Source organism: Opisthocomus hoazin, chromosome 5 (genome assembly GCF_030867145.1).
Source record: "Opisthocomus hoazin isolate bOpiHoa1 chromosome 5, bOpiHoa1.hap1, whole genome shotgun sequence".
In the NCBI taxonomy this organism is placed as follows: domain Eukaryota; kingdom Metazoa; phylum Chordata; class Aves; order Opisthocomiformes; family Opisthocomidae; genus Opisthocomus; species Opisthocomus hoazin.
Genome location: NC_134418.1, coordinates 70491270 through 70608197, shown reverse-complemented (window position 1 = coordinate 70608197; position 116928 = coordinate 70491270). Strand labels below are relative to the sequence as shown.

Genomic DNA, 116928 nt, shown 5'->3' with positions numbered 1-116928 from the left:
TGCCCGCACGGGGAAACCCTCAGGAACCATCTGCAGGGTGGCTGGGTGGCCGCCCGTCGGGTGGCCTTGCTGCAGCACGCAGAGCGACGGGCAGTGACACCCGCGAGCGGTACAGCGGACGGTAGGCAAAAGTTACCGCTTCAGGTCGTCAGAATCGTCGCACGACAGATTAACTAAAACGAAAGCAAGTCTGGGTTCTCTGTGAAGAGCTGGGAAGGTTGTGAGGTAAGAGACTCCTGAAGAATCCCACCTGGGCAGCTGGGCCCTGGGAGAGCAGACGTGCGGAGCCATGGAGAAGATAAAGAGACTGCGAGACGACCGTAAGACTGGAGCGAAGCAGCTCGAGGGACATGGTAGACGTCGTCTTAGGACTGAGTCTGCGCAGAAGCAAAGGCCAGCCGGCGGACACCATGATGAAGAGCACGAGCCTTCATCTGAAGACCCCCGACGACTACCCAGAGGTGCCAACAGACGTGCGCGAAGGACATTAACATGTGCTAATGAGTTCTGGGGAAAACCATGAATATGATAAAGGGTTTCTCGGAAATATAACGAATATGTATGTTAACATGGCATAAATACCTAGTAATTGTGTCTTTTTGGCAGACACATTTGGGCAGACCTATCCCCTGTGCATCCAGCGCTGCAAGAGAATGTAAAGAATATAAAGAATATAAAGAATGCCTGCTTTCTAAAACCGCAAACTTCAGTTTTAGAGAGTGAATTATTTTGCCGCTTTCTGATAACAGTAAAGCCAGACGTGCTTTCTGACGCTGAGAACACTCAGAGAGCACACCCCGTTACGTTCAGTGGGAATGCTCTGGCGAGGAACCATTCACAAAGTATTAATAAACCGCAGTCTCTTCTCGACCGCCGGTACTACAGAACTTCCGAAGCCATCTGGTTTTTCAACCTGTTTTTATAGGCGCAGGAGATATTGTCTTCTAGGAGAACATCTTCATGGATACTTGGTGATACACCAGCTAGGAACCTCGTCCAGCGTCTGAAACTCAGACCTGAACATGCAACTACTATATATAAATACTTATGTATCTGTTTGTCTACATTCACCTATACTTGTTATCGTTCAGTGTCCTGACTGTCAGTCCTGGATTATTTAATGTGTTTCTTCCTAGCAAGAACCAAAGGTCAGCTCACCCGGTCCCCACCATCTTTCAAAGCCAACTGGGTTCAGAAGCTTCTCTGCCCAGTTCAAGTCCAGGGTTCCAAGAATGCGCCCATGTGCAAAGGCACATTCGGAGGACTTAGGGGGCCTACAGGAAGGATGGAGAGGGACTTTTCACAAGAGTGTGTAGTGATAGGACAAGGGGGAATGGCTGTAAACTAAAAGAGGGCAGATTTAGATCAGATATTAGGAAGAAATTCTTCATCATGAGGGTGGTGAAACACTGGAACAGGTTGCCCAGAGAAGCTATGGATGCCCCCTTCCTGGAAATGTTCAAGGCCAGGTTGGATGGAGCTCTGAGCAACCTGGTCTAGTGGAAGGTGTCCCTGCTCACGGCACGGGGATTGGAACCAGATAATCTTTAAGGTCCCTTCCAACCCAAACCGTTCTATGATTCTGTGACTTCTCGGAGCCTTCACCTCTCCGTTCTTACTGCTGGAAAACTTTGGGAGATGCCTATCATCTCACGCCACATTAGCTCTGGGGCTGTGACCATGCAGACGCAGACTTGCTCAAAGGATTTTGCAAGACGTGAATGTGCAGAGACTCCCTGATGCGTTGTTTTCTCTTACCAAGACCGCTGCTCATCTTTAGGATCACAGAGGGCCATCCCTCTGACTTTTCTCCTCCCTAACAGCATGAATTGTACTACGAATTTGTTTATGACTTCACACCACTTTAGAATTACGTGCCATATGTGCAACAGTCTCCGAGCTCCAAAATGAAGTGTAAATAAAGGTAGCTGACCTAGCGTTCGAGAGATTCACATTCTTTATCAGTTTGGCTGGCTACATTCATCACAGGCTAAATATTCCTTGTTTTCTTCATCACTTTCCCTTGTGCCTTGTACACAAAGTAAACAAATCCACTGACGCTGTGATTTTAGACTTACAGTATCATTTTCTGGGAGAACTTTCTGATCAGTCAAAAAAACCTTTGTGCGGTGTAGCAACTCTCATTGGCTTCCCTTCAAATTTATTTGCCCAAAATACAATGTCACTGAAAGATATCAGTAGGCACAGAAATTGTCTATTTCTTTTCAACTCTTTAAGCAGTGAATTATTATTCCACTAGACAAAATCAGTCTCACAACTAGATCTGAACGGATTTACATCAATTTCCATACTAATTAACCAACACTAAAAAAATTAAGAGAATGAGTAGTTATAAAAACACACGCACATACACATCTTGTGTAAAACAGGGCGTTTTCTATACTATCAAGTATTTCATTTTGAGTTTGCACGTACTAATTAATTTTTAATAAGGGATTAAGAAACAATGATTAGATTCTCAGAGAGCTTAGGCATATTTGCAGAGCTGAGCGGGAGGAATAAATTGATAACTTCTTTTGTATCCAATCCCTCCTCCTATTTTCCATAGTTCAGAGATGACGACTATCACCACAGGCAAAGGCCAATTTTCCTTGTAATACGGAAAAAGGGTTTGCACTTGCCTTAGTCTCAGAGGAATGCTCTAACCCCAAGGGCATTCCCAGGCTACAGGCGTAACCAGGCTCCTGGGTACAGCCTTGGTAAGCTAATAATACTAATTAGAGCAGGGAATAGAGCTCAAGGGCTCCCTGTATAGAAAATGTCCTCATCAGCAGATTTCAAATCTGATTTACCTCTCTGTCTATGACAACATATTGAAGACTATATTTCACTAACAGATGCTGCCTAAATAATTTGGTAATAGTGAAGGAAACTTCATTTTCAAAACATTTACGAAAACATGTATTTATAGACAAATATATATATGCAAACATATATACAATATCAATATATATTTACATATCATTCTATTCTTTTGTCCAAAACAATTTGCTGAACGTGATTCAAATTTTCGAATACTTTTGACTTGCCTGAATCTGTCTTTTTCAGCAATTCATGACTCACCAGCAAGAATATCAATAAATCTTCCAAAAAAAAAAAAAACCTCACACTCACAGAGTTCTGCTTACAAGACTTCAGTAGCTCTGCGCTTTTTTCATTTGGCAAGAGAAGCGGGCTGAAGTAACCATTTTCTTTTAGAACCCAAAACGAGAACTCTAAAGCTACGTCCATTAGAAACAATAGAAGTACATTAGGAACAACAGAAATCCTAAAAACACTTTATGATGGAGATCAGATATTTATATTATTAATAACAAAGTACTGTTAATAACAACACCATGGAAATAGTCAGTAAACGTCTGTGGCTTAGATTTGGAACGAAGTGAGAAGGCGCACTGTACTGCATGAGGAAGACGGTGTTTTTCTAACACACAAATAAGCAAGTAGGACGCTGAACACAATGTGTAAGAGAAGCGTATTCAGATCAGCAAGACCTAATCACTAGCTGGTCTTTAAGCCGGCCTCTGAGGAGTGCTGCCTTTGGCCTGCTAATATCCAGTTATATCGGACTTTCAAGCCTTGGAAAAATTCTGGAAGACTAATTAGGGTATTAACACAGCACAACTAATCAGAAAGAACAGCTATAGACCATAGATGTCCTAAAAGACCAGGTAAAAGCCGGTAAAGATTTCAATGAAGAATTTAATGAAAGGAATAGAATAGCTCCAATCAATTTAAAAAAGTTGATCTCAGTGCTGACAAATTACCGGGCAAGTAGGTAGAGATGTAAGCTGGTGAGCTGTAAGCACCTTTTACAAAACTTATCTGAATCCTGATTGTTGGGGTTGATGTAGCTTGAGATTTAGCATGACTAGGCCGCTTAAGCAAAACAGTTCGCATAACTGAACAGGCCGCTGGAAAGGGCAGCTAAGAATAACAATTGAGAAAGTTCTGATAGTGCACATGATGTAGGTTAGCAAAAACAAGATGTGTTCAAGGACGTGGAGATGGTCTGTTGCTATTGGCATTAGTGCACAATTACCAATCATAAGGGAATGTGGGGTGCATGAACAGCGCATGATTTATGTCTGTAGTCTATCCGAATAAGCGTGATCGCGTGTGCAGATATGAAAAATGTATATAACCACGCAAGCAGACCAATAAATTGGAATCAGCTGTGCATTGTATCAATGTGTGAGAGTCATTCCTGTCCCTGCATGGATGCTGAAACTCAGCACCTGATTATATACACATACCTGGCAGCTCTGGTCACTTGAAGATTTGTCTTCAAGACAGAAGCTTCTATTACCAGCCTCCAAAATGTCTCGCCCAACTCAGTGACTATTTCTTGGACGCTTGCAAAACAGGATTGCAATATGGAAAGTCACGGCGTTCCCCGTACCCTGAGAACAGGCTTAACGTAAGGCAGTTCAAAAGAAATATAAATAAATAAAGGATGAATTTTTAAAAATCCAAATACAGACAAGGCAGTTACGAAGGAGATTACAGGGAGAAGTCTGGAGGAGGCTGAGGGGGGACCTTATCGCTCTCTACAACTACCTGAAAGGAGGTTGTGGTGAGGGAGGTGTTGGTCCCTTCTCCCGAATAACTAGCGATCGGATGAGAGGCAATGGCCTCAAGTTGCGTCAGCTGAAGTCTACCTCGACTTCAGCAAGGCTTTCGACACAGTCTCCCATGATATCCTCCTGGGGAAGCTGAGGAAGTGTGGGCTGGATGAGTGGTCGGTGAAGTGGATAGAGAACTGGCTGAATGGCAGAACTCAGAGGGTTGTCATCAGCGGCGCTGAGTCTAGTTGGAGGCTGGTGACAAGTGGTGTCCCTCAGGGGTCAGTACTGGGCCCAGTCTTGTTTAACTTCTTCATCAACGACCTGGATGAAGAGTTAGAATGTACCCTCAGCAAGTTTGCTGATGACACCAAACTGGGAGGTGTGGTAGATACACCGGAAGGCTGTGCTGCCATTCAGCGTGACCTGGATAGGCTGGAACGTTGGGCAGAGAGGAACCTGATGAGGTTCAACAAGGGCAAGTGCAGGGTCCTGCACCTGGGGAGGAACAACCTCATGCACCAGTACAGGCTTGGGGTGGACCTGCTGGAGAGCAGCTCTGCGGAGAGGGACCTGGGTGTCCTGGTGGATGACAGGTTAACCATGAGCCAGCAGTGTGCCCTGGCTGCCAAGAAAGCCAATGGGATCCTGGGGTGCATTAGGAAGAGTGTGGCCAGCAGGACAAGGGAGGTTCTCCTTCCCCTCTACACTGCCCTGGTGAGGCCTCATCTGGAGTACTGTGTCCAGTTCTGGGCTCCCCAGTTCAAGAAAGATGAAGAGCTACTGGAGAGAGTCCAGCGGAGGGCTACAAGGATGGTGAGGGGACTGGAGCATCTCCACTACGAGGAGAGGTTGAGGGAACTGGGCTTGTTCAGCCTGAAGAAGAGAAGGCTGAGAGGGGACCTTATAAATGTCTACAAATATCTGAAGGGTGGGTGTCAGGAGGATGGGGCCAAGCTCTTTTCAGTGGTGCCCAGTGACAAGACAAGGGGCAATGGGCACAAACTGAGGCACAGGAAGTTCCGTCTGAACATGAGGAGGAACTTCTTCCCTCTGAGGGTGACGGAGCACTGGAACAGGCTGCCCAGGGAGGTTGTGGAGTCTCCTTCTCTGGAGATATTCAAGACCCGCCTGGACAAGATCCTGTGCAGCCTACTGTAGGTGACCCTGCTTCGGCAGGGGGGTTGGACTAGATGACCCACAGAGGTCCCTTCCAACCCCTACTATTCTGTGATTCTGTGGGAGGTTGAGGTTGGATATTAGGAAAAATTTCTTTACTGAAAGAGTGGTCAGGGATTGGGATAGGCTGCCTAGGGAGGCGGTGGAGTCACCATCCCTGGAAGTGTTTAAAAAACGTAGGTATGGCACTTCGGGATATGGTTTAGTAGGCACGGTGTTGTTGGGCAGATGGTGGGACTTGATGATCTTAGAGGTCTTTTCCAACCTTAATGATTCTATGATTCTAGGGAGGGAAAGGAAATAAAACCACCTTCCAGTTACACATTGCAAGGCTGAATCATTTATTGCCTCCACCTGTTAGATGATTCACCCGTGTTACCGAAACTCAACCCTGTTGGGCGTTTCAGAGGTTACTGTGCTCTGGTTGAGGTGCTGGACAACCCACACACGTAACAATTCTGCGTGCAGCCTCCTTACAGACTGCAGCCGAAATTCCATACAAAGCCTGCCTGCCATTTGCGCTTACACACTGTGTACCTACACAAATGGCGGTGGCTTGTTTCTGTCCCTCGCTGCAGAGCAAGCCCTGCTCCCAGGGTGACACCAGGTCCCGGACACTGAGCTGCAAGGCTGTTTCTGAGAGGCGGCACGGCCGTAGTGGCGAACGCTCGCATACAGAGAAACTACCACGCAGGACCTTTGTGAGAGAGAGTTCACAGAACTGACTGACGGGGTTTTTTAAAAGTGGTGAGTCGTTATCTAACAGGAACGTTCTTCTGGTCTTCCACAGCGACTGGCATTTCAAGTCCAGGGGCTGTGTTATTCAGTGATCAGGTAAACGTGAATCAAAACTGATTAAAATTTGCAGATGATAAAGAATGGTGACTAATAAGGATACAGCAGCTCCGGAATGTGATCTGGGTTGCTTGGTAAGTCGAGCACATTTAATTATTTCAGAGCCACAATTTGCAAATTACAGTTAAGAGCAAGAAACAAACACCCTCATAGCAGTCTGGCAAGCAGCATCGCTAGCAGCGGCGACAGACCACAAGAGCCAGGTAACTTGACTATATTTTCCAGCGCAATGCTACAGAACAGCTAACTTTATCTTGGAGTGTTCAGACATAAGAACAATGGTTAAGAGAAAGGATTTGATTATAGCACCAAGGTGGTATTGGAGAGAATGATCTGGGCACGCAGCTCTGCTATCTACAGCTGAAACAAGACATCGAAAACTCAGAGACAAAGGCACAGCTCTAAGAAACAGAGGAAATGCCTTACTGCAAAGGGCATGATACAGCCCGGTTAGCTGGTGAAAAATACAATTGAAAAGCGATTTGACTGCTGTGTTTATTACCTTCACAGATAGAAAATCATAGCAAGAACCAACGGCAAAAAGTTCCCTTTTCCCTGGACGTGCCAGTTACAGGTTTCAATGGCTGAGATTCACCAGCAGGCTGCTGCTGACAGAGAGAGAGGCAGCAGTAACGGGACGGAGATCTGGCCGTAACAAACCAGACGCTGCAGTCAGCAGTAACTATCTGCAGTAGCAACCATGACGCAGGGTTCAATGTCATTTTTCAATAAAAATGAATGTTAAAAATCTAGAAACATATCACACTTTTCTCTAAAATTATCTTAAAACACTCAGCAGTCATTTATTATGAACTCAGTGAGGAAAATATAGTCATATAATCTACAACTACAATCATAGTATCAGTTATTATTATTTTCTGGCAAGCTGTGCTGTAGTGTAATATAAACCTCCTTATTTAGTATTTCACATCAGCAGCCAAAAGCAGTTGATTATTTTGCAATCCTAATCTCAACAATTTATTATTCTTTTCAAGTTTCCATGCTTTTTTGACACAAAACCCAAGAAATTAATTCATCTCTTTCATAGCACTTAATTATTATCACATCCTAAGGGACAGTAACAGCTGTTATTTCCCACAGATGAGCCTCACTTTAACTGAGGTGGTCTTCCAGGAAAAGATTAAGTTGTGGAAAATGTTGCTCCCAACTTATTCCCCTATCCTACCACTTTTAAATGTCTCCTGCTAAAGATGATAAAAGACAACAGATTGTGTAAGGTTTTGTTGCGCCTTGTGAAGAGCCAAAAACTGTTACTTGTATGTTGCTCTCCTTTTTTTCTACTGCACAAAAACCTCTTAGTTATCAAAACTACACATACTCCATAGTCTCTCTCACTAAATACGAAGAAAAAAGTGAAGTCTGTTACATAAAGGCCTAAAACATCAAAAATGTAATCACGTAACACAGTTCTTGATATGCATGAGATAAATAGTAATGAGGTTATTTACTAGCCAGCATCACGTTCCGTAATAAATACAAGGGTCTGCATTTGAAAGGGTGGTGGGGTGCTGGTAAAATGTGGGTCTACCCGAGTCTTGAAGCAAAATGAGCCTATGGTTTTCAAATGCAGGTTCCTGTGTTGAGAGGGGTCCAGTAGGCGTATTTTTTTCAGCAAAAAATAAATGTATAAAGCACAGCTTGCATAATTCTCTAGGGATTTGTTAAAGAAAGAGGATGAAAAGCAATGATGTGATCACACTGTACAATAAGGACGTACATAAAATAACCCAAAAAACTGAAATAGCAATCGCTGTCAGAAAAATACGGATTAGAGTCATGAGCAAAGAACCAAAACACCCCCATGCGCGCTACCTAAAAACATGGTGAAGTAATGTGTTAGGATTACATTCCTTGTTTTCAAGACCTCTTGAAGAATGGAATATACATGGCAACTGTGTAAGTCATCCTATCCAACTTTTAGTGCTCTGACTGAGCTTTCTGATAGCTGAGGAGACACCAAGATTTACAAATACCTTTAGCGGCATATTTAAGCAATCGGCTCACAGCTGTACACAATTTTGCAACTGCGCCTGCATAGGCACAAGCCAGCGGGCTGAGAACCAGTGAACAGAATCAAGTAGACAGGGAAAGTCTGAAGCGCTGAAAGCCCCTTGTATTTTTCAGACCAGGGGTTTGGTAAAGTAAAGCTAAGCGTAGCTGCAGCTGCAGGATGAGAGTGGGAGTCGACAAAGCAAAGAGGATAACAGCTGTCTTTGAAACCTGATTAAAGAGGTCGGTTCCACCATGGAGAGGTAAGGCTGGCAGTGCCTAAGGATTCAGGCAGCCCCTGCTAAAAACAGAGCAATGCTGGGATTTCAGCTACCCTTCACCTGCCGCAGACAAGTAGTTTTGCTTCCTTTTACAGGGAAGGGGAAGAGGAAGAACACTGAATTTCAACAGAGATGGACATAAAGTAAAAGCTTCTACAAAACACATGCAGAAGAGGAATCTGAACCGCTCCCACACCTCAAGTAATAACTGAATCACTTTGAATGCCATTAACGCCTTGTTTTTTCGTTAGAAGCCTGATCGCATCTGCACTTTCACAGGAGTGCCTGTTTTGAGTATTAATCCAGACTGCACGCGGAGCAGCATGAAAATTCAGGTGGTTTTGGGTAAGGAAAACACTGTAAGCATCTCTAAAGGACTTACAGGGTAGATGAAACAGTATTTGAAGTCTGAGAGCAGCTGACATGAAAACAAAGTGCAAGGTCTTTATAAGGGTTTAAGTCCTTCTTAAATACTTCCACTGTTATTTCCTGTGCGACAAATATTTAGAGTAGATTCAACAATATTAGACTACTGCTTCTGTTACTAGTAGAACTCAAGTAGTAGATTTTGAGATTCTAGTTTATGAAAGCTGTAGCTTAACCTGAGAATGCACTTGGTGCAAAAGTTGTCGCTACACTGAGTAGCTACATACCCAAGTCCTTCAAGACACAAACCAGCAGAATTTACAAGATGTTCTCCGTTTCCATTTCTCATTGCTGTCTCTGTAAGTACTTTAACAGATGGAACTGTTGTAGACCGTACTAAGAGAAATAACGCTTCTCAATTAGAGATGAACAGAGTAAGACGCTACACCCTACATGTTTTTTATGCCAGCTTTGTATTAAAAAAAGTATGAAAGATAATACACGCATGAAACCAAACTACATTTATTTCATCAGTCACAAGTGCAAATATAGCAACAAGTCAGTTCAGCAAATTACAACACATAGAGAAGAATGTAATGCAAATGCTAGGTACACTGACAGACCAACGTCAAAAGAGCAGCAAAAAACGGTTTCTTCAAATAAAACCTTCTATTCTTTTTACCTGTAATCTAAAATAACATAATAAATCTAGATCAGGAATTTCTCTGCTAACTCATGTTTAGCCAGGTATTTTGTTACTAACAGTTTGCATTATCCAGTGTGCAAAAGGCCAGTCCAAGCTTCTTATTAACATGCGTTTTGGTTTGAGGCAACTTTTACCAAATATTTAAATAATACAGTGCTGATACTAGTTAATATGTTCTGCTATTTGATAATACAAATGTAAGAATATTCAAGAATTATTTAAAAAAAACTAACTCAAATTTCAGTGTAACATACACAATTCTACCTCGATCCAAAGTGGGCAACATCAAAGATAAAACTGATCTTTTTTTCCAAATAAAAAAACCCACAGACACAAGTCATATCTGGTTTTTTTCATCATCTTTAAATCTGTAGTCAAAATATATGCAGTACTTACATATAAAAGAGAATGCATTCCCATTAGAAAGATACTGCAGTATAATTAGCTGTTTTTCCCTACTTACCGCTTCGTAGCCAAGGAACAAGACTTATGCTTAACACCCAATCGTTGTTTTGCTTTACAGAAAAGCAAAAGCTGACTACCAGTATTAGCTTCAGAATTTTTACACTGGAAATTTAGTTAGCCTTCTTCATTAGCAGTTGTTCCTTCTTCTCTTTTTCTTTATGGGCAATGAATTGAGAGTCTGTACCAAAGAGTCTGTCCCACCACGTGAAGGTTGACGCGTAATTGCCGATAAAGTTCATGTGGTGGAAATCATGAAAACGGGCCCCAGCATAGAAAGGCACCAAATGAAGAGGGTTCAGCGGAACATCGTAGCCACTACACGGGAGGTGGGGGGGGGGGGGGGGGGAGGGAAGAAAAAAATAAATCAAACAACTACAGTAAGGATTTTTTTCCCAGACATAAACCACAAAATATAGACACTTAACTTGTTGCTTTTACAAAATAAAAAGATTTTGGGGTTTTATAAGGCCCTGAGTTAATCACTAAAATACTGGCTTAACAGGAAAACAAGATCCCTCCCATCCTGGCCAAATGCTTCTGGAAACTATCCCACAATGGCTTTGGCACTTGCTGACCTTTTCAGCTCATTTTACTCGGCAATACAAAAAAATTCAAGCAAGTCACCAAAAAAAAAAAAAAAAAAAGAAAAAAATATCACAGTGGCTGACTTCCTGCTGGCTTAGCAGCTTTAACTGACTCAAGAGTGACGTCAGGAAGGAGCAACAAGAACTAGCACTATCTTTTAGTGACAAGCTACGAAGATCAGATCAGCTCAGCTGCTCAGACAGCATCTCAGATTAACTACAACTGTAGTATATCTACTTTTTATTTTCAGCTTACTCCAAGTTCTTCAAATGTTTAAAATTCAAAATACATGATTAAAGTAATATTAAAGCCAGAACAGCTGGCTTTAGAGGGATTTCAACTCTTTTGCTTAGCAGCACTGGGCAGCAGCTTACCACCACCTAGTGGGGACAGCACAAGGCAGTTTGTTAGAAGCACCTCACGCGGACAACAAACTAGAATGATAATTACCAAAGGAGACTGATATTTTGCACCAATTACTTTCTGTCATATACATACATTTCTCAGTCTACAACCAATATATAACCAACAATGATTTGTACGAGTTCATTAGTAGCTCACATTCCACTAAAACACTTGACACCGCTTAGAATAGGACATATATGCTTTATAATATATTTACAGATACAAGGTCAAATGTAATACTAGCATTTAGAAAATGAACTCTTACTGTCCCCTTCCTCTTGAAGACGGGTAAGAAAAGCTCATTCATTCGCAGATGAACCCAACTAAGCCTACTGGGATTTACACTAGCATTTTGGAGCCAAATTAGAAAGAAGTCAGTTTTACTACAGAGACAAGTCTTGGCCTTTGCATCTACAATAAATAAATAAACAAACTAATAAAAGCAATTTATGCGTATAAAGACAGTCAGCGGTTGTATAGCCTAAATTTTCTCTTGTCTAGGAAAACTGTGTGACAAAGTATGAAATAGAAAGAACTCTTGGCTGGAATATTGATTTTTGTAATTGATTTTTGATGTTCTAATATGCATAAAATCAATTGTACACCAAATATCAAGAGCCATACATCCTAATGAGGCATCTAGCTTCTGAAATGCTCCTTGATATGCTCTAGCTGAGAGTCTACACTCTTAAAATCAGCAAGATTTGCTATTAACACTACCTCAAAACAGAAAACAGTGATAACGGTTCAGGTTGTGTCATTCTTTGCAAGATGCATAAAAGCATTTCAGTGCAAAACAAACAGTAAATCTCAGTGAAAGAGACATGTAAGTTTGAGACAGACTTAGGGAGAAGAGAAAAATCAATTATTACAAAGCAATGAGGATTTCACCTGTGTACATCAATGGTTTCTATCAAGCGACATATCACCCATGCCCATAGAAGAATCACATGGTTACAGAAAACAACAATTCCGATAAAAAAGCCAGCTCCAAGGATAAGTGTTTCCAGAGGATGCGCATATTCTGCTTGCATTCCAAATGGAGCCTAGAGAGAGATAACAGACAGGAGAACAGTCACCATTTTCAATTTTATATACTCCCAAATCAGAATCACCATTTTGTGTACTCTCTCCTTCCCATTACCCCCCAAGACTACAACAGGAAAAACAGAATAACGCTGTGGGTAAAGTAAGGGATTTGCTCAATCATACCATTTAACACAGGTGTTCAGTTCCTTGTTGGGAAAACAGAAAAGAATATTCCAGGGTCATAAAGATTATAATTTCATTAGTGATTCCAAACACTTCACTACTAGTTGAAAATCTTTTATTTAGGCTTACCATTACCCCAGGCCAAAGCGTTATTTCAGGAATATTAAAGTGTTTGGCAAACTCCTGTCAGCTTTGCTATACATCCAGTCTTTGAAGCAGAAGGAAGGAAGCCAAAATACTCTCAGAATCAGCAGTCACTCAGAAACTTAGTTTAAAAATAAAAAAACCTTTGTCTTTGATGTTTTTTTCAAACCAAAACTGCACCATTCAAACATTGTTTTGAGACTGAAAACATTTTATTTCCTTTATGTATATATAAACACACACACCCCCCAGTCATTCCTACATTTGGTTTACCAAAAAAAGACATTTCACAAAGAGTTTTCAGAAGTAGGACACCATACAAAGAGAACAGTTTAAAAAATTTTAACCTAATGCTGAAGGTTATGAGTTTGATTATCAGAAAAAAATAAAGTCCACCTTGGCTTAAGGGCGATTTTAAAATCATCACCTTTTACAATCATGGAAATTTTCAGTGAAACAGCCGTTAGCCTGCAGATCCCTTCTGTGTGAACTGCTTACTACTCTCAAGAGTAACGGCCAGAAGCTGCTTCTACTGGAGACCCCAGGGGCTGCCAAGAGCCAGAGGAAAACAGCAGCTGCTGCTGCAGATGTACGCACGTACGCACACATCCATCAATAACAAGCTTCTCTATTATCAGCAGCCTGTATAACTCCCCCCGACCCAGCAGCTTGCAGTTCACCTTAGGCACGGGATAGGTTATCCACCGAAACACAGTGGTGCCCAAACACAGTAGCACTGACTTCTGCAACCAGAGACAGTGCCATCTAAACACAGCTACGCCCAGTACAAGGTGTAAGCACTGCTGGAGCCTACCTGGCTCAAAGCAGTGCCACCTCCAGCCAAGCACAGCTCATTACCTCGTGCTCCACGTCAGCCCCAACACCGCCAAACGCAGCACCACCGGAAATATCTCTGCACTGCGCTGTGCTCTCGATGCAGTACCACACAACTGGCTATGCTGCTTCCAGTGCCCATATCCACAGCTATCATCCTTCCCTGAATCAAGTATGCGGCACGTAGGATGCACACACCCAGGCCGTGCAGGATGACTGTTCTTGACAAAGAGCTCAAGAAAAGGCATCCATCCCACTGTCGGAGGGGTACAAAATTCTTAAGTCTTTCAAATAAGATGTTTAAATAATTTGTGTGAAAAACCACATATACTAAGAACTACTAAATAAAAAAATCAAGGAATACATACAATAAACTCATGGTGAACCTTATGGATATACTTGTATATTCTCTTGTGATGCAGCAGTCTGTGCAGGAAATAGTGCCAGGCATCCTCAATCACTGCACATCCAAAGCACTGGGCAAGCAGAACATACCTTTAAAAAACAGAAGAGCTATTAGTTATAGAATATACCAGCAGGTGCACAATTTTGAAAGAGAAAATAGTTTATATGCTAGTAAGGTTGGGAGATGTTTATGCCTATTATTGACTGAGTAACAGTGCATTGACACTACCTTTTTAACATACTCAAGATATTAATTACCAAGGGCTATTGTGCTTAGCACCTCATCAGCTGAAGTGAGTCAGCACGCAGGGTAACAAGCTGTCATTTCAATTTTACACATGTAGCCTGTAGAGAACACCCATAGACTGTGTAAGAACTAGATATAAACACACACATCTACATCAGCTACCTAAACCAGACAGAAAATCGCCTTCCAAGAAAGATGACCTTCTGTTGTCAAAAACCACTGTTGGGGTGGGAGGAAGATGGAGCAGGCAGCAGCATTTACAACTACTTCAGCTTTGTTTAAAAGTGTGTCAGTTTAGTGCAAAAAAGGAGAACATGAAGCAGGTGGCACATTCTCCCCCTTGAGGAACGCATTGCTGCTATGATATAAAACAAGGTGTAGGGAAGAAACATTTAGGAGGCATCAAAAAACGTTGGATTAAAAACCCCAGAAAGTCCAATACTTAACCCATGCCATCATGAATCTTGGAAAGCTCTAATAGCAGTTCAGCATCAGCAGAAGCAAGATTAACAAACACAGTTTAAACTGCTAAAAAATCATTGCGTATTAGAGTTGACAACGCCTCCAACTCTATGTAACTCATCAGCAACACAGGAGAAAAATCTACCTACCATCTAGGCATCTCCTCCCATCCATACGGGATATTAAAATACTCTGTGAAGTAATAGGTCCCACAGATCAAAGGCAGCTGAATGAAAAAGTGATTGAAGAGGAGCGTTTTGAAACACTTCCACTGTTTTTCCCATGTTTCTGGTTTGTCCTAATAAGAAGGAAAAAGAATCACTTGTGTTACATATTTCTATAATCACAGAACTGAAGTGCTGCAAACAAGTCTTAGGAGGCAGTTTCATTTCACCTTGGAAGACAGACAGCAGGTCCCCCAATAATACAAATTAACTCAGGCAATACAAGTTACATGGGATTGGATTCAGTTTCGTCAAAACCTCTTGTGTTTCTAAGCTAGCTTTCTGTAAAATATGAAGCAAGTCTCTCTTAACAGACATTGTCTTTGCCAGTCGCCTCAAACTATTTTTGTCATTTCAGTGTTTGTAATTAACAGGAACACTTCGCATTCAACAGTTTAATACAAATCTAAATTTGCTTTTCTTCTTCACACCACAGAATGTATTTCCATAGCTAAAATAATACAAGGAAAAGCTGAAGATATAAGCTTGCAAAGAAATAAGTTGCCTTGAAAACATCCAGTTTTTGCAGGGAGACATTTTACCAGTTACTGCAGTAATTTCAGAAACTGGTATTATTAATTTTCAACTCATATTACAAGGAACTTGGGGAAAGCAATCATCTTTAGATACTGCATGTGCCTTTTCTACCAATTAGGAGTGTGCAGCCCATCCTAGGCCTTCTCTGTTGTTCAAATACTTCAAAATCCTTTCACGAGGGTGTGCACAGAGATACTCTGAAAGAGACACTTGCTATTAAATAAACATACTATGTAATTATTTCATAACACTAAGACACATCTCTGCCACCAGATGTTTTGATTCTAGGTTACCTTCCCCTACTGATATGCAAACTCCGAGAAAGTTTAACTCTGCTGACGCAGAGACTGACATACCCTTTTCTCCCTATACCACCATGGCGGAAAGGATACTCTCCCTCAGAAAAACAACTCCTTTCCTTCCCCAAAATCCACTTCTCTTTTCTCTCCTCACACACGTCGCAATTTTGCTCTGTCACTTCCAGGATGTCCACAGTGATAGAGAGAATGGGGTCATATAAATCGGAAACTAGGACACTGCAGTTACATTTTCTACTCCTCATGTTCAAAGACAAATCGGGAAGTGCGTAGTTCACAACTTTATCTCACCTGCTGAATTTTATACTTTTGCATGTACGGTATAAACTGAAAGACAAATCCAGGTACACAGATCAAGAAGTATGAAGCTTCATGAATTATAAGTGATCCCCAAGTTGCAATCTGGAACTTGGTGTAGTTATCCAGCATGTAATTCCAGGCATTTTTAAACGGTTGCTGCAAGGGATTGTCGGGCAAGAAAGAGTCGATATATTCCACCGCCAGATAAGCAGAATTCAAGATATTAACGCTATCATTCATCGCCATTGTTCAAACGTAAAGCATCACAATTATTTTTCTTCTACAGCTGTCTGTAAGTAACCTGCAAATTTTGAGAAAAATTGAATAAACAGCAGTTAATCTTCAGAAAAAAAATGTTACCCATCTTAGCTGTTACCTAGTTTTAAAGTAAAAACAGGGAAGGGAAGGAAAAGACAGATTGTCTTCCTACAGAATAGTGTAAGAGAACAAAAATTAAGATCGGTTTGAGAGGCAAATCAATCTGAGAGGCAACCAGCTCTCAAGTTTTGAGATTAGGTCAAGGGAGCAAAAGGATAAAGAAATATTAATTATTACCAAATTTTATGTCAAGTCTTTTGCAGGATAACTGTATTCTGTACTAAATGAACACAGAAAGGTTCAAACTAGATTTAGAAATTCTATTAACCATGATCTCTTGATTACCCATCCTCATTCTTCTCACAGCTGTGAGCCAGAACCCATACAAACTGCATCGACACAGGGGGCTGCCTTTGGACCGCAGCCGGCTGGAGGCAATCCACCTTTCCCCAAGTACAGGTGTTGCGATCGCAGCTCCCAAAAGCACAGAGATCCTGCAGGTGCCCAGAACCTCTGCCATTTCCACAGAGTAGGCTGCTTGTTGGTTTGGGCTGGCAGGGACCTTGGGCACGGAGCAGGGACATCTTTCACAACACCCGGTCGCTCAAAGTCCTATCCAACCCGACCTTGGACACTTCCAATGATGAGGCACCCGCAGCTCCTCTGGGCAACCTGCTCCAGCGTCTCACCGCCCCCATCGTAAAAAGTGTCGTCCTTACATCAAACCTAAACCTATTCCTTTTAGTTTAAAACCGTTGCCCCTTGTCTTGTTGTTACAGGACCCGGCAAGAAAAAGAAAAAAAATAATCTTTGTCTGTCTTCCTTATGAGCCCCTTTTACATACTAGAAAGCCGCTGTAAGGTGTCCCTGGAGCCTTCTCTACACCGGGCTGAACATCCCCGGCTCTCTCGGCCTCTCTCCACAGCGACGTGCCCTCTCCATCGCTGTGGCGGCCCTCCCCATCCCTGTGGTGGCATTCCCCACCGCTGCGGCCGCCCTCCGAGGGGCCCATCTCCCCCTCTAACGCGCGGGTGCAGCCCAGGGGCCAGAGGACGCCGACGAGCTCGCAGCTGAGGCGCTGGGGCCAGGCCTGAGCCCGGCACCCGCCACAGCAGCCGCCGTTTCCCCGTCCCGCCGGGACGCTCCCGTCTCCCACTAGCGGCACGCGCACCGTAGCGGGTGCCGGTTCGCTCGGGGTAAACGCAGCGCGGCAGACGCCGAGGAGGCCGGCCCAGCCCGAGCTCCCGGCCGGCGGCCACGCAAGGCGCCACGCACCCCCTCGGCCTCCCCCTCAGGCCCCTCCTCACCTGCGCGGCACCGGCGGCCCCTCACGCCGCGGCGGAAGCAAGCGGCAGTGCCCGTCGCAACGCCAACAACCGCCGGCTCTTCAAGTGCGCCCCCCCATTGGCCGCGCAGCACCGCCCGGCGCGGCGCCCATTGGCCGGCCGGCGGCAGCAGCGGAGTCAGGCGTGAGGAGCGCCGGAACACGCGCACCGATTGGCTGGAGGGGTGGAGTGAGGATAGTGAGACCTCGACGCGCGGCCAATGAGGCGGGAGGGAGGCCAGGTGACGTCAAAGACGTGATGAGGCGACGCCCAGCCCCTCAGGTGGGCAGAGGTGGGGGCGGCGACGGGCGTTCCGGTGCCCCGGGGCCGCGGCCGTCGCCTAGACGAGCCCCGGCTGCCCGCTGCCCCCCTCCGCGGCCTTTAAAGCGGCGCTGGGGCTCCCTTGCCTCGGTCAGTAACGGGACTGGAACGCGAGGGTGTGCCAGGGGAGCAGCGGAGCAGGACCCCGTTCGCCGAGCTCGGCCTGAGGTAAAACGCTACAAATGACACGGACGCGCAGCTCCGCTGAGGTGTTCCCGGTGAGACCCGCCACCTACACCCACAGCGCCCCGCGCCAGAGCGGCAGCAAAACGCCATCGTCCGTTTAATAGCATACAATTGCCTTACTCCCGCCTGTCATACTAATTTCACAGCTCAGACAGTTTCACTGGAACGTGGAGGTGGCCGCTACTTTTCTAACTGACAGCCGAAGCTTTCAAAACAAACCTGCGGCAAACCAGTGATATTTACATGACCGGTTCTTAGACCTTCGTCATTCTTTTCAGTTTGCTTCCATTCAGATCTGTAGAACACCAGCGTTCCCCCCCACCCCAGAAAAAACGCCAAACAAAATCTCTCCACTGATGTCAAGATTATTTGGTTTGAGACTTGTATTGAGCAACACAAGTTTTAAGCAACTTGTTGGCATTAGGAAACAGTATACAAACTTTTATTTGACGAAAACGTCTCAAATATGACAATAACTTTGGTCATGTTAAAAGGAGGCCATCCAAAGAACGAATAAAAATGAGCTGCTTTGTAAGCGTGGCCACATACAGTATATTCAGGTATTAGCTCATAGAAGCTAAGGTTACACGCATAAATACGCCTTAGTACCATGCAAGTTCAAGGCAATTTCACACATTCATTATAAATTTCCAGTTAGTTTCATGCCAAATCACCTTTTGGATAAAAAGCTAAGAAAGAAGTAACATCTAAATGTGACCAAAATCGAACAGAAAAAAAATTCGTAAGTACAGACAACATTTTTATTAAAAAGATCTTGAAATTACACCTGTTCAAGAAGTGTTACACCATCTCTGATCTCCTTCAGTGGGAATTAGTAGTGTTAAGCATTGTTACCTATCAAAAAATACAGCTCTGTTTTACAACATAGTACTGGCATATTCAAAGTACTGTGCCAAATTATAAATAGTAAAATCAGGTTTTGAAGAATTTCAATAGAAAGCAACTTATGCTCACACAAACATATGCACATATTATAGTTATGTAACAAAAGTTTTACAAAAGGAAACATTTACCCCATGCCAGCTCGAATTACTGAGGTGGGATTCAATACCTACTATGAAGACTGACCATTTCTTTAAATATATTTATTAGTCTCTGGAAAAAATAAGACAAAAATTTACTTTCACCAGAATACACACCATTCTTCACTGACAATCCGTTTCTCAGTCATGACTGACGTAAGTCGGTCCTTACGAAAGCGGCTTTTTTTTTTTTAAGACCTTGCAATAAAAAAGAAATGGTCCACTAGACTTCAAAAATTCAGTCAGCTTCTGCTCAACTGCAGAATAATCCTACGCATTGCTTCTACCTAGAGTAATCTTCATCATCTGTCATCTGTAATTGTAGATAGTCACATCTTCCGTTGTGACTCAAGGTGCAGCTACAAGTAGAGAAGTGCTTAGGTACTCAGTCACTTCAAATACACTTGAAGACTGCTTCTAGTGCATAATCAAGTTGAAAATTCCTTTCCTGATCATAATGGTTTGTCAATAACTGTAACACCTAGAGTGAGGAAAAAAAAAAGGCATAAATCTTCAGGTAGTATTAAAAAAAATCAAGAATATGAAAATCAAGTTTTAGTATAATACCTTGCAACCAGTATAACATCAAAAAACTGTGCACCAGCATCAGTGTTCATACTTTCCCTAATTTCTGACAATCAGTTGTATCAATCAGTGCAAAGTTCTGAAAGTTTCTGTGACTTGAAAAAAATTGTCATTACTCAAGTTTCATTTTGTTATCAGTGAAATATATCCCTAATATTCACTTTAACTCCTTTGATAAACTGCAGTTATTGAAGGACAAGATTCCTGAAACAGCTCTTGTTTTCTAAATACCAAATCCCAAAGAACCTCAGAATTGGACTCCCGCAGACTGAGGCACAAATGTCTTGTTAAAAAAAAGGACTGGTCATACCAGAATCATCTTTCTGACTCACTACTTAACGTGCTAAATCCCTTGGCTGCAGTTTTATCCCCTTTTTTATCTCGTAGTGAATAATTGTTTGAAGTCATCATTCAAAATGTACCATCAGATTCTTCACACCCATTCCAGTATCTCAGGTTTTACCTTAGACAGGACTTTGTTTGGATGCTGTGTCAAATTACTTATCCTAGCTGTTATACTGTAAAAGGTCTGTTAAAAAAATACCTATATACATTACCTGCATAGCTTCTTCCTGTACTCATACAAGATGACACAACTGTCCATTTATCAGTTGTTGGATTATAATACTCCACTGTTGATAAATTACAGGAACCATCATCTCCTCCAACGACATACAGGAGACCATTTACAGCACAAACACCTGGGAAAAAAAAAAAAGACAGGAAAGCAATATGAAAATTCGCAAGTGCCTTGTTCACCCCATAAAAGCACTATTTCTATTCTGCGACATCATGAAAGCCACAGAAATCCAGGAACGAACACACCCTTTACACCAAACGATATTACCACTATTTTAAAGTAATTGTTGCGTATACCTGCATTTCTTCTGCACATGTTCATGTCTGCGACCTGCTTCCATGTACTGGCGACAGGATCAAACACTTCAACACTTTTTCTTACCAAAGGACCGTCATGACCACCTACCGCATACAATAAATTGTTTAACACACCAACACCTGTGAACATATGAAAGTACTCAAAATTAACCAGAGAATGGTTTGACTGGTACAGGAGAAACAAAAAATATTACGTCCACTAACATAAATCCTTCATCCAGTCAACGTTAGGAACTATTTCAGAAAACATTTGGGTCAGGATGTGTTAAAGCAAAAAGACAGTAACTACAGCAAGACACTGATAAAATGTCTTGCATGCCCATGTACCATACTGCAGCATACAAAGACCAGAGCTGTTCTGCAACAGAAGATTTAGAAAATTTTGGACGAAAAATGCAGTGCGAGAAAATGAGGATTGTTGAAATTTAGGACTAATTAGGAGCGACAGTAAATGAGACAGTGTGCTCAGCCAGCGTAACGGAAATCTGACAAGATGATAAAGCGTTAAGTGAATTTTTAGAAAGTAAAAACTGTGCAATACGGAGGATAAAAGCTGAATGGACAGACATTCTACAATTGGGATGTTTCTATTGAAGTGTTGGAATACCTTGTAAACATATGTGAAACAAAAGTAAACAGAGTGAGCACCTTCCTCCTTGGGATTTGGAGGAGAACACCAAGGTTCCTTGAACCAAGCTTCAGTTATCAAAATACCCAAAAGGATATTAAAGGGTCTCCTTTATAACAGAAGTTCAACAATCTGTAAGCTTGGGATGAAGGAGTAAATAAAGCTAGTCTATGTCTACTTGCTAACCAGGCTGCACATATTGAAAAGATGGTAAGAGGGGAAGCAGAAAGGAAGGCCTGTTTATTTATTTATTCCTCACTTTATAATGCACTATTAGAACCCAAAAGTAACAGATTTCAGAAATGTAGGGGCGTTTTTTGCATTAAAACTTGTGAGTGATGGACCATAAAGACAACTGAAAAAACATGACTGTGAAAATACATTGGGAAATCTAATATATGTCACATTTAAGATTATGAAACTCAAAGCTGAGATACGGATTTACAAATATAGTTCTTTAAGGGTTCCATGGAAAGGGCACCGTTTAAAATCTTTAATAAAAGGTAAATAGCAAATGTGAATGCAAAAGATCAGTTAAGTCCTTCAGAGAAAAAAAACCTGCTGGGTTAAAAAAAAGGAATCTTAATAGCCAGTTGCAATATGTTTGAAAACATATGACTAATATTGTATGTAAGAGCCATTCCTATACAGGGAGAGAAATGACTCCTGTTGAAATAACTGAATTTTCTTATTAACAAGACAGATTTTAATAATTAAAGGAAGAGGGGAAGGAAACACAGAAGAGTTAATTGTTACTGCAAATCTGAAAAATAGCTTCTTAATAGGACACTGCTTTAGAAATCATGCTATCTAATGCTTTATCAGTGATACTACTAATGTTTCCCGATACCCTTCCCAGTTAATTTCTCTTTTATTGCTATTATTTCTAGCTATCATGTCACAGTATAGTGTGACAGCTTTTGTTTCTCCCACTCTGATCAAACTTTATTAGGCAGGATAATACAACATTCATCTTTTGTAACATTAAAGATTCCAGAGCTAGAAGGAGGGCTAAGATTTTTAGTTTAAAGATTTAGTTTAAATATGTGATGCGATATAAATCCCCCCACCCAGGCTTTCTCTATAGTTACCAACCTTCCTATTCAGTGTGTAGAGTTTTCCCTCTGCCACATTGCCATTTTTTCTTTGATAGCTCCTTGTTTTTAACAATGTCCTCCATTCCTCTTTGGTGCTTCATTTTCCCTTAATCCCACACCCAGTTTCCAAGTCCTACCTTATTTCTTGCTCCTTCGGCTGTATCCTCTTGTTGCCGTCTTCTGAGTTCTCCTTTCTTTGTTAATTTTCTTTCCTGCCCATTTTTCAGGACCCTGTCTTATATCTCTCATCCCTCCCAAATGGCCTATATTTGGATCTCAAGTTTCTCATCCTAGTATGCTGCTGGAAACAGATCTGTCCCTGTATTGATCAACTGAGAAGCAGTTGGTACTAAAGAAGAGTAATCGAGGGTTAACCTCTGAAGCTGAAGCAGTAGGAACAGAAGAGATGGGCTTAAGTTCCTTTAGATGACCAGAGATCCAAAGGTTCAATACAGGAACAAAATTCTCTTCAGTTAGCACCCATAACACCACCAAGACTGACAGCCAGTTGAAACAGTTCTGGTGGTTTTAGGTATTTGGCCACTACAGCCAAGCTAAATCCGTAGTCATGATTTTGACATTACCACCCACTCCTCCCCCACTCACAAATATGATTTTCCATGTACTTAGAGTGGCACAGAAGAACGTTGATTATGTTACTTGCTTATATGAATCTTAAATAACTGACTACATTTACTTTTCCTTGCCAACTTTTTAATCAGAGGACAAGTTAAAAGGCAGCAGAGAGCTGAGTAAACAAACACGGTCCTGAACTCTGGGACAAGGGGAGGGAGGAGAGGGGCAGAAAGATCCCAGTAGTTAGTGTATCTAAGGCACTAAATTTCAGAGTCACAGAAGTAATTCAACATTTAAAAAATATCTGAAAATATCTAGCATATAAATAGGCTACAAGCACAATGATAGTTTGCAAAAACAGAATATAAAAAAAAACGTTGAAATAAAATGGGTGTGCGGGCAGATTGCAAAATGAAGCTTTGTCACAACCCACAACACTTTAGTGTTAGTCTTTATAATGATACTTGTAATTTGCCCATTTTATATAAATATTTTCCTCAAAACTTGCCAGTATTAGACAGGAGTATTTAACCGTACCCTTACTGCAACTCTGGCCAGTTTTCAATCCAGAATTTACTTCCAAGATGCACAGACCGAGTAACTAGAAATTTCACAAGACAACTGTTTTCTTGAGATACAGTGTACCATGTTTCCTTCATTAACATCACAGTTTTAGTTGAGAAACACAATCCAAACATTAGTTTCATCAATAAGAGACATACCAACTTGCTGATTTTTTAATGGTATAATGGAAGTATCACAAACTAAATATCTTGATTTTAGTAATAATTTTAATACTTGTATATCTTTTGAAATAATTTTGACTTAAACATCATTATACAGATTAAAAACTGTTCAGAGTTAATAAAGAATAATGGAAGGCATGATGAAAAGTTGGTATAACTATTAATCATCTATTGAGCATAATAAGTCCATCCAATTTTATTTGTAGCAACATCTCTTCCAATTATGAAGCATATTAATGCAATCACCAGTAGGTATTTGAAGGGTGTTGCTAAAAAGCACCATTAAGTACTTGGCAAAAAAGTGACTTAAACAACTAAAAAAATAAACATAGAAAAATAATATCATGCAATTTGACTTGAAAAATTCCATGGGAACGCATCTAGAGAAATAAAGCAACTTCTGCGAGTTGAAAAAACCTGAAATACCAAAAGACAAATAGAGGACAGTGAACAGTAAATGAAATTCGAGTCCATAGTATAAATAGATAATGAAAATGCTAAAGTCAGTTTGGAACTGTGTAAGCATCATTTCATTAAACAAAAGCAGAATATCACAGGCACTTTTGATGGCTTAAAGAGAAATACATGTAGTCAAAATCGCAAGAAGGAAAAAAAAATCCACAAAAAAATAAAGAAGGGATTTTTAAGATTATAAAGAAATAAATGGATATACCTTGGCTAAACGATAAGGAAGGATAACATGTAGTAGCCTATACATATCCAAAGGATGTAAACACCAGGTGATGAGAAGAATTACTGAAGATGAAACAAAGGGTACATAAGTGGAAGTAATAGGATGAAACCAGTAATACAAAATTAAGAATGAACAAGGACAAAATCTCCTGCAGCGAATCAGAATGCAGAACAAGTCCTCCAAAGAGGTGGAAATCTAGTCACAGTTCACATGTAAAGTCAGCCTGAAAACACTATTAGAAAAATCAGCCCTATACCGGCAAAGAGACATCTTTGAAGAAATGCCATTTTTTGATCCTGACTATCTAGATTTTGATACTTCAGTATTCAGGTGATATTAAATTGATTGTCACAATCCATGCATATTAGTCTGTATGTTAAAAACATCAGAAGTTATGGGAAGAGAAGGAATATGAAAAGTATGAAAAAGCAAGGAAAGATATTTACTACTAACAGACTGAATCTTGCTCTGTAGGATCGTTTCGTATTTATATCCTGCAATATATCAGCCATGTAAGACTAACACATTCCATCAGACTTGGACTTCAGCTTACCTTTTATATTTTTAGATACATTCGAAAACCACAGCTTTGTTTCAGTTCTACAAGGATAGCTGATTCTTGGCCACTCACCTGCTCCACTCCGTCTAGTGCTCATTTCCGCAACATAGGTCCACTCATTCGTATTGGCATCATAGCATTCTACTGAACTAAGGCACTGACGTGACGCCCCATCGTAGCCACCAACAGCATACAGTTTACCTAGAAGGGTAACCAACAGAAACCTACAAATCTCTCATGCACACAGACTATACTGGTACACAGGCTGAGGGGAAGTCATCGTTCTCTGAATTAGCTACTAATCAGTACCTGTTGTCAATCAGTTATTGCCTATTTTCTACATAGTTTAAGATAGTGTAGCTCCTGTCATTTTTAGGACGTAAAACGCAGCGGGTATCTAACAAGGACAATGTGAGTCAAAAGATTTTTAATTGCCTAGCTGAAATAAAAAGGTATTTTATCCTGTTTTTGATTAAGAATTGTTCAAAAGCAAGTTAAATCAAGTATGTCCAACACTGGAAACTCACAAATAGGCTTTCTAGAAATACCAAAAATTCAGATGAAAATTACTTCTACGGTCTGCATTTTCAGATCAGAAACACCAGTCGTTCCTATGCAGTTAAAACACACGCATAAACCTGTTCTAAGACGCAAGAGCCAGCCCAGCTCTGCATTGTGCAAGCAACATCCAGGCTGTTCACCGCTAAGCTGACTTGCAAGTCAGCAGTTTTCCTGGCACTGTCCTTGAGATCATCCCCAGCATGCAACCAGCAAAGTTAGCCACAGATAACAGAGTTGACAATACTGCAGTGCTACATCACTAAAGACCGATTTATAAGGTCATAGCCTCAGTAATTGGGCTCTCTAGCTTTGCTGACATGCGTAACCTAGAGCACGCACGCTTAGTGAGCTTTTCCTCTGTTGGACTCGGGCACAGTTGAAGTTCTTTAAAAAAAAAGATTTAACACTACTATGCTAAAAGCTGGTCAAAACTAGGTAGCACGATTAAGTATTGTTCATACCATTTGAATTACAAGGTCGAGCAAAAACGTGAATCTGAAGTATGTTTTCAAAAGTGAGAAAAGCTAGTCGGGTAAACAATTGCATTCTCCCTCCCCTCCCCTTTTTAATATTGTTTGTCAACTTACCTCCAACAACACCTACACCAACACTACTTCTTCTTGTGTTCATTGGAGCTACATGAAACCACTCATTAGTCTTTAAGTTGTAAACTTCGACTGATGATAAACCTATGAAGACAATACAACGTTATTTTCTCTGCACATCCAGGTGCAACATACTATCTACCTTCTGGAAAAGTCTTCATAGCTGAAAATTCAAATTATTTCATTTTACAGACTGTTAATTACTGTGCAGAAGGCACAGCTGATGTCCTTTAGATAGCCAATTACAGTCAACCCATTCTTGGTGTCTGAAAATGGGGAAATTAACAAAAGCTTTTGTGGAACTCTGAAAAATTATTCCCTGGATATTTTCTTTCTTTCCCGAGTCACAGTGCTGTCTCCTACATATGCTTCAGTAACAGATATTAAGGAAAAGAATCATCTCTGCACAAATGGTTTAACGCATCTGTGAAGAGAATGAACTATGATTGTCCAAAGCCTTCCCACAGGTCAAAGAAAGCTGTCTGTAATCCTATTTACAGTACATGGAAATGCAGAAGTATATCTCATATGCAAACAGGACAAAAAAGATGAGACGATTTTTCCGCTCACATCTTCCATGAGTTAAGGACTCTGATTACAGAAGGAATACTGAAAGGGAACTTGTCAGATTCCCCGGTCATTAAGCCTAAACTCTTCAACAGGAGCAAACAGTCCACTGTGCAGGCAGAAGGATGTGACCACTGAAGCATGTTCCACACCACGAGATGCCAGGCTACCCACAATGCTTGGTTTCATCACAGCTACCAGGAAAGAAACATTCAGATTCGATACAATTATGCCAAGAGTAGTCCAAGCTAATCAGCAGCGTATAAAGGCAAAAAATACCTGTACTCCCATCAAATCCTCCCACAGCATAAAGGAGGCCGTTTAATACAGCTGCTCCCAGTGTGCTTCTCCTGTCTTGCATATTAGCAACGCTTGTCCACTGGTCCTTCACCGGATCATAGGAATCTACTGTGCGAACTCGCAAAGAACCATTGAAACCACCAACAGCATAAACCATGCCTCCCATGTACACCATTCCTAGAGCAGGGAAGCGGGAAGGAAAGGTGAGCGGTTTAGTCTCTTGTCAAGTAGTTTTATTCCATACTGTCCTAAGTATGCAGATATTTGACACAATTTACAGTACTCACTACACTATCAGGCTTTTGACACTTCATTCAGATTAAGCACTAGTAGTTCTGATACTTTTTGTTACTAATAGCTCATGCTTCTGAATATCATGCTTGCTATTTTTTTTTTTCTTGCTTTGAGATCTCGGCTGCTCTAAGATCACGTTTTCACATTTTTAGTATCAGTTGGTCACTTCTTCACATTCTTCATCTCATTTAATAACAAGAGGGTATTTTACTATATTAATTATTATAATGCATTACTATTTAAATTTATTAATCCTCTGTATCTATGGGAGGTAAAGCAGTTTATTCTAGAGATTACAAACTGAAGCACAAATTAAGAACAAGTTACCAAACTTGTATTGTTCCAGATTAGTAATTCAAATTTTAAGGATTATCACTGAAGTCAAGGCTTAGCCCTTCTCAGATAAATATCTTAAGTACTGTTCCAAAGAACATACGATGCATTCTACAGACGCCTAAATTCTGAAGCATTACCAACTGCAACAAAAAATTAGGCATCATTTACCTGCTCTGCATCTTCTGGAAGGCAACTCAGCCACCTGATGCCAGCGTTCTTCTTTAAAATCATAGCATTCAACACTGCGAATTGCCTTTGGTGCCTGCCCTCCAACTACCATCATCAACTAAAAAGGAGATGATAATATTTGTGAGTTATCTGCATAAATGAGAGCACCTGAAAGACCAAAAAAGTGTTACAAAATAAAGCAAGCTTCTGTACAAGAAACAATTAAAGAATGGTTCTTCTAAAAAAGAAATTTGAGTCTTGCAAGCTAGGCAAAATTCATTTCTTTAAAAAACACATGCAATTTGTAATTATTGTGTCCAGAGGAACTACCTGAGGTAGAAAAGCAGGAAGCAGAATCTAGGTAGAGCTCCCTTGAACGAGGCAGATCCTGCTGTATCTTCACATCCTACTCTGACCTGAGGTATGAGAATTCAGTATCTGTGATGTTCAGTGGAACTATGACCTCGCATCACAGAACAGCCTTATCTGCTTCCTTTGCGAGAAATGCGCTACATCTGCTGAACGGAATCTCTTATTCCATTATAACAGTTGCCGTAATAGTACCATGAGGAAACTTCTTACTTCATTGGAAAGAAGATAATAGCTAATGTTTGTTTTGTTCTCTCCTAAAATGAATGAAAGGCAGTATTTAGCTAAAAATTGTATAAAATGTCTCAACTCGGAAGCTTCAGTCTTTGTTTTGATTGTTTCTTAGAAAACCAGGCTTACTTTCCCATAATTGTCTCTTTTGCAAATGCTGAAGCACTTATTGAAAAATAGTTATTGGGAGGGGAGGTAGTGGTGGTGGTGTGTGTAAGTGGGAGACTAAAACATCTATATCATAAGTAGTATGGAGTGTAAAGCTAATCACTTGTTTTATTTTCGTGATAATTCACATACAAAAATTTTAACTGGAATAACCCAAGTGACAGTCCTGCTCTCATGAAATCTTTTAAAATGGGAGTTTGAAGAAATAAGTACATTGGAAAAATAAGGGTCTTACTTTTGGAAGGCTAGCGGGTGTTCTCAATTTTGTTCGAGTGCTTTTCATCAATGCTCGTTGCTCCGTTGGCAGCAAGTGATACTTCATAGCTTCAATGAGGTAATCTTTACAAGCGCTGCTGTTCTTAACCAATATTTCCTCTTCAACTCTCTGTTTATTAATAGAAGTTTAACAAGGTCTGAGCAAAACACCAATCAATATGAAGTGTAATAAAGCCTGTGTTGTATCACACAAATGCAGATTAATCTGACTTTTTTAGATTGTCATTTAACCAGAGTTAGACACAAATTTATGTGATGGCAATATGCAGTCACTAAAAAGAAAAAACAAAAATCAGGCGATGTTGATTCTCGATTAGTAAATGGAAGAAACGATGTTACAGAAGGTAAATCACTATTCTTACAATCAGGCACATTTCTTGACTTTTCAAATACAGAGAGTACAGAACACTAAGGCAGGAGTGGCAGAGACTAATTTAACAAACTACCACCCCACAACAATAAAAACCACAACAGCAAAAAATCCCAAAAAACAAACCAAAACAAAAACCCCAAGACAACCCAAATGCAGGAAATTCGTATCACAAACCCAGGATTTCTAAAATAAATACCTACCAACCTACTACTACACCTACTAACCAATGTGAATAGTGAACTTATAGTTTCAATCTTAAGTATTTGTCCTGATAACAAAATACTCAAAACGAGCTCATAAAATTTGAAAAATTGTATTGTATCTGAAGCAGGCAAAGGAATGTTTCCTTTGTCATTAATTCCTAACCAACTTAAACAATAGATACAATTCTGAAGTTGAAAATTCACTTATGAGAACAAGTCTTGTATGAAAGATCATATTACAAATGAAAGCTAACCTGACGTCAGCGAATTAAATCATTCAGATTACTGGTGTGGTATGACAAGTAGTCAGCTAAACAGATAAAATAAGTACATACATCATCCTCTGTGGCAATCCCTCCTTTGACTCTGTGTGTGCATGTGCACATGCATATGTGGTAGTGGCTGTCTGTTTATTTTTACTATCAGTAACACACTGAATTACACTTTTTTAAATTTAAAATTATTCATCTGACATTAAAAAAAAAACCACAAAAAACAGAAGTGTTCACATGCGGAAAAATTAGTATTCCTTTTTGCTTACCTGAACTAAATATTCCCGGGAAAGCAAAGGCAGCCGAACGTGCTCCATCAGGCGTGCCATTAGCTCCTGCCTTACATCTTTGTCATGGTTTACCCATGCTATCACTGCTTCAAATACCTTCCAGGAAACAAACAAATACAAGTCCCTTGACTTACAAGTTCATAAGTGTGAAAATATCAGTGTGCTTCCAAAACCAGTTTTTGTTTCTACCAAAATTCCTAACGTAAGAAAAGATGACAGCAGCAACAGCTCTCATAATTTCCACATTTATCCACTACAAATTTCTGAAGATGCATTAGCCATCCTCTTTTTGTATCAATCCTCCACTGGTGTTTCCAGGATTGCTGCACTACATTGACAAAATGCACGCAGTAATGTCATTGATACTGATACTCCAATAAAACTAGGTAAACAAACAATGCAGCAGCAGCGATCTTACAATCCTCATACTTTTCTTCCCTTCTTGGAGAATTGATCTGCCACATCATCATTCAAATGACTTAACACTGAGTCCTACCAGGAGAAGCGATCTCAAGCCTAGTTTCTCCTCTATTGCACAGCAGCTCCTCATATGCTAGAGCATTAAAACCTTAATAATACTCCACAGACACAGTATCACAGGTACCAAAGTCAAAGTGATAGATCTGGACCTTCAGGGTATTATGAGAACAGCAACGTGACCTTGCTCGTTGCAGTTTAAGCAGATAGTTCTTAGATTCGAGTTCTCAAAAAGGTTTTAACGCAAAACACTACCTAGCTGTACAAATCAGTATTCAAACATGATTTTGAATACAATTTAGCTTCCTTTGAACAGAGCTGTAAGTACACCTATATACTCCTTGGAAAAAACAAAACTAACATACTTTAAATTAACCACAACTGGATTCAAAAGCTCAAAATGAGTACACCTACAACCTAAAAACTCTTAGCAGTTCAGAGATGCACAGGGCTCACTGAAGAGCACACAGAGTTTCAAACATGGGTTTAAAAGAATGAGATCTAGCTAAAGCTGAGCCAACACATATTTAAACTCAAGTTTGGTTACACCAAGCTACCTAGCCATCTCCTTTGCAACCCACATTTGTTCCATTTGGCTAAACAGCCCACATATACATACAGAGTTTTAATACCATTCTGGGACTGCAGATGTTAAAAGTTAGTAGATGGTGTATACTTGCTCTTCAAACCACTGTTTCCGAGTTAGTTCTCCCTTGGTAAACCAAACTCCTGTGTATGTGACAGCATGTGTTCTGTTTGTTCTGCTTGAAGATGAGAAGGAATTTCCATTTAATTTCCATTTTTTTCAAAGAACAAAGGGTTATGTGATCTAATACAGTTTTAGGATTTTTAGGAGTTGAGATTAATTTTCATCATCAGACTGACCACACTTTTGGGAAAAATCCTTAACACTTTTGGGAAAAATCTTTTAAACATGTGGACAACACATACCTAAATTCACTGAGGAAACAAAGAACGCATCCAAACAAGTGTCGAAGAGCAGTAAGAGCAAGCTTGCTCTCTCATCCAAAAGGATAAAAAGAATACTCGGATATAGATGGTCTTACCTTCTCTTCTGAGGCAATTGTGAGTTTGTCACTGGATATGAGACTGCAGACCTGCTCTACACCAAGATTGAGGTATTCTTCACTAAGTACGACATCAGAAAAGTGCTGTTCTGTTTGGAGGAAAAGAAGTACTCTAACATATCCCACAAACAAAGTATATCCCACAACTAGCATTAAAGCAACAGAGGAAAAATTGAGGAAAACAATTCACCATGCATAATATTTCATCATATCTAAAAGCAATACCTTAACTTAATACATTTTACGTAAGTTAAAGCTTGGTCTCACAAACTGCTGTTATATTTAAAGATTTTTTTAAATAATTGAAATGTTAAAACGCATTATACTAAAAGTAGCAATCACAGCAATTTAACATTTTCAGCATTGCTTCACCGCAGTGCTTGTCCTTGAGATTTACTTAAATCTCATTTTGCTATATTTGTATACACAAACACAGCAAAAAAAATTCCAGAAAAAGAATATGCTTTGTATGTTGTTGACAAACATGTTTTAAACCTGTAGTTCAACATGAACAATGGCTGATTCATTAGAACTAACCAGCAGTTTTACAGTATAAAGTAGGTCAAATCAAACAAGAAGTCTGGATCCTACTGGATCTCTCGGAGCTTCTCCAAGATTATAAAAAATATTACATATCACAATCTCCACAGTTCATAGGTGTGTAGTTTTTCCTCACACCTCAACTTCAAGTAAACAAAACTGACAAAATTTAATGTTTTAGTTGTAGAACCAGACATCATTTAACATAGAGCATGTATCTTTATCAAGTTGTTCAGTTATTCGGTTGTCCTCTCCCTTGCTTAAAATTACTTTTTAAGCCATTCAGTTGCTTATAAAGTAGCTCCATCCACTTAACTTATTTTTCCCCTCTTTAGGTCTTCATAACAGAAGTTAGAAGGAACAACTGTTACTGGGAATTTAAGAATTCACTCAAAATTACAATAAGTAGGAAGAGGTCATCAAACATATTCAGACTAAAGAACTTTTTAAAGCCTTTTCTATCACTCCACTAGTGCTATTATAGTTCAGACTCCATGCTGAAAAAACTGTCTTAAGCTGCTAAAAAAAGTCAAAGAATGCTGAATCCTTCCAGATCAAGAACCCTGAATTTTTTAGGTCAACTTTGCAGGTTAGAACAGCTTTTGATATATATGATAATAAGTATGATAATAAGTTTGATAAGTATGATAATAAAACTTCCTCCCATAAAGGTCTCACTATAACCATGAAAGATCAGAGATTGGTAGCTAGAAGGATGATATTTTACCTTAACCACAGTTTACTAAATGAGTTTAGTGGGATACTGTCTAGTCCCCTTGAATCCTGTTAAATTCTTGACTTTAATACCTTCCTATAGTAATAATCCCACACTCTCATTGAACAAAAAGCTACACATCTAAATTTTACACCCAGCTTATCAATAATTAGTTTTCAATTAATATCCCCATGTTCTAATGATGAATACAATGACAGGGAAAGCCGCAACCTGTTTACTCAAAATCACTCATTATCATATATTCCTTTTTTAGACTTTATTTAAAGCAGAAAGTGCTCACCTTTTCAGTCCCTCATCCTACCAGTCTTTCATCCATGCAAACATCATCACTACAAGTCCCTCCAATTCTGTAGCATTCTCTTATGACGGACGCATAGTATTTTCTGCCATATTTCAGGCAATGGGTGAGAAAGGATGAGGAGAAATACTATTTATTTTTATAACACCATCATTACTTTTCTACTCCTTACAAATATTTGTCTGTTTGCTTTTCAAACTACAAATATGCAGTTTCTTGAGCTGAAGTAGAATTTTCTGAGGTACACTTATTGACAGAAGTATCTGATGAATTTTACTATTTGCATATGGCAAACAAATTGAGAAAGGTCAACTGCATGAATTAGTTTTATGATAAACTCCAAACTTCAAGTGACAGTGCCAGAAACCAGCATATCTGACTGTACTCAGAAACTGAGTTAAGAAGCAAGCAGAAAGGGGCTCTCAAACAAATGTGAGGTTCAGAAGCGTTTTTCATCTTCCCTTCAGAACGCTCATCCAACAGGGATCACATCCAACAGGATACACTTCACAAACTGGAAATACCCATTTGACTTTGCAGACTCACATACAAAAGCCTTCTGTTTTAAAAAGGTGATTTAGATTTATGACATGCTCTAAGAAGGAAGAGATCCAGCCCCTAACCAAGAGGGTGAAAGCTGAGAATTTTCCAGTGAATGTGAGGCTGTCTTCTGTCTTCACGCTAGGAAGAGAACTGTAGAAGAAAATCTGATGAAAATAGACAGCACTTGAACAAAAACCTAAGACTGTTTTACGTGATGTCAGCCTCTGTGCTTAAAGCATAAAATAAGGCATGGCACCAAGCAAAGACAGAAGTGTGGGGGAAAAAAAAAAGAAACTGAACAAACTACTCAGTCAATAGCTATAGGCTCAGGTTCTCAAGTAACACCTGGAAACAAATCCTCAGCCGAATGAATTACAGAAAAAGGAGAAATGTGAGAGTAGACTGCTATATAAATTTTAGTCATCAAAAAAAGAGGTAAGGTGAAATCGCTTGTCTCTTAAGAACCAGATCTCTTGTTGTCAAGGAGACCATCTTAACTGATTGATAATCTTTTGGCAGAAGCCAACTGAAATTACAGCAACATGGATTACTCGAAATACTTAGGAACTGAAAAAGAATAAGGAAATGCAAAAACACTAAGTCTGCCAATGGCAATTCATCTAAAGCTGTTCAAGTGTTGAAGACCGAAGGCATATTTATATATATATTATATAATAATAAAAACAATGCTTTTTGCTTCCTTTTAGCAAGAAGATATCAGCGCCTTTTAAATAACATAATTCAGTACTAAGATTTCAAAAAATCGCACTTAGATCCTCTTTTTTCCATAATCATGAGAGAAAAATAATACTGGGGGTGTATTTTTTTTTGCCTTCTGGGTTAATATTTGGACTATCCTGTATTATTGCTCACATCCCTGAAAGCTTCCATAATCTGGCGATATTAACACCGAACATCATGAAACTTATGACAGGATTAAATATTTCACGCATCTGTCCCTTTGCAAAAATCTCAAAATATCTGGTTTATTTGTTGCGTTAGGTAACATACTTCTTTCTTCACGAACATGTCCTAGATAAGCAAACAGATAAAACTATCTGGCTGGAATTTTTCATGAGAGACTAAAACACTTTTTTCCAAATCAGAATTTTCCACACAGTGTGCAACTTTGACAAATTGGTGTTGGAATCCTGCCCCACTTGTTGCCACTTTCCCCAGACATTGAAGCCAGCTGGCTCCAGAGCCAGCAGCCTGGAATCAAGCTGGCTGAGGAGCTGCGGAGGCTTGGCGCCCAAATTCCCACTTCCTAAGCAAGTAGAATCCTACTACTTTATTATCAAAACTAAAATCTGTCTGAAAAAAAAAATTCCTTCCATTTTAGGACATTTCTAAAATATCTGTTCCAATTGCATACGAAAAACAGATTTTCACATTTTCACAACTGATAGAGACAGTTTCTATTTGAATAGCTAGAGATCTGTCCTTGTCTGCCCCGTACCAGCAGGATGGGACTTTGGCTTCAGGGACAAACTAAAAGGACAAAAAGGAAATTCTTAACAACGTGAAAGGGGCTAGTAACAAAATCTCTGAAAGTACAATACATGATGACAGTGTGGAGAGCACAGGAAGGTAACAGGAGCTGTAAATGTACCACTTCTTGGTATTTTTCATTATGAGTCTGGAGATGTGTATTAAACCTACACACAGCAGCAGTAAGCACTTGACCTACCTCTTCTATATAAGAGGCACACTAACTTTTTCAATTTCATAGGCAGGAAAGGTACATCTGAAACCTGCACAGGACATTTTATGCTATAAAGATTTGTGGATTAATACACAAACACTACTTCACTCATTTATATATCACAGTCAGCTCTTCTCTGGCTTAATTGCCTTTACTAAATGGAATAAACAAATACAGAAGCAAAGGTCTGCTGAAGTTCCCTCAGATGAAAAAACCTTTCAGAGAGTCATGGTGGCCAAAAATAAAAGCCTGTAACCCATCTTCTACTTTTTGTTTTATGACAGTGGCTGTTGTAAGTGTCTGTGTCTGTGTATGACATTGTTCAAGACTGCCTAAATTTCTGTTCCGTCTTTAATAGGCTTCAGTCATTTTCTAACATTTTTCTGAGGTGTCCCAGCAGCTGACGACACTTAATACCCACTTCCAGAAATCTTTTTAACATTTTGCACACTTTCAGAAATCTTCTCCCAAAGATCTTCCCAAAGCCACATTAGCATGTATGAAAAACTTGGCCAGAGCTTATCAGTGCCAGAGGGCAGCTGGAAAAAAAAGGGGAAACCCCCTCATATTGCCTAGATCTTTTCATGACAGTAAGCCAATGTATATTAGTGTGTGAAACAAAATATCACAATCAAATATATCGCATCTCATAAGGGTCTTTTGTATGGTTTAGGCCAACTATTTCTATTCCACAAAACAGATGATGATATTTTTTATAAACTAAATGGAGTGCCTGCATCTTTCTGATGTGGTAATGCTATAAAAGCAGCTGGAACTTTCCAGAATGGGAGCTTCCTTCTGAACTCATAACCTCTTGTTTTAGAGCAATGCAGCGCATGGGAGCTTGGAAAGATCTAAACCTTATGTTCACTTAAAAGGACAATGACAATTTCTCAAGCAGATGAAACAAAAACATTTAGCAAGAATTAATTTTTAAAACTATTGTTTCAATTTACTATGTCACGTTATGACTTTTTTGGCTTGGGACAAAAGGTCTTTGCTAATGGCCTAACATAAGGCACCGGTCAAGCAGGAACCCCAGCCTTATTAGAGAAGGGTAGACACAGGCTCTGCCAGTTGGGAGAACCAGCAGAAGGTAAGCACTGCAAAATCTTTTTTTTTTTTTTAAATCTGATTTACATGTCAATTTTATGCTTAAATATCTCCTTTTGAGAACACCATGAAATTCATCGCAGCCAAGGTAACAGAAGCATAGCAACAGACGTTGCTACTCAGAATAGAATCCTAAGAATGATTCTGCTAGCTACGTCCATTCAATCTCATACATACAAACTTACACAATAGTCTAGAGAAGACATCCATGCTTCCAAGTCTAGTCAGGACTCGGAGTTTTAGACTCAGAGCACCAGATTCAAGAGCTCTGTATCCCACAGTTAAGTACAACACAGCAATCCCTGCTTCACAACACATGCGAAGATTCCCTAACTAAAATTTCTTCAGCATCTCCTCAGCACGATGCTAAAAGCCAGGAAGGTTTGCTGTGTAAAGCTGGTCCTCAAAAGATAGCTCTCCCACTGGTAATCCAGTGTTTCCAAACCCCACACCAGCCTATGGAGTGAGTGGAAGTACATTATTATTCTTTGGTTATAACTAAGAAATATGCCAAGGCCTAAGCACTGAGCAAGCATCTCTCTAGTCCAAGAGGGCATACCCCTCTTCATTAAAAGGCTTTACCAATCTATACCTTCAGGTTGCACACAACATTACAACAACTACAAAATGCACTGTATTCTCAGGAAAAATTGTTGTTTTGTGAACATCCTCTAAGACTACAGAAGATGTATCTCAGCCTAAAACTAAGGATGGACTAGCAGAGCTCATGCCACAAACCCTTCGTAGGAATCCTCACATGGGAAGGATGAGAGGCCTCAGCCGTATGTAGTCCCTGTCTGAGCATGTGTGACAAGACCAGAGCAGGGCTGCTTTCTGGAACATCACCAGAACAGACAGCATCTCAGAAAGTTTAACTGCAACATTAGCTCAGTCCAAGTAATCTGTATCGATTGTCCGCTATCTTCAGATCTCTCCATAGGTATCATAGATGCATATAAATGACTCTCCTAAATTACAGAAATCTCACACTCTGCTACAGGAGGACCAACCCCACCACAAGATTATGGAGCTCCAATTTTAATGAAAGTTGGGTTTTTAGTCCCACTGGAAGGAAGTTCCAGAGTTTCACTTTTCTAATAACTTCTCACCTACATCACCATCCATTTGTTTTCATGCTCCTTCTGCTAATGGACAGTGATACCTCCCTGCCTCTTTTTCCTAAATATAAAGTAGCAAGTGTAACAAAACGAAGACTGGGAGAAGTTAAACATCTAGATGCTTTTCATTTTCTCTAGCAGAGAAATATTTTCACCGCTTTTTCAATCTAATAATCCTCTTCTGTACTCCTTCAAGTTTCTGGGGTCTTCATCCTGAAACGTCAGCTGTGTGCGATACAGGACCTCATCCGGAAATGGCACAGCCACGTATCTTTAGCTCAGAGTTTCAAGAAAATTTTTCCAGTTGTAAGAGCAAGCCTTGACAAAGCACAAAGAGCCATTTGAGATAAGAAGGCGGGGGGGGGGGGGGGGGGGGCGGTGGCGGGGCTATGATGGTGGACATACAGGCAGCAAGAAGCTTGAAAATTCAAGAGGAAAAACATTGACCTGAAAAAGGTATAAAACTGAAGAAAACCAGGGAGTCAGGAGACAGAAATCCAGCGAGACCGATGATCAGCCCGTTCCAAGGAAAACCGAAGGCCAGCCCTTCCTCCCTGGGCGCTTTCCCAGGAGTACTGAGCGTGCCAGTACTCAGCCTCGTGGCTTGCACGTCCCAGCTAGGACCAACAAACTCCTTCTTTTCCCTCAGCTTTCCTTTTCGCTTGTCTGCATCCTGCTTGCAGGATCTCTCCAAGCACGGCAAAGGATTCCTGAACAAAATAACCCTGAGAGGGAGGGTTACACAGCTGGACACAGTTCCTGGGGTCTCAAACACATTTAACAAATATTGCACTCGAGGTCTTGCCAGGATCTTGGATTATCTATTTCTAGAAAGTAATCTATATAAATAGTAGCTTCCACCACTAAATTGAACAAAGATTGTTCAGAAGTAACTGAAGTACTTTAGAAGTTACTAAGGCATAGTCAGAGAAGAAGTTGGAAAAAATAATTTAAAATTCAAAATTAAGCAATGGCTGTATCAAAATATGTCCCTTAAAACATTAAGTATCTAAACATTAACTCTAATCAATGAATGTGCACCTTGCTTTCTATTACATAAAAGGTCAAAAATATGACAGCTTTTTGGATTTGATATTATATTACTCAAAGACAAAAAGATTTAATTAAAACTTTTTGCATAATAGTCTAAACACAGTTATCACAAAGTCATCCAGTCACATACACATTAGAACTTCTCCAGTAAGGTATGCATTACAAAACCAGTACTTTTGAAATCAACCCCAATAACTTTTAATTCTTTTTTAATTGATATACAAATAATTTGAATACAATTTCACTAGATGAAAAAATTCTGAGTATGGCTGATTTGTATACTTCAGTTTCACACTTCAGACAGCAACCAAGGATTCTGTTGACAGACACCTAATCAGATGAGAAATGAAACATCCAGGAGACACTGAAATGGAGGAAGAGATCCGTGACTGGGCAGCCAGCGCAAGCTGCATGTGAGGAGCCATACCTGGGAGTCACTCAGCCTCTGGCAACCTGTGACCTCTGAATTTCCAAACAAATTCATCCTGCCCTCTGAATGTCCACTGCCAAACGTCTAATCAACGTATACTACTTTGCTGGCAAGTAAGTTAAACCCCATAAAAGAGGAGTGGTTTGTTCACTACAAAAAACTTCCATTAAAAAGTAATTCTTCAGTGTAACATCATCTTCAGTCTCGACTCAAATATCAAGATCCCAAGGCACTCTACACACAAAAAAACAGTAAGATCGTTGCTACTTAAAAAAATTAAAAGCCTTAGTTTTGGTTGCAGTGTTATGCTACAAACTTGCAAGCTTACACAATGTTTTGTTTATTTTTTAGTAATCTATATTATGCAACCTTTCTTGGGATCAAGAGCAGTCAAACAAGGTTCTAATCCATTGTTAAAAATTACCAATTTAGTAACACTTTCTCTGAAACTATATGTATATCAATTTCCAACAGCAGAAAACGTATTTGGAATATAAAGAAAAAAATATTTTTGTTTTTAATTTTAATTTTACCCTTTTTTTATGATACTTTACAGTATCATAAAAATGTAAGCTAGAAAAATCTTCAAATCATCTAGTTTTGCACACAGACATGATTTAGAACAACTTAAATGAGAAGTTAGTTTAATCATTTTTTTTTACAGCTGACTAAAGGTAGAGAGTCCATGTCCTGGTTTCCGTTGGGACAGAGTTAATTTTCTTCCCTGTAGCTGCTGTGTTTTGGATTTAGTACCAGAAGAGTGTTGATAACACTGATGTTTTCAGTTGTTGCTATGAAGTCAAGGACTTTTTCCAGTTTCCCCTCTTTGACTAATGAGCAGGTGTGCAGGGGCTGGGAGGGAGCACAGCCAGGCAGATAACCAGCTGGCCAGAGGAAATATTCCACACAATAGATGTTATACTCATTTAATGAATCAGGCTTGGTTGGGGTGCAGGAAGCTATCTGCTCTGCTCTCCTCTAAGAGTTTAAATCCTCTCTTGTCCAGGAGTTTGAACTTTTCCAGGAGTTCGGTCTTTTCCAGGATTTTTGCAAAATTTGCAAAAATCCACAATTTCTGGGTTCCGCGATTGTTGCTTGGGGACTGACTGCGAATCGGTCATCGGGTAGTGAGAAAATTGTACTGTATATAGCTTGTTTTCTTATTCCTCATTATTATCATTAGTAGTAGTAGTATTTACTTTGTTGTCTTAAACTGTCTTTATCTCAACCCACGAGTTTCCCCATTTGTCCATTCTCCTCCCCATCCTGCTGAGGGGAAGGCGAGGAGTGAGCAAGAGGCTGTCAGGTCCTGGTTTCTGGCTGTCAGGTTGAACCACGACAAGTCCAGAACTTCCACAGACAGCTTGCCTGATCTGTGTTACTTTTACGGTTAGATTTTTCCTTAATATATGAAATTACTTTCAAAAAGCTTCACAAAGTTAAGCTTACTCATGCTCAGTGATTTTTATGCACAGGAACATTTGCATTCCTTCTCATCCTCCTAGCCTTTTAGTTTCTTGACTGAAAGGACTCTCCCCTCTCACAGTATTTGTCATAGGTCAGTCTGGTTTTTTAATACATTCATGTTATACTATCTTAGATTCACTTCAGTCTGTTTGCATCTGTGTTAAAGTTTGGTCTAGCATTTTTCCATCTGAGGCCTCACCAGTGTCAAGAAAAAGGGAATAATTATTCTCCCTCCTGCTCGCCCACACAACTACTACAGAATTGCTTTTTCATTCACAACAGTGAGCAAAACAAGAACCCAATTTTCAAAAATGTCAAGCCTTGACATAAGCCAGTCCTCTTACAGATATGAATGACAGTCTTTAAGATGACCATGACAATGTACATTTAGTAATAAAATTAATAATTCCATGAACTTTTTTTTTTCAGAAAAAAGAGAAACAATCCAATGGCAAGTGCTCTTCATAAGAAAAGTAGAATTTTGTTGGTTGATCTATACAGTTAGTTACAAGATCCACCTCTACCTACTTTGTGTCAAGATAGAAGACTGAGACTACAGGTACCCTTTACAGTAGGAAATTTCAAGCATTGGGCCAGACAAGTAGGATTTTCAGAAGACAAGCTGACAACACAATACTCATGGTACTTTTCTTGCTGCTTAGCCAGTGCACTACATGGACTACGGACAGCCCACCACCACCATGCTCTCATCATCTTTCTTTCCCCATGTACTTCCTAGGCTTGTGGCAGTTGCCAGAATTTTAATTCTTCTTTCCTGATTTCCTCCCTTAAGTGACAGTGCAAAATTTTAAACAGCAAGATAGCTTCTTTATGGATTACAAATAGCTTGGACCCTGTATGTCTCTGATAGGCTGTGAAGATGCTGCCCCTTTGTGCTTATTATAACTACGTTCCAGCCAAGAGACTTTACTTGTCTTAAAGACATTCATATCAAATGTACTTTTTGTCAGAAGATATCTGTCTGCAATCTCCTGGATAAAATTTGGTGTCCTTTGGGTGGGGCTGGGCAGAATTGGAACCTGTGTGTGTAACCCACACACACCAATATCAAGCTATATGCTACACTGATGATAACTTGCCTGCATATGTGTTGGCCTTGTTCAAGAGATCTGTGCATGCATGCATGTCAGCAAAAGCACGAATGCCCAAGCAGTTGATAGGATGAAGCTGAGATTCCAAAAATTCACAGCAAGTCCTTTTCACATCCTGCAGTTGCAAGAGACCAGCTGCTGGGAGCAGTACCTGTAAGAAGCAACAGGTGGTTAATACCCCAGTTCAGTTCTGAGCTTATACAGGAGTATTCTCGGTATTAATAAAGAAAGCAAAATAGTCCATTTAAAAAAATCCACAAAAACAGAGAGGAAAATTTCAGCATTCTGCGACTGAAGAACTTAAAACCCAATGTTAACATGATTTTACCTCCCTGCAAATACCATTTAAGATTTAAAATAACAAGCAACACCTCTACCACCATGTTCACTGGGAAATCATTCCATAGATCATAATTCTCACACTTCATGTAAATTTTTCACAAGTTCCCTTCTTACTGTTCCCAACACTTCATAATTACATCTCATTTCCAAACATACGGTATTAGATATTTCTTTAAATCAAAGTTTTCTAGACCATGACAGAATACAGAAATCTTGTTTGCATGCAAGCACCTGACGTTGTACCATTTTTCAGCATTGATAATATCCTTATTATCATAATAGTCCTTATTATGCAACTGATTCCAGTAAGGAGTCAATTCAGCTTCCAAATAAGGCTGTGACCCTCTTGGAAGAATGACAATTCAGTCATTTAAAAGCCTGAACGTACAAAATATTCTGTAACTCATTAAAAAATCCATATGAGTAAGGAATTAGTGTAAATGACAGATTTGTCCTTCAACTTTCACAAAGCAAACAAAAAGTAATGAAGAATTTTTAAAACTATATAACATGCATTTTAGTTGCTCAGTAAAACTTAAACATGAGATTTAGGTGAATTATAATTGTGCCTTTGAGCGAAATTCCGTACTGCTGTCTACAATTTCTCCTTCACAATATTTTTGTTTTCTGTGCCTTTGATAGCTATTTTAATGAGACTTCCATTTTAGAACATTCAAGTGTGAAATTAATGTGAGCTTGAATCTTCAGTGGATGACAACAAGCAAGATTTTAACATGGAAATCTTGCAACTGTTCACTTACATATAGAGAAAACATGCACTATAGGGCTGCATCAATAATAAGCGAGCAAAAAATACACCAAAGAAGGGCTGCACTACTCTTGTCAATGTTATTAAAGTAATTTAAACAATTATATGGGTAGAATTAGAGAGTTAAACACGAAGAAAAGTGGAAAAATAAAAAAAAAGAGCTGAAAGAACAGAGTAAAACAATTGGAAACCTGTGTAACACTTACTACATGAAAACCACAGAATATACTTCCACCTTGTTGCTCTTTGGAAGCAGTTATAATCTCAGGAACTGTCTGTAGAATCAAATATTTGCCATCATCTCTGTAAGCATCTACCTACTTGGCTTCTGAAGAGCTACTGTTCTTGTTTACTCATTAGACTTTTTTCTTGAAATAAAACTAACCATTATGACTCAAACTAAACCAAAAAAGACTTCAGGTGATCCAATCTTGTAAAGCTAATGCCTGCTTCATTTTTTGGTCCCACTTCTACTATTTACGGCTGTTCCTCTCCCTTCAGCCTGCCATATATGAAGCCTGCTTGAAAACCATCTTTCTGTTCTTCAAGATATTAATCCCTAATTTGAAGCAATAATTCACTATAGCCTCTGTTTCACATATTTGGCTATCAATGTGGACAGCAAAGAAGGACAGCATCTTTAACAACACTTTGAACATCAACCGTTTATGAAAGAGAAATGAAAGAAGAACACAAACGTGACTGCACTGAGACACACAGACCACTTAAGCAAAACAACTAAAAACTAGTTTAAATTTTAGATAATCCTTGAAAATACCAAATCAGTCTAACAAAATAAATGGAGAAGATCTGTATGTAATAGGCACAAATGTCAGATAGTCACACAATTCGAAACAAATTCAGGAAGCTTAAAGGTTACTAATGACAAGGTACAGTGAACTTTTATTTTAGCAAATGTTTATGAAAGTGTGAAGATAATATTGGGAATACAATTTCTAATACTGAACTACAATATGATTAGTTATAGCAGTGAGTGGATAATTCATGTGGTAGTGAATTCTAGGATAAGACATGATCCTGAAATTAGATACCAAAAATCATGGCTAGAAATCGAATACAAGTGTTTATTCACACAGCTTGTCCCAATGAAGCAAACATTCACACCTGCGAACAAATTCAGTAACTAATTCAAGCACAGTCCCAGATAATTTTAGGCGCATTCTCAGTATAGTTGAGCAAATAAATCTGAGAACAATCCTTGACTACTTAAATGGACTCAACAGAAAAATATGTAAAACCATGATCAAACCAGTAAATGAAATGGAAAGGTGAAATTTGAGAATGGTATGCAGAAAAGAATTTACGATTTGTATGCACAGTCAGACTGAGACGCTTGCTCACTCCTATGAACAGTGAAGCAATGTTACAAGAACTAGAAGATCACTATTATGGGAAATTTACATCAGTTCTTAAATTATAATTGACCTTGTAAAGTATCAGAGTTCAATACATTTTAGTTATCAGACAATAAGACATTTAAATCTAAATCTATTTCTATGTATTCCACTACTAAAAAGAAAAAGAGAGGAAAAGTGCATCAAATTTATCTCATTGAAATTATACATTGGGCTTTGGTTACTAGGCAACGAGAGCTGTGATAACATCTAGCTATTTTCATTTGTACCCATAGAACTGTTAGCCTGGAAGCTGCAACAGCCTGCGTTTAAAAATACAGTTTCACCACAGGCAGATTCACTCTGCTGAAGCCAGGGACAGACCTACATGGGGGAGGGGTGTGGAATCAAACCAACCCAAACTCCTCTCAAACCCATAAAAAAAAGACTATATTAAAACTGCAGCACAGATTAAGTTTAACTGCTGCTGACTCTGAAGTGGTAGGCTATAGCTCAGATTTATTTCCAAAAATAGCCAGTAGAGGGTATCCTAACTTTGCTTTAAAGATCAAAAATACTTCAATATGCATACTGTTTTGTACTGCAAGAAATGCAGAGCGGAAAAAAAATAATCTCCAATTACTTATTCTATGAAAATGTATCCTCATCACAGCAGTTGTTGTTTTTATAATCAAAGAAACTGAACAGATTATTATTACAGATGGCAAGTAAGAAATTACGTATTCTCTTTTTTGTGTCAAAATCATGGTGATGAATCTTGGAATGACTGCTAAATTTCCTAAAACAGATTATTTTACTCTTACAAGTCTTTGAAGGCTATTCCGCAGTTATCCCCTCCCGATTCTCCTTCCTGCAGGGACACTCCTATTCCCAAAGCTGGGTGCACCTGCCACGCCAAATCCACCTTTGCAACCCCACTGAGACAGAAAGGACTGTGACCAGGAACAAGTATTTGTTTTAACGCCCACCTGCATAGTCAGGAGGGATCCACTCAAGGCCCTGAACTTGAGTCCCTGTTTTCACTAGAGTAGATGCAAGCCCTTCAGAGCAACTCAGCGAGCCCACCAACCGTACCCGAGGCTGCTGCCCTCTCTTGTGGCCCTGCAGGATTGTGGTGAGGGCTGAGGGTACTACTGTTGCCTGCAGCTTTTCTCCCTCTGCTTTTCCAGACAGCACCATGACTCTGTTCACCCTCATGCAGCTGGACATACTGACCTGATGTGACCAAAACACATGGGTACTGAGCTCTGAGGCGAGGAGCAGCCGGCACGGGCAGGCACCTCTCCAGTTACAGGTGACCCATCAGTTCACAAAGAGCGTGTTTACAACAGTCTCAGGGAGATACAGCCTGCGTGACCAACAAACAAACCTCTGCAATGCAATGGAAGAAGGGCAACGGTGATGAAGTCTGGGAAGTAATGGTAGGAATGAGCACCACGTGGCATAAAGCAAGCTGAACTTATCTCAACACAAGGGGGGCTGGAGGGTAACCTTTGTTTTAGATATATGGCTGTACCAGTGAGTCATCAGGTTGTGTAAACAGCCTCCTCTGAGATAATCAGTAGAGTGTAATGTCTTCCCCAGCTAGTCAAGACCAGCAGGGGGAGAGGTATATATGTGGCTCAGCCCAAAGTGAAGTACAGAAATTGAACAACCAGCAGAAGGAGCTCCGAAGACAGCAACAGGCTTGAACTAGCTTTAGCCCACATATTCCTTGAACTGGGGATGTCTAACGTCCTGACAGAGGGCACATAGAGACCAGCAATGGGAATCACCGGTGCATGGTGACTCACATGTACACTGCAACTGCTATATCATGCTTGTGTTGTGATTTCAGTGTATGGCTGTATGTCTCTGCTAAATCAAAGCATAGCACTATGTAGCACCAAGTATCTTCAAATCAGCACATTTTGTATCAAACATTGAACACTTCTCGTGGACTATCTAGAACGAGCTGATCAGAGAAGCTGCCTCCACACCGGACAAGGGAGTTCATCCGACACAAAGGCTGCTAGATGACCTAACAGGCATCCCTTCACAGTATATTCGCTTCACAAAATTCAGTGCCATAATCCCCTTCGCACAGCCCCTCGCTTCCACAAGTTGGTACCACATTATGCAACACACAAGATTTTAGTAACTGTTCTGCTAGTTGAGAATGGAGGAAGAAGTCCAGTAGAAGGGGCCACCAAGATGATCAGAGAGCTGGAGCATGTGATATTACAAGGAGAAGCTAAGAAAACTGAATTTGTTCAGCCATAAAAGAGAAGACAAAGGGGAGATCTTATTACCGTCCACAACTATCTAATGGGAGGGTAGAGAAGAGTGAGCCAGACAGTTCTTGAAGATGCACAGCACTGGGACAGGAGGCAAGTAGGAACACAGAAAAATCCGACTGGAAAACAGGAGCTAGGTTGTTTTTTGTTATTTTGAGGGGATTGTTTTGGTTTAGTGGTGGGTTTTTTTGTTTGTTTGTTTTTTTAAAAAACCATGAGGCTGGTTAAGCCCTGGAACAGGTTGCCCCAAGAAGCTTCAGAATCTGCACACTTGGAGATGTTAAAAATTCAGTGGACAGGCCCTTAAACCTGCTTTAACTGCACCTGCTTTTAAAAAGTTCAATGCAAAGAAGAAATTAAATTGATTAAAGCTTTCTGCCTGCTGATTTAAATCAATTTGAATAATTTTATATCAATGCATGCTATTGTCTTTGCGCTCCTATTTGTACTAATAGATTCTCCTAGCCAGAACATGTTGTGCTACCTGCAGTATGAAGTTGCTTAAGGCAGTATTTTCATTTCCACTATCTTTAAATTTCCTAGAACTTAAGATTTCTGTCATGAATCTGTGTCCAGACTAAAACTGATACCCCCTAATAATGCATTAAGATCAGTATAATGCAGATATGAAAATAATGAAAGAACCTATTGCAGGTTTTGGGAACAAGATCCCACAGCATAAATGAAACCAAAATTTCTCAGAACATTGAAGTACTTTGCAAGCAAGTAAGCCAAAAAAAAAAAAAATCAAAGCAGTGCATGCCAAAAGAATTCAATAATGTGCTGTCTAAAATAGAAAAAATTCATTCTTTATCACATGGAGGGGAAAGAAAACAAATCTGTAACATGAGGAAAGAGACTAACCGAGGAAAGCAGACGTGTGAAAATCCAAACACAGTACAATGCAATATAGAAGCACACAGGAGAACAAGTCTACATCTACAATTGCTAATTGCAGATATTACATATTCTCAGTAAAGACATGAAAATGCAATCAATTTCAGAGAGCAGCAATTGTGTTAATGCCTGTCATAAAACAAATCTTGAGGAAAATATAGCAAAGTTTAACCTCTATTTCTAAGGTTGAAATAACCATTTCATCAAACTAAACTCCTTCACTTGCTGTTTATACTGTTATGACATAAGGAAGACGAGGATGAAAATAATGGTTAAAGATCATCCAAATTATCTTAACTTTTTATTCTAATCTGCATGCATCTGTGCTGTAATTAAAACTGTGGTTTGTAACTGAAGTGTATTCTACGTTCTAATGAAATCATTCAGCACTGCATTGAAATTATGCTATTTGGGAGTACACACACAAAAACGCTAAAATAGATACAAATATTTTAACACTTGCATCTGTAGAATAAAATGTAGAAGTTCCAATTTTGGAAAATTCAACCCTGCTAGCATTTCTATATGAACAAAATGTGCAAGTTCAGTCCACTGTTCCAGTGTTAAAATACAGAAATAAGATGCTGCACTGGATTTAAAGATGTGCGTGAGCTGCAAGTTTAGAACATGGTACCATGTATCTTATAAAAATACACCGTCTGGGTATCTTAACAGCCTTGACTTTATAGGCTATTGCACAGAGAAGACTTGGATGTATAAATTTATCCTTGAGCTTAATGAGCCCAATGTAATTAAAATTCAGGTGTGGGTGGCAGTTTTATAGCATCAGAGGAAGGAATCAAACTGCTAATCAAGATACAGTCCTATTCCTTCACATTCCCTTAGTATTAGACACAAATTGGTAGAGGATCAGCTCAGTTGAAAAGAAGCAAATAATCATGACAATGTAATGTTTTGAATGACTGACATGATCTACAAAATACTAAGCTGCTCCCAACTTGGAAAGCAGTGTGACAGATTAAAGTGGCATGTAAGGAAACAATAACTGGTTTACATACCTGTTTTTTAACCAGCACCATAATCTGTACTTAAGAGTCCAGATACTGATGTGCAATTTATAGGAATAACTGAAAATTGTCTTCAGAGGAGATACTACTTTAAAAGACTAGTCTGAATGAACTACTAATTATTAATTAAAACATTTGGGGTGGAGGTGGGTGGGGTTTTTTTGTTGTTTTCTTGGGTTTTTTTTGAAGGGGGTAGGTGTGGAAGTTTTGGGAGGGATTTTGGATGCAGTTAGGGGTAGCTGAAGTGCAGAAACAAAATTCATGAAGCAAACGAAGTAACAGAAGGGTCACTTTAATCAAGTAATAATCACTATAATTAATGGCGTCCATCCGGTCTACAACAACCATGCAATCTTGTCTGGCTTGAGGGTTCTCCTACATCTTCTCTTCCAGAACAGTGCGCTAACCACCACGTAACAGCACATTTTGGCTTAAGCCTCCACACAGGACAGACAGATTGATTTTCTATTCTGATGGTTATTTTTGTTACAGTCATGAGCTTAGCCTTTCATATCCTCTTCTTCTGTTAAAAGATACTGGAAATAGAAAGGAAACATTGTCTCACTTTGAGTGAAACATTCTTGAACCTAAGATAATTTTAGCTAGATTTTTCTTTCAGTTAAAAAATTGTAGACATTTTCATTTGATAGAAACCGAGTTTTTGATCTGAAGTTTGGTCACTGAATTTAAGTATATGTACAGTAAGTCATCTAAAATGAAAGCTCAGAATCCATCATACTGTAATTCAGTGCTTAAAAGATTATACAGCTGCATAAAAACACCTTCATATTTTGTTAGGGATAGAATAATTTAAAACAAGACTAACTAGAGTATGAACAAAGCCACTTGCTGCTGATACTTTGTCATTTACAAACTGGACAATTTACACTCTAACTATGGGAGTTCAAGTGCTAGCCAGTCAAATAATATACAAAGCTCCCCCGCAGAAGGATTAAAAGAAGCTGAAAAAATTAAGTAGGCAGGATAACGTAACTCACACTACATGGTCTTCAATCTTCCTGTAAAGGCTGACCCACACAAAGAATTGCTGTATCAGCTGATGCTTTCAGCTACCATGCTTCAGCTCTAGGATTTAACCCGTAGCATCTCACACCTTAAGGACCAGACCACCCTCAGTCTCAGACCCCGCAGACGGACACATAGAGGTTGGTTATACCAAAGATTACTATGATAGGAATATTTTTAAAATATTCCCTAAAACTAAAGGCATAAAAGGCTGACAAAGAAATGAAAATGTCCACAGGCTCTGTTTCCTAGAATATAAAAGGCAACCTTGGGGGGACTGAAGGGGAGAGCACCGAGGAAGGAATTGTTTGTTGGGTTTTTTTCTGTGTTACAGACTGACTTGTAACAAACAAGTCTTGTTCTCCTACTATAACGGCATATGTTTTTGGCAATCTTAAAGAGAGGGATTGAAACACCATTTGCAAAACCCTAAAGCCTGTGCTGGAAACAAAGAGCAGCATAACTGGTATAGTATATTGCAAACCTCTGCGCTCTCTATTATCCCATTCTCTGGTACAGAAGGCACATACATGCTACTGAGTTTTATAGTCCTACAAAACCAAGAACTAAGGACAAAAGAAATAGCAAGAAGTAGAAATGCTTTGTGTGCATGGTGCTTATCTTCGATACAAAACTTTTATCAAGATTAACATCTAATGTGCAATAAATGGCCCTTCAGTGGACACAAAAGACACTTGATTACTCTAGGCTTTTAGCATAACAGTTATGTTTTTATATTTTACTGAGATAATCTTTTACTTATCATTCGGTTTCCTAGAGCAGGCCATATTTATATTCTCCTAGAAATGTCACACAAGAACACCTCCTCAAAAAAAAGGCGTTAGGCCTGACAAATTTAATAATCACTTTAATCTACATGTTGTGCTTACAAAATTCAGGTATGTAGGGACAGAATTCCCAAAGCAAATGGCATCTCTAGCCTTCCACTTGAAATTTTTTTCAGATGAAGGTTTAAGGCCTATGTTTTATGATTTAAAGCACGACCATTATCCAGAAAACAGAAACATTTTCAAAAAAGCCTTTATTCAGTTTCCAGAAATTTCATCTTATGTGTAGCAACATACTGCTAAACCTACTTGCAAGTAAGAGAGGTCAAACACAGAGCCTCTTCTTTCAGTGGCTTAATTTACTCATAATAAGCACCTTGAATTTTACAGGGAGGTGGACAGGCACACATGCTTTCATTTGCATAGAAGGCTTTAAAAACAAGCAAATGAACTCTGCGCTTTAAGTTGGTAAGGGCTGTCTTTCAGGTTTTGCCAAAGGTAGCTTTACGGTCATACACAGACACAGATACAAGGATGCCTACGGTAAAGGTCATAGCCGAGATGAAAGCAGCTGCTTTCATCCGACTTGACGGAGAAGAGTCTCTAACACAGCCCCAGCAGCGTGATCATTTTAAAGATCACAGACTCCGAAAAGCCGCACAAGCTGTTCAGTCTGAGAAGGCAGTTTACATACAAAAGTTCTTATTCATTATTGTCTAGTTAAAGGGCAACCGCTTCCTAGGGAGGCAGGATGAAGGCACCAACTTTTAGTATCAGAAAACTTGTGATCTCTGTCCTGATTACTTCTGACATACCCATCGGTCATCACATCTCTGTTTCCCTTTTTTATTTTTTTTTTAATAGTCTGTTCAAGTCTGTAAACTCTTTTGGGCCACACCATACTTGTAGCTTTTTGCTGTGATAATACCTCTTATAATGGAATCCCAATCCCAGCTGGGCCATAAAAGAGTTAAAAGTATTTTCCAGGCTAGCCTAGAACTTTATAGTTTTTCAGCTAAATGTATGTTCAAATAATAGGTAAAATCCCAGTCTTCTTAAAAGCAATGCATCCCTCCCTAGTCAACTGCATGAAGAAAATAATCCCTGAGTTTCCTTCTGCATGCTCTTCCATTTGCATGTTCTTCCTACCCTATATTTAGGAGGCGAACACCCTTCTGGTGTAGAAGCTAAGCACTCTCAAACAGTTCCAAGACCAACCTTAAGTCATGTGCTAATAATCAAAACACAGGGATAACTATATATCAGACCAAAGCAACAGTCTATTCACCCCAGGTAGTCTAGGAAAATCCATCTTCATCCACAATCAGAGTGTACGAAACCCCACAGTCCGGAGTAAATCAGAAAAATTGGCACAGGTAAATACATGCAAGGGCTGCAATAGAACAAGAGCCTGGTCTTCCAGGTTTGACAGGGGACAGTAAAAGATTGTGGTGGTGGCTATGGTTCTGGTTGGTGGGTCAGGGATGCAGGCTTCTTTTAACAGCAGGAGAGGCACAGAAGACCAAGAAGAAGAAATGGCAAAAATTCTGTCCTTCTTAGAACTGTTTTTGTCTAGCTCTGCTGCAACCAGCTAGGGATCTCCTCCACACTGGAAGCAAGTTTGGCGGCTGGCTCAAGACAGAATGTGTTATGTGCTCCTCCCTCCCCCAAAACGTGGTCAAACCCAGTATCTACCGAAATAAAGCTTCACAGCACTGTTCTGCTTCCATCAGCACCATCCCTTCCTCTGTCTTCCTCCTTTCCAAAGAAAATGGGAAGTGGAAGCTTAGAATGGAGGAAAGCAGAACAGGTGAACCCAGCCCAGACTCGAATCTCATATGCTCTCACCTAATTAGGGAGGTAAACCTCACGGGTTGAAAACACCTGCTTTGAAACACAGTCCATCTAATGGCAACCCAAGGTTCACAGGTAATAATTGCCAAACCAACCAACACACCTAGAAAAGCACACTGTTCACCTTCTGCATCCTAGGCAGGTGTTCTCCTGCATTTTGCAGCAACATGCTCTACTCATTAGGCATCCGCTCCCGGCGTAATAACAGCAACAGTATGTATGCACATGTATGGTTTTGCGCACTCCTCTCTAGGTATCCTGAAAAAAAGCTTATTATCTTCCAGTGTAAGTAAATAACTCACTCTTCCACCCTTAAAAAGGGTATGTGGAGTCTTTCAAACACATAGATTTGGGAAGAAAAACAGAGTCCTTGTTGAGTCATCTCACAGTCAACCTAAAAAAGGCCTGAATTCTCACCCTCTCTCAAATGATAGCTTTTCCATGCCTTTAACAGCTTTAAGCCTTTCCCCAAAGTGTGCTATTCCTGTCATAGACCATTCAGCAGAGTGCTACAGGTGAGAACACAGATTTATACGCTGACATACAGATGCTGCTGTGCCATATTTTTTTTTACACTCCTTCTAAAGCCACTATTTCACCAGGAGCAGAAGTTTTTCTAAGGTGACTACAGTATGTTATTCTATTCTAGGAAAAGCTGTTAATGTAAAACATAGCAATACGTAGGAGTAATTAAAATATTTCTTTTCATGCGTTACTTTACACTTTCCAGCATTAAATTTGGTCTGTGATCATGCTAGCCCGACATCTAGCTTAGCTAGAAAGCAGTGAAATTTTCTATTTTTGTCTCGTCTTGGAAAAAAATCCTTAAACCAGTTTATCACCTACATTTTTTGCTACCTCCTTTTCAAAACTAAAGAATATCCATCCTTCTTCGGAAGCTTGTGACCCATTACAAACATTTTGATACAGTGAAAACCAACTATCTATTCCTATTTGTTCCTGTGCTCCCTAGGGATTTTTGATCTATTTATTGCTCATCACGTGACAATTTAGGAGGGACTGTAACTGACTTGAATTTCAAAAGCCTTTGATATGGTTATTTCTGGACCACTCAAAGAATTATAGGAGGTTTTTAGGAGCTATGCACAACTCACAAATAGAATTCTAAAACATACAGAGAGTTTGAACTTCCCCTGTATTACCTGACACTAACAAAACCGAAAATTCTTGATAGTCCGTCTAATGCTCAGAATCAGTAGTGACATTGTACTGATTTACTAAAATGTGAGCTGAAATTGCAAGGAATAGGCAGCTAAAGAACACAACATTTCTATGCAGTCTCAGCCACCTCACTTTAAAAGTTTCTTCTCCATGGGTATGCAAGGATTATTTTTATATATATGTCTATAAAATCCTATTTGCCATAGTGATCTGATATTATTCATTTACTTCGGCGCCTCATCTTTTCACCTTTTCTCTAATCCTACCCGTGATCTGTAAGAGGATGCACCTCGCACAGTCCGTTGGCGTAGCTGGGACTTTCTACCTTAATTAGTTTTTGGCACCTTGCTCATGCATGGCTCTAGCAGCCTACACACTCTCCTAAATCACTCATTAAAGAAACAATATGCAGGAAACGAACAGCTGTTATATTTAGAGCTGCAGTGCTGAGTAAAAGTGTTTTATTCTTTTTTATCATTTAAATTAAACGTGCCCGTTTAAATCCCTCAGTGACTTCCCATTCACCTCCCACAGTAACCAGAATCACATGCTTCTGAAGTGCAGGATTACAGATCGGCATCTCTTCTACAATGTACTCCTGCCTCAACCCCACTTCTGTCTCACCCCATCGCCTCCTCCATGAGTTTCTGATTCATTCCTTGGCTCTTGCTTAGACCATGCTGTCACAGCCAAGCTACAAGCCTCTTCACCGCCTTTGCCCAGAAGTCTCTCTTCCAAATAAGCAGAAATAAAGTGGGTTTTACCCCCCTCCCCCTCAACATCTTCTAAAGGAACAAAGATTTTGAGACAGGGAAAATCCATAATTCAGCCCGTAAGTCCATCTCTCTCCAGAAGTTCAAGAGTCTCTGCCTCACACGCACACTGGCATCTGATAGTCCAAATCAGTCTTTTACAGCCTGAGGACAATTTTGATTCACTCCTCATACCTTTTGATCCACCTTTTAGATTCATCTTTATCTCTCATGCTCATTCTCTGTTCTGTTTCTTCCTCTCATATTTCTCTTTAGCAACTACAAGATGCTGTACAACAGCTCCAATTTCCATTCAGGTATCTTATCATTCTCACAAGGCTCATACCCTTCTGCCTACACAACCTGCTTTATGAACAAAATTTTGGGATCTTCCATTCAGCAAGACCATAGCAAAAAAAAGATGTTATAAAAGATTCATTGGCTGGAAAATACCATAAAAATGTGAGTAAAATATCACTTGGAGGACAGAGAGAAATAGCAGCAAGGTATCTTAAGAAAAAAAAAAAAGAAAAAAGCAGGAATGTAAAAATGTGACTACGTCAGGAAAGAGTAGCTGCCATATCTGTACAACATCTGCTTCTCCTGGTCCTGCCACCATTTTTCTTTCTGTCTTAGATAAAGCTACAGCTGTACAGAAATAGCAGTTGCCTTCTCTACAAACTCCTTTTGCTACCAACTCCTGGAATTCACCGTACCATCTATACCAAGAGGAGAGAATATTAAACAATTTTACCCCTAAATGACAAAGCACGAATTGTATTTATTCAGCTCAGCTTAAAACATAATTTGGGAAGGTCTGCTCCAGGTCTAGTACCGCAGCTCAGAAGAAGGTGTTGAACAGACATGTCCAAGAGACTTTTTTTAGCACGACAGCCCAGCTCAAGGCAGAATCGAGACCACAGAGGAGCATTTCTGTCTGCATCGACCTGCGTAGCTGGCCGCGTGTACCTGTGCTGTATACACGTGACTGTGTACGTGCCTCCTGGGAACATGTGCTCGGACTCACTACCAGCTGGAGCTCGGGGACACGGAGCTGCAGCCACCCTACCAGATTCGGCAACCCTTAATGCTTTCCTCACGCTCAGCACACTGTGCGATTTCCTTCTGACACGTGTTGCCAAGGATGCCAAATCAGAAAAGGAAATCCTTTAGTAGGGCATCAAACGGCTATCAGCCAGGCGTGAGGCTTTGGAATACACCTTCAACCAAACCAAAAGCCCCAGTTTCTCAGTCTTAAAAACAAACATAGAAAGCGGAGTGGCAACACAGTAACCATACCTATGCTGCAAAAACCAGGCAGTCTCTACTTTGCACATACATAATAGGTAAAGCCACAAAAGATATGTTATCAAGAAAAAAAATGTAGAGAAAAATAAATACTATTCAATGTGCATTTAAAAACTGACAGAGTGCAAAATATTAAGTTTCCCCACAAAGTTGTTTACTTAATATTTTGGTCAGCAGCTCGTTTATGGGAACCTTACTCATTTAAAGCACAAATTAACGAAGCTTGTATTGGTAATAAAGTATGCCTGTAGAAAGATCACACTCCTCTTTTCCCCCCTTCCCTCCTACACTCCCTCTCCTGACAGGCAGGCATGTATAAGCAAATGAAGAATGCATAGTAGGATTATTTCATTGGAAAAATTAGATGATTTACTGTTGCCTGACATGTCTTACAATGCATATAAATTCAAGAAGTGTGCCACTATCTCTCCTCCAGCTAAGCCACATATTATTTGTGCCCTCACATTATTAAAATCCTCAAAGCTGTTGTCACAAAAACAAAAAATGGGTCAAAAGAGGTAACCAGATGGTTGCTTGAGGCCTAATATATAAAATGTGTACAACAGCAAAACACAGTGGTAGTCCACTGGTGCTCTTTCAGCACACGATCGAGAAGTACACTGTAAGGCTGTTTAGTCCAACATTCTTGCCCAGTAAGTCTTAAAAATATTTCCACAAGTAGGGTCTGTAATGAAACTCACATCAGCTTGGATTTAAGTACCTCTCTGCAGTGTCAGCAAGCCCCTAACATTATTAGAACTGTGGTGACATAAAAGAATGAAAGTGGAAGTTTGGATTACCATATAAAGAGTGGTTTCAACATACATGAGGATTAACTGGGTTTTTTTAACTCAGTTTTAATCATGAAGTCATTAGGATAAGCCAGTTTTCTAAAACATTTTAACTTGAATGACTCTGGATACAACTTCAGAATTTGCAAGTGCTTCCAGAATTTAGTAGCCATGCCACTGCAGCCGTGATGGAGATGAGCAGAAAGACCAAAAGCTTATTTATTTTTACAGCTTTATAAGATGACCCCATAAAGAACTCTAATTCCTCCTAATCTTCCAATAATATCTGTGTCAGGGAAATAAGATCACCAACAGCTGATAGCTTTTGACACTCAATAGCTCTATTAGATAAAATATTTTTTGTAAAAAATAGTGCTTTTAAGAATTAGTGCAGTTGCCTGAAACCCATCAGCAAAGAAAAATAGGAGTTTATGGACAGAAGGTTCTAGGTCTCCATGAAGACGGTATAAAAAGTGATGGTAAGCTGAACTATGATGGTGGACAGCATAAGAAAGGTTTCTAGGTCTCAAGATAAAGCCAAGCTCAGGAAGCACCCACTGGTGGATGATATGGAAGCTGAAGGAGCCAAAGACCATGACGACTACTTTAATTCTCTCAGAACCAAGCAGGATTGTGACCTGTCACCACAAGGTAATGATTAGCACCTCACTCGCCATATATTGCAGGAGGCGGGGGGATGTGCTGTGTGCAAATATTTTATAAGAATTAACATGCAAAAGATTGTTAAAGGAACACTAAAGCTGCCACGTCAATGAGAAAGCTGAAAGCATCAGTTGAGATACCCTCTGTCCTGAAGACCTCTACATATACTGCTGTCTTTCAACCTGTCTCCTCCTCCTCTCCCCAAAACGTTCTCACAAGGGCATAGCCCATGAACTACAGCGAAGAGAGCAAGCAGTAAAGCTGCGTGGTTCCACATGCTGGGACACAACCACGTAGCCTTCAAATGCCTTGGTGTGCTTAAGACCGAGGAGAAACATTTTGTATTGACATTTCTGAATTTAAGCCCTGATTCTAAATGCATGGTTCAATACTTAAAGCAGTAGTTATGGACAACAGTATTAATTACTCATTTTTGACAACAATATTTTACCTAAAAATTAATGCAGCTGACAGTTTAGCCTGTCAGTGCATAACCTGCTTCTACCTGATGAGAAATGATATACTTGTACCTCATTTATAAAAGTCCTATCTTGACAAATTATCTTCTACCTACAGAAGCTCACAGAAGTAATAAAAGAGCCCAGGTATATGGTTTAACACCACAAGACACAATGTTGAAACACGTGTACTTGCTGCAGGGGCAGGTATGACAAGGCATTGTGGCATGCAAGATGATTATCAAGTATTAACAGGTCAAAACATCAAAACAGGATTTTATTTGTGCCCATCTGAGGCATCAGAACACATTGCAAAGATCATTTTTGTTTGAATGGCTCTGAAAATTTACGCGGTGCAATGATTTACCTTTTAATGTTACTTAACCTTATAAGGAGAGAAAATTAATTTTTGAGCAACTGTGTCAATTGTCATCAGCCAAATCTGTCCGAAATGTTAAGCTTACAGGAGATTATCTGGCTATCACAATTCAATATCAGATCAGAAAAATAAAACTATATGAACAGCTTGAAAGATAGCTGTACAGTTTTAATGAACATTTGGCCTAACAGTCTGTCTAAAAAACTATGTGCTGCACCAGGATACTTTACTGAGTTTCTGGCAAGTTAAAATTTAAGTCACAGGAAATACAAATCCACAGGTTTCAGCTCAAAAGATGCTGTCACTGATATTTATAAACCTTAATGTAAAGTCAGAGCTATTTTCATTTAAAAAAAAAAAATCTACTGCAGCTGTTGACAGATAATTCAGTGCAATAATGCTCCACTGTTTTAGGGACAGTAAGAGAAACAACTTAAACTCATTGACTCCAAAAAATGTTCTCTAGAGGAAAACAAAAAAGTATCACTCATATTCAATAGTGTTGGTGTTATCTGATTTAACTTCATCCTTCTTTAGAAGCAAGAAACCAGCTCAGAAGGATACTCACTTGGCCCAATATTCTGTCTCCAGCACCAAACATGCAAGCAGCCATGGAAAGACTCCAGCATCTAAGCCAAAATGAAAAATTTGTAAGAAGTGGCTGTCCAGGTACCGTGGACGTACATGAGGACACCTATACAAGGAACTGCGGGGGAAAAACCCCACTGGCTTAAAACATACAACTCAAAACTAGTATTCAATTAACAGATAACATGGCAAAGACTTCAATGGGAAGTACAGATATTCTCTGAAGAATGATCTAAAAACGCTGTCACCAGGAAACTGTGGTGAGTAAGTAGAGGCAAACAAAAGCAAACAAAATGCTTCTATCAACAACTAGCCTGCACACTTAAGGGATGCCGAATTTAACCTGTGGTACAGCAGTAATAGTTTTCTTAAGTTATCTGCATCTGCCAGAAGATTGTGACTGCTTTTAGCCAGGAAAATAGCTATCATTACCCATACTGCCATCACCAAACTGCACTGTCTAGCATATAATAGTCTATTTGAAAACCATTTAGCGATTGCTGTTAATTCAGGACAAACTCTTCTTAAGGAGCCTTGCATTTCAGTAGAGTGCATGACTGCGGAGGTACCGGACCTATATTAATTACCTGTTGGTCTCTCGGTGACATGTAAGGTGTTAATCATGACCAACAAGGTTGTAATTGCCTAGATCCAGCCTACCTAGCACTCCCTCATCTCAAGATAGACTTTGACTTAATTTGTTCTCCTGATAATCAAAAAGTCCTTAAGAAAGAGGTGGCTAGAGACACATCTGCAAATGCATCAAGATCAAACTTATTCCCTTCTGCCCTTTTCAGGTTCCTAAATCAAGTGTAGGAATTTTTTCCAGGCATCTTTCGTAGGCTCTCTGAAGGAGAGCAGCCAACTTCCTGTAGAAACAATTTCAGCATTACTTTGTCTCAAAGTAGTTATATATATAATATATACAATGTTATATTTAAAACAGAACCTACTGTACAATAAGATTCAGTGAAAGCTTCACAGCATTCAGTTCAGTTGAATAAATATTTCTTTTATCTCTCCCACCCACTTAGAGAGCAGCAGGCATACTTCCACGACACAGAATGCACATCTCTGTTCAAGTACTGAAATGAATTCTCTCCTCTTATGATGCCCAGCCTCACATTTGTAAAGGATAGTCAGCCTTCAGTTCTAAAAAGGAAACGCCTACCCCATTTAAACCAGAAAATTTCCTATGTTCATAAAGAAAACTGAATATCCCTCTTTGAATGGTTAGGGACATCTTTTGATCCAATAAGGGAAGAGAGATGCTCTTTAGCATTCAGAGGTACAATTCATTGGTAAGCTTTAGAAACTGTTGAAAAACATTCCAAACTAGGTGTCTAAAATGAAGCTTCAAAAACATGCTTTACGCTCTTTACACATCACAGTGTTGCTAACTCCTATAAAGACTGCTATTTCACTCACCAGTTCATATACACAAAATATTTCTTTTGAGGATAAAGCTCGACGAGCATCACAATATTCCTAGGAGTATTTTGACTCTCAGCTCTGTAGATACAAAGACAGTATGGCTCTAAAGGTTGCCAGAATATTAGCTCTGGTAATTTGATCATGTAAGTGCTCAAAGACTGTGGCAAACACGAAGTAAAGTGATGAGTCTTACAAACTGGCTTATACCAAGTCGCTTTATATTTTCTTCAAGTTAAAAGCACAAACAGCTGATGTTGTTCAGCTGATGTGTAGCAGTAAGTTGTTAAACTGGTAATTCCATCGTGATCCTGAACCCCTTTTTCAGTTAAACTCCTGTAAAGTTGTGTACCTGTCCCTTGGTGGACAGGTGGAAAGGGTATGGAAGGAGGGATTCTGAAACCATCATGAGACACAGGCATGAGGAAAAAAACAGCTTTGTTACCAAATCTCATAATCTGGTAATACAAGTTTCAGAAGCAACTGGCAGCCCCTAAACAGAGGCCATTTCACATGTCCTACTCACACAGAACTGCATGTGATGCATCATAAGCAGACCACTTCTAAATATCATACAAAGATGTATTCTGAATATTTTGATCTGAGCTTATGCTAGTGGTCAGCAGAAGAACAAATAAGAAATGTTACTTGCTGCACAGAATTTTATTTTTGCCTTTGAATTAGTATCCAGGAAAGATCAGGCATGGTAAACATAGACCCTGTGTACATGGAGCTACTATTACTGACGGCCCATATTTTGACTACATTTTATTGGAACTAATATCTAGTCCTTGGTGGTTTGTTGGGGTTTTTTTGTCCTCCTCAACAGAAACAAGTCTGGAATATTCATTCTTCTGCATTCTATTCTATGTAATGGTCTCTTCAAAAGATATTCTACATATCTCTTTCAAACATTTATAAAATTACTTGTAAACATCTTTTTTCTCCCCTCCTGCCCTCCCACCCCCAAATCAGATGTAAGTTTACAAGATTTTCAGTAGGCCATTCTTTTCTATTCTTGCTGTGTTTGAAAAGATAATTGAACTTTTCTCCAAAATGAAAAGAATTCATTTCTTTACATTTATGATTGAAACCAGTTTTAACACGTGGCTGTACTTGCAAATTGGCACCTCTTCAGAACAGACAGTTCCCAGTGTGAAACTGAAGTCTTGCCCACTAAACTTATCGAAAGACACTCTACTACTATAAACCAGATGACGACTTCTGCTCGTTCTGGTTTTAGCTTATTAGAAGTATTACATTAATTAGCATAAATACTTACAATAAGAAATCACTCAAATTGGCATTTACCAAAATTAAGAGGTAGCCACGAGTTCCTTCTCCCACTTCAGGATGACTACTTTCATGTTCTCATTCTCTTTCCCCTGGCATAAAGAGAAAGTGACCACTAGAATTGATGTCATGTTACTGGAATAGAGATCCTACTCAATGACGACTCAAAAGCCCGGTATTTTATTCACAGGATAACAACTTCCCTCTAGTCTGCATTAAAAAGGCCTCAATAGACTACTTGGTTGAATTTTGACCATCACATGTTAAAAATGTACATACAGGTGAAATGGAAAAAGTCTAGAAGAGCAAGAAGAATGGTAAAAGACTTGGAAAGCACTGCGTCCAGAGAAAAGTCCATGCTGCTCAGTCTAAAGGTAAAAATTAAATTCTGTGAATGAGAACAGTATTTCAATAGACTGTTGCAACAAAACTAACAAATTGCTTTACAAGACAGCAGAAGGAAGTACCAGAAACTGGTCTAGCACAGATTAAAAAAGATTTAAGTCAGGTACTATCTTTTTAACTAGACAAGCTATTAAAGCCACAGGAATAAACTACCTAAAGATTGTTACAAAGTTTCCACTCTTAGATTATGTATGCCCTGCCAAGACCAAACACATTCAGTCACTGTTGCGCCTCACAGAGTTCAACGGCAATTATCTCGCATGGAGTTCCCTGTAGCCTCCCATTCCTTCTCCCTTTGCGCTCCTTTAACACACCCTCAATCCTGCCGACCCAACTGTTTGCGGGTCATGCCACAAACAAAATTCAGAAGCTGACCATCTTGAAAAGCACACCTCTGTTTTCACAAGCCGTGGGACTCCTCTGGGTTTTGGCATGAGATACCTGTTTGTTTTCAAGCTAGGGGGCTTTTCAGGGTTCAACAACCCTGCGAAGTTCTTCAACCAGTAGACCCTGCAGGCGATGAGGCGCAGCACAAATAGTCAAAGCCCACGTCACTAAATAGTGTACTGTAGAATGACTGTGTTAACAAAAATCTTGGACAACATGAGGATCTTATTTTCTGATGCTTTCTTAGGGAAATAGCTGCTTTTTCAGACCTTGTTTTGACAGCACCTCAAGTCAAGCGTGCTGTCAACTCTTATGCCCCTGACACCATACAAACGGCAGTGTGTCTGTTACACTTTAGATGGCAATCTGTGCATGAACAGTAAGAGTTACAAAGGAAAGCTGTGCATGAACAGTAAGAGTTACAAAGGAAAGACACACACATTGTGTGTTCATGAGTTTATACTATGCTTATTACTATGCAAACACTGTTCTTCAATAATTTCAGAAAACAAGCACAAAAAAAATTATACATGAGGATCCTGTTCAGGATTTTGGACTTTGTGTTGGTTGTACCTAACAAATCTCTTTAAAGGGAAAGATATGCCAGGATAGAGCTTTGTAAGAATACCATTATTTGTGATTTTTTTCTTTTGCTATCTCTTGCACACTCTTCTTGTTCAAAAGCAAGATAGCATGTTTATCGGGAAGTCCAAAGCGAAGCTACATGTAATGTCTTCCCCAGGCAGCAGGGAAACGTCCACTCCCAACACAGGTGTACGTGCCCACGCTTCAATACATTAACCCAAAGTATTGTGTGAACACAACAACCGGCTGGGCCATGTTAGAAATCAGATCCTTGAAGTGATCCAAGCTAAGAGTAACTCAAAAAAAAAAAAAAAAAAAAAAATACACCGCCGGCAGGAGTAAGGGGAAAAGGAGTGTTGAGTTGTCCAGCAAACAGTTGTTCCAGCACAGCTACAGGAACAGAGAACTGCAGCAGGGAATCGGAAAGGAACACAACCAACTCTATCCCGTGTTCACTTCAACCACATCCCACCCCCCCTGTATCAGGCTGACCTCCAAAGTCCAGAACAAATCCACAGCCCGCAAAACAACTGCAGGAATTTCTTCTCTGACGTATTTGTGCTCAGCAGAGGCCCTAGGTATACGGCTGACTAAATGTGTGCTGAAATGCATACACGTAATGTGGGAGAGTTACTCACGCATGAGCTTCTTATAGTAACTAACTCTCCCACATTGTGCACTGCGTGTAGTTAATACCTACATGGAAACTGAAAAAATTTGATGTGCAAGAAAGTTGATTTGCGTTCTGAAAACATTAACTTTGATATTCCCTTCTTAAAACATGAAAAATGTGATATCACATTAAGTCTGACATTTTATTTCATTTCTAAAAAAAAAAGAAAAAGGAAGAGCAGAGAGCTAAGAATGCAGGAAAACGTGACATAATATGTAAATACGACAGAAACACTGGTATAGCGTTACGCGAAGCGAGTGCCATTAGAGATGAATGATAAAATAACTCATTCTAAACTGAGGGACAAATATTGGAAGAAAATCAAGAACGTACACATTCATATACAAGCTGTCTTACTGTTGGGGGCTGGGGGGAACCTGTTGAACCACAAACTGAAGAAAAGAACAAATCTTCTTTTGTATTTAACTAATGCAGTGACAAGAACCAGTGCTGAGGGCCTCCCATGTCTCCCATGTTGATAGTTTATGCACTAAATGAATGTGGTTTTCTCCTCAGTCATTGATTGCATCTAACTTCTCTACACCTCCCTCCCCCTTGCCCAAAAACATACAAGTGAGAACGCAACAGTGGGGAGCAGAAACGAGCAGCTCTCACTCACAAGCTGCGAAAGCATGGTAATGAAGCAATCTCCTGTCCATGTCTAGACCGAGTAAGATACTAAGAAAAGCAGCTCATAGCCACCTGCCTCTTGAGAAAGACCAGTGAGCGTGGCTATATCATTAAGTATTCATTTATAATTAGTTTTCATAAATATACAATGCAGCTATTTTAATACCAAAGAGCACTTAGCAATTCTGCATTACTTAAACATGAAGCACTCACGCCCTTTTCAAACTAATATTGTATCACGTATTAAAAATTAACTCAATAGCAATTCTTACTATGTGTAGCCTGAAGAGACAGAATAATGCACTTGAAACCCCATGATGGGTATCAGAGTAAGAATCATAACCAGCTACCTACAAGCTGAAGATCCAGTTTAGCACATTAGCTCAGATACAGAAAGTCAGAGACAATATTACATGGCATGTTAGGTTTTCATGGTTCCTACAAGATACATCCTTAACCACTACCAAAATTTCACAATACCTTCTAGCAATACTTACTCCTGTAACACAGACAAGAAGTTGAAAGCTAGAGTTAATCTCAGGAGCATGCAACATGTTTATAGAGAGAACACAGTTTTAACTAAGGCCTGGCAATCTGTGCTAGGTTTCTAAGTTTCCCCAGAAATTCACAGTAGCCATTTTCCCACCTTGGCTTTCAAACTTAAGGATTTGCATCAGTATATTCCTTTTCATCCACAGTGTTTGGTTCTGCCATAACACTAATCAACAGTACATACCTAGTACTAACAATGCAAAAAGGATGAAAGTGACAAAGTAAGAATAGCTTTACATTCATTACCAGTCATAATACAAGTATATTCAGTATCAACACTAAAGTGCAACTACATTGCAATAAATCCAAATCCACTTAAAAGCTTGACTATCTTCTACGTATTCAAGTGACCACAAACTTGTAATATCACTCACCAGGACACATCATTTATACTACCATCCCCAACATCATCAGATACATCTTCAGACAGATAATCTGGAGCTGTGAAAGTGAAAGCCCTGTCAGACTCAGGAGCTTCAAACCTGGAGATTTCTGGCCTTTAATGGGTCCTGTATGAGGAAGTAACATAACACCGGCTTTCCCCCCCCACGAACATGGAAGGGTCAGCATTGCCAACAACGATGGGCTAAAGCGCATCCTCCTAGGCAGCGCCTACAGCCAAAACACAGTAGGCTGCCTGTTAAGTCCAGTCTGGTATTATGCATCAAAAGTAAAAGATTAAGGTCATTAAGGTGCGTCAGCATGACAGAATATTCTGCTTTAAGGATGAAAAGCCAGCATGATCAAGCAAGAAGGGAATCTGACACCTCTGGTGTTTGCCCAAGGTCTTCCACAGTGATACAGAGATTTGGGCAGCCACCAGGTTGGTAAATTACAACATAATTTCAGACAGTTTTTTCACTACCTATATCTATTGTCAGACCAGAAGTAAACAATCCCAGTGACAAGAAATTAATCTTGCAGAATTAAAAGACTTCTGGTATGACCTAAGATATGGAAGGTTTAGTAACAGGATATTTTTGTTTCAAGTTGGTAATATTTCTAACTTCTAGGCCCTCAATCAAGTATAGCTAAAACTAGCAGTGATCCCATCGGATTCAGCAGCCAATAAAAAGCTATTAATTTCAGCCTAATGCCCAATAAAAGCAATTACTTTCAGAATACACAACTGCAACAGAAGTTTTCAATGCCAAATACAGCAACACAGTTTTGTCCCCTGTAAAAGCAGCAAAATGACTGCTAGTAATCTGGCATTGGGCAAGAGCAGAAACAAGGGCGCAGGAGCAAGAAGAAAAACAAGAGAATTAAACATATCATCTGTTGTGCAACTAGTTTTAAACTTACCAAAAATCTACACCAAATCTCAAAAGATAGTGGAAGGAAAATCTACCCTGTCCATCTTCAAGACTAGTGGTTAGAAAATGTTAAGGGCAGGAAGGTCTGTTTTCTAAGCTTGTGTTTGTTTTATTCTAGCTGAAGTTTCAGCTTAAGGTACAGCCAATTAGAAAAACTCCTTAGCTGTTTGTGTGGGGTGGGCAAAACCTTTATGGTAGATATTGGCTGATTTTAAAAAAGAAAAAAAACACAGCAGTACCTAAAAATTTCTACACAGCTGGCCACTGGCAAGGTATGGAGACTGGACAGGAGGAAGTAATTTATTCTTTAATTCTTTATTATTCAGGCTAGCAGAAAAAAAAATACATTAAAACAAACAGAACAGCTTAACTGGAGAGCAGTTTCACTTTTATAGGCAAATCTATTTTGTTTACGTAAATTGCACTAAAGTATCCAGGGGGAGGGGTACAGAGGTGGCTGACAGCATTAATTTTAGGCAGAGTAGACCATCTATTTTATTGTACTACATAAGGTTTGGTTGCCAAGCCCACTAAAGTCAACTGACCCTTCATTTACTTCTGTAATCTTTGAATTTGACCCAGAATTTGAACAGCATGACTACTTGCTTTGTAAGCGTAAGGTCTGAAAAAAATTCCAGTTTGCAGATGAGATTTCCCATGGAGGAGTTGAACTACACCGACAAAATAAATGACTCTGCACATTACATCTCTCTTGTTGCAGAAAATGTTCTCACTCTTACCTGCACATTTTCTTCTGTAACTTGAATTTCAGCAGTGTAAATATAATCAATAAGCATCCTTAGAGTCCAGCCATCAACTTCCTTTATTCGAACTCTCTTTGCTCGGCTTTCACTCATCTCACCTACAAATGCAGTTTGAGAGTCAAGTAAATTAGATAGAAATACAGCACATACGTAAAAGTTTAATAGTAATTGCTCCTGCCAGCAGCGGAACTTTTTGTGTATGATCGGTTGTGATAACAAACCAACTTTAATAATAAAATTCAATTTCTTTCCTTCCTCCCTCCCTCCAAGGAGAAAGGAAGACTTTGTTGCTACCATCATGCGAATGCTACCTGGGTTAACAATTATACTGCAGGTGACCTATTTTTTCCAGTGTACAACATCAGGAAAATATTGTTATCGGACCTAAATAAGACTCTTCACATTCACACAAAAACATTTTGCTGGCAAAGCAAGCTATTAAGATACTCTAGCTTTATTAACTTCTTAATTGAAGGAGCATACCAAATGGACCTGGATTCATTTTACTTCATTTTACACAGAAGAATTAACATACATATTTCTTTGCTTGTCTACTTATTATTCTTTTAGCAATTTCACCTCTGTTACAGATCTGATTTAACAGTTAAAAATCAAGCTATGATAAAGTGGTAAGCAAGGGAAAACTTGTTGGATCATTTTGTGGAGGCTGACATACTGGCCACACGCCACAACTGATCTTCACAGAAAGGCCTGCAAAATAGCTTCTGCCATCTAAAATATGATGTTTCTCAAAATGCAACATTTTGTTTATATCTGAAATGATTGCCCAGCAATACATTTTGAAGTAATGATTACCATCCTCTCCATGACTACCAACCACCTATCTAGTCATCTCAGACCTTTAACCCTTTATGCACTGACTTGCACTGGGAAGCAAAGCATGAACTACAGCAGTTACACTGATAGATATATCAGCCTTGACTTTGGAAGAGTATATCCCAGTCTCTGGATACAGACATTTCTTATTCTTCTAAATTGGATGTATTCTTACTTCTTTCCCCTAGGCATCTAGAGATACAGGTATAGATGAGGTAACAAATTTAATGTGTACAACAACAGAAGCAGACAGCGTGGGGAAGTGAATCAGAAGATGCTTATCATTGCTGATATTTCCTTATGAGGTACAGACGCATCTTCCTTGTTTGTTACCCTGTGGTCTCCAAGATTGGTGCCAAACAATGCAATTTACCCAGAACGTTTGGCAAAGAGACCATCACTGAGAAATGTAGAAATTTATTGTTATTCATGCCTTTTTTTTTTTTCTCTGAGCTGAATGGTAAGGAATGGCATTTTAAATCAGCCCTTTAAGTGGTAGGAAGTGCAGAAGGCCATCTACAGCAACATACTACTACTTAATGGCAGCATAGGTCGCTAGCATTCCAGAAAGCAACGACGAACTACATCAAAACCAGCAAAATCCAGCCCCCACAAAACTTTGTTTCTTCACCTGCTCTTCTGAAACATATCCCTACACCTCTGAAGGATGATTGCAGCGTGTTCTCTGCAGGGCCCTGTATTCCAAGTTTCTAATTCTAGTTTGACATAGATTAAACCTATTGATCTTCAGAGCATGCATGCTGCAAATTATTTATTATGCAAGCTGCTGTGGAGGTGGTCCTTTGGGAAAATTGTGCGTGTGGGAGAGCAGGGTTTGATATTCTGCAAGCGCATTACGTTTGTTTTCAGATTTTGTGTCAAGGCTTCTAGAGCCATAGACAGACAACTTCGCTGTTTAACAACAAAGCCTAGAAAAAAAAAAACCACACAAAAACAAAGACTTGCTTCTGCCTTTCATGCTAAATAGACATGTAGTCTTACTACAAGTCTAGATCAGTCCTCTTGTAATCCAGACTTGTTTGACAGATCACATACAGGAAACCATAGATTCATTGGCTAGGCAGTCTCAGTCTAGAATTCAACCTGCTGAAGAACTCGGTTCATGACTGGGAAGTTGCACCATCGTATCTCCACAGAGTTGTCAGTGACAGGAGAGCATATTGTGAACAGAAAGGAAAGCACTGAGATGATCCAACTTTCCAAGCAGGAGCAGCAGAGCACTGTCTGAGTTGAAGTTAGTAACAGGCTATCTAAAAAGTTTATATGGTTTCTCAAAATAATGTAAGGAAGGCTTTTCTTTTTTTTTTTTTAAAAAAAAAAAAAAAAAACAAACACCACACCAGAATTTCACAAGTGCAGAATGGAAGCAAAGAGAGCAGCTAATTCCCTAAGCATAACTGCCTTGGCAGAAGAGAAAATTAAACTCAGGTCAGCCTTGTCCCAAATCAGACCCTAGGGCCACTGAAGTGTCCCTTCAGTGATGCTTCATAATCCTTTCCTCTAATCATTTAAGTGTATTTAATTCAGATCACAACACATATTTCTGAAGAATTTCACTGTATACAGAAGGAAGACTTTTTCCTGGTAACATGGTCCCAGATGTTTAATGATTTAATTAATGTTTAATCTTTCTTCTCCCCTCTACTTATAATTGCTACTAACTTTAAAAGACAGTAACTTTTTCTTTCTCTGTATTTAATACGGCTACATAGGGCTACTTCTACCACTGCCACAAGTGGAAACAGAAGAAAACCCAGGCAGAGGGTTTGGTCTCAGGTAACGCCATACCCCGTCCTGCATAGCAGTCAGTACCTAATGACTCGGAAAAAGACAAAAGTAACCCGCAAAGATGTGTCCAAATATAAATTTCTAATTCCTAGTCAAGAAATAACCCTGAAGCATAAAAGTGCAATTTTTTTACTGTTTTTTCAGTCACTGTTTTATTCTGGATGGAGGAAGCTACTTTTCCATTCAGTTGCAGCTGGTTAAGGGATCAAACCTGCTTATCGAACTTGCAGATTACTGGATGAGAACACAAATCCACTGAGAAGTGCGAATCGCAGGATTCATGGAGGTAACAATTATGATGAACTTCAGGATTTTTTTCTGCAGGGAATGGTTGAAATGCACCGACACCACAACTGGGCCCTGCTGAAAGCAGCCTACAACTATTACTATACAGTAGTATAAAATCTGTTCACAAATCTTGAAGCCACAGCTGAATTCTCTTTAAACTCCCAACAATTTGGTTCACCAACTACACAAACATTGCCACAGATGTATGGGTTAAACATTTCCCTCCTGTTACTCAGGTGAGCGTTCCCACCTCCCATATCACTGGAGGTCAAAGACTACGTACATTTAAAAACAAGCAAAAAATTTTAAAAGGGACTGAAGCAAGGAAAGGACCAAGAGTTCAGCAATTATATCTGGAGAGCGGCCACAGACACGACTGCACTGGCACCCCTAATGTGTCATGAACAGTACAAGAAGGACACTGAGTTGCTGGAATGTGTCCAGAGCAGGGCAACAAAGCTGGTAAAGGGTCTGGAGAACAAGTCTTATGAGGAGCGGCTGAGGGAACTGGGGCGGTTTAGTTTGGAGGAGACTTGGGGGAGACCTTATTGCTCTCTACAACTACCCGAGAGGAGGTTGTAGTGAGGTGGGTGCTCTTCTCTTCTCCCAAGTAACAAGTGATAGAGCAATGGCCTCAAGTTGTGCCAGGGAAAGTTTAGATTAGATATTAGGAAAAATTTCTTTACTGAAAGAGTGGTCAGGGATTGGAACAGGCTGCCCAGGAAGGTGGTGGGGTCACTGTCCATGAAGGTGTTCAAAAAACGTGTAGATGTGGCACTTTGGGACATGGTTTAGCAGGCATGGGGGTGTTGGGTTGATGGTTGGACTGGATGATCTTAGAGGTCTTTTCCAACCTTAATGGTTCTATGAACATCTCCACAGAAAGGGCATTCAGGGCAAGCAGAAATGTATTGTTTGCTGCAGAAAGTATAATATAAAACTTCTACTGTGATTAAAGAATCTTTTCAATGTGACAGTCAACGATAGTTAATCTGCAACAGAGAACTAATTTAAGAGGCTTGTGTTTCTCTCTGACTAAGGTGATGAAAAGGAACTATAGAAGCAGCTTTTTTCATTCTAACTTTAAAGAAAGCAGTTAATTTAATAAAGAACATATCAGTCACCTGGAATCTTTGTCTCAACCGCAAATGCAAACTTGAAAAACTACTAGAGGAACAGATATTTGATTTCATACACAAACTGAAAGCATTGTTGCTGCTAGTAGTGACTCCACTTCTAGCCTTGGTTGTGTCAAAACATTTGCATACAAAATCCAAGAATAATCAGCTGCTTCCCCAGGCCACAACAGTATTTCAAATTTATCAATCTTCCAGTTGCATACAATTAAAGCTATTTAAACTCCAATTTTCTTGTATACTGGCAGGCCAAGAGTCACATTTCTGCCTCCACCTGAGCTGGTGGTCAGAAGCAATACATTGCAGAGAATTCCTCTCATTCCAGACAGTCAACGTTAACTACCAAACTGGCACAAGATTTGAGAAGGAACAGACAAAACTTCAGAAATTAATTTTAATATTCTCACTTTGATGCCAAATTCCACATGATTTCAGTGTGATTTATAACCATTAAGGAATTAAACCCACAGCACAGGAATTCAGCTGGAGGCTCCTGTGAACCTGAACCTATCTTCAGCCTCGCAAGCCCTCAGAATTCCTGTAACTTGGCCAGCACAGAGCGAGCAGAAGCAGAATCAAGCCTGCACAGAAAAGTTGTGGCAATGATGCAGAGTACATCTGTCACAGAGAATTACCCTAAAAATACTGAAACATGTGTTCCAGCTATAGGCTGCCAAAGCCCCAGAAAGCTTTCGTATCCACTAACAGCCTAGAGTACTCAGGGTCTGAAGAACATAGCAGCACTAGTTGTTAAAGGACAAAATTTACTGAAAAATTCACATGAAAGTTATTTTAACCTTCTTTTGGACAAGTGAGATTACTAGAGCCTTAAAGGGTATAACAAATCTACTATTCCTGGCTTACTTAACATATAAATTTGCTGAAATGAAGCAGGCTTTTTAAAGCATTCATCGTGCTAACAAAGAATAAGTTGCCAGTACATCCTCAGACTGCCAAAAAAACCCCCAGTGTTCCTACCAGCTTATCTAAAAATTAAATGAGATCCTAAAAAGCAAAAGTCATTGAATGTTGTGCTTTATACAGTTGGATTGGATGAGAACAAAGTAAGTATTGAAACATTTGGTACCTGTAAACATGGCATGGAAGTAGGGGCTGCAGGCGGCTAGCACAACTCTATGCGCTGCAATTTCCATGTCTTCAGCTACTATCGTCACATCACACAGCAAGTTTTGACTATTTAGAAATATCAGAGAAGGCAATTTCATATAAGTGAACTACAACAGAAAAGCATATTCACTTTATTTATACAACAGAAAAGCATATTCACAGCACATTCAAAACAACAGTTTCTTTTCCCATGCCCTCAAAAGAGGCAGGCAGACAATGCTGATGAAGCATTGTTTTTAAATGCATTACGCATGGCCATTACTCAGTTGGATTACAGATGGTGCTTGGGTACACAGAACTTTCTAAAAAAAAAAAAAAAAAAAAAAATCAAACAACTGAACTGTGATTTCTTGCACAGAAGTTTTCTGCATTGAATAACCAAAATTTGCATCAGCCCAATTTATAAACCTTCTCACTGGAAGTCTGGGCCTCTTTGAATAACTGTGATAGAAATAAGAATTTGATATACAGAAACACTAAAAAATTGAGGTAAGAAATACGACTTTATAGATAACAAAGAATCCAAACTTTTTGTGATGCCTGTGTCACATTGCACTGGAAGCTCATGCTTCCTTAACTGTTCAAAGTCACTACTCAAGCATCTCTATATTAACTGTTTTCCAAGCATTTTTCATACATAGCCCATGCACACAACAGCAATTATTTTTTTCTGCTCTGACCAGTTCAGAATTTATTATGGTTAACTTCATATCTTTCCTGACATCTTATCTTCATTACATCCATTTGCATTCATGTCCTTTGCAACTGGAATACATATTTCCTTCCTCTTCTGTTGCAATAAAGTAACATCTCATTTATAATCATTTCTCATATAGATGTTTCCAATGCAGTTTACAGCTATTGGATACACCTATTCCAGCTAAACCCACCACACCGTATACTCTTTATAATCTGGTTTTCTAGAGGCAAAGAGGAGGAAGGGGGGGGAAACCACATCACACAAAAAATGCCCCACAACACCCCAAGGCTGCAATTTCCCAGCATCTAAATAGCTACTCACAGTTGCCTTTTATTTCCTTCTCATGCTAGCACTGTCCCCACAGAAGTAGCATACGATCCACAAAACTCAGAGCCAGGGCAACGAAGGGAAGAAGGGAAAATACGATTTCACAGAACAAGTTCCTTCAGGACGGAGCTAGAGCTGTACGTCAATCCAGTGATCTCTATTCTCAGTACTTTTGAAAAGACAATTTTTTACGTTTCCTGAATATATACTGCAGTTAGAGTGCAGACTTTCTGACAGTTTGCAATGACCACACAGAGTCGTAGCAGAGACTGGGGTGAGCCATTGCATTTTGCTCCGACAGAGCTAGAGCTCTCAGCCAAACTGCTCAGATATTCAGCTCAGTCCAAAGAAAACTCCGTCATCTCTCAGCCTCGGCAATCGTCCAGCTATTTTGAGCACAGCCTCGAGTAAGGTGGCCCTGTGGAAGTCACACACCAAAAATTCTGGTGGCCACAACTAATCTTTGGGGCCACACTGCATGGCATCCTGGCATTAGAATATTTTCCCCCTTTCAGCTCTTAACACCTACAACAACTACGTAAATCTCCTCAGTTTAGCCCGCAATACTGTTATTATCAAAAAAGATGTATAATATAAGGTGATGACCATACCCAGTTGAAACACACAATTCAGGAGCTTGAAAACAACCGTTACATTTATTATACAAAAACCGAAACAGAAAGCTGTGCATAAAAGGTCATGAGATACCCAGCTTTTTCAGCCACCTGCACTTATCCTGACAATGGAACAAAAGGTTTTATACTTCACTGCACAGAAATACCAAAGATAACAATGATGCCAGAAGCAACAGAATTACATCAATGCAAAACTCCAGCTAATTAATTACACTGAGCATACATAGACATAGTAACTTAAAGGTTGTCCAGACACATCTCCAGTCTGGAACTGCATTAGGTGAATGAATATGCTCTGCGTTACTACAAAGCTGACAGGCTAAATAAACTGCTAAATAAAGAAACAGGCTTGTAAACTTAATCACGTACTCTGCTGCAAGCGCCTTGTGGCTTCCACAGCAACTCGGCACCTTCATTTCATTAGGGCACACTAATTTATTTTAGAAAAGCCTGCGTTCTGAAGGAATATTGTACCAATTTGCTTGTACAGAGCGAGTGAATGAAGAGAGCTGTAGAGGGTACACCATCTTGGTAAAGGAAATGAGAAATGGCAGGGGCAAAAAAGCACGGATTTAAGAACAATTACTGTTTACCAGCTTGCAGGTTATTCTTCATTGGTTTACACAGAGAAAGGTCATTGCCCATACCTTCAAAAGATTTTGGTGAAGTCTTATTTGTAAGAGAGAGGATTTTAACAAATATAGGTGAGGTCAAATTCCACAGTGATAAAAGCAAATTATAATGAAGAGGAAAGACAGGCATCAGAGGGTAATTTCTTCATATGTCAAGAACTAATTAGCTATCATAATGATCTCTCTGACTCAGTATTGAGGTGATGGTGAGTAATGAAATGACAAAAACTACCAAGGACAAAATTACTCAAATTTGTCAAAATATGAAGGCACAGAAAAACCCTCTTATGAGCTAACAGAACCAGGCAACTTGACAGCAGCCAAAAATGTAATATAAGCTCACAGACTTAAGCATTCCAAAACCAACGCATTTTAGATGCTGAAGCAGATGATGTCTTCACTACTTATCCACCTTCTGGAGAGTATACCTCCGGCAAATACCTGCTTGTGCTACACTAATGAAAAGAACTGAGAAACCACTTTAAAAATGTAGTCAATAAAATTGAAAATATCGTTTACTTGATTAATATTAGGTCTTCATTTAGAGTAATGAAGCCTGAAACATTCATAAAATATTTCAGTTTATCATTGCAAAAAAATAAATGCAAATATTGATGTTTATAATCTTATCTAATTAGCACTCACCATTTTAAAAGCTGTACTCCGGTTAAACAGTAAACATTGCTACATCAACTACCTTATATTAAATAAGCACTACAGTTAAGGTTTGCATGGCACTGCTCCTGTTACAACTTTAACTATTTATACATGCAAGACCAAATTGCTCAAATTGCTTCTACAGCAATTCGAATTTAAGTAACCATGGAAACTAAAGTATATTCTGAAAATAATCCACAGCCTTCAGCAATGCACTCTGCTGGAAGACCATGTTATCTTTTACTCGCAACACTACAAAATGCAGGTAAGGTTTCCGACTTCTGAAACTGTTGTAAGATTCGTTCTGGGAAACTGTTTCTTCATCTAAACTCTTGCTCATCCTAAAGAAGTCATGGCTACTGGCTGTAGCCAGGCTCTATTACACTCCTTGAGACACTGAATCCGGTTACTGGGATCCTTGAAAAAGCCAAGGACACAAGTAGAATGAAGAGGCAAGTATCAGTCCTTCCAGCATAAGGTAACTAGGCTGCTAACATACTGGAAAAATAGTCTCTGCTCTTATCCCGTTATCCTCAGACTATGGCAGTCTCTGAGCTGGATTTAAGTCATTTATAGTCAGCATATGATTTTCCCCAGTCTTCCAATACAGTACAAATGGTCACAGGCAGATAAACACATTGATCTGATCACAGTATCTACCACAGTATCAAAGATTTACCCATAGGGAACAGCAAAGATCAAGAGCAGAGGCATACTTTAACAGGGTATATCAGTTGCTGCCTTTTTTGCAGGTGAAGCCTCTCCAGTTTTTAATCTGATATGGGAAATAACAAATGATTACAGGATCTTCACACCCTCCGGTATTGTCTATGCTAGAGAAGTGTTTTATTTATTTAATTTCTCCATTGCTGCTGTTAGCTATAAAGCTGAATTACTGTCAGTGATAGTTACGAGTCCCAATTACCAGAGCTCAGTCGTGAGCTCTAATTACCAGCTGTCACAGTTTTCAACACCATCTCACCTACTCATATGTAAAAAAATAAATCAATACGGGTGCTAAGAACAGCATCAGCACCAGTCTCCCAGTTTTGCTGAAACTGATGGTAGCACCACTCAAGGTCTTACAAAACTTCCTTGAGAAAAGTTACTTTCAACATTTGATTTGGGAGTTCATCAGTTTCTCCCAGGGGGCAAGCAACAGATAAGGAAGAAAAGAAAGCATACTGTCAGTTGGTTTACATTTGTTAGACTGTGACCTGTGTCTCCAGACTAGAAAACGTTAGCGTTTTTCCAGTTCTCCGCTTACCACAAAAATCAACAAAAGGCATACAAAGCGCCTTAGGCTCAACTAAAGAGTCACTTTTCATCTACCCAGGATCAACTACATACGAGACAGGATCGGTGGCTGAAACTCCTTAAGTACCACCTCTAAGTATTTTTCAAGTCTCTCAGACCTAGTTTTGATTAACTTATAAGGGGCAAAAACATACCGCACACATTACAGCTATCACCACATGACCATCACTCAGCTATCACTTCATTGTCTATTTAATCCTTCTCATCAGCTACACTTCTGGAATTTTACATTCTTCATAAATAAACTAACTGCAAATGAAAGTTAAAATGTATTATGGACTCCAGGCAGATGTGCACAGTGAAGTAATACCTTCTTAATTCATTCATAACTTTAAAAGCTTTCTTCATGTGCCACGGATTTACTGTAACAGGACAGTGAATTTCAGTGTTATCATCTTTCAGATCCAAGGGCTTCTGATGGCAAAGTTTGGTACATCTAGAAAGAAAGAGTAAAAAAGAAAAGAGTTAATACTTCTGATCACTTCTGTCACTCTTATTTTCTCCACCTTCTTCTCGGGGAGGAGGAGGAGAAGATTTGCACTGCAACTTACTCTTTACTCCAAGCAATTTTAGTTTCCCTACTACCAACAGCATGGAGGAGTAGGCAGAATTCCCTAGGAAGCGATCAGCTGGTGACCAACACCAGTGAGGTTGACAGAGGCACTCAGGGCTAACAATAATCTCCAGTAAGGAAAACATGAAGATGATGGCCTAGAATATTTCCAACAAACCCTGAAGCGAGGGGAGAAGCAGAGGTTTGGGAACTTTTAACCGGGTGCCCATACAGATCGATGGCAGAACACAGCATCCATCACCCCAGTCTCTCAAGGCCTTCACTGCCTGCAAGACAAGAGCCGCTCTCTGCCCTTCCACCAGGACCTCCCTTACTGGTTCACGCAGCTCCCGGTTCACCTCTGACAGGAAGACCACATGACGACTACTGTAGGTGTCCAGGCTTTTCCCTAGCAGCAGCATGAGACGTAGGTGAGTATAACAAAAACTAGGTAGTTTTCCTGATCTGCTCAATGTTTTGAAAAGCAGAAGTGACTGAGCTCTTAATTTTTCTTACTCTCAAAACCCCACCCAAAACAGCAAGAGAAAAAATGAGTAGCAGATGATGATTGCGTACACCCCTCAGTCACTAGGGCTGTCCCAACAGCGAGTGGGTTTCTCATGCCAAGCCAAGCTGAGGAGTTCTGTGCCCACAGTCCCAGTGCTGTTCTTACAAGGCCAATTACACTGTTGCAATACTTAGAAAATGCTCAGCATCGGTGATGTTTTCACCTGCACTCTTGTAGGTAAATTCCTGAACCTCTGCGCTGGAAATCAACAGTCATTGCAGTCACTCAGTAGGGCAAGTGACCCTGGTACATCAGAGACCTGATTTCAAATAAAAACCCAATCTTACTCGCTTTAGGTAAGAATAGTCAAACCGAGCGCATGCATTGACTCCCAGAGTTCCAGCCTGTCTTCTACCACACCTAAAACTTCTTATCGGGCATGTCTAAAGAAGCTTAAATGAAAATGTCCAGGCTAATTAACCTAGAACTCTAAATTTTGTGCACTACAACAACACGTAAAGCAAAGCATTTGGTTCTACTTCTTGTCATTCCAAAATTAAATACAAAATTTTGCAGCCAAATGGCACAAAACTGCATCCAGCAACAACGGAGTAAAAAAACCTCTGTAAAACACCGTGTAACCAAGTAAGGTCCATCTACAGAACTCAAACCACTACCAACTTACTACACTGTACCGTGAAACTGCTAGGAATTAAAAGTCTCACACTCGGTTTTGAAAATGATACAACTCCTTACTGAAAGGGGCTCAGTAACAGATAGCAATTTTGCATCAATTGGGAAAAAATGAAGTTACGTGTTATACATACACATACATACACGTGCTGCTGTACGGAGGTAAAGAAAAGAGACACCCTGCCTAGCAAACTCCTTCAGACTGAGTATCGGCCCGCTAAATTCTGTGGCCTGTGTAGCCACCAGCACTCAGGAAAACGATGCGCAGAAACCGGTGACTTCAGGGAACGCTCAGAACTCCAGGGACTGACTGCGAGGAAGGGACCCGGCTTTTAATTATAAAATTAATATCGTACGTTAACATCCCCTCGGTCACCGGGAAACCGGGAGCGCGGCTGCCGGGGCAGACGGGAGGGACTCGGGACCACGGGAGGAGGAAGCAAGAGGAGTGAGGGGGAGGAGAATGGCGGCGGGGGGAGAGCAGCAGCGCCCGTCCCCGGTAGCCGGCGGCTCGGCTCGGCCCGGCTCCCAGTGCCGGCACCGCCGCGGCGTCTCAGCCCACCGGGCGGCCGCGCCGGCCCCTCGGGAGCCCCGGCCGCCGCGACCCTCCCGCCAGCGCTGCCCCGCGACGCCGCGGCCGGTCCCGGTGCCCCCCGCCCCTCCCGGTGCCGCGGGGCCCGGGACGGGCCGGCCGCGCTGAGGCACCGCCGCTCGCTGCTGCGCAGCTGGGCCGGGCCCCGCGCCCCCAGCCCGCGGCACGGCGCGGCGCAGCGCTGCGCTCCGCACCGGGAGCCCGCCCGCCTCCCCGCCCGCCCCGCCACACTCACACGGGCGGCAGCAGCATCTCCATCGCGGCTCCGCTCGGGCGTCCTCCGTGCAACGCGGGCGCGGCGCGCTGCCGCCAGCACCATGCCAGCCGCCGCTGCCCCCCGCCGCGGGGTGCCGGCCGCCTCCGCTCGCCCGGCCGAGCCCCGCCGCCCGCCGGCCCGCCGGGAGCCGCCGGCGCTGCCCACTTCCGGGTTCCCGCCCGCCGGAGGGCGGTGGCGGGGCCGGGGCGCGGCGCGCAGGCGCGGCGAGGGGGGTGCCCGGCCCAGCCCGGGCCGGTCCCTGCGAGGGGGCTGCTGCCGTGAGGCGCGGAGAGCAGGGCGGCCTGGGCGGTCTCGGGCTGCCGCTCGGGGCTGCGGGGCGGCCGCTGCCTCTCGGTGGGGCGGCCCCGTCCCAGCGGCGTCAGGAGGAGGAGGAGGGTGAGGGTGAGGCGGCGCTGCCCTTTGCGGGAAGAAGCGTGGCCGTCGGGGTGGGTGGGCCTGGATCCAGGGCCCTCCTCGGGCCTAGGGCATCCCAGCGCCCGGCTCCCGGGAGAGCGGTGGCTCAGGGCTGCGCCGGAGAGCGACGCCCGCCAGCTGCCCCACACGTGACGTGTCCCACGGGCTTCGGGACCTCAGCAAAGGGGCGGAGGGCTTGGGGCACTCGCCTGGGACACAGAGCTGCTCTAGGCCCTCCAGACAGGACTCCTCTTTTCTTCTGTTAGAAATCAAAATCAGAAGTGGTGCCAAGTCTCCTCTGTGAGGGCAGCCACCCCCGCGCCATGGAGGGCATCCGTGCCTTCACCCCAGGCCTGGCCCCAGCTCCCGCAGGTGGCTGCGGCTCGAGCGGGGCCGAAGCGCAGAGGTGCGTCGGGGCGGAGGAGAGGGACGCCGCGCTGAACAGGCTGCGGCACCCGCGCCCTGGTTTGCCGTGACCTTCTGGATCTCCGCTGCTTCCATCTGACCCAGTCCAGCCGCTGCCCTCCCGCCTTCAGTCATACAACCGCACGCGTCGCAGATGTTGGGCATTAAGTGCTTGAGCTGCGTTTTAGTGTTTGCTTAAGTAGCCTCTGTGATGCCAAATGGCAAGAAGAAGCACGAGCAGGACAGGGATCTATTTCAAACACGTGTCTTTGTGAGCGACACAAATTCAAACAGTAATGAGGAATAACGCATTCAGCAACTTCTGACTTGGGGCATTTGAGAAGAATTTACTGTACTTAAGCCTCTGCAAGTTACTTCTAAACCTTCGAAGATCGTGTAGTGGAAGACGAGTTTAGCACGCTGAACGCAATTCTGGTATTTAAGTCTGATAGTGTCTGTAAAAATAAAATGCATCTTCACTAGAGTTAGAGATTTGATGTTGACAAAGTAACTCTAATAAACCCATCACTAACTGACCAGCGCTATTTTTCTAAGAGTGAGAGGAGTTTGAGGACAGCACATTTTGAGTGGAAAGCAAAACAGAAAATGGGAGGTGCACTTTCGGTGGAGAATATTATAGATGGATACATAAAGCCTTCACCAATGTTTCTAATAAAATCACAGGTTATTAAAATGTATGTTAATTTATTATTTTCATGTTTGCCCATCTCTAATATTCCTCACTTGGAAAATGCCATTTTAGTTTAATCAGTTTACCAATCCTCTTTCACTACACCGTGATGTTTGATCTGAGAGCACTTAAAAATTTTTTCAATGGGTTCCCACTGGAGGTTTTCTAAATTAAATAACCACAATTGTCAATGCCTGTTTTTATGAAGTCTGTGCTTCATAATCGCTGAATTTACCTCTTCTCGAGAGACAACTAGATTTGGGTTGTATTGCAGAAGACAAGCTACTTGTGAAAGATTTGAAAGACGCAACAAAACCTGCTTGCAGGGCAGTGTGCTCCAAAGGGGCCAGCTAGCAATAACGTGCTCTGAAATGGAGGTTTCAAATTCAGCTGGCTCCGTGTGTCATAGCGTCAGCGAGTTCTGAGTTCATAAGCAGGTCTGGCCCTGGTAGATCAGAGGGTTGCTGATGACTGTCACGTCATACTTTCAGGTTTCTGTACCCCAGAGTAAACTCCTGTACGTGTTCCTTGTAAGACGAGGATCCTAGCTTTTACTGATCTGAATGACCAAAGCAAATCCTACTACTAATCAGCTGTGCTGTGTTGAAGCGTTCACACTGGACTATGAAGCCACTGTAAACTTGTCTGGAAGCTGATGAAAGTTTTTGTACACGGCTTGCATGTGGATCCTGCAGGCACGTAGGCAGCTGCAGATTCTGCCCCTTGTTAACACGGCGGAACTGCTTAATAACGTTCATTCTCAAATGAACATTAAGCATTTCCAACCTGTGACTTCTCTCGTTCTCTTGCAGTGTTGTTTTGGCTTTTGAGCCAAATGTTTAACATTAATTGAAGTAACTTCTGTAATGCAGAACATCAAAAAGAAATGCAAATAGGGCAGGGTTCTATTTTTTTTCCAAAATTATGTCTTTGTACTTCACTAATCCTGAAAGGAATCACAAACAGCTAAAACAAAAATGACTGCATCCAAAATACATTATGTGGTTATGGCAAAACAATTTCTATATCTAACCATGAAAAAACACATCCTTTAACTGCAATGTTTGGATTTGTATGGGATTCTGCTTGATCCAATACCTCTCCTTAGAAAAGAACTTTCAGAGAAAAAAATTATTTATAAATGTGTGTGGGCATATATATGCAGTTTCAAAAGGAAATAGGCTACGTGTCTTAACTATGATGAAACAGCTGCCGTTTTTGTTTATGCTGCAACAATTCACATCACTGCATTTACTGAGGAAATTCCCTGTCCTGTTTAGGACTGCCCCTGTAACAACTCTTGGTCCTTTTCCACTTGTTTTAGAGAGTTCCAAGGGAATGTTGCTGAGGCTTACTAGTGATGGCACAGTTCTTGACACTAGAAGTACTTTACTGATAGAGGAATCCTGATACTATACCTCAGTGAAGTACATCCACTGAAAATGAAGCTATGCCAGCAAGGCTCTGCTTTCTATCAAGACAGTTCCACAAATTACACAGTCCTACAAATGGAGTTAAGAATCCTGGTAAAAGTCAATGTAACTGCATGCATACACTGTGTTTTATAAGCATCTCTAAGGGATCACACACCGTGGTGATGTGGTCGCATTAGAAGTCTGTGTTAGTTTTAACCACAGAGAACACTGAAATAAATTATTACTAGTATTTTTAATTAACAAGCGCGGGTTAGGAAGACTTCTCCACAAAGAACAAAAAACACATTTATAAGAACATTTACTCTTGTTTAAGCTATTAGAAGTCATAGCTTCTCAGCGATTTGGGCAGAATGCTTACGAGAAGATGCTGCTAAGGCTGGGATTCTTCTCATGACAGAGGAAGCAGAAAGGAAGGGGCTAGCGTACCTCTCTGTACTCCTATTGCTTCAAACAGAAAAGCAAGGTCCTTTCTCACTTTGTTATCTGTTAGGTTATCCATTATATTTGTGTCTTGCTGAATGTAGTTGTGGGTAAATTATGTATAAAATTTATGTAAAAGTAAGTATATTTTTATCCAAAATCTATCAAGGCACGCATCCATTTTTTCCCGTGCATTTCACCCCCAGTAACATTGCCATCCGGCAACAGACTTTCATACAACCAAGGCCCCTGCATCTACATACATCCACAAGAACCTAGGTGGAATTCAGGATGGGACTTGAGGTCAACACAGACACTAGCTATTACTGCATTCTTTTGCCTAAGACACTGGCGCTAATATCAGCATTACTCCAGCATTAACTAATCTCAAAAGGCCTCCCTCTGCTGTAAGAGACTCTTCTCCCCTCTGCCCAGAAGAATGGAATATTTAAAGTTTCACAGAACCATTGAGCTAAGGACATGAAAGCAGCTGAGAAGAATTACATTGAAAAGTAATGTGCAAAGGAAAAGCAGGAAAGTGCACGCAGCAGACTGAGAAAGGGACCAGATTGCAGAGGAATATGTACTGGAGAGTAGGCAGGGAGAGAAAAAATAAGACGTGTAAATTGGTAATGTGAAATAAGGAATAGCAAAGCTGCTGCTATCAAAAATAAATCATGCTGTGACCAAAATCAGTTAAATACAATTAAGCACGGATAAAAATACCTAGTCTTTTCTAGCATTATTCTTCTGTGTAAGCAATTGCTGGAGCACTAAGAATGCTACATACTTAATGAAAATAGGTGAAGGGTAAGATTTATTCTGTAAAGTTCATGGACCATAGAATGACGATGAAAATTAGTAACGAAGAACTGGTTTTTCAGTGTTCAAAACCAGACATGTTATAATTTCCAGAAAGACTTGATGTGGCACACAGTCTAGTAAACAGGCTTTAAATACTCCAATTCTAGTTTTGGAAAAGAAGGGACAAATAAAAAGGAAGTGGTATGAGGCTTCTGGGTTCTACTCAATGGAGAAGTCGGGTCGTTGTGGTCAGTGCTGAACAGTGTTCCTGGGGGATTACAAGCTCAGTGTAGTGCCACGGAAAACAGAAGTCCTAGCTCAAGTAAGCATTCCAAATGGAAGCACATGTAGGTCATGGTCTTGGATTTGTATCAGTACTGCAAACTACTAAAACACAAAGTAGAGATCTTGATGAGCAAATCCATGGCCCAGTGCTGATCCGTGGCCCAGTGCTGCGAAGGTTTGGATTTCACCTATGGTGCATCCCTGGGATGACTGTGAAAGAGGTGGACCAGCTCCTACTCTCATACCTGTAGACTTGTGTTGCTTCCCATGCACTGGATAAGGCGGTCGGGTCTCCATACTGAGTGAGTTCCATTCACTGAACCAGCAGAAAGCCCATAAAAAATTACCAGGTTTCACCTTGTAGCCATGTGATCACTCAGACATGATGCAAAGGTAGCAGCAGAAACCTGCGGCAGGGATTTCATGGGGAAAGCTGGACCACCCCAATCACCAGCAGGCAAAGCTGGTGATGGAGCTCCACCCTTCAACACAGAGTGATACCTTACTGAAATAAGTTCTGCACAGTTTTTGTGTACAGCATACACCAAAAAAAAAAAATAATCAAACCCCACAAGTATTTACAACATTCAGTCTGTAGGAAACGATGTATCATGTGGACAAGCAGGACTATTAGGGTAGCCTCCTTGTTCACAGAAGTCATCGCAGTCATTGGTGGTTTTTTCCTGATCATTTTACTTGAAAAGAGTGTAGATTATTACTATGTTCCATCATACTTGTTTAACTTCTCAAAACATCAGTTTCTTGAAAAGTGAAGCAAAAGTAGTTTTCTTGATAGATAATAACTGTAAGGTATAGTACTGTATCAGATGCAAGTCCATCAAAGTCCGTGTACTTCTCCTCCATCATATTCTCCACTCTAACATCAATATTACAAGATAGTCCTAACCAAGTAAATCAATTAATACACAGCTTTTTGAGAAGAAACCAGGTATAGCTGAATAATTAAAATTACATTTAAGCGATTTGATGTACTGCCATCTAGTGCTTACTGAATGCACAACCATACAGAGAAATTCCATCAGTTTCGGTAGTTCTTGGTATCTGTGACGGGCCTATAGCAAAACAACAGTTAAACTCACCAGTTTGCATGTAGTTGTGCATATAGTGAGCTTACCTAAGAGCAGTAATTGGGAGCAATATGCACTGTGAAAAGTGCGACAGTGTGCTGAAAGAATCAATCTGAATATAGATCGTTTCATATTCATAGAAATAAGACTGGAAAAACAGCATTTGCAGAGCCTACAGCTCTTGAGGGGGCATTCAGCAAAAATGAAAAATGCTGTAGACTGGTAAAAAGCAAGAGGGATATTGTTCACATGTTGTACAAATGCTTTTATTGTACAAAACCGCAAAGAAGTCAAAGACATTAAAATATTAAAAGATTACACTCAGGGAGTCATAACAGTAACAATCACATAGGTGCAGTTACTGCATATGATTTGCACTAACAGGTTGTTCATAGAAAGTGAAAAGCATATCATGCTGCTATTTAAGAAATTTAGTAAATCTTCCTTTGGAATAATCTTTATTTTTGTCTAAGAAAGACTAGAAGGTATTGCAAACTCATTGTAAAGATTAAGAAAAGAGCTCAGGATCAGTACACTTAACTGTGCAGAATGTCTGGTAAAATTGGACTCCTATGAAATAAAAAAAAAATGAAGGGGAAATTTAAGTCAAAGTATGAAAAGGTTTATTCCAGTAATTTTGGTACAAGCAGATGCTCATACAATGAGTAGTTTACTATGGTGTTACTGCTGTACAATTTTCACTGGCATCAGGGAAAGTCTCTTGCCAATTTTTCTACACAAAAGGAGAACATTGTGATCTGGACTAACATACCAGGGCAAAAATAGGTGTCCTCAGAGTCTAAAATATTCAAAAGACTACCTTGTCAGAATGGTAGTATTTAACTGTACAGCCTAAAACGTTAGTTGATGCAAGCTAATTCTTGTCACGTTCATTTTATGATTTTCAGAGAGAATACTCAGAAACTGGAAAAAGAACTGGGGGGAGGGGAAACACTAATTTTCCCTTGAAATTTCATCATCTGTATTTTAATTTTATCGGTAGTTTTCTTGAGGCAAATTATCTCAAATATTCCTTGTTTTCAATGAAAATCACCCTAGATGGTATATAATCTAAATCCAAATATTTGCAGAATCAGCTCTGCGTTTCCCTTTATATTGTTCAAGTAAATGCTTGTCATATTGCGATGGCTTCATAAGACAATATAAACAGAAACGTGATTTTGAAAAACCAGAAGTTATAAAATCCATAGTTAAAAATTACTCTGCAGAGGGAAGATTTTTCACCTTGCAAATTAGGCATTTGCTTAAGCCCTAAGCCATTTAAAACTCTAAACCCCATCTTTAGGGCAAAGTAAGACAGACACATTGTGATACTCTGTTCCAAAGTTTGATTTATACTTTTGATGTATATTTCTAAAAATAAATATGAAATCAAGAGTTGTATCCCTTCTTTAATCTCAATTTATTTGCTTTTGAATATAGCTGGAAATTCAGTACAATTAAAAAACGTAAGCTAGAGTGTCTGTTCTGTTGTTCACAATTCTTCTGTTCCCTGCTATGTTACATCTTTTGTCTTATGTGCGTTAAGCAGTCCAAATTCTGTCTCTACAGCTGTATTAACTGTTACCTACCTATTTTCATCAGTCCTGTCTCTGGACTTCGTTCTGGACACACAGGGCATTTTGCTAAATGATTTGTACTAACGGATTAGCTGATTTAACCAATGGCCACACTCAGCCTCCAGCATTCAAATTTGTGTATTAATTGGTGAAAGACTGAAAAAGGTTTTTTTAATACCAGTATTAAGCTCTTCTCTTTTCAATAGCCTGCATTTAAAGGCCACAGAAATTTTAATGGGCATTTTATTTATGAAGCCAAAGCTTCATAGCAAGTAGCAGGTTTTGATTACATGATTACCATGTACAAACAGCCCCATGCTGTTCACCACAAGAAGCTCATACTCGCATGACATGAAAATCTGAAACTATACATGGAGAGAAAGGTTTCTTGATTTTCAACGTATTCAGCAGTGAACGGGTTTTTAATCTCCATAGGATTCTTAAAAGTTACAGGAGCTTGAAATAAAACAAGTACCTGTGAAATGTCTGTAATTTGAGGCTAGAGTATAGACTGTCAGGACTATTACAACCAGCTCATGCACATGAGATTGGCTTTACTGTTATTTTTACCTTTTCACTTCCCATTTGTATTTTTAGTCATGCTGGGATCTGTCACAACCCCATATTCTCAGAGCAGAGACTGTATTTTTTACATAGAGCTGAATACAGTTTAAGTACTAATTGTACCTGCAATATGAATAAGAAACAGTACTAATATAATTACACGTTACAGTTGAATGTGAAAAAGGTTGTGAGCCAAATTCCTGTTTCCATTCATGCCAAATTTTAGATAAAACTGTGAGGAAGAAAAGTGGATATTAGGCGCCTCTGTGAGGATACAGTTGTGAAAGTTAGTCCCCAAATATTGTAATTATTACTGATAAGAAAAAGGTTATGCCTAAGTATAGGATTTAATCCTGGGTATCTAATCTACACTAGCTTTCCTTAAGGGCAGCCGGCAAATAACGACACCATAGCATGGCATTGTTGGGCCATACCACATCTTTTTACCAGACCCTTATCTGATAACTTCATTGTCACGGGTGGAGTTGCGGAGGGAGTAATTTAACAGCAGGCCATATCTCGATCTGGTTTAGACTCCCCAGCACAAGGATCAGCCCTCGGGAGCAGGCTTTAAAGTCATGTGCACTAAAATGACAATGTCTGCAAGATTTGCCAGAAGATGGAACAGGAATTCAGCAGAAGAGACTCTTACTTCAGTAAAACCTTACTTACATCATTAAAACCTCTCGCTATAAAAAGTACCTGTGAATCTAGTAATTAAAACGATATATCAAAACCAAAACCCAGACTGGGTGATCTACTGAGAACAAGAGTAGACTACTACTATAGAGATTATATACATATTTTAGGTAAACCAGTAGAAATTGGCAGTCGCGTATTTCTGAAAATGCTAACTGGTGTTACGTACAGTAAATATTTAGGCACTTCAAATATTTGAACTTGTAATTTTTCACCAACTGTGCTCTTCAGTAACACATTGAGAACACTTCATTTTCCATTCAGTAGAAACAATACTTACAATTATGTATAAAATTATACATATTCACATGAATGCTGATAAATGTAAACTTCCTGGGACTTTATACTTAGAATAATTTATTTTATTTTATCTCAGACACTTGTCTAACGGCATGTATCATGCACGCTGCATATACGTGCAAGCCGTTGAACAGAGGTGTCTTGTAAGCATACAGCAATTTGCAGTAACGGGTTATTCTTTAGACCAGATTTCTAAATCTCTGAACAGAGGTTGCTAGAAAATGATCTCTGAACAAGCACAGAGAAGTGCCAACTACTTAGCAGCAATTCTGTCCACTTTTTCAATAGTGTGGCGCTGATACAATGTGAATGAAGCGTGTGTTTCTCACCTGGCTGTACTGGGTGTCTGAAGACAGGCTAAACCCAAGATTGTAGCTGGCCTACAGTATTTCAAGGAGACTGGCAACAGGAGGAGGAGTACTTCCACAACTGAATTTATTATGCTAACAAAAAATGTAGTTGCTTGAGCTTGGGTCTCCAAGTGATGAATCAAATCCCTGATTTTAGGCTCCTTGCTTCCGAAGTCTTTGAACAACTGTTCTAAATAGCTTCATTTTTTTTATTATATCTCTTTCCCCGCTACTGTTTCCCTGAAATATCACCCTTGCCAAATTCAGAATTCAAACGCCCCAGATTAAAGGACAAAACCATATGTGCATTCCTAAGCATGCATGTAAGCAAGCAAAATGTGGGGAAATGGGAGAAATAAATGTGCAGTTCAGCATTTTATTTGGTCATAAATGAAAGCAATAGCAGCTAAGCAACGTGAGATGATATGTGACTTTTTTTGTAAAATACTTTTTAGGGGGTTTTGGGGTTATTTTTTTCTTTTTTTAAAAATAAACTGCTATAAACTACTTTTAATCAATATAAATTTATTCATAGTAAAAACAAAAATACATATTCTAGCCACCGTCATCAGCTGGCACTGTTATTTAGCTTCCTGGCTGTGTGAGTAGGTACAAAACACTGCACACTGGCATTTCTGGTTATTCCAGAGCTCACGTGCTAAGCAGAACACAGACGTGGTTGCTCCTTGCAAAACAAACAAGAGATAAAGACTTTGTGCTTTTCGAGCTGAGCAGGAGCTCAGCCAAAGGCACTGCGCAGGTAAGGGGTTTCGTTATACAAAGAAACGGGGCGTTCTGACAGCCAAGCAGCATCCTCGTAAAAGTCGCACCGTCGAGGTTCAGACTGCTCGATCGAACCACCCGTATCTGCGAAGTAGGTGGTTGCTGGGTCTGTGTCGACGCAGACCACCCCTGCCAACCTAACTGCTGGGCAAGGCAGAGCACCTCGCAGAAGTAACGCTGGTTACCTGAACAGCAGCCAGTGGAGTGTGGCCTCGCTTCACTGCCACAGAAAAACTTTGTCTTCTGGCTGCTGATCAGCAGGATCTGTGCTCTTCTGAGGAAGGAAGAAAGAGGAAGCACCACAAGAAAGAGGAAAAAAAGAACATTTGGGCTGAGAAAGTGGAACTGAGCAGGCTCTTCTCACAGGAGCTGGACTTAACCTTACTGAAACCAGCAAGTTTAAGGCTTGCTTTTCATTACAAGCAAGCTTAAAGCTTGTTTTTCATTTAAGGTAGTTGCCCAGGTCATTATATATGTGTACCTATGTACAACAAGAACCAACGAATGCAAGTTACGAATGTAAATGCTCCAGGTGGGACGCTTCAGTTGGGCATTTTTGTACAAAAGAAAATCACAGAAACAGATAAAAAACTTGGGACAGCTTGAAGATGCCCGTGCCTCCAAAGCAGCTCTTGCCCTTTGGCACTTCTGCGCTCTGCCAAGAGGCAGGGCCACGCCAGCTGCTCGGAGTGACAGCCCCGGCGTCTCTCGAACAGCACATGAAGAACAGCCCCAGCCTGGAGATGCTACAGTCCTGCTGCCTTTCAAGCCCCTGCCACAGCTCTGGTCCTCTTCAGTGGCCGAGACCAGCCCAAGGCGCAGGGCCGGTGGCGCCAGGCGAGCGGACGGTGCGGAATCACGAGCGGACGCGTGGAGCTGGCACACAACCGGCAGCCAACGCGCTGCTCTGTGAGGCCACGAAAGGTCACCGGAGGGGGCTGAGGCGGCCAGGGGGCGTCTGGCGCACGAAAGGGGGCCAAGGAGCGGCAAGGCAGAGGGCCGCGAAGTGCGTGGTGGGCACCGCGAGCGGCCACAGCCCCCTCAAGAGCGCACGGTCAGAAAACCCAGTTCGCAGCCCGGGCCCCGGCTGCCCCCCCCTGCCGCGCAGCCCCCGCCCCGCCCGGGGGCCGGCGCTGCGCCGCGGCCCGGGCCCGACAAGCGGCCGGGGGCGCTACGGACGGGGCGGGGCCTACGGGCGGGGCGGGGCGTGCGCCGGGGCCGCCGGTTAAACACAGCCGGGGCGGCCGGGACGGGGAGCGGTGATGGCGCTGGCGGCGGGGAGGCGTCGGCGGGACCTGGACAACGTGAGCGCGGGCCCGCGCGGCGGGAGGGAGCGGGGCCAGCGGGCGGGGAGCTCGGCGCTCTCCGCTCCGTCTCCTCCCGCCGTTCGCTGTACGGAGCGCTGGAGGCTTCGGCGTCTTCTTCCGGGGGAGCAGCCGGCTGAGGCGCCTCGTACGCGGCGCCCTCGGAGGCGAAGAGCCCGGCGGGGCCGCTCCCGGGCCGCGCTGTCCCCGCACCCCCGCGAGTGACCGGGGCGCGGGCTGGGCTCTGACCGAGGTTGTTGGTTTAATCGAGGCCTCTCGCGTAGCTCGGTCAGTTCCTCGGGGTTGGTTTTTCCGCAGGCAGATCCCGTGGGGGTAGTCTCTGGCTGACCCGCTGGCGTGACCTCGGCCGTTTTCTGTTCGTTCGGGTGTTGTTCCCCCCCTCTCTGGAAGGCTGGGCGGGCAGGGCGTGCTGCCTGTGGCCCTGCCTGCCCTCCTCCTCCTCCTGATGCGGGCCCGGGGGGCCGAGAGGCCGCAGCCTCGGCCTGCGCTCACGGTAACCTGGACCTACAGAAAGGGTGGAGAGGGGCTTCTCACATGGGTGTGTAGTGATAGGACAAGGGGGAATGGCTGTAAACTAAAAGAGGGCAGATTTAGATCAGATATTAGGAAGAAATTCTTCACCACGTGGGGGGTGAGGCCCTGGCACAGGTTGCCCAGAGAAGCTGTGGATGCCCCCTCCCTGGCAGTGTTCAAGGCCGGGTTGGATGGAGCTCTGAGCAACCTGGTCTAGTGGAGGGTGTCCCTGCTCATGGCAGGGGGGTTGGAACCTTCCAACCCTTACTACTCTATGATTCTAACCTTGGTGCCGAGCAGAAGTGCCGTTGTTCTAAGGCGCTTTGGCTGTTAGCAGCTGTGGATTTGGCTCATCTTGATTAAATGAAGCCTATGTTTGATCTGATTAGGACATTTACTAGGTTTCTCGTGATGTCTGACTGTAGGGCATTGCCATCTCTCTCGCTTTGGTTCCCCTCTTCCCCACACCGCCTGTAACCATAGCTGCTCAGGGAGGTCACGTCACCCCATGCTGCCTAGCACTAGCTGTGTTTTGGGATGCAGGGACGGATGATGGCCAGCCTTGCAGTCAGTAACAGGGTTGCACGTGTTCTGGTAAAGCCCTGCCTGTGAAGGAGTGCCCTGGTTGGTGTCACACCACAGGAGTGTGCCTGTCCAGGAGACAGAGGACCTCATCCTAAGGAGGGTTGCTGCCTTTGCGGGAGGCGTGAGCTGTTAACTCCGCTGTTAATTCTGCGCTGAGGAGGAATGAGGCAAGGTGTCCTGGCTGCTGGAGCGCTGGTCCTGCGCATCTGCTTTCGGAGCTTAAAATTATACCTGAGCCCTGAAAATGGGGGGTGAGGGACAGTGGACATCTTTGTACACTTGCTTCTGGATTTTATATTGGTGACATAAGGAGTGCCATTTGTAAACCTTTATGTCTACAGCAGATGGAATACCATCTTACCAGGCAGGTATTCCAGCAAGGGTTGTTTACAGTTGAAGACAAGGCTAATTAAAAGGTATCAGTTAAGTGACAGAGGCCTGTTCACACTCCTCTATGGTTGGGCAAGCGTGGCCTTCACAGTACTAAAATAGAACTGATTGTTGACTGAAATTAACCTTGATGACTAGTTCCTTCACTGTAGACAGCTGTCTATAGGTGAAATAACACTGGAGAATGTAAAAGGAACTCCTGGAAACTTCCATAGCCAGAACATTGGAGCTGAATGTGAAGCCAGAGCCCCAGTGCTTGGTGCCCATGTGACAAGTAAGGGCTGCATGCTCTCAAGTGGAAGCAGGGAAGGTCTTGCTCAGGTCTCGGTAGCATCTTCTTCCGTCAGTGAACTGCTGCTTCTCTCTTGCCTGGGTTCCATTTGATCTGCTGCTGCAGGTGTTTTGATGTGTCAATGGCTGAATCACTTGAAACTGTTACACCTCAGCTTTGTTATTGCCTCTAACTGTAGTTGGACAGAACTAAGAATAACAAGGATTTTTGCAGTGTCTGTATAAAATATGAGAGAGAGACTTTAATTGTCAGTTTTTCCACCTTTTCACATAAATGTACTATTATTTGTGGCCTCTCAGGAGTGATGCTCAGATAGTTGTATTACATCTTAAAGGTGAAAGTTTCTGAAGACTCAGTGTGCTGTTGAGTGGTAGGTTAGTGTTGGATTCCTCAGGGACTGAGTTCTTGCAGAAAGATGTGATGAGAGTTTGCCTAGAACTAAGGAGCTTGTGTCAAGATACTAACTCAATTGTTTTTCCCACAAAGCTTGATTTGCTAACAGGGAATGTACTAAGACTTTGTACTTTACTTCTAAAGCTTACCTATTACTACTGTTTGCCCTGTGCTTCTGTTCCAGGGTTCCTTGGAAATCACACAGAGTTTGGAAGATGATCCTCTACTGGATGCACCGCTTATTTCGTCTCATACATTGCATTCCCAGCTGAGGCCAAGATTTCATGCTATCCCAGCAGTTCTCCTTGCCAACTTTCTGTTGCTAATACATGTAAGTTCAAGCAGCATGATTTCATTATGAAAACTTGCTGTCTCTATTCTGAAATCTTAATGTTCACATGGACAGAATTCTGCTGAAACTTATATACACTGTTCTTCCAAACCAGTGACGTCTTATTTACCAATGAATTTTGATCATGTATATGCTACATTATACTTGCTGTGTTCTCATTCAGGTTGTTTATCGGTGCTAACATTCTACAACACATCTTTTAGGAAGAAAAGCCTTTGGAGTAGTAGTTCTTCTGTGCTGTTGGAAATGTGCTTTTAAGATAATGTTACAGCTATAGAAGTGCTTAGACTAGTTATAGAGGGCTAAGATAATGTTGATGCCTAATTATTAAGATAATTTTAATTTCAGCCTTCTGGAGGCTGAACTTAATTTCACAGAGAATACTTAAGGTATTTCATGTGGTAACTAAATAAGTAAAGCTGGACTTGCTGCAGGGGTTTTCCATTGTAGCGGATGGAGAGATAAAGGAATCCAAATGTTACTTCCTGCTCTGACTTCAGGAGCTTGAGGGTGAAAAGCACAGATAAAGGACAGATCTTGTACCTACCAGTATAAAGGCCTCTTTTAGGCTGGTCGACAGAAGTGGAGAGACTCTGGCCTAGTAATGTGTTTATCCTTGACAAGCTGAAGAGACTTACTGTTGATTGTGAGTGTGTGGAAACCAAACATCAAGAAGGAAGTATGAAGAGCTCTGATCCTAAGATCTAACTGAAAAAATACTTGCATAATGCCCTTAAAACTGACCTAAAGGTAGTATGCATATAAAGCCACAGTGCACAAGATATATGTATGTGGTGCTGGTTATGTTAAAGGTTCATTTGATCTCAAAATGGTGTGTCCAGGGCTCTGCAAAACACTCTTTACCAGAACTTTAAGAGTGCACACCAACCTCTGAGGTCTCTCTGTGGGCAGCTGCATAAAGCTGTTCAAACAATGTCTTGGCCTTCTAATTTTGGAAGTAAGTGTTTTGTGGGCTTCTTAGTAATATCAAGAAATGTCTGTCTGTCTGATCAGGTAGACTTAGGAAAGACTTTGCTGTTCTGCTGAAAAAAACTAACAAAATTCCCAGTGGAAACTGTATTCAGCCTTATTCCTTTCCTCTACCAGAAGAACTTGAAGTCTGCATTGCAAAGGTAGACACTCCTATTGGTAGTAGAGCAGTAAATGTTTTTCCACCCCCTCATACTGAGGCCTTATTATCTACTACCATCACTGGTGTAGCCAAATGTCAGTCACCCAGTTGCTAGGAAAATGCTGCCTCTTCTCTCCCCATCACTTCTGCAAATGGAGAGAAGTGTGGGAAGATAGAGAGAACTGCTGAGGCCTCTGTCAACACACACTTCCAGGTAAAGACTTGCTCCTTTTGCTGAACCTGCTGCAGTGGCCATTTGGTCCTTGGAGCAAAATGGAGAAGTATCCTTTTCTGTCAGTGAAATACAGCATTATAATTGCTACATGAAATGGTGATGTCTCTTGCTGGAAGCATGGATGGGGACAACAAGCTTATTGGATTTCCTTCCCCTCTGCTTCTGCAAGTGTGCACAGCCTGCCAAAGGGGCAGGTGTCCTGGAGAAGTGAAGTCGTCATAGTATTATGCAGTAGAGTTGTAATGCATCTTGAAAGTAACTTGTATGTAACTTGGAGTATTTCCTCTCCACCCTCCTGTGCCAAGAATTTGGGTTAGGCAGCAAATAGCTGCTTTGGTACGGCTGCCTAGTTACATACAGTTCTGGAGTGTGTGAGTAGGTTAGGTTGGAGTGTGGTGGGGCTGGGTTTGAGTGGCTTTGTTTTTGCCAAGCCTTGCTTTTCTGCAGGCTTCTGGCTCCTATCTGGAGAGCAGTGTAAAGTGTACAGGCTAAAAGTGATTATTTTATTAACCTTGCCTTTCCTTAATCCCCTATGTGTATGCACATAAACAAAACTGAACTTAAATACTACTCTTTAAAAGAATAGCTTTTGTATATAAAAATCCCCTGTACTGGGGTGAAGCACCTGTTGTTGGAATACCCTAAAATGTAAGCAAAACATCTTTAATAAATGCCACTCTTAATGCCAGCTATCTGTTTCCTGTTGTATACACTGCTGTAGGAGATCAGTAGAGCTGCAATGCTAGGCCATTCCCACTCATATCAGTGTAATATAGCCATTTTCTGTACTGAAATACATTCCTAACACCTGGAGGGAGTAGAACTAGATGTTGCTGCCTTAAAGTGGCAAACCAAACAGTAAGTGGACCAAATAAAATACAGATTAGCTGAATTATTCTTAGCTTTGTAAGAAAAGGAGGTAGTTAAATGATTAAACAAACATTTTGTTGAGATCCCACCTTTTTGTTTCACTTCGTAATCTGGCTGTTTAACCCATCTCAAGATAATTTTGGACTTAATTTGCATTTGAAATAATGGTCTTATGGATAATAAACATGCTCCTTTTTTTTTCCCGCCTTCTACACTGTCCTCTGTAATGTCTCTGTCAGGTGTTGATGACTGACAATTATTCTCCTTTCTCCCTCTCCCCAATTACCTTCCTCTACTCATAACCAGAGCAAGCTAAGAGCAGTTCATATCAAGAGTAATTAAGTGGTTCTCAAAGGTTAATTTCTGAAGAAAGTTGCTTGAGAAATGACAAAAATATGAAAAATAAGTTCAAGGGCATGGCAAGGGGACAGTGGCCTCTTGGGTATCCATAGAATTAAGTATGGAAACATAGCTAGCAAACAAAAATCAGATGCTTTCCTCTGTCTTCAGTTCTGATGTGTTGTTTCTATCCAGTTATGAGATGCAGAACACTGGACACTTTTTTAAGCAAAGTACGTTAAAGATACTAGAATTCTCTAGACCTGAGGAAAATTGGTATAGAGGCTCTCAATTTAGTTCTGTATTGGTGGGAGTTGTGTTTGTTTTCAGTTCCATTTTATAATATTCCTATTCTGTAGAAGTACTGTGCTTGTTCATTGAATTAAAACAGTAGGGAGAGTAGTTTCTGACACAAATTCTATAAAGATTATAAAAAGCCCTGTGTGTGTCTACGTATGACCCAGATAATGTGCACCCAAGCCTCTGCCTTCTAGTTGGCCAAAAGATTGCTGATGCTGGAAATCTGGAGAAAAGTCTAGAAGACAGGAAAAGTTATGGCATAATGGCACTAGTCTGAAAGGAGAAGTGTGCATATAATCTGACAGGCTATAGTCTGATCATTCTGACATGAGTTCTGAACAAAATGGAAAAATCTGATAGTAAGTATACTAAAGAACGATTACTGACTGCAAAGATGCCTACCCAGTATTAATAATTCACTTTAAGTTAATGTGATGACGATACACTTTTTTCTAATGTCGTAACCTGGAGATTATCTTTAATGGATTTCATAAAGGGTTGCTTTTCAGTTAGGAAATGTCAATTGAAAGAAATGTAGACTGTACCAATAAGATATGAGGATGTCCTGCAGAGCAGTAACAAGTGTAACTGGATGGGTCTAAAAAGATGTGATTCTTTTATTTTGAGGGAGTATAAATCAAGGGCCCCTTAAAGTAAAAAGACACAGTAAAGAGGGTTCAGAAATAAGAGAAATTCACTGTGAAGGGGAGACTTGGGGAACAGGGAAATTGATTTAAAGGGAATTCTGGGAAGAGTGGTGATTTTCAACTCTGTTCAGCTCTAGATGCACTCTTGCAAGACCATCTTACTACTTAGCCATTTCAGTCATGAGTATGTTCCTAGAATGACATGCAGTAGTGGTAGTAAGTGTCTAATGTTTTATAAGTTATCTCAATGCTAATAAAATCAATTCAGAAAGTAATGCATAATGAATAAATTACATAAGCCTGTCTTTTTTTTTATGGTTAAATGTTGACTTTAAGAGTTTTCATCTGCCTTCCTTTGTCTTCCAGGTTGCTTTTGTTGTTCTAGCATTTTTAGCAGCTATGTTTTGCTCTTACCCCAATCCAAATCAGGATAAGTGCCCTGGAAACTATACTCACCCGCTTAAAGTGATGACTGTTATAATCACTGCAAAAGTAATTCTGTGGATCCTGCACGTTTTTTTTGAACGATATGTCCAGCACCACCACAGTAAAGTCAGAAGCAGAGGTTACTTCTCAATATACCGATCAACAAGAAATCTGAAAAGGCTTCCACTGCTGATACACTCCACAGGTGAAGTGAACTTGTTTTCCTACTTTTTCTTCTAAAGCTTTAAACTGTGACACAATAAGACTGAACAGTTTATATATAAATGGATATTATATATTAAGCTTTTTAAAACCTGCCTATCAGCATTTATAAATGATACTTATTTTAGTCAGGTGGATCCCCTGACTGACCTTTCTGGCCTGCCAGATGCATGTTGTAAAGAACTTTCTGGTGGAAAAATGCCCACAAGTGTGAAATTGAGTAAAACATGGAGTTCTTTGCATCTAGCCTTCAGCCATAAAATGTTCAGCTGGTAAGGTCTGTGTTTGGCTGCTAGTGATCTTGACTTGCATGATCATTTGTCTAGTTGGATATGTGGGAAGACTGCTAGTCCTTCAAAAAGTGTGCTACTCTTTTCTTAAACTCAGCTGTTCAAGTAGAAACAGGTGAATTGCCTCTTGCTCAACAGCTGTCTGAAATCAGTAAAACAGGCAATTTTCTGATCTTCAGTGGGGCATGTGTAAATTCAGGTCCACCAACTGCTTTTTCTTCTACTTCCTATGGACCAAGGGTGGTGTATGGGAGTGGCTTAACTACGTATTCCAAGTTAGTTTCACTGGCCAGTGGTATGAGTGAAGTGTTGGTACAATTAGCTGGTGTAGCTTTTTTAACAAACTTCTTCAACAAACTTAATCCATTTAACTTGAGGGGAGTTTTCACACAGGAATAGCAGGGGGAAAAGGGAACAGTGGTGGCTTTTACAGTATTTTTGCTTCTTATAATCCCACCTCCCTTCTGTAAATCTTCTGAATAACTGGAGTAGAAATTTTTTCACCAGAATTGCTAAGTTAGGTGGTCCTGAGCTTTATCTGAAACCCTAGCTTTCTTTCCACCTAGTCACTAGAAGAGCTGGCCAACTTGATGAATGCAAAACTTCAGGCTATGGCCACTAGATAGAGCTCTGAAGATAAAGAATGTGTTTGGAGTGTGGTGACAGAACTGGGCTACAGCAGGTTTAAGGATGTTTCAGAAGAGAGTAAAAAGACTATTTCTGCTTATTGCAGTGTAGTCTGGCATACTTAGCCCTGTCTTCAGTCTTGGATGGAGCCCACTTCACTGCTGGACAAGCTTCTGGGCATGTGTAAATGTTCAGGTGCAATCTGTGTGCTGTGGACTTTTGAGGTAAATTATCTGTGGGTCAGAAGGTGGTTAGATCCCTTAGTGCAGACTCCATGCCATGCTAATTGCAGCTGATGCTGCTTCCATCCTGACAGTTCAGTTCCCTCACACAGTATGAAAGAGAACTGTGCAGTCCCCTAAGCTATACTGAGGGTCTTAAAACACTTAGTGCTTTATCCAGACACTGCTTATAGCGTTTCTATGGGAAAGAAAAGAACATTTCACACACCTTCTTCTCTGATACAGAGTGTAAAGAATTAGGGATGTTTTAAGTCTGTCATTCAACATTTGTTCTCCTGGACTAATTGTGTTCATTTTGGTTAAACTTTTAGTACCTTGCAAGTATTAAAATAATAGCCAGGCAACTGGAAGCCTATGCAAGTATCTCCCTGTGAAAGGAAGGCGTTTGGGTTTTTGTTAGCCTCATTTAAATACCATCAAATCCACCACTTGAAGGAAAACACTCTCTCACTTTGAATTGACTGATGTGACTTCTTAGGAGTTGAAAGAAATTAATAGTGTCCAAGCAGTTTTGGGGGTGGATAGCAGCAACAAGGCTAGAAGGTGCTTAAGCCCACACATGTATATTGGGTCTTTCTAGTGTATTTCTTCAGCTCTTACTTTAAGTCAGAAATATCTGTAAGAAAACTCATATTTCTCTACCATAGAAGTCAAATGCTTAAACGAAACAGCATTTTGCTGCCAGCAGTTGTAAGCTTGCATCACCTGTGTTAAGGAAATGGCTAAAAAGGCAAGTATGGTATGAAATGGAGAAGCATTACTGAAATGCTGTGGTGTAATGGAGATATTGAGAATGAGAGAGTACCAAGCTATTTTCAACAGCTAATGAAATCGTTATGCCTGTAAAATACAACATTTGTTTTCTAGGTAATGCAGCCCTTCTTCTGATTCTGTCCATGCAGCATTCCTTTCCTGATCACAGTAAAGTGTACCTGTATCTTATCCTGGGAGTCCTGGGCCTGGAGCTGATTAGCTCCCTGACGTGCTTAGTGATTTACACAGGTGAGGCAATTTTGCCCTTTTTGAGTGAGACTTGTTATAGCTGCTACTCAGCTGTTCTGTTTGCCCTCACAGTAGCTCACTTGAGGTACCCAAAGATATGTAACTGCTACTACAAATACAGAATTATTCTGTGTTTGTAGAAGAACTAAGGCAATTCCAAAATAAATGGGAAGGTTGTCAGGCTTGATTTGGCCTCCAAGTGCTGCTAAGTGAAAGCTCCATGTCACATCAAAGCTGTTGATCCAGTAAAGTGGTGATAGATGTATAATTGTTGCGAGTGTCCTGTGAACAGGCTTGTCTGTCCAGCAGTGTGTTCTCAAATGTGTCCACCACAAGCTTTGAAGCAGTCAGAGCTAGCTGGCCTGACCATGAACCGCTTGTGGGCTTTACATACGGGACTTGCATTGTGGATAGTGTGATGTGCCTTGCTCTCCAGACTTTTCACCTTTACCTGGTCCCACCCCAAAAGCTTTAGTTCTACTTTGTCACTAAAATGAAAGATTCCCTCTAATGAAAGGTTAAAAAAAAAAAAATCATGACTTTTAGAATCTGTGCTTTACTAAGATAAGATACTGCATCACAAGACTTTGAGGCATTGCTTTGCACTGTCACTGTTAGTTTGTAAGGTTAGCTGCTTTTTGCTTTAACTTATCAAGACTTGATAAATCTCTTTCTTATTTTAACTATTATTTCCTATTAACTATTGCAGGAGTATCTAAAATGTTGATTAAATGCTTGAACCAAATAGTTTTCTCTAATCTCATCTTAAAAGCTGTTTGGCTTTATGGCTTGCATTACCTCAAATGGAAATAACTGGTTCGGAAAAACTGAAATGGTACAAGACACTAAAAAAGACAATTATTTTTGTTGCCTGAGGAAAACTAGAGATATTTACTGTGAAGTCTGTGTCTGTTTAAATGATGTGTAGTTCCTGTTCTTGAGTTAGACAGTTTATACTCCTGTTTCTGAGATGCTTTGTTGTGATTACTTACAGCTACAAAGGAGATGACACCTTAGCTGAATACTCTCAGTAGCACTGGTTGTGCTGGACGTGGGGTGGGGGGAACAAAACCAATGGGCAAAACTTATAGTTTGCCCCTGACTTCTAATCAAACAGGGGGAAGGAGAGTGGAAATACTTCTTTTAGGACTACATGAAGCTTAAAACTTAGTGAAAGCTGTTTCTGTGGTGATCAGTATTTGTGTTATCTGACTTGTCTGATTTTGTAATTGGTAATTAATCTAGGATATCTTTTATTTTAGAGAAGAAAACTTTGGTATGTTCTTGGTAATGTAATGACACACAGAGAAACACTAATCAATGAGCTGGATGAGGGGATTGAGTGCTCCCTCAGTAAGTTTGCAGATGACACCAAGTTGGGCTAGAGTGTTGATCTGCTTGAGGGTAGGAAGGCTCTGCAGAGGGATCTGGACACACTGGACCCATGGGCCAAGGCCAACTGTATGATGTTCAGCAAGGCCAAGTGTCAGGTCCTGCGCTTGGGTCACAACAACCCCATGCAATGCTACAGGCTTGGGGAGGAATGGCTGGAAAGCTGTCTGGGGGGAAAAGGATCTTGGGGTGTTGGTTGACAGCTGGCTGAACATGAGCCAGCAGTGTGCCCAGGTGGCCAAGAAGGCCAATGGCATCCTGGCTTATATCAGGAATAGTGTGGCCAGCAGGAGTAGGGAGGGGATTGTGCCCCTGTACTCAGCACTAGTGAGGCTGCACTTGGAGTCCTGTGTTCAGCTTTGGGACCCTCACTACAAGAAGGACATAGAGGTGCTGGAGCCTGTCCAGAGAAGGGCAGTGAGGCTGGTGAGGGGTCTGGAGAACAAGTCTTATGAGTGACTGAAGGAACTGGGGCTGTTTAGTCTGGAAAAGAGGAGGCTGAGGGGGGACCTTGTTGCTCTCTGTAGCTACCTGAAAGGAGGTTGTAGTGAGGCAGGTGTTGGTCTCTTCTCCCAACTAACTAGTGATAGGACAAGAGGCAATGGCCTCAAGCTGTGCCTAGGGGAGGTTTAGATTAGATATTAGGAAAAATTTCTTTACTGCAAGAGTGTCAGGCATTGGAACAGGCTGCCCAGGAAGGTGGTTGAGTCCCCATCCCTGGAGGTGTTCCAAAAACGTGTAGATGTGGCACTTTGGGGCATGGTTTAGCAGGCATGGTGGTGATGGGTCAATGGTTGGACTGGATGATCTTAGAGGTCTTTTCCAACCTTAATGATTCTATGGTTCTAAATGAGGCCCTGGCTCTAAACTATGTCCTTTACTTATAGCTGTGCAGAGGCCCAAATGCCCTAGGCTTGTCAGGCTTTCCTGGAACAGACCAGCGTGGCTCCAGTAGACTGACTGTCCTCTGAAGGAGTAAAGGCAATGATGAGGGAATGCCAGCATGGCAGCCCTAGAGAACTATTCCAAGAATGCTGGAGATCATCCCGTCTTCGCATATGCATACTTACTTTCCTGGGAAACTCAGGAAGCAAGAGATAAATTGCAAAACTTTAATAGAATTCCAGTGAAACGTTATTTCTTACCCTGAGGCCTCTTGGAGCTCAAAGAGCTACATTGTGTGTTGCTTACCCTGGCAGAAAAGGACAAGCAACTACAAGAAAGTTGATCTTCATAGTAGTAAGGTCTGAGCCTGGACTTCCATAAGTGCTCTCTAACTATCTTTCTGCTTACGTCACCTAAAGGTTCTTGTTTGCTAGCTTGTACTCTGTCAGTTCCTGTGCCTAGCAAATCCATTAACAGACTTATACTAGGAAGTTGTGGGGTGCAGTGTTTTGGTTTCCAGCTGAAGGAGGCTTGAAGGGTCTGAGTCCTGGAACAAAGGTGAAGGAGGGACAGAGGTGCCTTGTTAGGAAGGAGTAAGGCAGTCTTTTTTGGCAACAGCTACCTCATTTCCTCAGCAGTCCCAAAATAACAGTCTAAGCTTCATTCTCTAAAGCTTGGTGTGCAAAATGAAGGTTAATTTATGTGACTTAACACTTGCCTCAAGATGGGGAAGAGCTCCAATCACTCTAGGTGACTTTTCTGCTGCATGGTGTAACTTGTTTGCTTGTGTTCCACCCCAGCACATGTTGAGGTGAGGTAAGCGAGGAGATTCTGTCATGTAGTGCTGGGTTTTTTAGGTTTTTTTAACATTTTAAGCATCAAACTAAAGCTCTGCTGAAGCAAAACAAATGTATTTGGCCAGTTTTGAAAATGGCCTGAGAATCTGTAGTAACAGTGACACTCAGATAATTTTTTCTTTTCTGTCAAACAGAGCAGCCTATGTGACTGGAAGCATGAAGCTTCTTTACTAGGATAATTTAAGAGCAGTCCTCTGCTCAGAGTTATGGTGCCTCTCCAAGGCAAGCACTTGGCAGACACCACTTACTGTTAAGATAGTATCAGCTAATGTAGCTGAGCAACAATGGGGAGATCAAGGTCACTTTACACTAGCAATTCATAATCAACCCCTTTCTTGTGTTAGTGTATGTTAGTAAATTTTGGAGGGAAGGTAGCACTACTTCATACATTGATTCTCCACTGTGGAACAATTATTTCTAACTACTAGAATGAGCTATAAATGCTTATCTGTAGAAGCTTCATGTACCTGATTTATTTTCATTTAAATATTACTGCATCACAAATGAAAGTGGTGGCATGGAATACCTCACTGTAATTCTAGATATTTCTTCTTGCTTGTTGGAGCTGTTCTGTGAATTGCATGGTGTACAATGTCCTGTGAAGTACTACTGCCTTGCTTAAAAATCTCCATTCAGCAGAGTATGTATATATAGCTGCAGGATGCAGAGGCAGGGATTTGGAAATCCACAAGGAATTGCTGTGATTGACCTATAACAGACTTGACATGTAAATCATTTGAGTGAGGTAAATGTGCATGGAATGAAGTATGATAGACAGCTACAAATGTCAGCTTACTATTGTAAGTTTGTTATTGATAGGCTAGGGAGTCAAGCTTTAAAAAGTTTACTAAATATATGTATTTAATGACTTTCTTACATACTTCTAATATCACTTCAATAAAAGAGTAACATTCCCACAGACAACACATGTTGGGAATTCCACATCCATTCCTTTGTGGCTTTATTTGTAGAGAAATACCATCATAGAAATAACTAACCTTTGAGCCTAACTTGTAGTTAACCTCTGGAGGGTCTTAGCATTGTTTTAGCAGGGTGGCCTGTAGTGAACCCCATCTTATTGACTTGTAAAGATGGTCTTTCTGTGCTGCAGTAGTGTGGATTTCTCATGGGGCTGGACTGTAATATTTTTAGTGGTGTTAGATGTGTTGCTTCACAAGCAGTCCTAACTGCAGGGTCCCAAATGTGTATTCCAGATCTCAGTACATTCCCTTAATCAGGATATGAATGGCTTCAAATGTTTTCAGCTTCCTTCCAGAAATAATGCAGAGGGTGCCTATAGCTTCTCCCATCCCTGTTCCACATCTGTTAAATTTAATCTTAAACTTTATTCACAGGTGCCCAGGAATGACTTCTGGTTTTGATAGCCAGCTTTGCAAGGTTCAGAATGTGAGGCTGATCACACAACCACTCTAGTTTGAATACTTAATGGCTTTCTGTAGCACGTGTGCCCTAGTTTTAGAGCAGGCAGACAAGCTGCTGCTTCACTGCAGGTAGCCTAGTTAAAACAGTATTTCTCAAAGCACTTAAACTAGAAGTTCTGACCTAGATACCAGTATCAAAAGTTTTTACGACTTTTTATATGGCATGTTGTGTCATTTATGGCCTGAATTTGGAGACTGTGTCTCAGTAGCCACTCAAACACAACTAAGGGTTCAGCCTCTCTTCAGTGACGTACTAAACTTTGCAGATGTTAAGCAGTATAAGCAGTATGTTCAAGCTTCTCCATTCAGGTCTTTACCTCACTGTGATCCTTTAAGCAGCAAGGCTGACAAAAAAATCCAGACAAAGCCAATTCCACCACCTGGTTATCAAAGCCATTCCAGAAATGAGCAGAGTTAGTCTGCTTTTTCTTTCTTTCCTTCCTCCCCACTCCCCAGATTCCGTTATCTTTCAATCTTCTATCCTAAGGCAATCTTACTATCTGTTACAGATTTCTGGGTTTTTTTACTTTGGAGCCTGGTGATAATGCTTTTCTCTTTTTGCTTGCTTTCTGACCAATTTATAAAACTCTGTTGCAGTGAAAATAAGCAACTTCAATCGTGCGAAGCCAAGACCTGACATAATTGAAGAGGAGAAGATGTATGCTTACCCTAGTCACATTACCTCAGAAATTGGATTCAGGTAAGATTTTCAGTCTTAATCTTGTGCTGTGTTCAGGCATGGTATATAGGTAACACTGACTAATGTCATTGCATTAGTTTCTGTAGACTTACATGTAATCTTAAATCTGTCGACCAAAGCTGAGGTGGGAATAATAGTATGCTTAAGGTTGCTATTTTACATGCACAGATGAGTAGCACAGTCTTGTACTTTATACATAGTAATGGCAATTTGTTAGGTTACAGAAATCCTCAAATATAAGGACAGAAATTATTTGACCATTAATGGCTGGTTGCACAAATTTCTAATGTGCTATAAATAACTGTGCTTAATCTGTGTTACTGACTTTATATGGGAGTTTGAGGAGAGATACTGGTGTCTTACGCTGTTACTTAAAGTAAGCTTACAGAAGCCTAGCTTTTTCAGCCAGTTTCAGGCAAGGAGATATGTTGTAAGCAGTTGATAGATGAAGAAGAAAACTGCACCTTTGTTGTCTGCCAACAGTTGGACATAAGATTCTAGCAAGGGATTTGGAGTATAAAATATGTTTCCAGTTTGGGAAGGAACTTTAAAGGTGGCTGGGGCACTTCAGAGTTAAGGAAGGTCTCAGTGAAACACAAGGTACCCAACATTAACCTCACAAGCACTGAGACTCATTGCTTGTTTGTCCTTTGTGTACCTTCCGACTGCTTGAACATCTTCCAGTTGCTGAAAGGAGTCTGGTATGCATTAACAAAAAAAAAATCATCTAACATGGATTTCCATATAAGAATTTATTTAAAAATTTTCTAATACAGTATAACTTGCTTATGTACATGTCATAGTAAAAAGTTGAACTGCAGAGATGACTAATAGTTCGGCACTTCCCCTGGTGTCACAAATGCAGCAGGCACATGCTTTTATGGAACTTGGAAGTAGATGTCCAGGTTACAGGAAGGATTTAGAGTTGTCTTGAACTTTGATACAATGTCTGACTTCCATCTTGATATAAACACCATGGTGAATGCATGGTGGACCTCATTCCTTTCTCATTCAGCTTCTCCCCTGAGAAATTCTGAAATGCCCAGGGAAGGAGTCTGCAACAATGACTAGCTGAGGAAAAGACTCTGATTACTTTTGATTAGAGTGCAAACTTCCTGTGGGAACTGATTGCAAAACAATTATTTTAATTCAGCTCTATACAACTCTGACTCTCTTTCCCTTGAGAGTTAAGGTCTATTGAAAAGTGAATCCTGTCAGCGCTGCAGCTGACCCTGGTTATAGGAATTTTTTTTATACTGTGATGTCTACAACCTAAGCTACTGATCAGAACCTCTTCTGGTGCTTGAAGTTGGCAGTGCAGACTGCTGGTTAAGGCTGCAGGCTTTGTTTCCAAAACTCGCTTTCTTTATTTTTTCCAGTTTAACGACAGTAGGTTTTTTGTTGGACCTAAGCTTTTTTCCACTGTAGCTATCCTCCTCAACACTCTTAAGAACTATGAAAAGGGCAATGTTCCAAAATGCTGCAAGGCTGAGGAGCAACTTTCTAAGTTCTAAGATGCTCACATGTGTACTAAGAGGGCAGATTCCAAAGTCAGCTAGGAAGAAATAATGTGTAAGGGAAGACTGGGGTATGCTTAGGCATAGGTATTTGTTCTTGCTGTATTTTTAAAAGTTCCTAATTACAGATTTGAAAAAATTCTGTTCCCTTTAGATTTTTCTCAATTAACTTAGCTTTACTTAATGTTGCAGTGTTACTATGCTAGTTAAAATGAAGGATATCTGAAATCTGGAGATACTTTAAGTGGGAGGTTAGGTGTATGTGAGGCTGTAGATTGGAAATAGCACAACTGTTTGGTGCTGATGCTGTCACTGTATTGTGACAGATAATACCACTGTATATAATAGTATATCATGTATGTTACTGCAGGTTAATCAAGAAATTTCTGTCTTAAACAGCTTATAATCCCCACAGCTGAATAAAAATACTATGCCTGCTTAAAATAAGCTTCCCAATGTATTTGGAAAAGGTGCTGTGGGTTTCTTAATACAATTCTCGCTCACTAAGTCTGTTAGACAGTAAGAACCTTCATACTACTGCAAGCTTTCTGTAACTGTCTAGCAGGAAATATGTAACTCAATTATGTAGATATGGCATGAAGTTTAGCCAAACTTTTCTCTTCCTGCCTTTTCATGCAAAATGGAGGGTAAACATAAAGGTGTCCTTCAAAAGTTAGTTGAGTTCACCAAAAGTAGAACTGAAAGAAGTAACTTTGAGTAATTGTGAATTAGCTAACACTTCCTATGTTGGAAAGCTGCTGTCACTTATTGAAATCCGGATTTGCTTTCGTTATTTCAAGGGAAAATTCAAGTTTAGAAGAGATAGTTGAGAAGCAAGGAGATGTAATAGAGTATCTTCAGCGACACAATGCACTGCTCAGCAAGAGACTACTGGCGCTAACATCTCAGCAAATCAAAACTTAACAGTATTTGGAAAACTGCTGTTGGAGCTCTGGAGGGAACCTGAGGTAATGTAATATCCAGACTGATTTGTACAGATGACTCTTCTTCAGTCATCTTTCACATTTTGAAGTAGAAGTTAAGCTGGAAGGATGAGCTCTGCGTACACTCTAAAGCTATTACAACTGGACACTCTGGCTCTCTTCAAATCATCAGTTCTGGAGCTTCAAGGATTTTTAATTCCTAATAGGTGAAGTTGGACCTGAGGTAAAATGGTTTAACTTTGTTCAGTTTTTGCTATTTTTGTACTGCTGTAACCTTTAAGTTTCCAACTACTAAAGTATTTTATATTTCTAGAATACAAATGTGTTCTCCAGAAAAACCTGACTTTGCAAAGGATGTTTTTTCAGTTTCTAGTGCTGAAGCTGAGACTAGATGTGTTCTGTCACTGAGTCCCATTACTTCCAGCGTTAGAGGTGGTGTACTTCAGTAATCCTGTACAAAGTGGACACTTGCTTTCTATAGCGGTCTCCTTTTCTCCTTCGTCAAGAAAAGGAATGAAACTGTTTCCTGTGCCAGTGGGGAAATTTGACATTCTATTTAGAATTTAAAAAAAGGCAGTGGGTGGTCTAGAATGGCAAATCTTTTGTACAAGTATATGGCATAAAACAATGTCCTGATAAGCAATTTATGCAGTTTTTCAGAATTCTGGCTTTAAAACCTGTAAGAGGTATCTTCAGGGCTGATGAATTTCCTGTTACTAGGAGTCTGTGTCAGCTAATAATCAAGATTCCTACTCTGCCAACTGAACTAACAACACAAAAATAGAGAGTAAGCGTTTTCATTGGCCTAGTAACTAACTCGTGTTGAATGGGTTTCAAGATCCTGTTAAGATGCATCTGTTGCACACCTTGCTCTTTGCATTGAGTCTTCAAAAAATGTCAACATCTTGATTCAAAAGCTAAAACAGTGTATGCAGGGAGGTGAAAAGCAGCAGAAGACAAAGATCTTCTAGAAGTTGGAGAAACAAGAACTTTTGGTTTTATTTCATGGATTTATTGGGAAGGCTGGTAAAAGAACCGTTCTGTTATGGGCACTACTTTGTCTGCCAGTGTAGACCAAGAATTATTTTAGAAGCAAATACCTCTGTGGGGAGACAGGGTAATCACTAGTCAAAAACTGGGAAGAAGGCTTTCATGAGGAGTGGTCTTGTTGAGTGTAAGAAAATTCATCCATCCTACTTTGGTCCTAGGACACAACTTCAGAAAAAAACTAAACTGTTTAGTGTGCACCAGACATGGGGGTTGTCTCATTTAAAGGAAAACAACAAGTATTGGAGGTCTTGCTGCTATCCAACACTAGACTATTCTCCTTAACTGTGGTTTCTTGAAAATGCAGCCAGGATTTTATAGTATATGTGTGAGGAATATAAATGTTTGGTTTTAGAACTTGTTTTTTTGATGTGATTGTATATATAAAATTATGTAATTTCTATGAAAAGCAGTGACTGTGAAGTTCATGCACAATAAATGCAACTAAGGAAAAGTGTGAATTGTTATTTCTAAGCTCATGTACAGCTGGTGAGGACTGTCTCTTGCAGCAGTTTTGATGTTTTAAAACCAGCTGAAAACTCTTACAACAAGGATAGCTGTGCACTTGTTTTGAAGCTTGAAGTTTAGTTTTGTTCTTTCCTGGGCAATGTTTTTTCCATCACACTTCACACTTTCCCTGCTACTCCTGTTTCTCTCCAACATAGAGGAATAGGATGCATAGTGTAGCAGAACTACTTTATTGTATTTTGAGGGTGTTGCTCATGCCCCTCTCTTCTTCGTGATTGCTGAAGGTAAAACTTGGATTAACCAGAAGCATTGCTTTCCATGGAACAGGGCACCTGCGGGTTGCAGGGGATGCACAGGTTCAGACAGCCCTTTGCAATTAGTAGCTCTTCATAAGCACACAAATGATTAACAACTTGCAACAACCACCCCCCCTTTTTGTCTTTATCACCCCTCCCACTGTATCTGGATTTCTTAGTGTATGTAAGCTTCTGGGGAAAAGGCTTTACGGCAGTGGTGCAGGCTGCGTGAGGAGGTGCCCTGTGACACTGCGTGCCTGTTGTGATGTCATGGTGGTGTGCTGGGTGCTGTAGGCTTGTTGGGTGGCAGGGACGGCCCGGGGGATGCAATGCTTCTGCGGAAGAACAATGTATGTGTTCCTCAGGGTTGGGAAAACAAGCACTTCAGGCCACCTGAGAAACATAAAAGATTCGGGGTTGCCCCAAAAATGTGCAGACCAGGGATTCTGTAACAATTTCTGGATGAAATGCTGAAATGTGCTCAGTATTTTGTATGTGTTAAAGACACATTGTGATGATTGCTTGTGAATGCGCATCATGGATAAGGGAAATATTCTCAGTTGATATTTGTATTTTCTGTTTCTGAATAGCTCATAGTGGAAATTCCATGTAACCACTCCAGTGTTTCACCTCTCAAACGACATCACTGATTGCAAAAGATTTTAACAGGATTTTCATGCATTAAGCTTCTACACAAATAGGCAGTTAAGCAGGCTTGCCCTACTGATAGTTAATCTAAAAAACAAAGTATCATGGACCAGAGGCCCTTGGGCAGACAACAATCTAATGGCCAGGTGGCTCGAGAGACATCAGCAAGCATCCTCAGTGCTGGAAGGAGTTAGGCTTTTAGGTGTTAGGGCTAACTAAAGCCATAGGTTGTGCTGTTGGAGTGTTGCCCATTTTGCACAACCATTGTGCAGCTTGATCACTAGCCACAAAGATAAAGGCCATCGGCAGTAGTCAGAGATCAGCGTGCTCACTGTACTTCCCTGATGGTGGTCAAACATTTTGAACTTATTTACCATACTAATGCTTCTCCTGATTGATGCTGATATAAATCTCGTGTGACCCTTAGCAAAATTTGGATCTGTGTGTACAGACAGTGAGATATTTATAGCGTATGTATGTGGTATAAGGGAAATATTTCCAGTCTTTATTCTTCTATAATTTCCTTTTTTCCATACTGGGAAGAGGTGAATTGTTTATTATCCTTTGGGAACATACTAATCTGCTGTTTCTCACTGCAGCCTTACATTTACCTCCACTTCCTGTTGACCTGCTGTTACATCATTCTGTATTTCACTCTAAAATAGCCAATATAATTTAAAAGACTTAATGAAACTGACTTTCAAATAAAATTTAAAATTTTCCTGTGTAACTCTACGAGACAAGGAGTTAATTCTAAGTTTTAGAAACTTGCATTCAGAGTTTGTCTGAATTTACCTTTGGATCGTCTTTTCTTAGCTTGCATCCATGCAAACATCAATTCTGACTTTCAGTACACAGCAATTTGTATTTGTACAAATGTCCTTTAAATGTATGCTCATACGTGCACACGGTCCGCTCGGCTGTTGTAGCCCTGTGTCCAGGTGCTCCATGTTTATGATATATGTAATCACACCATTGTCATGCAAAATGTTTTTTGTCAGATGAAGTTGTGGTGTGCAAATCCAATGAAAATGGATAATTTCAACAAAGTCAAAGATAAATCCAGCTCAAGGGAAAACAAGGTCCCGTGAAGCCCTGCTCCCATTGAAGGTAAACGTCGGTGGAGTGTTGCGCTGTGGTAGTGTCACTTGGCTCTCCGATTCAGCTGTGCAAGACATCTAGCCCATAGAAACTTACAATATCCAACCTCTAAGGGGAGAAGTTACAGCACATTCTAGCTTCTGCTACACTTCAGACTACTTCCGAACTTGTTTTTTGTCCTGAAATAAGCAAAGACCATTTTCTTTAATTTATGAGCACATTCAGATGTCATGACCTACTACTCTTGAGACAATTTAAAATCTTGCTTATTCTAGGCACAAAGACAAGGCGTAGTCTGGGTTCTGCTGCAATTCTGTTATGGTGTCATGTTAGAGCATGCTGTGATTACACCAACCAGTACTTTTAAACTAAGTTCTCTCTATAGGGCTTTTATCAGAATTTCGTATTTGTAGAGGTAGAAAATGTGAGGAAAACATTTACATGAATAACTACTATTTATTGAAAATAAAATTAAGAAAAATTCTTATATGCTGATTCCATATGAATCCACAGGGAAAATGAGACTAATTCTCCCTTTGCTGTAGATACATTGACTTTGACAGCTGAAGAATATAAATTTTGAAAAGTATACAAATTATTTATTTAAAAGTATACAAATTATTCATTTAAAATGAGATGTTATTTGAAGTGTATGCTATCTTTTTACAACATATACAATCAGCCAGCTAGTTTATAAACGTATCTGTAAAGATCACAATCAATGCCTTTTTTCAAAGAAGATTTCATGGTATCAGAGTGTCTAAAAAGAATAGACATTTACAATAATTTTGTAGACTGCCAACAGGCCTCCTAGGATGCTCTGGTACTCATTTTATTTATTTTTACATCTGTAAAGGAACATGCATATATAGTGCTCTGATAGATACTTCATGTTCTTCTTATGATTGCATCAAAGTTAATTGAATAATTATGGCCATATAAAACATCCAGTGCCACGCTAAATCCATGTACTCATCTATAAGGCATAACTGTTAAAGTTACTCTTCACCTTTCTTGCTTTCCCATACTCTTTACCTGTACTTCTAAACAGAGATAGCCATGGACACATATGAAAGCTAAGTTAAATAAATAATTTAAAAATAAATTTAGTGGTAGTATGCCTCTAATTTTGGAAAGCTGCTTTCTTTCAAAACTCCAAAGGTTTCTATGCAGGGCTCTTTGTTGGTGTAGACAAGTCTGACCATCTTTGTATGATTATTTTCCAAAACTCCAGAATAGAATGTAAAGATTTTTTTTTTTCCCTATACGGAGAAATTTGAAACTCCAGCTTCATACTGGCAGAACTCAACAGATAAAATTTTCAGGCTCTCAGATATGAGGGGTTACATATAGACACTGATTAGAAAGTTTCAGCTATCCGATTTTCTTGATTGCTGTTCTTTCACTTATTAGAAACTACACATTGCAAGACAAAATTCTAATACTGGATTTAAGCTATGACACCGCTGACCTTCACTCATCTTTACACAAGTTACAGAAAATGTTGATGTTTCAAGACTAGTGCAATGACTTAAAAGTCTGGGTATGACTTATTTTCAGGTTTGTTTTAGTTCTGCTAATGAAAGGGCTACCGTGTTTTCCTTTGTATGTACGTTTGTAATTTCTGCTGATATAAAAAGATATGAAATGTATATTTTTAAAAGAAAAAACATAAAGTAAAAGCTCAATGTATTCTTGACCTCCACTGTGAAAAGAACAGCCCGTTTTCTGTTTGAAGTTCTCATTCATTGTAGTGCTGTGTTCCAAATATCCCATTCATTTAAATGACAGGAATAGAGTACTACACGATGCTGGGGCTGACCAAACAAAGGCTTCTTTTCAATGGGCTATTTTTATGCTCTATTCAGAATACTGTAGCGGGTATTTTAGGAAAACTACTAAGTGAATAGCTGTATAGTACTGACTTTTCAGGTATGTTTTAGTTGTCTGGTTTGGCAGCCCGATTTAAGAAAACAAACGGTAGGCTTTGCAGTAACAGCTCATTAGGCAGGAGCATGGGCTTGACCTTAAGGCCTGAATTCAGAGATCCGAGTTATCAGTTTTGCATGACCCTTGGATAATCTCTTATCTCTGGGTGCTTCAATTCTCTATCTATAGAATGAGGGATAATATTCTCTTTGCTTACTTATATTGTCAACTCTTACTGTGCTTGCTATACATGAAGCCAGTAGGACCGCTAGTGTGGTGCTGACTTTGGTACTATTGCAGTAATACATTCTATGTGGTTATTATTAAGGTAATTCCATAAAGATGTAATGTTAGGTGTTAAAACATGTATGTATATATTATCAATATATAAAAGTATAAATGAAAAATGGACTTTGCAGTTCTGTGCTGTAGTCGGACATTATTTTACCCGAAATACTGCCCTGCAAACAGTCTGACGTGAGTAGGCAACAGCACGTCCAATTTCTCTCAGTCTGAGTATTACAGACCATTAAGAGTCCCCGTGGACAGATCCTCCTCGATGCCGCTGAAATCCGCCTCAGGCACCTGATGTTAGATTTGGTCTTTAACTTTCACTGGTCATTATGAAGGTGAAAGAATTTATACAGAACGTTTCAGCCAGCTGAGTTTCATGTACATCCTCCCATCACCACGCTCTGTTTCTCTCCCCTCTTTCCTGGGGTGTGAGGCGGGGGCCCTTGTTCCAGGTCTTGCAGAATGTGGCAGACGGAACTGCTGAAGATGGGGCTGTGGTGCCTCTGTCGGGTCAGCTGTGGTCGATCTGGACTTCTGATTTGTCCATTGGTTTAATTGTTGGTCCTTTAAAACACTGAAAAGCCCATTATGAAATTGCTGGGGGGAAAAAAGAGAGAGAAAGAGCCACTAATGAGAGATTTAGGAAGTTTCTCTTACAAGAGACTATATTAATTTTAATAATAATACAATTATACATGGCATAGTATTTCTTAATTTGGAAATTACAGCTAAAAAGGTTAAGAAAAAACAACTGAAATGCCATAAACAAGAAGGCTTCTAATAAAAGTGGATTTTCCCCTGTTTGTCCTATGCTTTGCCTACGTAACTGATGAAAAAATCAAGCTCAAAAATCAAGCTCAATCCCCCCCCCCCCCCTCCCCGGTCATTTCAAATGTTGTTGTGAAAAAGAGAGGTGGCTACATCCATCCCAGTTCAAACCACCTGTTGAAATTCAGGCTTAAGGGCCCATCCTGTTTGCATCTGCAAATAGCTTTATCCATATGTACAACTCCATTGAGATCAATAAGATTACTCTAGTGAGTCAAGTTACCCAGGCATGTAAATATTTGCTGAATTAGGACTAAAACTGGAAGGGAATGTAAACGTAGATGGCAAATCCTACTTAAGATAAAGGAGCTGAGCACCCACAACTATGACTGGAGTTAGCAGGGCTGGTTCAGGTGCCTGTCACCTCTTACTCCCCAGTCAAGCTTTATGGATTTCTAGACAGCTTTATAAAGCAGAATTATCTTTAGCTAAATGCCTGCAAGATATATTATGAATTAAGAAGTACAACCGTTTGCCTCTGTCATTGACTTTTGTTGCAGGATATCAGCTCCCCAGACAGAAGGAGGTAACACTGAAAGTAACTTTTGTCTTGAAGTTCTGTAGTGTAAGTGCACGTGTATTGTGCAGCTACTGCAGTCTCAAGCAAAAGGCATTATAGACTGTTTCAGAGCACGGTAAAGTGCAATTGTTTTCTACACAGACAATCTCCAGGTTATGGAACCTGGAGGAAGAAGGGTTAAATTTACTTCTTCTTAGGAACTGAAGCAAGCCATTCAGAAGTGATTTGAGAAGCTGCTGGACCTAAATTCCGCTGTCCCTGTCATCCAGTCTCTGCATGTGGAGTGAACTGATCCAATTGCTCATCTTTTTAGGTTTGTGCTGAAACTGATGGGGGAATCTCATTTAACCCGTCTCTTGTTGAAGGCAGTGAGGAGAGGCGGCATTCTGTAGCAAAGCGTCCTTCTGGCCTGTCCCTCCCTCTGCTTGGAGCTCCGCTCTGTCACTCAGCAGCAGCCCACCTAAGATTGAATTTAAGACAGGGTGATCTTTCTCCAGCCTCACAGAGTGTCCAGCTGCCCGTTCCACCACGCGTTCCTCCCGTGTGTTTCCAGGCCAGCATCGCAGAGCGAAGGGCACCCTTCTGCGGGCTGTTTCGGGGGGCTGCGGGCCCTTCTCACCCTGGCAGTTTGTGCGTTGACAAGATTCTTGGTACGGGGTTGTCGAAGGGTTGGCTTTGGGCTCCTTTTCACTGCGCAACGCTCTCTAAACCGACACCTCTTGGGTCGGCAGAGCGCAGGTTCTGCCATCATTTATGTACGATGCTGTCGCGCCTGCAGCTACAGCATTTTTTTTTTTAATTTATAATGAGTTTAGAAGATGTGAAACTACTGGCTGCATGTTTTATTCGCCCTTCAGTCGCAGGAGCGCCTTGGCTCCCTTTTGATGCCCCCCGACTGGCGTTCGCTGCCCGCGCGCTCCCGCAGCCGCCTCGCATCTGCATGTCCATGCCCCGCTCCGCCGTCCAGCGCTGCCATTTGCACTTGTATCGCCTCTCATCCGCGCAGCTCAAAGCCCGCGGCCGGCAGCGACGGGGAATCCCGGCCCGCTTTGAAGTGGGCGAACACCGCTGCCCCCCCCGCCAGCGGCGGGCCCGGCCGGGCGACCCCCCCGCTCCCGCCCCCCGCGCCCCGCAGCCGCCCCGCTCACCGCGCTCGTCCCGCCCGGCGGGCCCGGGGAGCCCCGCGGCGGGGCTGGGCGCGCCCCGTCCGACGCCGCTCCGAAGCGCTGCTGCGGGCCGGGGGCCGAGCGGAGGGGCCCGGCGGGGCTCAGGGGAAGGGCACCCGGGAGTGGAGCGGCACGCAGCGCCGGTGCGAGCAGCCGTGCCGGTGGAGCTTCCTGCGCAGGGCCGCGCCGCCTGCGGAGAGAGGGAGCCCGGGCGTGAGGGGAGCGGCGGCGGGGGCCGGCGGCCCGGGACCCGCCGCTCGCCCCGGTGTGTGTGTGTTCCCCCCGCCGCCCGCCGCCATCCCCGGCTCGCTGCGCACACGCATCGCTTACCCGGCCTCTGCCCGCCGGCGGGGAGGAGGCTGGCCAGGAGCAGGACCACCAGGCAGAGCAGCGGCGGGAGCCTCATGCCGGCGCGCCGGGGGGCTGCGGGCGGAGGCCGGGCGGCGGCGGGAGGAGACCGGCAGCCCCTGCCCGGCTGGCAGGCCAGGGACGAGCCGGCAGCCGGCAGCCAGCCCGCGGCCTTTCGCGGCGAGGTTAATGGCCAGGCAGGGGCAAGGTCCCGGCTTCGCACTGCGGGCAGTGCCTCCCTCTCCCCTGATCCCTTTTCCTCCTCTTTTTTTTTTTGTGTGTCACTCCCCCTTATTTTCCATAAGCAAACAACGCGGGAATGAGAAGCCCGTGTAAACAGCAGCTCCTGTCAGTGCTGCGGGGCCGGGACCCTCCCGAACAATGCGGCCGCTTCGCTTTAAATTCGAGCCAGGCGGGGAAAAAGGGAAAGAAAAAAAAAAGGGCATGTAAAACAAGCCCCGATGTTCCCTCCCCTATTTGCAAGTGTTTAAACTCTGCATCGGCCATCGCGGTCTGGCATGCGGGGGGCACGGGCAGGGGCAGGAAGCCCCCGGCCCCCCCTCGCCCCCCCGGCCCGGCCCCGCTGGCAGCGCCGGTGCCGTCCCTCGGCCTTCAACTGGCTGCGAAGCTGCGGCTATTCAGGGTGCAACGGGCAGCAGTTAAGGCTGATGGGTGCCTTTTGTGCCCTCAAGTACTTTTAAAGGATGGGAATATTCTGGAATTGATTCGCGAGGCTTTTGTTGTTGTTGTTTTTTTTGTTTGTCACCCCGGGTGAAACAGGAGCAGGACATGGTGTGGCATAGCCCGCAGCCTGGACACCGCCTCACCGCATCGCTGGATGTGCTGGCTCTGACAAACGGCCCTGCCACCGCTGCGGTGGGGTGCGGGGGGGTGCGGTGAAGGCGCAGACGGAGCAGACAGACAGACAGACAGACAGACCTACCCTGCCACGCTCGTGAGCGGCAGCGGCGGTTTTGACACCCAGTCAGTGACTGGCCGCAGCTAAAATTCGGCTGGTCCCTGTCTTGCTTTCCACCTGCTGGTTTCTTGGGATGGAATAGCGCCCGGTGATTTGTAAAATGAAAGTTTGTCCCCTTCTCCAAACAGCTTGTGTTTTAAAATCCGCAGGAAAGAGTGCATTTCAGTACAGATTAAATACTATCGTGAATAGATGAATATTACCCAAAGTTGTCTAAAGTTGTTCTTTGCCTAATTCGATAAAGAGTCGAATATGTGGTTTTGTTTTTTTTTAATTCAGTTGCACCTGTATTTTTCCCTTGTTGTGGGTTTTCCCCCTTTCTTTAGAAGCCTGTTTAACTCAGCAGCGTGTGCTAGTCCCCCCTCATAGAGTTTTACATCATTACTCTGTTACTTGATTTGCGTAGGTAAAGCATGCCCGCATGAATTAAAAGGCAACCTGCAGCTTGAATGCATGGGGGAAATAGTTATTAAATGCTATTTTTAAATGTTGTCAAGACTGCTGAGGAAGATACCTCAGACAAAACGGTAACAAAGGAAGTCCTCTGCTGGCTGGTCGCATCGGCCTGGCACAGGCAGCGCGCGCTTCCCCGTGCTCATCTGTGCGGCTCGGTGGTCATTATGTGTTCTCTGTATGACCCCTGGCCTTTAAACTGGACTCCTGTTTAATGCTGATGCCACCAGCTCAGCTGAAATCAGAGTCCCGTGGTGCCAGAGACAGAACTGTCCTAAAGACGGTGTAGTTTCAAATAGAAAGGTGATGGAGAAGGAGAGAAGTGGCGTGGCCAGGTCACACAGAGCTTGTGACAGAATCAGAGCTCGTGACAGAATCAGGGTTGCATCCTCAATATCCTAAATCTCACTCCGGCGCCGCCTCTGCCGGGACGCCTTTCGGGCTGCGTTCACTTGTTCGCCACGAATGAGAAAGTGCTGGCCACCTCCTTGGTACAGCCCTGCAAATGATGGTGGCTTTCATTCGGCGGTGAGCTAGATGAGGTCCAGACTCATAACCTTAAGGTGAAAAGTAGTACAGACTTCAAAGTGATAGGGACTCCGTAGGGAGCTGAAAGGGCAGAAAGAATGCGTAGGCTATTCCCAGGTCCTCGGGCTATCTGGGCCTCCTCTCTGCCTGTATGTGGCGAAGTTTACAGGCATGCTGAGGAGACGTTAAATTTTAAGGGAATTGAGGAAGATACAA

The 116928-nt window shown here is 41.1% G+C and overlaps 4 protein-coding genes and 1 long non-coding RNA gene across 6 annotated transcripts; 2 read left to right on the top strand and 3 right to left on the bottom strand.

Annotated features, from left to right (window-relative positions):
* Window positions 1-9783: 9783 nt before the first annotated feature.
* On the bottom strand, window positions 9784-17855 carry MSMO1 (methylsterol monooxygenase 1). The gene is made up of 6 exons (XM_075421670.1): window positions 17746-17855; window positions 16112-16421; window positions 14892-15040; window positions 13997-14123; window positions 12330-12484; window positions 9784-10763 (listed from the first exon to the last, which is right to left on the bottom strand). Exons 2-6 carry the CDS (start codon window positions 16364-16366, stop codon window positions 10559-10561), a joined length of 891 nt encoding a protein of 296 aa, XP_075277785.1. The 5' UTR covers window positions 16367-16421; window positions 17746-17855; the 3' UTR covers window positions 9784-10558.
* A 205-nt stretch (window positions 17856-18060) lies between these two features.
* LOC142361455 (uncharacterized) lies at window positions 18061-21608 on the top strand. The gene is made up of 2 exons (XR_012764080.1): window positions 18061-18252; window positions 20548-21608. It is a non-coding gene; the product is annotated as an uncharacterized LOC142361455 (long non-coding RNA).
* KLHL2 (kelch like family member 2) lies at window positions 18682-78469 on the bottom strand. 2 transcript variants are annotated; one of them, XM_075421667.1, is made up of 15 exons: window positions 78349-78469; window positions 76078-76203; window positions 71459-71565; window positions 66278-66399; window positions 41777-41939; window positions 31653-31762; window positions 30088-30204; window positions 28930-29079; window positions 27927-28044; window positions 27108-27305; window positions 26244-26345; window positions 25168-25296; window positions 20775-20915; window positions 20456-20599; window positions 18682-19794 (listed from the first exon to the last, which is right to left on the bottom strand). In XM_075421667.1, exons 1-15 carry the CDS (start codon window positions 78369-78371, stop codon window positions 19766-19768), a joined length of 1779 nt encoding a protein of 592 aa, XP_075277782.1. In that variant the 5' UTR covers window positions 78372-78469; the 3' UTR covers window positions 18682-19765. The 2 variants fall into 2 exon arrangements, with proteins under 2 accessions (XP_075277782.1, XP_075277784.1); XM_075421669.1 differs by lacking the exons at window positions 18682-19794; window positions 20456-20599; window positions 20775-20915 and adding exons at window positions 24007-24259; window positions 24516-24598.
* A 10938-nt stretch (window positions 78470-89407) lies between these two features.
* TMEM192 (transmembrane protein 192) lies at window positions 89408-110509 on the top strand. The gene is made up of 6 exons (XM_075421665.1): window positions 89408-89492; window positions 91871-92017; window positions 95928-96192; window positions 98236-98370; window positions 103544-103646; window positions 105964-110509. The coding sequence occupies exons 1-6, from the start codon at window positions 89451-89453 to the stop codon at window positions 106085-106087; spliced, it is 816 nt and encodes a 271-aa protein (XP_075277780.1). The 5' UTR covers window positions 89408-89450; the 3' UTR covers window positions 106088-110509.
* APELA (apelin receptor early endogenous ligand) lies at window positions 110241-115106 on the bottom strand. The gene is made up of 3 exons (XM_075421666.1): window positions 114735-115106; window positions 114387-114594; window positions 110241-112487 (listed from the first exon to the last, which is right to left on the bottom strand). The coding sequence occupies exons 1-2, from the start codon at window positions 114808-114810 to the stop codon at window positions 114506-114508; spliced, it is 165 nt and encodes a 54-aa protein (XP_075277781.1). The 5' UTR covers window positions 114811-115106; the 3' UTR covers window positions 110241-112487; window positions 114387-114505.
* Between the last annotated feature and the right edge of the window lie 1822 nt (window positions 115107-116928).

What these genes read in the sequence shown, in the direction of transcription:
- MSMO1 (XM_075421670.1), bottom strand. Translation starts at nt 16,366, where the DNA reads ATGGCGATGAATGATAGCGTTAATATCTTGAATTCTGCTTATCTGGCG. An exon ending in AGGTTCACCATGAGTTTATT is followed by an intron (nt 12,485 to 13,996) that starts GTATGTATTCCT and finishes ATCTCTCTCTAG; the next exon opens with GCTCCATTTGGAATGCAAGC. An exon ending in GAAACCATTGATGTACACAG is followed by an intron (nt 10,764 to 12,329) that starts GTGAAATCCTCA and finishes CCTCCCGTGTAG; the next exon opens with TGGCTACGATGTTCCGCTGA.
- KLHL2 (XM_075421667.1), bottom strand. Translation starts at nt 78,371, where the DNA reads ATGGAGATGCTGCTGCCGCCCGT. An exon ending in AGGATTTGATGGGAGTACAG is followed by an intron (nt 26,346 to 27,107) that starts GTATTTTTTGCC and finishes TTGTCTTCATAG; the next exon opens with GTTTATCATCAGTCGAAGTT. An exon ending in TACAGGAAGAAGCTATGCAG is followed by an intron (nt 19,795 to 20,455) that starts GTAATGTATATA and finishes TCCTCACTCTAG; the next exon opens with GTGTTACAGTTATTGACAAA.
- TMEM192 (XM_075421665.1), top strand. Translation starts at nt 89,451, where the DNA reads ATGGCGCTGGCGGCGGGGAGGCGTCGGCGGGACCTGGACAAC. An exon ending in ACTGCTGATACACTCCACAG is followed by an intron (nt 96,193 to 98,235) that starts GTGAAGTGAACT and finishes TTTGTTTTCTAG; the next exon opens with GTAATGCAGCCCTTCTTCTG. An exon ending in GTGCTTAGTGATTTACACAG is followed by an intron (nt 98,371 to 103,543) that starts GTGAGGCAATTT and finishes ACTCTGTTGCAG; the next exon opens with TGAAAATAAGCAACTTCAAT.
- APELA (XM_075421666.1), bottom strand. Translation starts at nt 114,810, where the DNA reads ATGAGGCTCCCGCCGCTGCTCTGCCTGGTGGTCCTGCTCCTGGCCAGC. An exon ending in CGCCGGCGGGCAGAGGCCGG is followed by an intron (nt 114,595 to 114,734) that starts GTAAGCGATGCG and finishes CTCTCTCCGCAG; the next exon opens with GCGGCGCGGCCCTGCGCAGG.